At 56.5% G+C, this 121,896-nt stretch overlaps 9 protein-coding genes across 15 annotated transcripts in view; 3 read left to right on the top strand and 6 right to left on the bottom strand.

Annotated features, from left to right (window-relative positions):
* Positions 1-5,097: 5,097 nt before the first annotated feature.
* Positions 5,098-10,024, bottom strand: SLC35H1 (solute carrier family 35 member H1). Of its 2 annotated transcripts, XM_081916529.1 has the most exons (9): positions 9,940-10,024; positions 9,093-9,234; positions 8,163-8,226; positions 7,992-8,064; positions 7,729-7,897; positions 7,548-7,631; positions 6,137-6,312; positions 5,749-5,878; positions 5,098-5,623 (listed from the first exon to the last, which is right to left on the bottom strand). In XM_081916529.1, the coding sequence occupies exons 1-9, from the start codon at positions 9,943-9,945 to the stop codon at positions 5,514-5,516; spliced, it is 954 nt and encodes a 317-aa protein (XP_081772655.1). In that variant the 5' UTR covers positions 9,946-10,024; the 3' UTR covers positions 5,098-5,513. The 2 variants fall into 2 exon arrangements, with proteins under 2 accessions (XP_081772655.1, XP_081772656.1); XM_081916530.1 differs by lacking the exon at positions 9,093-9,234 and having other exon boundaries at positions 9,940-10,018.
* A 1,349-nt stretch (positions 10,025-11,373) lies between these two features.
* On the bottom strand, positions 11,374-25,935 carry ELMO2 (engulfment and cell motility 2). Of its 4 annotated transcripts, XM_081916818.1 has the most exons (22): positions 25,858-25,935; positions 24,215-24,347; positions 23,784-23,824; positions 23,518-23,590; positions 23,275-23,325; positions 22,901-23,082; positions 21,336-21,435; positions 20,234-20,385; positions 20,063-20,141; positions 19,758-19,793; positions 18,958-19,008; positions 18,554-18,676; positions 18,334-18,468; positions 17,578-17,682; positions 17,383-17,491; positions 16,680-16,816; positions 15,523-15,686; positions 15,315-15,427; positions 14,380-14,487; positions 14,071-14,153; positions 13,877-13,954; positions 11,374-12,316 (listed from the first exon to the last, which is right to left on the bottom strand). In XM_081916818.1, exons 2-22 carry the CDS (start codon positions 24,290-24,292, stop codon positions 12,116-12,118), a joined length of 2,199 nt encoding a protein of 732 aa, XP_081772944.1. In that variant the 5' UTR covers positions 24,293-24,347; positions 25,858-25,935; the 3' UTR covers positions 11,374-12,115. The 4 variants fall into 4 exon arrangements, with proteins under 4 accessions (XP_081772944.1, XP_081772946.1, XP_081772945.1 ...); XM_081916820.1 differs by lacking the exon at positions 18,958-19,008; XM_081916819.1 differs by lacking the exon at positions 19,758-19,793.
* Positions 25,936-26,180: 245 nt separating this feature from the next.
* SNRPB (small nuclear ribonucleoprotein polypeptides B and B1) lies at positions 26,181-29,692 on the top strand. Its single transcript, XM_081915916.1, has 7 exons — positions 26,181-26,315; positions 26,981-27,132; positions 27,842-27,953; positions 28,535-28,687; positions 28,853-28,991; positions 29,173-29,298; positions 29,503-29,692. The coding sequence occupies exons 1-7, from the start codon at positions 26,313-26,315 to the stop codon at positions 29,538-29,540; spliced, it is 723 nt and encodes a 240-aa protein (XP_081772042.1). The 5' UTR covers positions 26,181-26,312; the 3' UTR covers positions 29,541-29,692.
* Positions 29,693-31,463: 1,771 nt separating this feature from the next.
* Positions 31,464-43,005, bottom strand: DDX27 (DEAD-box helicase 27). Its single transcript, XM_081916802.1, has 21 exons — positions 42,856-43,005; positions 42,564-42,686; positions 42,195-42,254; positions 40,625-40,793; positions 40,372-40,421; positions 40,168-40,254; positions 37,955-38,060; positions 37,700-37,873; positions 37,416-37,566; positions 36,474-36,573; positions 36,093-36,234; positions 35,415-35,568; positions 35,240-35,321; positions 34,912-35,089; positions 34,697-34,803; positions 32,806-32,908; positions 32,593-32,690; positions 32,352-32,481; positions 32,164-32,254; positions 31,892-31,969; positions 31,464-31,782 (listed from the first exon to the last, which is right to left on the bottom strand). The coding sequence occupies exons 1-21, from the start codon at positions 42,949-42,951 to the stop codon at positions 31,764-31,766; spliced, it is 2,298 nt and encodes a 765-aa protein (XP_081772928.1). The 5' UTR covers positions 42,952-43,005; the 3' UTR covers positions 31,464-31,763.
* A 136-nt stretch (positions 43,006-43,141) lies between these two features.
* Positions 43,142-54,930, top strand: ZNFX1 (zinc finger NFX1-type containing 1). The gene is made up of 13 exons (XM_081914704.1): positions 43,142-43,345; positions 44,417-46,213; positions 47,169-47,288; positions 47,533-47,681; positions 48,233-48,376; positions 49,195-49,300; positions 49,428-49,669; positions 49,797-49,936; positions 50,505-50,659; positions 50,944-51,089; positions 51,203-51,313; positions 51,794-51,889; positions 52,012-54,930. Exons 1-13 carry the CDS (start codon positions 43,264-43,266, stop codon positions 54,457-54,459), a joined length of 5,736 nt encoding a protein of 1,911 aa, XP_081770830.1. The 5' UTR covers positions 43,142-43,263; the 3' UTR covers positions 54,460-54,930.
* Positions 54,931-56,530: 1,600 nt separating this feature from the next.
* On the top strand, positions 56,531-62,788 carry CCNDBP1 (cyclin D1 binding protein 1; the record flags this gene model as incomplete). The annotated part of the gene is made up of 11 exons (XM_081917203.1): positions 56,531-56,627; positions 56,711-56,770; positions 56,925-57,004; positions 57,941-58,022; positions 58,729-58,825; positions 59,007-59,080; positions 59,200-59,276; positions 60,678-60,931; positions 61,226-61,286; positions 62,244-62,290; positions 62,508-62,788. The coding sequence occupies 11 exons, from the start codon at positions 56,531-56,533 to the stop codon at positions 62,614-62,616; spliced, it is 1,038 nt and encodes a 345-aa protein (XP_081773329.1). The 3' UTR covers positions 62,617-62,788.
* A 48-nt stretch (positions 62,789-62,836) lies between these two features.
* On the bottom strand, positions 62,837-71,161 carry LOC309373176 (protein 4.2-like). Its single transcript, XM_081917421.1, is given in 14 exon segments — positions 62,837-62,888; positions 62,890-63,065; positions 63,067-63,282; positions 64,603-64,766; positions 65,528-65,860; positions 66,022-66,264; positions 66,659-66,762; positions 66,869-67,007; positions 67,268-67,445; positions 68,204-68,326; positions 68,530-68,648; positions 68,822-69,055; positions 70,079-70,267; positions 71,043-71,161. Coding segments are annotated over 14 exon segments (2,277 nt in total). The 5' UTR covers positions 71,053-71,161; the 3' UTR covers positions 62,837-62,839.
* A 651-nt stretch (positions 71,162-71,812) lies between these two features.
* TGM5 (transglutaminase 5) lies at positions 71,813-84,058 on the bottom strand. Of its 2 annotated transcripts, XM_081916800.1 has the most exons (13): positions 83,886-84,058; positions 83,095-83,271; positions 81,420-81,671; positions 80,571-80,689; positions 79,781-79,909; positions 78,773-78,950; positions 77,941-78,079; positions 77,462-77,565; positions 76,683-76,922; positions 74,230-74,577; positions 73,975-74,135; positions 73,477-73,610; positions 71,813-72,070 (listed from the first exon to the last, which is right to left on the bottom strand). In XM_081916800.1, exons 1-13 carry the CDS (start codon positions 83,893-83,895, stop codon positions 71,896-71,898), a joined length of 2,166 nt encoding a protein of 721 aa, XP_081772926.1. In that variant the 5' UTR covers positions 83,896-84,058; the 3' UTR covers positions 71,813-71,895. The 2 variants fall into 2 exon arrangements, with proteins under 2 accessions (XP_081772926.1, XP_081772925.1); XM_081916799.1 differs by lacking the exon at positions 83,886-84,058 and having other exon boundaries at positions 83,095-83,724.
* Positions 84,059-118,243: 34,185 nt separating this feature from the next.
* Positions 118,244-121,896, bottom strand: part of LOC309372844 (protein-glutamine gamma-glutamyltransferase E-like) — a 17,164-nt gene continuing 13,511 nt past the window's right edge. For both annotated transcript variants that reach the window (XM_081916845.1, XM_081916846.1), the window contains exons 12-15: positions 121,684-121,896; positions 120,325-120,482; positions 118,727-118,851; positions 118,244-118,494 (exon numbers count right to left, since the gene is read on the bottom strand). The exon at positions 121,684-121,896 is cut by the window's right edge and continues 108 nt beyond it. In XM_081916845.1, coding sequence (XP_081772971.1) covers positions 118,335-118,494; positions 118,727-118,851; positions 120,325-120,482; positions 121,684-121,896 — 656 coding nt within the window. In that variant the 3' untranslated portion in view covers positions 118,244-118,334. The remainder of the gene's footprint in view (positions 118,495-118,726; positions 118,852-120,324; positions 120,483-121,683) is intronic.

Genomic DNA, 121,896 nt, shown 5'->3' with positions numbered 1-121,896 from the left:
AGCACACACAGCTAGAGAGAGCAGTCACTGTGGCTTCCTCCTCAACCTCAGGTTCCCATGAGAAGTCAGCTGTGTCTGCTGGTTGATGTTAATTTCTGTGCTCCCCCCCCCCCCCGGTGGTGTTGCTGGCTAACAATAGGGAGCATTTCTCAGCACCAGCAAAAATGTACCAGGTGCCCACGCAAAACTCTCTCATGCACATGGACACCCGACACACACATGCATTGCTCACCTCCCACCACAAATGCATCTCCCCTCTCTCTGCCCAAATGCATCTCTCGCAGACCAGACCACACACAGTCTCTCCTCCCCTTACAAAGCCCAACTCTTCCTCTCTCACATACATGGGCATCCATTTTTCTGGGGCGAGGGGGAGGAAATCCGGAAAGGAAGAAGGCAGATTTCTCTCTCACACACACACGAAACAATTGCTGTCCATATCTGTTGCCTCATATCTTTCGAAAGATGCTTTAACCTTACATTTTTTAAAAAAATGAAAGCCGTGAATCTAGGAATTCAAGTTCATCCCAGGGGCACCAAAGCAGCCCTGTGCTCCTGGGCACTGGGTTGGCACCCCCCGCCATGATGGCTGCAGAGGAGAGGCCTGGGGCTCAAACGTATCCCTCCAGGCGTGGGTCTAGCCAGGGGGAGGTGGGTAATCAAGTAAATTAATACAAATAATTAACGGGGGTTCTGCCTCCACCCCCAACATAAAGCCTGCCCCACTAACATCAATCCTGGCTATGCCCCCAGGCCTCCCCACTTCAAACTACACCCCTCCTTGGCACCCTCCTTGAGTGTTTTGGTTCTTGACCCCTGGAGACTGCCTCTTCCTTGCCTAACGAAGCAGGGGAGGTGCAAGTGTCTGTGGAGAAGGGTCCCATTCACACCAGCCACTCCATAGACATCTTTGCCTGTGGCCCCACCCACCACGGCCAAGTCCCAGCAGCCAGCAAGGCCAATGGTCAGGGATGATGGGAGTTGGAGCCCAACAACTCCCAGAGGGCATTCATCTTGCTTGTTTCCCTTACTCTACACATTAGTAAAGAGGCAACTAATGCACAGAGCATGGGAAACAAGCAAGACAAATTGGTGCATTTAATACAGGATGGCAAATATGACCTGGTAGGGACTACCGAAACCTGGTGGGATAGAGACATGGCTTGAATTTGGAACTGAGGGGTATGACCTGTTCAAAAGGAATAGAGCAAGCAGGAAGGAGCAGCACTGTATGTGAAGGACGTGTAATAATAGTAATTTATTTATACCCCAGCCACTCTGGGTGGCTCCCAATAGAATATCAAAAACACAATACAGCATTAAACATTAAAAACTTCCCTAAACAGGGCTGCCTTCAGATGTCTCTTAAAAGTAGGATAGTTGCCGAGCGAGTATCTGAGCAGCAGGGACCGGGGAATGTGAGGGCTGCTGCCAAGGTGCTCCTGCCTTGCGGCCGTGGGCCTTCCTGATGCAGCACCTGGCTGGCCACTGTGGGAGGACAGGGCAGGTGAGGCGGCCTCCACCTTTGGCCTGATCCAGAAGGGGATCCTCGGTTTTACACCTTGAGTGGCAGCTGCCTCCTCACCCACAGCTTGGAGCCCTGGAGGAACCTGCAGAGTACAGCAGGACCCACTGCCTGGGAAGGAGAGGATTCAGAGGCCCTGCTGCCCCCACACACCCCAACCCAGGCCCTCCAAGCTGCTGAGGTTTTCATTTGGCAGCTGCAGCCACATGCAGGAAGAAGCAGCAGCGCCAGCAGACGGGCGCCTGGCACAGCAGCGCCACCTGCTGCCCGCTTCCTGAGTGTGGCCAAAGCCATTGGGGCGGCAGGAGAGAACACACCTGTCTCTTCCTGCCCACTCCCCAAGATGGTGTGCTTGGCCGTCCAGGTTCCCGTCACAGGAGATGCTTCCATCCCGCCAGGAATCAGAGTTTTCTTACGCTTCAAGGGCTGCTGTGGCAAAGTCTGTTGCTGCTAAGCCAGGCTCGCCTGAAGGTGCCCTTCTTCCTCTGGGCCCTTCAGATGGCAACTCCGCGTTGCTTCAGTTCTCCTGCTTTGAGGAAGGGCAGAGGGCGAGAGGCCTCCTTCGCCCCACCACCGATGCCCAAGGCCAGCTGCCTGCTTCCTCCTGCCCATCCACCTTCCCAGGGAAGAGGCCCCAAGGCCCTTCCTCCTGCTGCTCTCTGAAGGCCAAGGCAAGCACACAGCAACACCCTGGCCTCCCACAGCGTTGGCATGGAGCAGTGGCTGGCCCCTGGCCACTCCAGTCGTGCCCAGCACGGAGGAGGAAAGGGCTGGCAGGCAGAACTCTGGGGCATCTCCCAATTCCTTGGTTGGGGCAGGGCGCCTGGGGGCCAAGAAGCCCCCCTCCTCAGCAGGGGGCAGGGGCAGAGCTCAGCACAGGCAGGTCCCAGGCAGCCACGGCGGCCGAGGGCCTTGGGACTGCGAGGCGGGGCTGGACGTGGGTGCAAGGACACGGCTCCTTGGCAGGTCCAGATCTGTGGCCTGACGCTGCAGAATACCTTCCCCTCCAGGCGAAGGAGAGCATGGGTGTCTTTCTTCACAATTACACCTTTTCCAAAAGATTGCAGATTCAACAATTTACACTAAAAACATTTAAGACACACAGACAATTACATTTCCTTTGTTAAGAAGTTTATAGCGTTCCTTTGGATGCTTGAAAGCAGCTGTGCGTTTTTGTGGAATGTACATTTCAGGCCCCACCCCACCGCCAGAATATTCTGCTCTTGGGATTCTCCCGGGCAGCTTTGTGGATTCTCTGCGTCTCTGCCACGGCTGCTCTTCAACTAAACACAGCTGCCCACGTGCCTTGTTTTGAAGGGCCGCTGCAGTTGCATCTCAAAATAAGAGCACTGACCACAAATTAGGAAAAGGGCAGGCAAGAAGGCAGTTCAGTTCACGGGGGCTTAGAGCAGGCGAGGAGCAACACAAGAGCAAATTGTCCCTGCAAATCAAAGGCCAGGCAGACAATGGGCCCAGGAGGGCAAAGCCTTTTGCTCAGGGCATCAGGCAGACAAGGGCCAGCCAAGCCTGACCCTGACCCTCCTCAGCCGCGGAATGAAGGTCACTCACTTAACACCAACGGGGAATTCAAGAATCTTAACAAGCTCAGCAAAGAGGCAACTCTCCTCTCCTGTAGAAACTCCACTCCCACCAAATGTTCCCAAGATATGAGGCATATTTAGCAGCCGTGGAAGGAAAGGACAGGCCTCTCCTGGAAGGGCAACTGTTTGAACAGGAAGCAGCGAGGAGGAATGAACAACCTTGCATTCTTGCAAGGCAGGAAATAAATAAGAGAGGCTCCGTGCAGGGAACCATGATTTTGAATTACAGGTAGGTAGCCGTGTTGGTCTGCCGTAGTCAAAACAAAAACAAAAAATCCCTTCCAGTAGCACCTTAGAGACCAACTAAGTTTGTTATTGGTATGAGCTTTCATGTGCACTTTGGTCTCTGAGGTGCTACTAGAAGGAATTTTTTTATCATGATTTTTAACTTGATCATAAAGGATTCAAAGCAAAGGATCAGCAGAGAGCTGGTCAAGTTTGTGGACAACATCACATTATTGAGAATGGTGGGGGGGAAATGGACAGCCAAGGGATCCCCAGGGTTCCCCTCCTGCCACCAAGCCAGCCAGGTGACAAAATGGCAATTGTGGTTCAATGTGATTGTACATCCTCCTCCGAGTGACGGGTGAGGAAAGGGATCTTGGGGCTGCAGCGGGGAGCTGAAAATGTCAAGTGACTGTGCAGCAGCTGTGAATGTGTCAAATCCAACATCAGGGATCAAAAGCAAAGCTGCCTACAGGATTCCAAGTGTGATCCTGTCATGGATTTCCATAAGGGTAATCTCCTTTTCCTTATGAAAATTTATGGTGGCTAAATATGGGATACAGTCTGGTTCTGCTCACTTCGTCTCCAGAAGAAGCACAGCAGAGCTGGAAAAAGCTCTAGAAAAGGGAAGGCAAAATGTTCAGGGGTGAAAAAGCAACCAACCAGCAGCCCCCCCCCAAATAATTAAAGGGCTGGAGCAGCTGCCCTTTGAGGAAAGGTTGCAACAGGCTGAGGTTATAAAATGGAGACATGATGGGTGAAACTGGGCAAAATGAGCAAGGTTTTCCTCCCTCTCCTGCTACTAGAGCCCAAGGAGGGTCACCAAGGAAGAGGGAGATTTGGGATGGGGAGAGAAGGAGGCCCTTCTTCACACGGTGAAGAGTTAAACTCTGGGATTTGCTCCCAGGAGAGGCAGTGATGGCCACCAGCTCAGCTGGCTTGAGCTGGGGACAGAGTCACAGAGGAAGAGTGGCTGCAAGTGGCGACCGGACAGAGCGCAACTCCATGCCGCCTCCAGAAATCAGGGTGGGGAGAGCCCTGCTGCCACACTCAGTCCTCTGGGGGGGGGTCTCCTTGGGGGCATCTGACCGGTGATTCTGGGAGACCGGAAGCAGGGCTGGATGGACTCGCTTTGGTCCAACTAAAACCACCAGCACCACCATTACGTCTGAATGGATGGCACAGCTGCATTTCAGTCAGCGGCTGCCCAGGGCCATTCTGAGCAGCCACAGCTGGGGGTGAGGGGAACTGGCAAGGCGGCTGCCACATTCTTCCCCAAGGCTGCGATCCGAGACTTGCTCGCTTGCAAATCTGGATGACTTCCAAGGGACTTACTTCCAAGAGGGTTCAGGACACTGAAATGCTACTCTGCAGAGCCCAGAGATGGGCAGTGGAAACTCCCAAACTGGCCTCCAATGTCCTCAAGATGTCAGCAGTAAGGGAGCCTCACGCCAAGCCCAGAGATGAGCAGCGAGGGCTCCTCTTCACCCAGGGCATTCCGCATTCAGGGCTCCAGCTCCCAGCCTGCTTTCCGCAAGGCTACCTTCTGGTCCTATGCCCAACTCTCTCTCTGCCCACACCCTGCCCAGGTTCGTGGCGGGTTTCTACTGCTTCCTCCAGTAGCTGGAGCTCTGAGTACCATCTCAGAAGCGCCTAGTTCTGAAACCACCATGATGCCCACCCCCCCTCCCAAACTCCAGGGACTGCTGCAAACCCAGAAGCAGAAAGCAAGAGGCTCTTGGCCCACTTTGGTCCCAACACGTCTCCCCCAGAACCAGCTGGTCCTCCAACCCCAAGAGCCTTTTCGCTTCTTAACACATTCACGTGGCACTGCCTCCGACCCTGAGGGGCACGCAGGCCAGAGGGCACAAAGATGGGCGCAGAAAGGCTCACATCCATGAAGGCTCACAGGATGGCACAGTCCGTCTCACTTTACAGCCTCCCCCAAGCTCCCTCTCTGAGTCACGGAGACCCAACACAGCGCCTGCACCCGCCAATCTTCCTGCGGCTCCCCCACCCCCGAGATCTTTCCCATAACACCAGGGCCCAAGTGCTTCAGCCTCTCCCTTCTAAGGGGTCCCAAGCCCCCCCCCCATTTGAAGCCCTCCGGGGTAGCCGGCTCCCCCTGCCTTGGGCTCTCTTGGCTGAGCTGCTGGCGTGTTTCAGCGCTGGGGGAATCCCGCAGGGTTCTCTTCCTCCTGGTGGTGGAGCAGCAGCAACTCCAAGTCCGGGCTGGAGCAAGACTCCTTGGGCTGCCTGGCGCCCTTTTGCCCTGCACAGAGAAGGAGGCACTGGTCAGCCGGCCCCCAACAGGCAGCAGGGCTTCTCCGGCCCCCACCCCAAACCTTGGCTATGCAGGAAGCCCAAGTCCCAAGACCCCACCACCCCCAACACTACCTGTGGCACTGAGAGCCTTCAGCGCAACGTGGAGGGAGAGTCCCAGGAGGCAGACGACGAAGCCCAGCCAGTTCAAGAGGCTCAGGTGGTCTCCCATGAGGTGCGTGGCCAGCAGAAGAGTGCAGACCTCCTGAGGACAAGAGCAGGGGCGAGTCACAGCCGCCAGGACTGGCAGCCCCAGAAGCCAATCCAAAGTCTCACATTGGGAAGGGGAAGGACTGAGTACTTCTCACTGGGCACAGAAGCCCTTCAGGCCTCCATGGAACAAAGGGAAGACCCCACCCCAAAGACTCATGGGCTCCCACCCGGGGCCAAGCAAGAGGCGCCTGGGGCCATGGGTTGGCTGGCTGGGCAAGGAAGGGCCAGAAGAGGAAAGGCCACCCAATACCTTGAAAATGCCAGAGATGGACAAGGTGAGGCTGGAGGTTTTCGACACCAGGAGGAACTCGGAGAAGCCCAGCCCAAAGGCTAGCAGCCCCCCCAAGGCCAGCTTGCCCAAGAGGCTCAGCAGAAGGTCCACCTCGTGGAAACGGAAGAGCTTCTCCGACGCAGACAAGGGCAGGCCTGGAGGGAGAGAGAGAAAGAGAGAGAGGGCTCAGGAACCTCCAGGGCCCTTTACCTGGAAGCAAGTGCCATGGGTTGGACTTCCAAGGGAGGCTGCTCAGCCCTAGGGCCCCTCAGTGCTCCTCCTGCTAAGCCAGGGGCCGAGGGAAGCTCAGCCCTGTTCTGGGGAGGCCGACCCACCTTTGAGCAGGCAGAAACTCAGCAAAAGATTGACAAACACTCCAAGGGTTTCTCTCCCCCTGCAACCAGGGAAAATATTCTTTGCAAATGAAGAGGAAAGTTGCCTGACCACCTGCGGGGGGGGGGGCTGAGGGGTCCACTATGAGTTTTTTCTACAGGAAGAGGAGCTGCTCTGGTGGCCGCAAGACTGCACTGAGGCAAACAAATAATTCCCAAGTCCAAATACAGCATTTCTTTGGGTTTCTACAGTGGTGACAGTCTTGATTTTAAATGTTGGTGGTTTTTAAAATTTCCTATCAACTGAGATGCTTTTGGGTGCTGGCCTGTCTTGTAGCTCCAGCTCTAAATTTGTAATTTCTGTTTGCTGAGAACTAAAGAACCAGCCCCAAATAGCCTGACGGACGTGGCTTTTCCCCCTGCTCATTGTTCTCTTCCACTTATGCACGATGCGCCATGCCTGGCATCACAGGGTGCTGTCTAGCCACATCCATTCACTTCCCTGGGTCTATGAGCATCGATACCACCCAGCACATTCTGTCCACGCCTGACAAAAGACTATTATACATTTCCCCATTTCTCCCCAGAATCTCTCCCTCCCTCCTTCCACATGACTGGAGCTCTGAACATACCAGCCAGCAGCTTTGGAGAAGGAACCTAAACCATGCTTGGACCCCAGTAAATGCCCTTGATCCATGGTTCCCAATGTGGGGCACAAACCCCACAGGGGGGCAATTTGATTTTTAAGGGGGGCAATTTGAGAATGAGTTATTAACAGTTAGTGGCCTTTTAGGCTTCCTCCACGTGATTAGTTCACTTTTTGAATAATAAGAATTATATGTTATGTGGGGGGACCAGGATTTTAGAAATGCTTAGGTGCGGCATGGCCAAAGAAAGGTTGGGAACCACTGCCCTAGAGTAAGCAATCCCCAGACAAGCACCCTTTTGGGGAACAGCTCCCCTGGGATAAGATTTCCACCTGGCTCCCCTGAGCTTTGCTGCTCCCTCAGCTTCCCACTCAGGTGTCATTTCTGCCCCGCCTCACCCAAACAACTTACCCTCAAATGCGGCGAAGAGGGGGAAGAGGCCCAGGAACATGGCTGGCTGCAGGTGGAACATGGTGTCTATGGGATTCTGGAGTCCTGACAGGAGGGTGAGAAGGGGGAGCCCATCAAGGAGGAGGAAACGGAGCAGGGTGTCGCCTGCCCCCCCTCACACCCACTCCAGAGGGGCACATACCCAGCTCGTCCTTCTGCAGAAGTATCTGTGTCAGCGTCCAGCGGATTCCGCCCAGGAAGGAGGCACCCAGCACCATGGCAAAGCCCTCCATGTCAAACTGCGTCGCCTTGTAGGTGAAGAGGAAGAGCCCCCCCGCAATGAGCAGCACCACCAGCACCAGCGCCGCCCTCTGGTGGGAAGAAAAGAGTGCAGGTTGGCTGGTGCCTGCAGGCCCAATGACCCCCTCCCGCTCAGCCTTGGGGGGTCAGGGGCTGGGCACTCACCGGCTCCTCCAGCTTGAAGACCAGAGAGAAGAACAAGATGAAGAGGACGGCCGAGGACTTGGTCATGGTGTAGCTGCAAGGCCAGGGAGGAAGGAGGCCGTCAGGCAGGCAGGCAGGCAGGCAGGCAAGAGAGACGGGCAGCGTCTTCACAAGACCCCACCCCATACTCACAGCGAGACGGTGATGTAGAGGAAGCTCCAGTTGCTGAGCCCCACGTCCAGGGCCGTTGACAGAGCTGAGAGGCAAAGAGAAAGAGGACCGAACAAGAGGTCAGCTTGACTGTCCCACCCACAGCTAGTCAGCCAAGACGTGTCCAGGAAGCCCCCAAGACGAGGAGGATGGCCACAGCCCTTCTCCTTTGCCCCCAAGCGACTTGCATTCGGGGATAGACTCCCTCTGCACATGGAGGCTCCTCAGTCAGGCATCTCAACTAGTTGCCACCTTCCTCCCCTGTGACTGAGCTACTGGCCCAACCACCACCTCTTCCGGCAGTAAAATATGGAAAAACAAATTGTACATTCCGCATTTTTTCTTCTCTTTCCTGGGTCCCTTTCCCTGTGGACTCCAAGTGTGAGGATCAGGAGAGGAGAAGCACCAACTGCTGCCCACCACAGGAGCAGGAGTATTTTCACAAACCGAGAAAGACGGCATGGAGAGGTGTGTCCTGCCCCTTCGCTTTGATGCTTCTGGTCCTGCCTGCCTGCCTGCCTGCTTGTGCAGAAATTCAAGGCTAAAGGTCCCCCCAGGGCCGGACTGAGGTTTGATGAGGCCCTAAGCTACTGAAGGGAATGTCCAGCTGTCCATTGTCAACTGCAAATTGTTGCTGTTTTTGGTGTTGAATATATGCTAGATGGTAAATTACGGACCTAATAGTATCTAAAGCCATTTGCACATAACGAATGGGAACCTACACAACACAAAACACTGTTGCTGTAGATCGGTTTTATTTTATTTGTTTTTTATCTGATGTTTTTGGAAATGTGCATCCAGTGTTTTTTTCCTTTACATTTTTGGGGGGCCTCTGAGCTAGAGCTTGTTGAGCTGATAGGTAAATCCGGGCCTGACTTCCCCGGAGCGGAGGGAGAGAGGGAGCGGCCTCACCTGCCGGGCCCACCTGGCGCAGGTAGGCGGCCCAGGGCAGCAGCGGCCGGGCGGGTCTCCGGGCGCAGCGGCGCGTCAGGCCCGAGAGCGCGAAGATGACCAGCAGGTGCAGCAGCGTCATGAAGAGCGGGAAGCCGAAGCTCTGCGGGGGGGGGAGGGGAGAGGGGGGTGAGCCGGGAGGGGGAGGGGCGGGGGGGAGGGGAGAGGGGGGTGAGCCGGGGGGGAGGGGCGGGGGGGAGGGGAGAGGGGGGTGAGCCGGGGGGGAGGGGCGGGGGGAGGGGAGAGGGGGGTGAGCCGGGGGGAGGGGCGGGGGGAGGGGAGAGGGGGGTGAGCCGGGGGGAGGGGCGGGGGGGGAGGGGAGAGGGGGGTGAGCCGGGGGGGAGGGGCGGGGGGGGAGGGGAGAGGGGGGTGAGCCGGGGGGGAGGGGCGGGGGGGGAGGGGAGAGGGGGGTGAGCCGGGGGGGAGGGGCGGGGGGGAGGGGAGAGGGGGGTGAGCCGGGGGGAGGGGCGGGGGGGGAGGGGAGAGGGGGGTGAGCCGGGGGGGAGGGGCGGGGGGAGGGGAGAGGGGGGTGAGCCGGGGGGAGGGGCGGGGGGAGGGGAGAGGGGGGTGAGCCGGGGGGGAGGGGCGGGGGGGAGGGGAGAGGGGGGTGAGCCGGGGGGGAGGGGCGGGGGGGGAGGGGAGAGGGGGGTGAGCCGGGGGGGAGGGGCGGGGGGGAGGGGAGAGGGGGGTGAGCCGGGGGGGAGGGGCGGGGGGGAGGGGCGGGGGGGAGGGGAGAGGGGGTGAGCCGGGAGGGGGAGGGGCGGGGGGAGGGGCGCCTCGTCCTCCCTCCCCCTCCCCCCCCGCCCACCTTCATGATCCACTTGTTGTAGAAGGTGATGCCGATGGAGAAGGCGTAGTAGAGCAGCACCAGCCCCGCCGCCAGCGCCGCCGACCCCGCGGGCCGCATCCCGCCGCCGCGCCCTCCGGACAGCCGCTTCCGGCCGCAGGCCCCGCCCCTTCCGGCGGGCCGACATAGACTCGCCGCGCCAGAGCGGCCCCTTCCGCCTTCTCCGGCGGCGAGGACGAGCGCCTCCTGGCGGCGCCTGCCGTCACTGCCCCCTGGGGAGGCGCCGCGCTCCTCGGCTTCCTTCCCTGACGGCGTTGCATTTCTTCCCCGCTTCTGGTCCAAGGAGCTCAAGGTCCGATTGCCTGGTTCTCCCCCTGCTCATGTGATCCCCCATCCCTGCGAGGCCGAAGCAGTCACTGGCGCAAGGTTACTCCCCGTGGCCTTCATGGGCCGGGGGCGAATTCGAACCCAGGTCCTGACTCGCCGGGGGCCGAGTGGGGCTGCTCCCCCCGGGTCCCACTTGGTACTCCCATGAGGGGCACCTGGCTGGCTGGGAGGCAGCTGTGGGGCCTGATCCCCTTGTCACTGCGCTCCTGCACGCACCACCTTTCCCGGAGGGACCCAGCGGGCAGATCCAGAGCGGCCTTGAGCCTGCCACGGCTTGCTCTTGGGAAACCTCTGCAGCTCTTCCAGGGTCTCCCCAAACATCCAAGGATGGGCCCCCGGGGCCAGGTGTCTCCCGGAATCCTCACCAATTAGGGGTGGGAGTCCAGGCCTTGCAAAGCATCCATGGGCCCCTGGCCAGCTAGACCTGACCCCCACTTTCAGATTTGAAAAGAAGGGATCAGCAGCCTCCCCTGTCCCGGGGACAGTCTATGGGATATCTAACCATCCGGGATAGCAGCGGGAAACAGCGCTGGAATAAGGGAATTTCCCACAAAAAAGGGGAAGGCTGACAGCTATGCTCCATTCATGAAGTGGCCCAAATTTGGCTGGAATCCAACTAGCCACTCCAAAAAGGGAGCAGGGATGATTGTGCCCACAGGGCTTAAGCTGAAGCCTTCGATGTGGGGAGGCAAGACGCAGCCCCCCGCCAAGCAGGCAGAGAAGGGTTGGGCTGCCCTCGCAAGCGGGGGTCCATGTCCCCAGTCTTCCAAAACCGCAGGAAGCCTCACAAGCACCCATATTCTGCTCAAAATAAGACCTGCATGAGCAGAACCTCCGGTGTTTACTGCCAGTTTTCAGAGGGGAAATGGGACGTGTTGCTGCCCACTCACTTTGGCACCATCTTCACCAGGCAGCTCTCACTTCTGCCTGGGGTGGGGGGTGGGGAGAGGCACTGGCACCCACAAGAAGCAGGAAGCCCTTTCTCCCTCCCAGTCCGCTTCTGCTTCAGCCTGGGCAGTCTTCCCTCCCACAGCCTGGTCTGCGCAAGGAGGAAACAGGAGCCGGCAAAAAGGAGGAAAACAGCCTTTAATGCAAAGATCGGGGAGGGGCATGCCAGGTCCAGCCTGTGCACTGTGCCCCACTGCCAGGTGAAAGCAGCTAGACTGGCAGCCTTTCTTGGGTCAGGGTGGGTGGGTGTCTCAGTGCTCTTCCACCCAGGGAGCCTAGATGAGGGGCGGATGCTGTACCACGGGCTGCATTTGCCACTGCTGGGCTCACAGGATGGAGCCCCTGCCTGCCTGGAAAGTAAGAGAATCATGTAATGGTAGAGTGGGAAAGGGTCGCCAGGGGTCGTCTCGCCCAACCCCCTACCAGGCAGGCCCCAGAGACAGTCATGGATGAGGCTCTGCTGCCAGCCCCCATCTGCCATGCCCCCTTCCCAGGGAAGGCAAGAGCCCCCAGCGGCCCAAGCACATCAGGCAAAGGCACACCAAGGACGACTCTGCAGGGAATGCCACGGGGGGGGGGGGCTTCAGAGCACGCTCAGCCCTCCAGCGCAGCCGGCTGATTCTGGAGTAGCCGGGCTCTGGCTGCCCCCTGCTGCAGGGTGGAGAACAGCTGCCATAGAGGGGAGTCTTAAAAGAGAGCATTAAAAAAAAAAGCCCCAAACGCGACTGCCCAGCAGGATCCCTCCTTCCGCAGTTGGAGAGGAGGCCACCCCCACGCCAGCAAGAAGAAGAGGTCCTGGGCATGCGCTGGAGGGGGCCGGAGGCTGCCCCCCCCTTGGCCCTGCCTCTGCTGCCGAGGGGCGTCATCCGTAGTGGTAGACAAAGTCGTAGCTGCTGGGCTCCTTGGGGACGGGCGGGGGCACCTCCGGGATGGGGATGTTCTCCAGGTCCAGCAGGCGCAGCTTCATCTCCATGCTGAGCAGCGTGTCCAGGTCGCTCTTGGTCAGGTCGCTGCCCATCTCCTTCCCCAGGAGGGCGTTCAGGCCGTCAATCCAGATGCAGTACTGCGGGGGAGGGGAGGAGGGACCTGAGACCCCAGGACAGACCACGGGGGTGGGGGGGGGCCTGGCTGCCCCTCCTCATGCCCCCTGACATGTTGCTGGAGGGAGGACCTGCCCCCGCTTCCTTCATCATAGAATTGTGGGGCTGGAAGGGACCCCGAGGGTCATGTGCTCACAAACCTCCCAGGAAGGGCTTCCCAGGGAGTCCTCTCCCCTGTGAGAACAGGATGCCGGACTCAGGGGCCTCATCCAGGAATATCTTCCCAGGTCCACATGGCATCTAATAAGCTTCCGTCCTTTCCCTTGAGTTAACGGGGTCCACGTCTTGTCCCCTCGCCTTGTCTATGCCATTATGCCACCTTCCATCGACTCTCGGACCTGCCATTTAATTTCTTTGGGTTTTATTTCGTGCCTTGTTTTTACCTGACCGTGATCCATAACTGTACATGGGAAGTATATTGCCACCAGATAACACTGCCTGATAACACTGCAATTTGCAGAATTTGGCATAACCTTTCGTTTTGGAAAGCAATACACATTATTTCAAAACAAATCCAAGCAAGAAAATCAGGCTCCTCAACCCTGCCACGTCCCTCTCTCCTCAGCCACTGAGCTCCCTTCCATTTTCCATGGTGGGGTTCATGTCTCTCCCCCCCCCCCCCGACTCTCCAGAGACTGAGCAGCTTTGCAGAGGCAGGCGAGAGAGAGAGGGAGGAAGGAAGTTGGTGGGCAGCTACATGGTCAGCCTTGCAAGGTTTGAAAAAAGGAGCAGAGGTTGATGGAGAGGAAAGAGTAAAGGGCGGGGGGGGGGCTGAAGAAAGCAGAGATGCAGCACAGCAGCTGGGGGGGGGATGGAGAAACAGCAGCCCAGATGGGGCAGCCGGACACAGAGATTGTTCTAAGAATCTCCACATGGAGACCAGGGCTGGCTTCCCTCGCTGGGCGCAGGGGCACAAGAAAGCCTCCTGGGTAAAAGGCAGGACCCCCCACCCCCTTTCAGTCCTCCTCTCGATTTTCTGGGCCCAAGAGGAAGGAGACAGTCTCTGCTTCACCCACAAACGCTCTCCCCTGGGTTTGTGAAAGCCCCAACCAAAGCCCAAAGTGGCCTGGGCTTCCTTCAGAGAGAACAGCCCTTTCCCTAGAGGAAGTGACAGGAGATATGAGAGCCGTCGTCAAACCTCTCAAGGGCTGCCCCATGTTTTCTCTTGCTCTGGAGGGCAGGACTCGAACCCATGCCTTCCGGTTACAAGAAAGGAGATTCCAGTGAAACACCAGGAAGAACTTTCTGGCAGTAAGAGCCGTTAGACTGTGGAAGGGTCTCCCTTCGGGAGGTGGGGGACTCTCCTTCCTGGGAGGTCTCTGAGCAGAGGTTGGACGGTCATCTGTCAGGAATGCTTGAGCCGAGATTCCTGCATGGCGGGGGGCTGGACTAGATGGCCCCTGGGGTGCCTTCCTGCTCTACAATTCAATGACTCTCGGAACTGCAGCCAGGAGGAGGAAGCGCATTGCATGAGCAGGGCCATCCGTCGGGAGGAAGGCAGCGTCCCCTCGCTCCTGACTCACCTCATATTTGTTGGGGGCTATGAAGTTCAGGGTCTCATCCGGATCGTACAGGATGGAAAAGGCCAACTCCAGAGCCTCCTGTGGATGGGAAGAGAGAGAGCAGGGCCTGGTGAGCCAAGGAGGCCAGTCCCCACCCCCTGCCAAGGACACCCCCCCCCCCGGGTCTTCCTCCTCTCCCCTTCCCAGCCAGCTACCTTGTTCTGCTTCAGAGCCCCCTTCTCCTTCATGTGCGGACAGTCCTTCCCAGTGACGACGGCCTTGATGTCTGCAACGGGAACTGGCAAGAGAGAGGGGCTGCTGGTCAGGCTGGGCAAGAACAGTGGGAAAGCCCCTTCCCTCTTCCACAGAGAGTTGGGAGGAGGTACCCCTGGGGGTCCTGCAAGGCAGGAATCACAGCGAAAGCCCCCCGGGGGCTGCTGGTTGCCCTTGCCCAGAGGGCTGGTCATTGAGCCCCTGCCCAGTGCCTCGCCTAACCCGCCCCCCCGGCCTGGCACAGCACTCACTCTTCTCCTGCAGCGCCTCAAAGGTGACCTCCCCCTGGGCGTTGTCCTCCAGGTCCCCGTAGTGAAGCACTTTGTGGTTCAGAGCCAGGCGGCAGAACCAGAACCGCTCTGCGGGGCGACAACAGCAGCACACGGCCCATAAGAAGACAGGGAAGCCGCTTCTCTGAAATCACGGAGAAGTGGACTTCCTGTTTTGCAGCAAACCTGGCAAGCTGCCCTCTCGGGTGCTCTAGCGCCCAGGAGGGGTCCCAGACGGAGATTAATGGGGGGTAAGGGGCATGTAGCCCCATACCTTTCAAGGAGATCCAAAGGGCACGACCCACAGTCGCCGGTGAATGCCCTTTTTTTGTTTGTGAGAAGGGATGGAAATCCCCGTCTCCCAGACGAAAAGGCAAGGGTGCTGGGCTCAATGGCTCTGTCCTAGGACAGTCCCAGGAAGCTCCCATGGTGAGCTGTGGAATACCTTTGAATCCGGACATACTTGGCAAGTGAAGAGGCACCCCTGAAAGGATTCTGATTTATGCTGGAGGAGAAAACCATCTGCTTGGAAATGTTTGGAAAGAATGAAAGACCCCAAGGGGGGGGCATCAAGCCACGGGGGCCAAATGCCTAATTATGATTATGATTACTTATTTCTACCCCACCCATCTGGTTGGGTTTTTCCAGCCACTCTGGGCGGCTTCCAACAAAAGATTAAAAATGCATTAAAACACCAGTCATTAAAAACTTCTCTAAACATAGAATCTAGGACTCAAGGCAGACTGCCTCTGGAGGTTCTATAAGGCCATACATAAGATTAGCTGACAGGAGCTGACCAAATGTCCCAGAGGGAAGCCCCCAAGGGGGACCCAAAGGCAAGAGCAACCCTCCCCTCCTGCAGAGCCAGCCATGGCCAGGATTCCCCCCCCCAGCCCTCTCCTCCCCGCTGCCCTCACCTTGCCTCCGCCGGTTCCCGATCTTGCGGAAGCTGCTCCCCTCGCAGAGGCGGTTCAGGCGCTGCTGCTTGATGAGCTCCAGGATCTCGGGCTGGATCTTCTCCCGCAGCTCCCTGGGGGGCAGCCACACAGCAGCCGGTGAGCACCCCCCCACTGTCCCTGCCAGGCGCCACCCCCAGCCCTGACCCCCCCCCAAGCGGCTGCTCACATGATGGGCGGGGAGTGGAAGTCGTCCTGGCTCATGCGCTCTGACTGGCGCAGGCGCAGGATCTCTGAGTAGCTGAGGCTGCGCAGTTTGCTCTTGAACTGGTCCAGGGAGCTGGGCTTCGAGGGCAGCGCCCGCATGATCTGCTCCCGCACCACCTGCATCACCTGGGAGAGGGGGCAAAATTACGCCTGGCAGGGAGAACGGGGGGGGGGGAGGGCTTCTTCACGCAGAGCATCGTTAACCTGTGGAACTTCCTCCTGCAGGAGGCAGGGGTGGCCTGGGTGGCTCTGAAAGGGCTATTGAGGCCACTGACCACAGTGGCTCTGCTTTGCCTCCCTGGTCAGTAGCAGGAATGCTTCTTGATGGCCCTCGCTGGAAACCTGAGATGGGAAAAAGTTCTCTCGCGCTCAGACCCTGCTCATGGGCTGGCTACTGTGAAAACAGGATGCTGGGCTAGACTCAGTACAAATTTGGCTCGAGTTGTTTCACGCTTTTATAGGATGATGTGTCAATGTATCCACAAGTGATTGGATTCTCGTGTTCCTGCCTTTTGCAGATCTCACAGGCCTCCCTCCTGCATGGCATTTCCATGCTTCTCTGACCCTGGAGAGTGGGAAGCTTATTGGTATTAGTAGAAGGGCACCAACAGCCGGCCAAGGAGGCATATTTAGAGTCGGGAGGGCAAGCAAGCTTCTCCTTGAAGCATTCCAGGGACACGGAAGGAAGATAAGGGAATGTCAACAGGCCTTTCTTTACTGAAGGCCAGAAGACAAGTACAAAGGAGGAAAACAGAGCAGAGCCGGACTTTTGACACTCCTTGACCTGTAACCTCTTTTGATACATGCCATGATGTTTTGTGATGCATACCCATAAAAGCTTTGTTCAAATGTCCTTTGAGGCAGTCTTTGCTCGCTGGCAAGGCTGCCCTATTGTGCAATACTTTTAATCAACCGGGTCCTTACAAGGCGCTTTGGCTTGCTCTTGGTCTCTTGGTTTCCTTGCTATTCCTTGCTAAAAGTGTGTGCCCTCACCTGGCCCAGACCAGCGGGGCATTCTGTTCTTATGGAGGAGGAGGGAGGGGAGATAACCCAGCTGGGCCGGAAGAGCAGCTGCCCCCTCCACCCCCCACCCCTGCCTCTGCCCCACGGCCACCCCACCTTGTTGAAGTCCTCCGCCGTGGCCCGCATCTCCTTCCAGGTCTTGTTGAGCAGCTGGATGCAGATGGCAAAGAGCTCCTCGAAGGCGCGGTCGTGGGTGAAAAACATGGGGTGGTAGTCGTTGCGGCCCTCGTTGGCTGGGGGGGGAGAGGGGGGGAGGTCAGAACAGCCAGGATGGCACCTCGGGGAAGTGCCAGGGAGCAAGAGGAAGCCAAACACGTGGGAGGAGCATCGTGGCCACAGTCAAGCAACGTGAATTCCCTGGTTGGAGGGGGCCCTTTCCCTCCAGGGGCCACTTTCCTGCACAGGCAGCTTCAGGGGGCCACATGTCGCCGGTGGCAACTATCAGGTGCAGCCAGAGAAGCGAATTTCCCCTTTGTGCAGCAGAGCCCACAATCCAGGCATGGAATAACGGAAGGGACACCGAGGGTCAAGGAGTCCAGTCCCCAGAGCCAAATAGCCCCCCACAGATGCCCCCCCAACCTCTGCGAGGAAACCTCCAGAGAAGGAGTGTCCGCCATCTTCCCAGGGAGGCCGCTCCACTGCCATTCTGTCCTATAGAACAGACAGACCCTCTTCCTTGGACTGGCTCAGCCTGCCCAGGGGCTTTTTGGGCGGAGGAGAGAGTCCCCTCTGGCACAAGGGCTCAAGAGAGAAGACTCTGTGGGTGCTCCCCGCTTCCTACCCGCCCGACTTCACTTACGCAGCTCCCCAACCTGCAGAATCTCGCACAGCATCTTGGTGAGCTCAATGGCGCTGCGCCCGAAGGGACACTCGTGCTTATCCTCCCGGCTGCTGTTCTCCAGGACGATCTGTGGGGCAGGAAGGGAGCAGAGTGAGGGGGTGGGGCTGGTCCAGGGGCCTTCGCAGGGGGCGTGGGGGCACCCTCCCCACTTACCCGGATGTAGGTGTCCTGGTGGCACTTGGCCAGGTAGAGCATGTTGTCCAAGGCCAGCATCCCCGGCGGGGTCTGGGTGAAGTCCAGGGCAGGGTTGATGTGGTTCTAGGCGGAAGAAAAACCAGCGCCTGCCATCAGCAGCAGAAGGAAGGAGCTGCCCCCCCCCCACAGGGTCCCCACTGCTGAGGGATTCAGGGCAGCAAAAAGGAAGCAGAAAGTTCAACTGTGGAACTCCCTCCCACAGGATAGCTTCAAGAGAGGGCTAGCAAACTTGCTGGCAGGACCAGTGGCCAGCAATAATGGGAACTGCAGTCCAAAAACAGCTGGAGACCCAAGTTTGGGAATTTTGAATCGCATTAATAGTTTTGATGAACGATTTCTGATATTTTCTGGCATTTTGAAATACTATAAATTTACTTAATTGTATTAATCATTTTGATGAATTTGTTGTTGTTTGCTTTACTTACATGTTATTGTGTTTGACAGAATAGCGACTGCAATGTCAGTTGTTTCCTAATGTTATTGTGATGATTGTGAGCTGCTTTGAGCTCCACATTTGTGGCTGGAAAAGTGGACCATAAATATGAAATTGAATCAAATAGCAGTTGCTGGAACGGCAGGAGGGGAAAGCGCTGCTCTTGTGCTCTGGTCTGGCCTGTGGTTCCCTCTGGGGCACCTGCTTGGCCGTGGGGAGAACAGGCTGCTGAATGAGGAGATGCCCCACCCCCGGCCTGAGGGTCTTGGGGGGCTGCCTACCATGAAGCCCAGCATCTTGTAGTCCTTGGTGTACATGGCTCTCCTCTTCTCTGTCGCGCCCCCAGGGAGGCTGTTGCTCTCCGACTCGGCGTCAAAGGCGATCCTGCGCAGCTCAAAGATGATGTCCCTCTGGGCCTGGCGAGCGAGGAGAGAGGGCAGAGCGTGAGCCCAGCACGGAGGCTGCCGCTCACACGGAGGGGGCCACAGTCCTGCCAGTCACCTGGTCGCTGGGGTCCATTTTGGTCATCATTCTCTCCTCCAGGAGGTTGAAGGTCAGGACCTGCAGCACGTACAGCTGATGGGCCATCTCCGTCTTGATGGGACGGTTGCCCCGGATGACGTGCTGCAGGAGGAGAGGGAGGGAGGAGGAGGTGGAAGTGGCTCACCTGCCAACCCCTCCCTGCGTGAGCAGGGCCAGGTCCCCCTTCTGGCCCCTGACCAGCGGGGGACAGGCCTGGTTGGGGGGAACAGGAGCCCCCACCCTCTGCACCCAGAAACACCCACAGCCTGCAGGCCAGAGACCGTGCAATGGGGGGGACCACAAAGACTGGGCACCCCAAGACGGGGTTCAGATGGTTGCCCAGAGGCAAGGCTATGTCAAGGCTCAAGCCTGGTCCTACTCACTGCCAGGATGATGGAGCGCAGGTGCTTCTGAGCAAAGGCGTTGGCCATCTCCTGTTGGGGGTTGACAGGAGAGAGGGGGGGGGAGAGAGAGAGAGAGAGAGAGAGAGGAAACTCCAACCGTGCCCCACCTCCTGGGGGGGGGAGAAGGGCGCTGAGCAGCCTAGCAGTGCCGTGGCAGCCTGCTCCAAGCACAGGAAATGCAGCCATTCAGCAAAGGGGCTGCTCCCACCCTTGGAGAGTCCTCTGGCTGTCCATCACCCAAAGCAGCTGCAGCAGCAGCTGGAGGAAAGCTGCACCCCAAAGCCCCCACCTCAGCAGCCCCGCCAAGGAGCCCAGGCCACCTGCACTCCCTCTGGGCCCGTCCCTGTGCACCCCCAGAGCACACACCCCACAGGATGCAGCAACAGACCCAAGCGGTGGCGGGGGTGGGAGTGGGGAAGAAAAAGAATCACCCTGGCTTTGCCCTCTCCAGATTAGCCAGGAGCTGCAGCCCAACTTGTCCAGGAGGGCAAAAAAGCCTCAGCAGCCAAAGAACCAGGGAGGAGAAGGCAGCCACAATCTCCTCTCCCTGTGGACACATGCAAGGTGTGCAAGCCAGATAGATGTGTGAGAGACAGACACAGGCAGAGACGGAGACAGACGGAGACGGAGAAGGCTGCCTCTGAGGCGGAGGCAGAGGAAGGGTACAGGGGTCTCTCTCTATTTATTCCCAAGACATTTCCATCCCCCTTTCTGGCTCTGAAGAGAGAAAACACCAGTGCTCTTAGAGAGGAGCCTCCTGGGCTGAGGGATTTACTTACAGTGCAAGGCAGGTCTAGCGGGTTAAGGAGCTTCTCCTGCGGACAACAGGAAGTGGAAAGACACAAAGAAGCTGGCAGAAGAGTCAGCACAGAGACCCTCGCAGGGAGGGCGGGCGGGCAGGCAGGCGGGGGGGACGGATGGGCAGACACAGAGACGCAGTGCCACGCAGCACACCCACAGACTGGCCAGTCCCCACCTGGGGAGGAAGCCTTCCTCCCCCCTGCCCCCCATCAGCGAAGGAGTGCAAGGGCTGGTGCCCTCCCCTCCCTCCCTCCCCATGGCACCCCCTTGCCCGGCCACCCACCTGCCTCTTGTCCTCCGGGGCCTTCAGAAAGAGGGCGTTGATCAAGGCAATGGCATACGTCTGGATCTCCTGGTTTGAGCTGCAGGGGCACAAGGGGGGGGGGTGAGCGGCAGGCGGCTCCCCACCTCCTCCCACCCTGACAGGATGTGCGGTGCTGGAGGCGCTACTCACACTTGCAGGTGAGCAATGAGCTGCCCCACGGTGATCTCCTCGGCAATCTTCTGGTAGAGGCTCTGGCTGTTGAGCACCATGCTCTCCAGGATGGCCAAGGAGCGCTGCAGGATGGAAACGTCCACCGTCGGCTGGCTCACATAGCCTGCAATCTGAGGGGGGGGGGGAGGCAGAGGCCGCTGAGCGCCAGAGGCATGCATGCCCACTGCCCTGCCCAGGGAGCCCCCCCTCTCCTGTGCCGCCTGCTAGGACTGTTGCCTAAACTGGTTTGAAGTCCATTTTGTGATACAGTGGTACCTTGGTTCTCAAACGCCTTAATACTCAAACAATTTGGAACCCAAACACAGCATACCCGGAAGCGTTCCGGTTTGCAAACTTTTTTGGGGAAGCCGAACGTGCTCCATTTTGAGTGTTACACTTCCATTTTGAGTGCTACACTGAGGTCTGTCTCTTGTTGCTATTTATTTTGTGTTTTGTTTTTGTGGCTCTTTTTATGTCTGGAACCCAGTTCAGCTACTGACTGTGTGACTGCAGTACATTATTTATTGCTTTCATTTTATGGATCAATGGTCTCATTAGACAGTAAAATTCATGTTAAGTTGTTGTTTCGGGGGTTGTTTTTAAAAGTCTGGAACAGATTAATTCATTCTGCATTACCTTCTATGGGAAAACGCGCCTTGGTTTTGGAACGCTTTGGTTTTGGAACGGACTTATGGAACGGATTAAGTTTGAGAACCGAGGTACTACTGAATCAGTTTTGTTGTTTTTGACCTGGCAATATATCACGAATCACGGATGCTATGCCAAAATCACGATGCAGGAAAAACCTTGAAGCCAGCCAAGGCTTCTCTCAGTTCCTGCAGCCCCTGTTAACTCTGCCAGCTGAGCTCTCCCCTGCCTCATGCAAGGGCAGCGAATCCCAAGAGCAGGAGCCAGCAAAAATGACAATGAGGGGGAAAGTGTGAAGCCAGCCGCGGGCTCTGCTTGGCTCCATCCTTAGCTCAGACAGGGCAATATACTGGTACATTGTGATGTTTAGTGGGTGAGATGTTGAAAAGCAGCAATCGGCCAGCCCTGCCACCTGCACTCGCGGAGGCTGTACCTGTTTGATGAAACTGATGGACACCATGTCCCAGGAGATGATGCCGTGGTCCATGAGCTCCAGGAAGGCTGTCAGGGTGAATGCCAGCATCTCACTGTAGCTGCAGGGGGCACAGGGGATGGCAGATCAGTGGGGGGGGGGAAAGGCACCCTCAGGGCTCCCTCGCTCCCCACTCATGGCTGGGCAAGGCAGCCCCTCCAGAGAGTCACTCTGCTGGGCGACGCAGAGCTGCAACCAGGCACCGTCTTGGCGGTCTCACGTCAGCACTTAGTGGGCAATGGGAAAGGCAGCCGCCTCCTTCTGGGGCCTCCTAGTGTCCTCAGCACCTGCAACCCACAGAGGCCGGAATTTGCACTCCCTCCATGCTCTGCGGCTCCACCACCCGCCTGTGGGATGTGCTGCCGTCTGGAGAACCAGAGCAGAAAAGGGAAGGGCAAGCAGGCCGGGCACTCGGAGCGACCAGCCAGCCAAGGCCTGGCAGTGACGGAGGAGGATTTGCTCAGGCCACCAAGAGGCTCAAGGCCTCCCTGCGCTTCCCACTAAAAGCCAACGTGGATATTGAATTAACTATTCAGCAGTTTTAAAAAACCATATTAAATGGTATATATAATACCATAAAATATTCATTACAAACAGCAATGAAAGCAGACTTCGAAAACAGCAGGCAGGATGTCATTGCCAAAATGCAGATAAAATCAAGTTTAAAAAGCTGAATCAAGTTCCACATCTAGGAAGGCCTGGCTAAGGAAAGGGTGGCCTGTTTAGAGAAAATGTAGGAGGCAAGACAATGGAAGTTTGTAAAATCATGCATGGCATTGAGAAAGTGGAGAGAGAAACGTTTTCCTCCCTGTCTTCTAACGCCAGGGCTTGTGGATATCCCATGCAACTGAATGCTGGAAGATTCAGGACTGATAACACAAAGCCCTTCTTCGCACAGTGCAACTAAACTGATGGCCATCGCCTTAAAGGCTTTCAGAGTGGATCAGACCCAGGCCTGGAGGCAAAGAGGAGACTGGGTGGCTCGGCTTTGCCAGTCAGAGACAGCCATGCTTCTGAATCCCAGTTGCCGATAACCGCAGGTGGGCACCTGGTTGACCACTGTGAGAACAGGCTGCTGGACTTGGTGGGCCCCCTTGGGCCTGATCCAGTGGGGGGGGGTCTTATGTTCTTACATTACAACATTAAGTAATGGGGAGAAGACCCAGGCCTGGGAGGATTGTCTTCTAGCCGGTGGCCTTTTCCCTCTTTGCGCCCCTGGGTGTCCCAGTGACCAGCATCAAATCCCGGCTGCCCCTGGCTGCCACCTCCCATGCCAGGAGGAGAGAAAGAGCACCAAGCCAGGTCCTGCGGAAGAGCAAAGAGAACGCTGCCAAGCAGGTGGCGCCCGAGTCTCTGCTGCCTCCCCTGCCCTCTTGGCAGCCCTGGGGCAGCTGCCCCCCCCAACCAAGACCGCCCTGCTCCAGAAGAGGCCGGGGGGCTGCAAATGGCTGCAGTGCTGGAGCAAAGAGAAGGCCAGAAGTGTCAACATTAAAGGACAGACCCTCAGGGAAGTGATGCCCACTTACTGGGAGAGGAGCTTGGTGCCGCTCTCCACGAGGCGGGTGAGCACCGAGATGCCGTCCATGTTGATGAACTCTGTGGCAAAGGTCACGTCCGCAGAGAGCTTGGCCAGCTCCTTCATGGCCTCCAGCCGAGCCTCCATGCTGTGCGACTGCGTCCGGTCCATCAGCTGGCGGGCGGCCCTGGACTGGGGGGCAGGGCAACAGCTAGCCCCTTGCAAACCCCCAACCCCTCCGGGGGCTCCCCTCAGCCGGGCAGGAGAGAGAGAACAAGAGGAGGTGGCCTTGTGCCATGAGCCCAAAGCCAGCCAGCAGGCTCCAAATCCTCAAAGGGGGATAAAGAACCCCCCCACCCCACCCCAGAGGCAGCCCAGACCTACTGGAGAAACCGCGAGCTGGAGGATGGTCCCATTCTTGATGTCACAGCGGGTCTGCAAGGCAAGGGGGGGGCTGCTTAGCATGACTGGGAGAGTAGCAGAGGCCCCCCAGCGGGGCTCCTGGTCTGCTTCTGTGGGTTTCCTCCAAGGCCCCCATCCTGATCAGAGTTGCAAGGAGCTGCATGGCACCCCATGGCCCGCTCCCTGCTTTTTTAGATGGGGGGTTAGGAACCAGCTCCCACGCACCTGCTCTGTAATGTACAGCTGGGCCCCATCTGCGTAGCGCAGCGTGTAGTACTCTGGGTTGGGCAGCGACCACCTAAGGGGGGGGGGAGGACCATGTCAGCCTCCTCCCTCAGGAAGCAAGCTAGCGGGGGGGGGCAGGTTAGCCACACCCGGGAGCCGGAAGAGCAACTGAGGGGCTCAGAGGAGGGGATCCAGCAGCTCCAGAGCCCCAAGCAAGCAGAGAGGCTGGCGTGGCCCCCATGAAGTCAGTTGTGGTTCCCACTCACCCGTCACAGACCTCCTTGATGATGGACGCCAGAGGCCGCTTCTGAGAGAGGCAGGGGGAAGAAAGAGAAGCCTGAACTGTAACTCTCCTCTGGACGGCAGGTGAGCAGCAGCCCCCCCCCCGGCCCACCCACCATTCAGCACTAGAAGGCCTGGACACCCCAGGAAGCTGACAGTCGAAAGAGGGAAGAGAAAAGAAAGCCCTTCTTAGCAGAGAGCAGAGTGGAACTCTGGAACTCCCTCCCACAGGAAGCAGCTTGGCCACCAGGGCTTTCCAAGAGGGTCAGACCCATTCTGGGAGGAGGGCAGGGCTCTCAATGGCTACCAGCCACGTGGGCTCAGCTCTGCCCCACCCCACCCCCCAGTTGGCCACTGTGAGAACAGGATGCTAGATGTGGTCCCTGCCCCCCTCCCCCCGGCCTGCGCCCGTCACCTGGTCAATCTCCAGCAGCTGAGCATTGGCTCCTGGCCACTCCACAGCCACCTTGACAATGTCCGACGGGGGTGGCATCCCTCCTGGCTGACGGCCACCTCACAGGTGGGGGCGAGGAATGGGCCTCCCAAACCTAGGCAGAGGGGAAAGGCAAGTCAGCTCCAGGGCAGAGGGGATTCTGCCCGAGAGATGCCCCCTCCAGCGGGCACTCCCAGGACCCAGCAGCACCAGCCTCTGCACAGGCCCAAGGCCCAAAGCCCTGGCAAGCAGAGCCAGCCCCCTGGCTAGGCAAGCTCTTTGCCCCCCAGCTTCCAACAAAGACCTGGCAAGGAGGGGCACTGCTCTCGGAGGCACCCAGCACCACCTCCTGCTGTCCTGGCCCCAAAGACTGCCCGGCCCCACCTTCCTAGAGCTGGGAAGCCACTGGGAGGGCAGCCTGGCAAGGAAGCAGGGCAGGGTGACCCGGATGCCCCAGCTCTGCTCTTTTGCCAAGGAGTTGCCCCAGAGGAAGCGCAGGCAAGTGAGGGGCCCCTCTCCTGACCACAGCAGCCAGCCAGGCCCCCTCCCAAGGGATGCCAGGGAGGACAGGGGCTCAGCACCTCTTCGCCTTGCAGGGCCAGAGCAGCTGGTGCCTCGGCCTGCCTCCCCTTCACCACCAGCCTCCTATTCAAGGCCAGGCGCACTTAACCCTCTCCTGACTGCTGCTGCTGCAGCTCTAGGGTTCAGGAGCTTTATTTGACCGACTCTTAGTTTTGCCAGGAGATGTGGGTCATTATGTGCTGTGCAAGTTTTTGAACAGGTCTTTTTGGGGGGGGAGGGGGGAATAAAGCACGCTGCAATACATCCAATCCCAACCTGTTCTTCCAAGAAAGGTTGAATATATTTTAAGGGCATCACAGTTGAGCATTATGATCTGCCCTTTAGTTTTAAAGAGAGGTGAAGATGAAGGCGCTAACTATTCATGTTAGTGAGCCCAGGGAGCTGGGTCTCCCAGGGATGGACCCCTGAAATAAAGAGCACTGCAGATCGAACCCGAGATTTAGCTAGCCACTCTGCAGCGCCCCACCTGACCATTGCACTGGGGGGGGGCTCAGGGTGCTGCCCAGCGGGGTGGCAAGTCCGGGGTTGTGGCTCCCCAGCAGCCCAGGAGGAAGCCGCCTCCTTCTGGGAAGGGAAGAGGAACCAGCCTCCTTCTGCAGAAGAGCCAGGCGACAGGAAGCCCGGGGGCTATTTGTGGGGGGGCTGCCCCCTCCTCTCCCGCAGGACCAGGCGCTCTCGCCCCCCAGGCCCTGCCTGCCTGGGAGGGGGCAGCAGAGAGGGGGCGTCCAGATGGGCCAGGGAGGCGCAGCTCCCCACTGGGGGGCAAGAGCAGGCGCCCCCCCCCAACGGGTCTCTCCGGAGCAGCAGGGGGAGGAGGAGGCGGCCCGCGAGGGCCTCTGTCCGGAGATGGGGGGCCGGAGGGGGCGCCCGTGTCCCCGGAGGGGAGGCTTCCTTTGAAGTCGCCGGGCCCCTCCCCCCCTCTGCGTGACCAACAGACAGAGGGGGCGGGGGAGGGAGGGGAAACGGAGCCCCGAGAGTCGCAGCTCCGCCCCCGGAGCCGAGGCCGCCCGCCCGCCCGCCCGCCCTCCCCGCCCCGCGCTCACCCGGCTGCCGGGACCCTCCGCTCCGCCGACGCCGCCGCCGCTCTCCCTCCGGCCGCGGACCCGGCTGCGTCCCGCCCCTCCCGCCCGGCCGCGCAGCCCCATTGGCCAGCGGCGCCCGCCACTCAGGAGCGCGCCTCGTCCCCCATTGGCGCCCGCTCCGCTCCGTCTCTCTCCAGCCCGGGAGGCGGGGCCTCGTCGCCCGCCGCCGGCTGCCATGGCGACCGCGCAGCTCCGCCCTTCTCCGGAGCCGCCGCGCTGGGCGGTCGCCCGGGCAACGAGCCCCGCCTCCGAGGGGCGGAGCCCGGCGCCGGAAGTATGGCGGGGAGCGTCCGGTCGGCGAGCGCTTCCGGTTCCGCTCAGGCAGCGCGAGGCGCGTCTTTGCTTCGTGAGGCGGCGGGAAGGAAGGAAGGCCGAGGGGAGCCGCGCAGGGAAGGAGGACCGACGCCGCCGCCACCATGGTGAGGATTGGGGGCCCCTTCGCCTCCTCCTCTTGTAAGCAAAATTGCCCTTTTCCCTTGTGGGGGACACAAGAGCCCCTATGGAGCCCTTGGGAGAGAACAAGAGAGGCCAGCCAGAGAAGCAGCACGTAGGCCTGATCTTTATGGGTCTGTTGCAACAGGGGCTCCCCTCACACGCAGGAGGGAGGAGGGACCCCGAACAATGGCGCGCAAGCCCTTATATGGACATTGAAGTTGCCACCCTGTAGATCAAGAAACATCATACATCACAGAAAAGGCGGTCTTAGCAGAGATTTGAATGTTGTTTTTCTCCTGTCCTTGTTTACCTCCTGTCTGGCAGGTTACCTGTTAATGGTCACTTGATTGGATACCCTGGGGAGCCTGGCCAGTCTTATGTAATGATAAATACTTAGTTCCTGGCCAGGTCACAGGCTCACCCTATTCAAACACAGGCATGCACTTAAGACAGGATTTGTGAACGAAAAGACAATGGGGAGGCTTTTCCACTTTGACCTTGCAGAGAAAACAGTTGCTCAGTTTAGGAATAAAATGGCTTCAGGTCGGTCTTCCTGTGCTGATCTATGTACGTGCGGTTACCATATATCTAAGACCTCAAAATGCCTATCAAACTTCTCTCCCCCCCCCAACTCTCCCCTCCCCCGCAGACGGTGGGCAAGAGCAGCAAGATGCTCCAGCACATCGACTACCGCATGCGCTGCATCCTGCAGGACGGCCGCGTCTTCATCGGCACCTTCAAGGCTTTTGACAAGCACATGAACCTCATCCTCTGCGACTGCGACGAGTTCAGGAAGATCAAGTGAGTGGCCGGGGGGAGGGGCTAGCGACCCCCCTCAGCAACACCCCCCAAGCAGAGGCCGGCCCAGGAGGGGCCCCCAACCCAGCCCCTCATGACACCTGAGGCACAAACCAGTCAGGTGGAAGGAGGGGCATCGGCAACCAGGGCTATAGTTCGGGGTTGGAGAGGTGGGCCCCCGCCAGGGGCACAGGCTGGGGGCATGCTGCTAAACCGGCTTCAAATGTGCCCATAAATATGTCTATAAATAGAAATATTGATTCTTGCCTCATAAAAGGTTTTAAATAGAGGGTGAATTGAATGGGGGCGTGGAGGAGAGGCAGAAAGAAGAGCTCATCTGTCAGTGGTTAGGGGGCACAATCCGGACAGTTCTGCCAGGAGTGCAAGATCACGCCACCAAGGGAGCCCTGAAGGCGGCCGGGGTCTCCCCCTGCCTGGTCCTCCTTGGGGAAGGGCAGGGCCATTGGAAGGCTCTCCAAGGCAGCAAGGGCAGGCCTTTCTTTCAGCCCATAGGACCCCAAGGAAGGTGGTGCTTCTGCCATAGCCTGGGGCCCCCATTTGGTCTCACTTCCCCCCCTTTGACCCCCCCTCCAATGTGGCATAAGGCACCTACCTCTCTGAGGGGCCAACAGGTCGCCCCCTGAAAGGTAAGTGTAGGGGGCAGAGATGCTTGTGACACAGCTTTGGGTTGCTCCTTCCTTCCTTCTTCTAGGCCCAAGAACTCCAAGCAGCCTGAGCGGGAAGAGAAGCGAGTGCTGGGCCTGGTGTTGCTGCGAGGAGAGAATCTGGTCTCTATGACAGTCGAGGGGCCACCCCCAAAAGATGTAAGCGGAGCCAGATTAGGGGAGATGTTTGCTCGTGATCTTGTCCTTTCCCAGAATAGCTTAGTAGAGGGGCCTGACAGCACCCCTTTAAAATTGCAAGGCATTGACTAAGTCTGGCTTTTGGGGTTTGCTCTAAAATATTTACAGTCTGCTTCTGGAACTAAAGGACGTGCCAGAATATATTTATTTTGAAATGTCTGCTTCTTCTACATATCAGGAATAGCACAGAATCAAAATTCAACATGGAGAGTAGCAGGGAGGGGTAAGAAATCAATCAGAGAGGATGGGGATTAATGGTGGCAGAGAGGAGAAGGGCAGCCAGATATTCCTTGTTGTGGTTCTTGGAAGAAAGAAACTGGAGTTTCAGGGGTTGCTGGGAGAAAAGTCAGATTTTGGGGTTGGGAAGACAAAGGTGAAGCAGATAAATGTATGTGTCAGTCCATCCCCAGATTTAAAAAAAAATATTATTATGCAAGTGGTGGCCTGACTCACTGCTGAGCATGGTAGGTTATTTGTTAAGAACTTCACCGCCGCTACCACTGGAAAACTGTCCTGCTGCAGTGACTGTTTGGCTCTTTCAGACTGGCATCGCTCGCGTGCCCCTGGCTGGAGCCGCTGGAGGACCTGGTGTTGGCAGAGCTGCTGGAAGGGGCGTCCCCGCAGGAGCTCCCATGCCCCAGGCACCCGCAGGCCTGGCTGGCCCCGTGCGTGGTGTTGGTGGCCCATCCCAGCAGGTCAGCAGGAGGCACGTCCTCCCAATAAATGGCTTGAGGGGGGGAGGAGTCTGGGGCAGCTCAAGGACATTGGCATTGGATGTTTGCAGGGGAGGGAACAGCAGTGGATCCCTCCAGCTTGGGATCTCACTTGCCGATCTCTAAAAGCCTCTTCTCCCCTCCCAGGTGATGACTCCCCAGAGCCGAGGGACAGTTGCTGCTGCAGCGGCTGCCGCAACGGCCAGTATTGCAGGAGCCCCCACTCAGTATGCGCCAGGCCGCGGAGGCCCCCCTCCACCTATGGGCAGAGGGACCCCACCTCCAGGTAAGCAGCAACCCAGTTGCCTCCCCCGCCCAGACTGGCAGAACCTGGGATGAGATGACAGGAACTGAGCACCGTGAAGAGTTGGTGTCAAAGCAGGATTACTCTGAGGTTCCCTTTGGGACTTGGGGGAGGGGCGGTCTGCGGAGTCAAGGGGACTGAAGGGGCTTCCTTTTCACTGCAGGGATGATGGGGCCTCCCCCTGGCATGAGGCCCCCGATGGGCCCCCCGATGGGCATGCCGCCTGGCCGAGGCTCCCCGATGGGCATGCCACCTCCTGGAATGAGGCCTCCCCCCCCTGGCATGAGAGGTGAGTTGGCTTTGAGCCTGAGTCAAGGGCTGGCTGCCTGTTGGCCTCCTGCGAATGGAAATCTCACTGGAGCAAGACAGAAGCCCTCGATAAGCTTGGAACTAAGGGGAGGGGAGGGGCAAGGGTGTCCTTGGGGCGCCAGAGCACTGCTGCCTCCTGGGGCAGCACCTGCAAAGCTGATTGCCTCTGTTCTGTCCTTTCTAGGTCCTCCTCCTCCTGGCATGCGCCCACCCAGGCCCTGAGATCACGGTGACGCTGTGAAGGGAGCAAAATTTGAGCCTTTGGACTTCTGTCTTGTTCACCCTGAGGGAACGGTGGGGTGGGGGGGTTGTGTGTATGTTTTATATATTGGGGGTTGTCATGTTGCCCTTTCTAATAAACACTGGGAAATTTCCTGCTGTGGTGGTGCAAATTCATTCTGAGATTGAGCAAAGCAAACAAGTCTAGGCTTCCTGGAGGGCTCTTCACCTGGATGAGGCCAGTGGCTCATCTGGTCCAGCATCCTCTTCTCACAATGGCGGACCAGATGCCCCAGTGGGAAACCTGCAAGCAGGACCTGAGCACAAGAGCAGCCCTCTCCCCTCCTGTAGCTTCCAGCAAGTGCTATTCAGAAGCTAGTCACCAGCTTCTTGCCCCTCATCTTAGGTTCAGTCCAGGGAACTCACGCCAAAGCCTGGGGAGGGGGACGTTGCAGCAGTGTCCCTGTGGTTGCTGCCAAGGCGTCAAACTGCTCAAGCATTCCTGAAGAGGAGGAGGTTGAACTTTTGCTAATTGCTGCTAGGAGGCAGGCAGGAAAAGCCCCAGTTGAGAGCTTGCTTGCTGTTTGGATAGAAAAATCCCCAAATAACACGGTTTGTGGGCAGTGTTGCAGTCGCCAAAATGGAATGTCTACGTGCCATTTTGGGGCAAGACTAAAGTCTTATTTTTCCAATGATGGACCAACTGATTATCAGTGAAACATCTGGCTAGGATGACAACCAGGAGCTAGGGTAAGAACTTAAAAGTCGCTTGATCTACGGACAGTCCAGGGTTTTCTTGATGGTGACACGGACCATTCATAACATAAGAATATCCTTCACAACTGTGAGCAGAGCAGTGGGGTGTGGTAAGGGAAGACAAGCTACAACAATTAACTATAACAATTAACTATTCACGGCTCCTGCCTAGGCTGCACAGAAAAAGCATATTGTGGAGAAAAAAGATAAAAGAATTTCTCCCTCTCAACATTGGAGGCATGATACCATATTTTAAGTTCTATAGGGTGCACCTTGTTTTAGAGGGGGAGGACAAGGGGGGAAAAAATCCCCTTCTCCGCTCAGCACCCGTTCAGCGAAGCGGCAGGAGAAATGGAGTCCCTTCCATTTCTCCTCCTGCTTGTCTGAAGGGACGCTGCGCAGCTCTCCCTCTCTGCTGAAGCCAGCAGAGTCTTGCTCTCCCGGCTTCAGCAAAAGGAACCCAAAGCCTCTGGAGCGCAGCGGGTCCTCCTGCTGTGTTCCGGAGGCTTCAGGCGGCTCTCCAGGCTTCAGCGAAAGCAACGCAAAGCCTCCGGAGCGCGGAGGGAGCACTCCCTCTGTGGTTCAGAGGCTTCGCGTTGCTATCACTGAAGCCAAGGAGCCTGCATTCGCTCCATAGGACACACACACATTTCCCTTCAATTTTTGGAGGGAAGAAAAGTGTGTCCTATAGAGCGAAAAATATGGTTCGTATTTTTCTTGTTTTGTCCCATTCTGGGCAATTATTTTGAGACCAGTTACAAATGCAAATAATTGAGCTGTAAATAAATCATGATTTATAGCAAGAAACCTAGACAGCATCTTAAAAAGTAGAGACATCACCTTGCCAACAAAAGTCCGTATAGTAAAAGCTATGGTTTTCCCAGTAGTGATGTATGGAAGTGAAAGCTGGACCATAAAGAAGGCTGATCGCCGAAGAATTGATGCTTTTGAATTATGGTGCTGGAGGAGACTCCTGAGAGTCCCATGGACTGCAAGAAGATCAAACCCATCCATTCTGAAGGAAATCAGCCCTGAGTGCTCACTGGAAGGACAGATTGTGAAGCTGAGGCTCCAATACTTTGGCCACCTGATGAGAAGAGAAGACTCCCTGGAAAAGACCCTGATGTTGGGAAAGATGGAGGGCACAAGGAGAAGGGGACGACAGAGGACAAGATGGCATTTTTAATGATAAACGTGTAGAATAATCTACAGTTTCTCAGAACGTGAACAGTTTCTTCCTCAGTGAGAAATGTTAGAAAGCAAATGGGGCTGCAATACGCAGGCAAGCAAGGCACTGGTGAATTCTGATTTTCAGGCCGCAAGAGTGGGAAGCGGTCTGGCTTGTCCTTCCCAGGCCAAAGCTGCCTCCAGCTGCCCGGATGTGGCTGGTGCTGCTGCCTCCAGGAAGACTCGCTTGGATTCCAAGCCTCAAAAGGGCCTCCGCAAAGGCAGCCCAGGAGAGCTCCTGCCTCACTTCTTCCTCTTGTACCTGCACAAGGACAGGAAGCAGAAAGCGCGTCAGTCCTCTGGTGGGAGAGGCAGAAGAGAGCCGGAGGGAGACACGTGGGTGGAAAAGGCAGGGAGCACAGGGGCCTCACCTGGAGCTGGCTGCTCTGAAATTCCCTCCTTTCCTCCTTGAGGCAAGACCCAGGCGCTTGCGGTCTTCGAAGGAGGGCCTGCAGGAAAGAGACGTCAGGATCACGGCCAGGCAGGGCCTCTGCTGACAGAGGGGGCGGGGCTGGCACAAGCCTGTCCCCCAAAGAGGTGGGCGCAATTCCTTTACTGAAGGGGGTTGGACTAGATTATTCTAGCCGGGGAACTTCTGGCCCATTTTGGGATGATGGGGAGGGGAGCCATGCACAATACTCACCCCGCCCGATACTGCTTCAGGGCTCTCCGGCTGGTGTTGGTGAGCTCCTCATCAAACACGGACGTCTTCTTCTTGTGCTGCTGCCTGGGCCCTTGAGGAACGTGGCAGAGAGGGAGACCCCAGGTTAAAGCCAAGGCGACCTGCAGACTGGCAGCCCCCACCCCCCGAGAAGTGGAGCTGCTGCTTACCTCCCTTGGCCGCTGCGGACGGAGCCTCCTCGGGGATGGCCCTGGCGCGCTTGGGCCGGCGATTCCTCTTGGCCAGACGCTCTGCATACATCTGAGACTTCAGGATCTCAAACTGGGACCGCTCTTCCGGCTGCAGGGACAGCAAGGAGGTTGGCAGTGCTTCCTCCCCCAACTCACTCACTAGCCCCCAAAACAACCGCCCCCCCATACATACACACACACACACTCAGCCACTGCTCACCGTCAGCTGGGCTGCCTTCTTCTGAGACTCCTTCATGAACTTCTTCCGCTTCTTGGTGCCTCGCAGCGCCAAGTCAAACTCCTGCAGGGCCTTGGCAACTGGGGGAGAGGAGAGATCCCAGAGGCAGAAGGTGAGAAGCCAGGCAAGGAAAGAACCCCCTTTCGCGGCCAAGGCCCCCCCTGCCCCCTGCCGCTCTCCCGGCCAGGCCCTTACGCTTCTCCTTCTTCCTCTCCTCCCGGCTCTGGAACCAGCTGCGGGCAGCGCCCTCCGCCCCTTCCTGAGCACTCGTCTCCAGTTTCCGCTTGGCAGTGTTGATCTAGGAGGAGAGCAAAGTCAAGGGGCTGCTATTGGGAGAGCCCCTCTTTGTGTCAGCATCGCCCTTGAGCCAGTGCCACCAACTGGACTCACACACTTCAGCCCCAACTGGGCCAGGCGAGCAGGGTAGCACTTCCAGAGACCACCTTCTGCACAGGAACAGGTCAAAGTGCTGTGGACTCACAGCTTAGAGTTGTGAGCACCAGATTCACTCCAACAAGAAGACAGTCGTCACACAGCAGAGTATAGCAGAGCATAAACGACTCGGAGAGCAGCTCTGTAGAATATCTTCTTTATTCTATCTACAACTATAATACAAGCACCAGCCTGAAGATGACGAGTGAGACCTCGTCGAAACGTCGCCTAGACACCCCAACTTTTACACGGGAAGACACCCGAGGACACCAAAACCTGCATTCCTGTACCCGTGAAAATCTACGAAAACAAATATCTCACCTCTACGGGGAGGAAACCTTCCAGCTGACAAGAACCTACGAGAAACTAGAAGTACTCAGGATATCACTCAAGAAATCACTCAAGATATCCCTCAAGTAATTAAGGAACAAAAGAAGAAAAGGCACACTAGCCTGGGAACTTCCTCTCTGCCCAGAACATTGGAGGCTATACACCACACCCCCTCAACAGTATTTATAGGAACTCAAACACTGAGATCCTGCTCTGTTCCAGTAACAAGAAGCCGAAAGCACCAGCCTGAAGATGACGAGTGAGACCTCGTCGAAACGTCGCCTAGACACCCCAACTTTTACACGGGAAGACACCCGAGGACACCAAAACCTGCATTCCTGTACCCGTGAAAATCTACGAAAACAAATATCTCACCTCTACGGGGAGGAAACCTTCCAGCTGACAAGAACCTACGAGAAACTAGAAGTACTCAGGATATCACTCAAGAAATCACTCAAGATATCCCTCAAGTAATTAAGGAACAAAAGAAGAAAAGGCACACTAGCCTGGGAACTTCCTCTCTGCCCAGAACATTGGAGGCTATACACCACACCCCCTCAACAGTATTTATAGGAACTCAAACACTGAGATCCTGCTCTGTTCCAGTAACAAGAAGCCGAAAGCACCAGCCTGAAGATGACGAGTGAGACCTCGTCGAAACGTCGCCTAGACACCCCAACTTTTACACGGGAAGACACCCGAGGACACCAAAACCTGCATTCCTGTACCCGTGAAAATCTACGAAAACAACTATAATACAACTATATACAGAGCTAAATGAGGTCTAAGCATAAATGAATGCTGAACTGCACTGTCTGCAGCTGCTCTTAGCAGCAACCTTATCTATACACACGATCTCTAACACTCAGTCTCTCTCTCCCCCCCCCCCCCGACACTTTGATGTGAGGCTGGAGCGGAATAAGTAGAGAGCAGAACACCGTCCCTCCTCTCTGGAAAATCACCAGACTCATCAGCAGATTCTTGGATATGGGAGGGGTGAAATCTCCTCACTTTGGGCACAGCCTCAATGCCCAGGAACCTCGGTAGGGAGCCAAACAAGGGCTGCCCCCTGTTCCCTCGTCCACCTGGCGGTGCTGTGTCCCACGGGGGAAGTTACCACAAAAGGAGCCAACTGATGGGGAATCCCGGAGGGGCAAAGAAGGAAGGCGCTCAAACCAAATTGCTCTGCAGGAAATGCTTGCTCCCTTTTGCAAAGATAAGCACTTCCATGAGCCCAGGCATCCCTAAGGCCTCCTCCCCCCCCCCCAGGGCTTCCTTCCCCCACCTTGCTGCCTCTGCACCTGCTCCTCCTCCTCCTCCTCACCTGGGCCTCCGAGTGCTGCAGCTCCCTTTCTTCGCGCTCCAGGCGCAGCACAGCATAGACATCCGACTCCAGCTTCTCAATCTTCTCCCGGAAGCGCAGAATCACATCTGGGGGCAAAGGGCAGCCGCTCAGCCTCCCACAGCGCCACCCCTGGCCTAAGGGTGCCCGTCCCCATGCCCTGCTTCCCAACCCCGCCCTGCTGCCACCATGCTTACCCTGGGGCAGGACCCTGGCCTTGACAGGCGCCTTGGCGGCTTTCACAATCTCCTTCAGCATCTTGCGCTCCTCCTCGCCCACCAGGGAGACGGAGCGGCCGGCCCGCCCTGCGCGTGCTGTGCGCCCCACGCGGTGCACGTAATGCTTGGTGGTGTTGGGCATCGTGAAGTTGATCACCTGTGGCGAGACAGGAGAGCCTCAGGAGAGCACCTGCGGGACTGAGGCAAGGGCCCACCTGGTCCAGCATCCCGCTCTCCCAGTGAGAAGCTGAGCAGGACCCAAGCTGGCTGAGCAAGGGTGGGCAACAGAGAGGGGAGAGCCACTGACCGTTTTGACACCTTCAATGTCCAGTCCTCGCGCCGCAACGTCCGTGGCCACCAGCACATCAATCTGCTCGTCCTTGAAGCGTCTGCAGACAACGGCAGCATCCACAGAGAGGGAGCGTCAGGGGCAGCCGGCCTCTCTTGCGCCACCTCACCCCCCCACTTCCAACCCTGCCTACCGGAGCCCTTCCAGGCGCTGCGCCTGTGAGAGGTCGCCATGCAGCTCCCCAACACGGAGGCCCATCAGGCCAAGCAGGATGTGCAGGCGGTGCGCTTGCTTCTTGGTCTGCGTGAAGAGCATCACGTGGTCCAGGAACGTCCGAGTCAGCAGGGCTGAGGAGGAGAGCGATGGGAGAACACAAAACTCACAGATAGCCTGTGGAACTCACTCCCACAGGAGGCAGTGATGGCCACCAACCTAGGATGCTTTAAAAGAGAATTGGACCTGCTCAAGGGGGAGGAGAGGGCTTTTGGTGGCTCTTAGCCAGGATGGCCACGCTCGGCCTCCACAGGCGTATCAGCAGTGCTTCTGAATTCCAGCAGCTGGGAACCACAGGAGGGGAGAGGGATCTTGTGCTCAAATCGGGCTTATGGGCTTCCTCACTGGGGCATTTGGTTGGGTGCTGGGCTAGATGGGCCTTTGGCCTGATCCTGCAGGCTCTGCTGATGTTCTTAAAAGCCTGGTGGGTCAGGCCAGCAGCCCATCTAGTCCAGCTTCCAAAAAGAGGCAAACAGGATCTGAGGACAAGAGCGACTCTCCCAGCAACTCATATCCGGCAGAGCAACCATCATGGCTATGTGCTTAGGGGTCAGAAGCTGCCCCTGAGGGCTGCTGGACCCCCACTCCAGGCTCCCACCTGCCACAATCGCCTCCCGGTCTCCCTCGCGGCTGGGCCGGATGCGGACAAACTCCTGGCGCAGAAACGGGGCCACATCTGTGTTGCTGTTCACAAAGACCCGGACAGGGTTCTTCAAGGAAACGGAGGCCAAGTCTTTCACCTGCCAGAGATGGGGAAGCTTTGTCAGCCCTGCCAGGAAGGTCCCCCTAACACTCCACTCCTCCAAAGAGAAGCAGGACATCCCGGTCCAAGGGAGATCACGGGGGGGGGGGTCGCTGTTCTGCAGCAGAGCACCAAGATTCAAATACATGAGAAGATTCCTGCAGCCACTTCCTATCCACCCAGCGCATTGTCACAACCACACCCTCCCCAGTCTCCTCTCTGGGTCTCCCTTGGTACCTCGTCTGTCATGGTGGCAGAAAAGAGCATGGTCTGGCGATGTCGGGAGCACAGCCGGATGATCTCCTTCATCTGCTCCTCAAAGTACTCATCCAGCATCCTGGGGGGAGAGGGAGAGGCAGGTGAGCAAATAGGGCAGAGGGTGGGGTGTGAGGCCTCCTCCTCCTCCAGGCACAAAAAGTGACAACGCAGCCAGCCTGTGCCAAGAGGCAGGTCTGGGTTAGGACCGAGATCCCAGGGGATGGGGCAGCACCCTGCAAGGAATGGCTACAAGGGAAAAGGGAGCAAAACGTAAGAGGTGTGCAAAATAACACACAGGGTGAAGAAATAAAAGAGGGAGATGTTTTTCTTTCCCTTCGTCATAGTACTGAAAGGTGACATGACGGCCATCTTCAAATATCTTAAGGGCCTTGTTTTCTCCTGCTCTGGATGGGAAGACTTGAACCCATGGCTTCAAATGACAAGAAAGGAGATTCTGACTATAGACATACGGAAAAACTCTCTGACCGTAAGAGCTGTTCAACAGTGAAGCGGTCTCCCACAAGAGGTGGTGGACTCCTTCCTTGGAGGTTTTGAAGCAGAGGTTGGGGGGCCAGCTGTCAGGGATGCTTGAGCTGAGATTCCTGCATTGCAGGGGGCTGGACTAGATGGCCCTTGTAAGTACCTTCCAACTCTACTGTTCTATGACAGCTCTGTTCTTCCTCCAGTGTCCAGGGCAGCCCACCTCTGAATATGGGGTTTTGGGGTTTACAGATGGGGAGAGCATTGCTCTTGTGCTCAGGTCCTGCTTCTGGGGTTCCCTAGGCAGGCCTCTGATGGACCGCTGTGTGAGCAGGATGCTGGCCTGGGTGGGCTTCCTTTGGCCTGATCCTGCAGCCAGGCCTCTTGGTGTTCCGAGGGCCTCCCCCCCCCCACCCGCCTGTGCCCAGAGATTCCCCTCACCGGTCAGCCTCATCCAGGATGAGGACCTCAACGCTGTCCAGGTGGAAGGAGGGGCAGTTGTGCAGGTGGTCAATGAGGCGTCCGGGGGTCGCGATGAGGATGTCGGGGCCTGAGCGCAGCGCCGCCTCCTGGGTCTTCAGGTCCAGGCCCCCTGCAAGGACACAAACCGGGCGGGGGCATCAGCTCACCGAATGCACTGCAACCCCCTTGCTGGGCAGGATGGGTGCAAACAAGGTCACGCCCCCCCAAGGAGCCCTCTCCATCTCCAGGTGCTGCTCACTCACCCACAGCCAGGCAGGCGGTGACACTGGTGAACTGCGCCAGCTGCTTCGTGACAGAGTGCACCTGAATGCCCAGCTCCCGGGTGGGCACCAGAACCAGCACCCGCGTGACTGGGGCTTGGCGGGGCTTGTAGATCAGGCGCTCCAGCACAGGCAGAATGAAGGCCGCTGTCTTCCCTGAAGACAAAGACATAGATCAGCCTCCTGGCCCACCCCAAGCCTTTGCCCCACCCCAACTCCCTTGAACCCGGGGCTTACCTGTCCCTGTAGCCGCACATGCGCAGATGTCCTTCCCCAGGAGCCCCACAGGGATGCAGGCCTTCTGGATGGGGGTCGGCTGCTTGAAGCCCAGGGCGGTTATTGCCTGCCAATCACAGCCGAGGGGAAGAAGCCAGTGTGAGCAGGTCTCTGCCCTACAACTCTGCAAACGCTTAACTTGGAGCGCGCATCAACATGCTGCTCTCTGGCCTCTCAGAGGACTGGGTTTCCACACTGACATGGGCAGTAATCCCAGCATATGACCATTTCAGGGGAGATCAATGGGAATGTGGCCATTTCTAGCTCAGCCCTGTTGCCTACTGCCCATACCCAGCCGAGGGGCGTCTTCAGTGCAGGAAGGCTAACTACGTCACCCAAGGTGCCTCGCATACTGGTTGGCCTAGCAGATTCCAAGAGAGAGAGAGACTGATCTACTCTCAGACTACAACTCAAGGGTAACATTTTATCACTCGAGGCAATACTTCAGGTAATTCTGCTGATAGCCTACAAAGGCAGTAATTCCCGTCTTTCTGCAATCTAATACTGTATTTTTCTGTGTATAACACGCCCCCTATTTTTTGGGACTCCAAATAAAGAACCCCCCCATATGCACTACTCATGTATAAGACAACCCCCAATTTTAAACTTGAAAAAATAAAAGGGAAATATAGTCTTATATATATGGGAAAATACAGTAAATTATTATTATTATTATTATTATTATTATTATTATTATTATTATTATTATTATTATTACAGCCCCAGAAAGTGAAATACTTGATTCTGGTGGCTGGTTTGATTCTGAATGTCAGGTGGCTAAGAACTCTCAGAATCTTTAGAAAATAATCAGAATTTTTAGAAAAGTGTTTTTTTATACTAGAGGAACCAATTGCAGAATGTGGTAGAATTTTTTCTTTCAGCTTTGGACAGTTGAGTCATGTAATAATGGAGAAGAATTCAACTAGATTTCAGTGCATTGAATCGTGTGGACTGAGGGAAATGAAATATCCCACTGAGGCAGCAGGAACCAATCCTGACGGCTGATTTGATGGCAAATTGTGCATGCACAAAAGGTCAACACAGTATCTTCTTGTAGCATTTACAGATCTACCTTCAGCTTTTGATTTGATAGACAGAGTTTGGTCTAAGCTGTTCAATACAAATATTGATAAAAGACTATTGATTTTAATTTAAAACCTACGTTCTTATGCTCATCTTGAAGTGAAAGCAGGTTAAATGTCCACCTTACTAACCCTTTTTTAGCAAATGAACAGGACCGACAACTGACAAAGACCCCCTCTCCCCACATGAAGTGACCCTGACCCTCTGATCGTCACCTGAGGCCCTTCTTCTGAAGCCTCCTCCATGAGGTCCAGAGGGCGGGCAAAACCTTTTCTGCTGTGGCTCCTCATTTGTGAAAAGCTCTCCCCAGAGAAGCTTGCCCTGCGCCTTCATTACATATCTTTAAGTGCCAGGCAAAAACAATTTTTCTTCAGCCAGGCCTTTGACTGATTAACCTTCTACAGCTTTTTAAATGTGTTTGTGGGAGGAGAGTTATGAGTTTGTTTTCGTTTTCTTATGTATTTTGTTGTCTCATTTTGTTTTTTTATGTTATGAACCACCCTGTGATCTTCGGGTGAAGGCTGGCATATAAACTTAAATATAAATAAACAAGAACTTTCCTCTTCCATCCTCCAACTACAGGCTCATTTAAGGTCCACTTACCCAGAAGCCTCGAGCCCTGTTAACAGTACAGTGGAACCTCGGTGAAAACGTTCGAAAACCAAGAAGCAATGGGAGGTCGGCAAAATCCATTGAGAGAAAAGAAAAACATGCAGCGGACATGTTTGAAAACAGAAGCAGTCACTTCCGGGTTTTTGGCATTCAGCTTCCGAAACGTTCAGCTTCCAAGATGCTCAAAAACCGAGGTTCCACTGTATGATGAACATCCTAATGTTTTCTTTGCTGCTAAATAGTAGTTTTTTGTTTTGCTGTCCTTCCAATAAGAGATACCAAACAAGCCTGCATTTTCACAGATCTGTTTCTTTTGTTATTTTGTTAGAATTAAGCAAGGCATGTTTGCCTAATCTACTTCTGGAACCACAAAAGCTGTCAAATGTGATGACTCAGTGTGGGCTGAGATTTGCCCTTCCAAAAGAGACTAGGCAACCACCTTCGCCATCTCCCTCTGAAAGAAAGCAGGAACTGGCTACCTTCAGCAAGGGCCGGGAGAGGTTCATATCTTGGAACGACAGGCTGTCATCATACTGTGAAGCATCTTCAAAGAACTGCTCAGGGTCCTAGAAAGGAGGATCAGAAAGAGAAAGCCTGGAACACAGACCCACAACATGAGAGAAGGACCCCTGTTTCTGCAGGTACTCCTTCTCACCCAGCACCACCAGCATCCAAAGGCTCACCTCCTCTCCACCTTGCTTCCTTTTCCGTCGCTGCTTCACCTTGAGTGTATCTGTAAAAAATGACATGACCCGCCCCCCACCAAAAGATGATCAGAACACCTTACAAATCAGAGAGCAGCGCCTCCTACTAAAACCTCGATTCATGCAGCTAGCTGCAAAAAGCATGTCAGCTGCCCCACTGTAGGGCTCAGAAGACACACACTTGCTCTCTTCTGCCCTGGTGCCTGCACAGCACATCCATCGTCATGGTTACCAGCTTTTGTGAAGATGCTCTCGTCTGCCGAAGAGTACTCAGACTCCAACTCCTCCTCCTCCTCCTTTGCATCCTCCTCCTCACTTCCTCCGGCATCCACCTTGTCTACATTCTCCTGTGTAGCCTCCCCAGCATCTTCTTTTGCTGGCCCTTGTTTGGCTTGCTTTTCCTAGAAAAGACCCCCCAAATGGGACATTGTTTTTTCTGCCCAGCCTTCTTCTCTATGGCCAAAGAGTTTATTGTCTTGACCAAAGACCGTAACAATTTCATAACAATTTGCCAAACTGTAACAAACAGCGTACAGTGGTACCTCAGGTTAAGTTCTTAATTCGTTCTGGAGGTCCGTTCTTTACCTGAAACTGTTCTTAACCTGAAGCACCACTTTAGCTAATGGGGCCTCCTGCTGCTGCCGCACCACTGGAGAAAGATTTCTGTTCTCATCCTGAAGCAAAGTTCTTAACCCGAGGTATTATTTCTGGGTTAGTGGAGTCTGTAACCTGAAGCGTATGTAACCTGAAGCGTATGTAACCTGAAGCGTATGTAACCCGAGGTACACTGTACAACTACATACTCTAAAGCATCAAGCATTTAAAGAAAGTCAGAGGTCGTATCATCTGCTAGCTCATACCTAGCTTAACTTCCATTAGACCTCTGAATCTCCAGTGCAACTTTTTGCAATATCGTTTCTTTTTGTCATCTTTCTTGCAGCCAGAGCATAAAGCACCACTTTATGTAACACAAATCCGTTAGCGTCAAATCCGTTAGGGAATTGTTTCTGCCATTGTAAGCCTGCTTCTAAACTTCCTTCTCTAAGATTCCACGATTAAATAATGTTCCACAGAACCAGAAAAAGTGCTTGAAGATTCTCTAAGGGTCCCTACAGAGATACAATCACACTGTAGGCACCTCATGCAAAAGGCAAATTCCAGCCAGCTCTTTCATGGTTTACACATGCTGCCCCATCCAGAAGCCCATCTTGCATTAAGTAGAGATTGGGCTAGAAGACCTTTCAGGCCCCTTCCAAATGTATGGTGTTATGAATGGCCACCTGCCCTGACTTTGGGGTCCTGAAAATGGGAAGTTCTGTTGTGCTTAGATAAGTCATTCTGCAGTCACAGCGGTTCCCCTGCACATGAAATAGACCGGTTAGACACTTAGTTTTGGAGGACACTACTTTTGGAAGGCAGCACAACATCCACACACAGGCGCACCAAGTGGTGGGGACTGAGGGGCATTCAGCACCCCCAAATTTTTCAAGGAGGGGACTGAGCTGCCCCAAAATCCTGTGGCCCTGCTCCTCCTCCTCCTCCCTGCCGATGTTGTGTGGGCAAGAGTGTGGAGCTGGCAGCCCTGCCCCGCAGCCTCCTGCTCCCTGCCTGATGGTGCGTGGGGAGGAAGAGGCAAGCATGGAGCCCAGCTCCCCATTCCGCACCCAGCGCTTGAGTACCGGCACATGATGTGTAACATGATGCACCACATGATGCGCCCCTGCAATGTCGAGGGCAAATTGCTGCCCTTATCCACGCAGATACAGAAACCCAGAAGACCCCAAACAGTGGGAATTTCTAACCTGGGCTTTTCTTTTCTTTCTTACACTTGCAATCTTCTCGTCCAGGCTAGTAGCGGATCTCTGCATAAGAGAAAACAAACAAGGTGAGGGCAGGAGTGGAACGCCAAAGATCAGAAGCTCCAGCAGGATGACCTCATGGGAACCCTGAGGCACGGAGCAACCTTCCCATCTGGACTTTGCAGGTCTCAGATAAGAGGAGCAGGGGGACAGAGAGAAGGTCCCGGAACCTTTTTTGCTCCAGAGGAGGAGGATGAAGAATTGGTAGTGGCTTCGGAGAAGCTGCCCTGCTGGATCAGGCCAGAAGGTGGTGGTGGGAGGGTTTTTTTTGGGGGGGGAGTGATGGCCCTGCGGAGCCCCCCCCCCTCTCACCTTCCCCTTGAGCTGCCTCAGCACCTCCGCCCAGGGGCCTCCGCTGGGCCCCGCCGACGCCTCGGCGAACGCAAAGCCTGCCGCGAAGTCTCCGCCGCGACCGCCTCGGCCCACGGACACCTCCTAGGGGGAGACGAGACAAGAGAGGTGAGCGGAGAAAAGACGGAGCGAGGGAGGAAGGGAGAGAGAAAGGGGGAGAAAAGAGGGAGGGAGAGCAAGGCCCCGCCGGAGAGGGGAGGACGTGTGGGGCAGGCGCCGCCCGGCTCTCCCTCCCCGCCGCCCCCTCGCCTACCTCGGTCTCGGAGCCGCTCTCCTCCTCCTCCTCCTCCTCGGCCTCCTCGCCGCCGGGCCCGCCCAGCCTCGCCCGCCATCCTTCTCCGAGCTCCATCGTGGTGTCTGAGGGACCGGAAGTGGAGGGCGCCGGGTGCGCCCAGGCAGAGCTCCGCCCGTCCGGCTCCCTTTCCCTTCCGCCGGGGACGGCGAGCGGGGCGCAGGGGTTCCGCGGCGGGGCGGGGCCGGGCGGGAAGCGCCGCCTCTAGTGGGGGGGGGGAGAAGCGAAAGCGAAAGGGGGGCGGAGCCAGCCGGGAAGGGGAAAGCGAAAGTCGAAAGTGAGCCGAAAAGCCGGCGGCGGAGGAGGGGGGGGCGCAGAGCCCGGAGGCGCCTCGACGGGACGGAGCGCGGAGCGGAGCGGAGCAGAGCCATGGAGGGGCGCGGGCGAGGAAGGGGGCAGCCGCGGCGGCCGCGAAGAGGCGGAGGAGGAGGAGCGGGAGGCAGAGGCAGAGGTGACAGCCACAATTTAAGAATAATAATAAGAAGAAGAATTATAAGAATAATAATTTATTATTTCTACCCCGCCCATCTGGCTGGGATTCCCCAGCCACTCTGGGCGGCTTCCAGCAAAAGATTAAAAATACAGTGGTACCTCGGGTTACAGACGCTTCAGGTTACAGACTCCACTAAGCCAGAAATAGTGCTTCAGGTTAAGAACTTTGCTTCAGGATGAGAACAGAAATCGTGCTCCGGCGGGGCAGCAGCAGGAGGCCCCATTAACTAAAGTGGTGCTTCAGGTTAAGAACAGTTTCAGGTTAAGTACGGACCTCCGGAACGAGGTCCCACTGTACATTGAAACACTGGCCGGGCCAGAGCGGAGGAGAAGCGCAGCTTTCCGGGACCGGGGTCGGAGCACCGCTCAAAGCCTGCGCTTCTCGCCACAACAGCGGGAGGATCCTCGAACTGGGAAGAGGGAGGGGTCCCCAGGGGTCATCTAGCAGGACTCGGAGGATCCCTGACGGATGGCGTCCAGCCTCCGAGGAAGGAGGGTCCACCCCGCTCCGGAGTCCAAAGAGGGGCTTCTGCCTCTCCCAGGGCGACCACGGGCTGGCGGGGGGGGGGGAGGCGTCTCCGCTTCGGCAGGTTCGGCGTGAGCGGAGAGCACCGGGCTTCTCCCTTCTGCCGCACCGGGATGAGAAAGCGAAGAAAGAAGCCGAGCAATTGCTTCAGCTTTGGCGGCTGGATCTGGTCCAGCGTCCCCTTCCCGCCGGGGAAACCCCCTCCTGCGGCTCCGGCTCTTGGCAACGGGAGGTTGGGCGACCCCGCCCGGCCCGGCTCTCCGCCCCCCCCCGTTTCTGGGGGAGGAGCCGCCAAATGGGAGGAGGAGGAGGGAGCCGCCCAGTTCCCTCGCAGATCCCTCTGGATGCTGCCCCTGGGTGGAGAATTCAGCCCCTGCCTAACTGTGGAGGGGCGAAGCCAAAGTTATCCCCTGATGGGGGGGGCAAAAGGGGGCAGCACCCGGGCGAAGCACAGCTTGGGCTTCTGCCCAGAGACTCTCTAACTCCCCTCTTTTCCTTCTGCAGAGCCTCAAGATGGAGGAGCCTTCCAGCAGAACGCAAGTGGGCAGCGTGAGGGGGGCCCTGGCAGAGCTGCGGAGCGGAGGGCTGGCTCTGGCCGGACCCCCCACCAGGACGGGGCGCGCAACCCCAGCGGGCTGGCTGAGGGGGCACCCAGGCGGCCGGCGGCAGAGGGGAACCGTTTCCCTCGCAGAGGGGGCGTCTGGCCTGGGGCTGAGCCCAGGGAGGAGCGGAGGGCTGGGGGACAGAACCAGGGAGGGCCGGCCAGGGATGGCCCAGGAAGGCAAAGAGAGGGGGCCCCAAACGCTGACCCCACCCAGCGGCCCCACGCAGGGCCAGAAGGCTCTCCACAGCAGCGAGGCCCGATGATCGGCACCCGCTTCCTCCGTGAACTCCTCGAGAAGGACCCTTCAGAGGTGGCCATCACGCTGGCTTCCAGCCCCCGCCTGCGGGAGGCGCTCTCCCCAGTTGCCATGAGGCCGGACTTGGTACAGCTGCTGTGCCAGGTTCTCCGCAAGGCCTGCCTCTCCCGCATGGACCGCCAGAGCATTCAGCGGCTGCTGGAGACGGTGAAGGAGTCCTCCTTCCTCCGGGTCTGCCTGCCCCAGTACATGGCCAACATGCTGACGGAGGCCCGGCCGGAGGTGCGGCACCAGTGCCCCCAGCACATTGCCAGCGTGGTGGCGCTGGTCCAGGAGCTGGTTAGCATCTTCCCGGCCAGCTCCCTCCAGAACGTGGCCCTGCTGATGTCCGTCCTGCCGGGCTCCGTCAACGGCCTCCGGGCCCTGGGGGTGGACTTCCCGGAGGAGCTGGACCAGAGTCTGGAGAAGCTGCAGGGCTTCATCCAGCACCTCCAAGAGCGGCGGCGCGAGGGCACCTTGCGGGTGGACAGCTGCACCCTCCTCCAGCCCACCGCCCCCGGTGAGGAAGGGGAGTACCGCGCCATGTCCATCTACCCCACCTACGAGGAGGTGAACCGTGGCCAGAAGCCCTTCCTGCGCCCCAACCTCATCAGCCAGCCCTACGAGAGCCCCGCCGTTTACCTGGACACCCACTTTCGCCTCCTGAGGGAGGACTTTGTCCGGCCGCTGAGGGAGGGCATCCTCCAGTTCCTCCAGAGCTTTGAGGATGCCGGCCCGGGCAGGAGGAGGTTTGACGACATCCGCGTGTACCTGGACGCCCGGATCCTGGCTCCGCTCTGCTCCCGGACCGGCATTGACTACAAGGTGCACTTTGATTCCACGCCGCTGGGCGCCGTCCGGTGGGAGAACTCCAAGCGCCTGCTGTACGGCTCCCTGGTCTGCCTGTCCAAGGACAACTTTGAGACCTTCCTCTTTGCCACGGTCTCCGACCGGGAGCCCCAGGAGCTGCGCAAGGGCTTTGTCCACCTCTCCTTCGCCGCCCACAGCCAGGCCCTGCTGGCTGAGGTCCAGCCCTCCGACTCCTTCGTCATGGTGGAGACCACCGCCTACTTTGAGGCCTACCGACACGTCCTGCAGGGGCTGCAAGAGCTGCGGGAGGAAGACGTCCCCTTCCAGAGGTACATTGTCCACTGCGAGGCCCAGGTGAGGGAGCCGGCGTACCTGCGGAGGGAGCCTGGAAGCAGCCTTTACGACCTCAGGTGCCTGATGGCCAAGCCTCCCCCTGCTGGGGCGGAAGGAGCCTCTGAGGGCCGTGTTGACGTGCTGGATGCCTCCCAGTGGCCGACCCAGGAAGCCGTGGGTCTGGATGAGTCCCAGCTGCAAGCCCTGAAACTCGCCTTGACCAAGGAGCTGGCCATCATCCAGGGCCCTCCGGGGACAGGTGAGTCGGGCGTCCCATCCTCCGAGGAAGAGATGTCTGTTGCAGTAAGTGGGGTTGGGAGGGGGAGCCTTTCGCCACAGAGGATCTCTCCAGGGCCGGAAACGGTCTGGATTTATCACATTTCCGTCCCTTGAGGGCAGAGTCCCATATAAACGTCGACACACATCCCAAAGATACGTGCACGCGTTAGCAGAGTCAGCAAAAGCAGAGCTGTGGTGGAATTGTGGCATCAGGCATCTTTATTTATGGCAAAGAAATAAAAGCAGCTTCCTCACACATCCTCTCTGTTGGAGATAGAAAGAACAAAGCGGAAGTTTATCAGCCTGACTTCCATTCGCACAGTCGTAACAAATGAAATCATCTGGTATTGTGATCCTTTGCAATAGCAGCTGTGAAAAATACTGACAATTTCCTCCAAGGAGCTCAGGGTGCAACATGCAGAATTCTCCTTCCTGTTTTATCCGCACACCCACCCTGTGAGGCAGGCCAAGAGGCACACTAAGTGAACTGCAAGGCTGACTTAGGGATTTGAACCCCAGTCTCTCCCAGGTCCTTGTCTAATGCTCTAACCACTGTACCACCATGCTTCTCCAGATGGAGGCTCAGATTTCTGCCTGAAACTGGGGTGGGTGTGAAGTGGAGCCGGCCGGTTGGCTGGATCCTCTCACCCCACAAGGTCCACTTTTCTGACCCCCCCCATCACTCTGGCATTGGGTGTCTTCCTTTGCCTCATGGGGTTTGAACCCGAGCCAAGGCCGGAGGGTGCTGCTTGCCTGCAGATCCTGCTTGGAATGGCAGTGAGTTGGCTGTGGCAGGGGAGTGCGGCTCTTGACACCCCCCGGCTGCTAGCCTTTCTTGGTGGTGGTGGGAAGGGCTGAGGCTGCGGGGGGGGCCTCTGATGCCCGCTGGGGGTTGGCAGATGGAGCTTCCTGCTTTGACAGGGCTTTTCCCACAGGCAAGACCTACGTTGGGCTGAAGATCATGGAGGTCCTGCTGAAAAACCAGGCTGCCCGTGGAGAGACCCCCATCCTTGTGGTCTGCTACACCAACCATGCCCTGGACCAGTTCCTGGAAGGTGGGGGGTCTGCCTGCCCTGGGCGGGGGGGGGGGGAGAGGAGAGAATAGAGATTGGCAGAATTGGAAGGGACCCTCAAGGGTCATCCAGTCCAACCCTCTGCATTGCAGGAATTACTGAGACGCCTTTGCGGGGAGAGGGTCGCTGTACGGGTGGCTGCCCATTGTCCTGGCAGTGGCGGGAGGGTGTGGGTCCCCTGCTTAGGTACCCCACCTTGACTTTTATGTCTCCCCCCCCCCCCCAGGAATCCAGGCGTTCCAGCCGACGGGCATCGTGCGGGTTGGTGGCAGGAGCAACAGCGAGAAGTTGAAGCCGTTCACCCTGCAGCAGCTGCGGGGCAGAAGCGACTTCTGGAGAGGCTTGCCTGGCCACCTCCGGTGGTCCTACAGTGATGTATGTGCGAGGGGGGGGCTGGTTTGGAGGGTGTCGTTCGTGGGGGGGGGTTGCTGGGACTTTGCATAGGAGAACAGTCAGATCAGCAAAGCACAGGGAAATGGAGGGACCCCCAAGAGTCATCTAGTCAACCCCTGCAACACAGAAATCGCAGCCCAGGAACCCCTCCCGTATGGCCACCCAGCCTCTGTTTAAATACCTCCAAGGAGGGAGAGACAGCTGGACATCTCTTCACCTTGGATGCTCAGGCCATTGCCAGAGCTGAGGGCTGCTTTGTCACTGGAGCGCAGCACCTGTGGAAATGCTGCCTTGTTGCTGAAAGGGAGCTCCACGCTGCCTCCGCAGACCAGGGCCAGATCTGGAGGTTGGGCGGAGCAGAGGGACTGAGCAGGGTGCCCTTGGGGGGAGAGCAGTTGGAGGCGAAAGCAGAGAAGGGGCAGGGAGCGGAGCTGCCTGGCCAGGCGCCCCCAGCTGTCCTCTGCTGGGTCTTGATCCCTTGCTGGGCTTTGTCCGCTGGAGGGGCTGACCTGGCCTCTTTTCCCCGAGGGCAGATCACCTGCGAGATGCGGGAGGCCGAGTTCGAACTCAGCCGAGGGGCGGCTCAGCTGGAGTGCGGGCTGCACGGGATTCTGCACGAGAAGCACCTGCGGAGCTGCATCGCCAGCCAGCACTGGGAGAGCCTCGTGAGGGGCCTGGTAAGGAGCAGGAGGGGCATATCTGGGGGGGGCATCAGAAGGCGGCCCTGCAAGAAGACATCCCACCAGGATCTCTCCGTCTTAGGGACCAAGTGCCCCTGGGAGAGCAGAGGGGGAGCCCCCCAACTCCTCAAGGGCTTCTCCAGCCCCTCAGCTGGAAGCAGCAGAGCAGGGGCCAAAGTCTTGGGCGAGAGTGTGAGCTGTTTGGCTGCTCTGACAAGGAGGAATCCCTCCCTTAAAAGTGGGGGGGTGGGCTGGTGGGGACTCCAGTCGTGGAAGAAACCACCCCATCTATCTATCTATCTATCTATCTATCTATCTATCTATCTATCTATCTATCTATCATCTATCTATCTATCTATTTCATGAAATCGATAGATGCACCTGCTTGAAATTTGTGTGTGTGTTTATATACAAAGAAACAATCCATAAAAATTCAGAATGTTGAAAGTTTCTAACCATCGAGGTTAGGCTTGTCTAAAAAGGAAGTTTTCAGCAGGCACCAAAAAGAACAAAGTGGCAGCGTCTGATTGATGTCAAGGGGCAGGGAGTTCCCAAGGGCAGGTGCTGCCACACTAAACTGTCAGCACCCATGAAAGGCTCATCGCCCTGGAGGGAGATTTTCCCAGAAGAACCTCCAGCTGCAGAGAGACCCCCTGGCTCTCTGGGAGCACCAGGCCGTTGCAAGGGTTCCCCGCCTGCCCCCGCCCCTCTCGTGGCCCCCGGCTCCTGCTTGCCTTCCTGTCTTGGGGTCCCTGGGACTGTGGCACCTGCCCACCCACCGTTGAGCCGGTCTGAGCTGCTCCTTCTTGCTCCAGGAAGAGGACTGGATGGATCCAAAGCACTCTCTGATCCTGGAGTGGCTGGGACTGGGCGTCACGCCGGTTGAAAACATGGCCGATCCAGGATGGCCAGAAAATGCAGGTAAGGGGCTTTCCTTTGGGCAGCTTCTGGGTGGGACAAGGATGAGGTGGCGAGTTCGAGACACGGAAGGAGCCTGGGGCCTGCCCACTCTCTGCCGCCACCTACCGGTCTCTGTGTGGCCCTTCAGGCGTTGAGGAAGACCAGGAGGCGGGGGAAGGCCCACAGGCAGAGCCAGAGCTGCTGCAGGTCGTGGAGGAGGCAGACTTGATTCAGCGCGAGCGGCTGCTGGACCACGATGAGGACGGGCGGCTGCGGAGGAGGAAACCCCCCAGGCACAACCTGGACGACCTGTTTCTGGCCATGCGGTTGGATGATGAGGAGAAGGGGGAGCAGAGAGCCCCACATGGGGCAGAAAATGCTGGGTTTCAGGTATTGGGGGGGCACAGTGCGTTGCATTGGAGGGAGTGAAAGCTCTGTTGTCGCTGCCCCTGAGGCGGGCAGGACGCGGGTTGCCCCGGCCTCCTCCTCACCTGCCCACTTGGGGTTCTCTCTGCAGCTGCAGCCGGGCCGGAAGAAGAAGATGAAGCGACAGGCAAAGGCGGAACTGAAAAAATGGCAGGCGATGACCAAAGAGGAGGCTGAGGCCGTCCTGGATGTGTGGCAGCTGAACCTCGGCTCCCGATGGAAGCTCTACAGGTAACCTCTGCTGCAGGGGCCTCGGGCGCCCATGCCCCCCCTACACCTCCTCTCGAGGAGACCATTCCATTGTCAAACAGCGCTTATGCTCAGAAGTTTATTCCTGATGTTGAGTCAGAGTCTCATTTCTTGCAACTTGAAGCCACAGGTTCAAGTCCTCCCCACCGGAGCAGCAGAAAATAAGCTTGCTCCCTCTTCTCAGTCCTTGAGATATTTGAAGACGGGTCTCATATCTCCTCTCTGTTCCGCGCCAAACATCCCCAGTTCCTCCTAAGGCTTGGTTTTCTGACCCTTGATCATCCTTTTAACATTGTGGTGTCCAGAATTGGACACAGCATTGCAGGTGTGGTCCGACCAAGGCAGCCTAGAGCGGGACTAGGACTTCCCTGGATCTGGGCACTCGACTTCTGTGGATTCACCTTTTTTGCCGCTCCATCACACAGTTGACTCGTGTTCAGCTTGCGATCCTTTTCACACGTGCCACTAGTAAGCCAGGTGTCCCCCCTCCTATGTTGGTGCCCCTGGCTCTTCCTGCCTAAGGGCAGAACCTGATCTTTGTGCCGCACAGGTACTGGTTGCAGAAGCACCAAGCTGAGATCCAGCGCGAGATGCAGCAGCACAAACAGAAGTACCAGGCGGCAGCCGACAGGCTGGCTGAGCTTCGCCAGCACCAGGACCTCTGTGTCTTCAGGACAGCCCAGATCGTGGGCATGACGACCACAGGTGAGGAGGAGGCTGTGTAGCAAGCTGCCCCCCACACCCTGGGGGGCCCACCTGTGACGGAGCGGGGAGAGAGAAGAGGAGCCTCTCTCACCTGCTTCCTTGCCCAGCTGCAACACAACACGCCTGCAGTGCTGCCCGTGGGCCTTACTCTTGGTAGTTGCTGCCGTTGCCCGCACACTTCCTCCAATTGGAGGGGGCCTGGGAGGCAGAAGCCTGGCGGCCTGGCTTGGAGGCAGAGGGGGCAGAGATCAGGGCGTCCCCTCACCCCCCCCGTCTCACCCCAGGAGCCGCTCGGTACCGCCAGGTCCTGCAGCAGGTGGCCCCTCGCGTGGTCATTGTGGAAGAGGCGGCCGAAGTCCTTGAGGCCCACGTCATCACCACGCTGAGCAGGGCCTGCCAGCACCTCATCCTCATTGGAGACCACCAGCAGGTAGGTGGGTGGGTGGGCCAGATGAGGGGCGGGGTCTGCTGGCCTTGGGCCCCACCCCTTCTCCCCTGCCCCCACCCCACCCCACGGGCTCCATCTTCCTTCTTTCCTTGCAGCTGCGCCCCAGCGCCAACGTCTACGACCTGGCCAGGAACTTCCACCTGGAGGTTTCTCTCTTTGAGCGGCTGGTGAAGGTCGGCCTTCCCTTCGTCCGCCTCGCTTTCCAGGTGAGGCACAAGCAGGGGCCCCCCCCCGGGCCCCTCCCCTCACTCGCTCTGTGGAGGCTGCTGGATCAGGCCAAAGGGGGCTCAGCCGGTCCAGTGGCCTCTTCTCCAAGAGGCCCAGCAGATCTCCAAAGGGAAACCCACAAAGTCGGGATCTGGGTGCAAGAGCACTGGCTCCCCTTGGGGGTGTTCCAGGAGCTGGGATTGGGAAGCACTGACAGCCTCCAAATGGGGGTTTCTCTCTTTCACGCACAAGCGAGGAAAGAGGGGAGATTAGCTGGGAGCCTTTCCTGCCTGGCTGGGGACAGCCCCAGCCCCTGGATACTCTCCTCTAGGGTGGGCGGCCCAGAGGCAGCCAGACATGGTTCCCCCCTCAGACCTTGAAGCAGAGAAGGGCGGTGGCCGCCTGAGGCAGCCCCTCTTTTCGTGAGGCAGTTGCCTTCCCCTCTCCATCACCTCTCCCTCGGCTTGCCCTTTTTGCAGCACCGCATGAGGCCAGAGATCGCCCAGCTGCTCACCCCGCACATCTACCAGGACCTGGAGAACCATCCCTCAGTGCTCCGCTACGAGAACATCAAGGTGAGCATCTCTCCCCTCCCCTCCCCTCCCCTCGCCTCCGCCTGGCTGGCTGGCAGCCTTTGGCCAGGAGACTCTGCCTTGCCAGCTCAGCAGCCTCCTCTCCTCTCCTCCTCTCTGCTCAGGGCGTCTCCTCCAACCTTTTCTTCGTGGAGCACAGCTTCCTCGAGCAGGAGATCCAGGAGGGCCGCAGCCACCAGAACCAGCACGAGGCCCAGTTTGTGGTGGAGCTGTGCCGCTACCTGCTGCGCCAGGGCTACCAGCCCTCCCAGATCAGCATCCTCACCACCTACACGGGGCAGCTCTTTTGCCTGCGCCGCTTGCTGCCGGCCAAGGAGTTCCAGGGCGTCAAGGTCCATGTGGTGGACAAGTACCAGGGGGAGGAGAACGACATCATCCTGCTCTCCCTGGTGCGCAGCAACTTGGCGGGGCGGGTGGGCTTCCTGCAGATCCCCAACCGCATCTGCGTGGCCCTTTCCCGTGCCAAAAAGGGCCTCTACTGTGTGGGCAACATGGGCATGCTCAGCCAGGTGCCTCTCTGGAGCAGGATCCTGCACACTCTGCGCGAGAAGGGCCATGTGGGCCGGGCACTGCGCCTGGCCTGCCAGAACCACCCACAGACCAAGACGGATGTGGTGCAGGCAGAGGACTTCCGCCAGGTGCCCGAGGGGGGCTGCAGCGTCCCTTGTGACACCCGCCTGGGCTGCGGCCACGTCTGCCCCCGGGCGTGCCACCCCTACGACCAGCAGCACAAGGAGCTCCGCTGCTTGAAGCCCTGCCAGAAGGTGCTGTGTGACAACGGGCACCGCTGTCCCTGGCTGTGCTGTGAGCCCTGCGGGAAGTGCCAGGTGAAGGTGCCCAAGACGGTGCCCAGGTGCGGCCACCAGCAACAGGTCCCCTGCTCAATGGCCGCCGAGGATTTCTGCTGCAAGGAGCCCTGCAGGAAAACCCTGGAGTGCGGGCATGCCTGCCGGCTCACCTGCGGCCAGCAGTGCGAGAGGCGCTGCCCAGAGCTGGTCCTGGCGACGCTGCCATGTGGGCACAGCCAGGAGGTGCCATGTTCAGCAGCGTCAGAGATGGCATACGGGCGTCCCATCCGCTGCAAGACGAAGTGCGACAGCTTCCTGGAGTGTGGGCATCCTTGTCCAGGCTCGTGCCACGCTTGCTTCGGGGGCCGCTTCCACCAGCCGTGTCGGAGCCCCTGCAAGCGCCCGCTGGTTTGCGGCCACCAGTGCCGCCAGCCCTGCACCAGGGACTGCCCCCCGTGCCGCCAGCCCTGCCAGAACCGCTGCGTCCATAGCCGCTGCCCCAAACAATGTGGGGCACCCTGCTCGCCCTGCATGGAGCCCTGCGAGTGGCGCTGCCAGCACCACCAGTGCGGGCGCCTGTGCTCCGAGCCCTGTGACCGGCCACGCTGCAACGTGCCCTGCCCCAAGTGCCTCCCTTGCGGGCACCCTTGCGCCGGGCTTTGTGGGGAGCCCTGCCCGCAGAAGTGCCTGACCTGTGACGCGGAGGAGCTGACGCAGATCTTCTTTGGCTGCGAGGATGAGCCAGACGCCCGCTTTGTGCAGCTGGAGGACTGTGGGCACATCTTCAGTGCGCTGGGCCTCGACCGCTACATGGATGGTGACGAGGAGGAAGAAGAAGGGGCTGTCCGGCTGAAGGTGTGCCCCAGCTGCCAGACGCCCGTCCGGAAGAGCCTGCGCTACGGCACGCTGGTGAAGAGGAGCTTGGCAGAGGTGGAGGTGGTGAAGGGGCGCATGCAGGGCAGCTCGGCGGAGATCGCCTCGGGCGCCCTCCAGCTGATGAGGGCGCTCCAGCAGGAGACCACCCTGAGGCGCCACCTGACCAGGCAGCACAAGCAGCTGAGGGAGAGGCTGGAGGACGACTCCCTCTCCGCCAGCACCCTGGGGCTGGTGGAGACCCTCTTTGGCTTCTACGCACAGGTGGCAGGCTTGATGGCCAATGTAGGAAAGTTGGCGCAGCAGGAGCAGGAGGGCGTGAGGAGGCGCCTGGCCGAGGTGGCCGGCTGGCTAGACCAGCCCCGCGACAGCTTCAGTGGGCAGCAGGTGTCTGAGCTGCGCACCGAACTGCGGCGGATGACCTACCTGGTGGAGCTCCTGGCGAGGTGCAGCACCGCTGGGGAGAAGGCGAGCCGGGCCCCCGGCACAGCGGAGCTGGTCAGCGCGGCCCGGAAGGTCCTGGAGGGGCCTGGCAGGTTCACCCCCGAGGCCGAGAGTGAGGCGAAGGCCAAGCTGAAGGAGCTGGAGGCCGTTCTGCCCACTGTCGCCGGGCTGGGCATCTCCGAGGAGGAAAGGAAGCAGATTGTGGCGGCCGTCAGCGGAGCCACCCGCGGGCACTGGTTCAAGTGCCGCAACGGGCACTTCTACGTCATTGGCGAGTGCGGGGGGGCCATGGAGACGACCCGCTGCCCGGAATGCCGGGAGACCATTGGGGGCGAGCGCCACACGCTGGAGTCCAGCAACCGGCTCGCCCCTGAGATGGACGGGGCAACCCACGCTGCCTGGTCCGAGGAGGCCAACCGCTTGAACGCGAATAATTACCTGCACTAGGAGGCCGGCCCCCCTCACGGGAGCTGCTTTCCATAAAATATTTTAATATTTGTATCACGTATTAATTTTTTACCACGTTTGGGTACCCTATCATGGTGGACTTGGTTCAATGAAACAGTTGCAGAGCTTTTAACACAACAACAGGGGGGGAGAGGAAGCAAACAGTAAGATGAGCAGGTAAAGGCAACTTGGGAAGCTGCTCCTTGCTGTCTCTCCGCACCTGCCCTGCAGCTCCAGGAGCCATATTCTGCTTCCCGCCTGCTCTGTCTTTTCCAAAGAAGCAAGATGGCAAGTGTCAAAGTGCTTTTACAATCAAGTAGTATATTGCTTTTGTGAAGCGTAATCGCCCTGGGTTGTCGGAGGGGCTGGCAATGGGCAGTGCAGGGCCCCACACTCTGCTCATGGCGCCCCTGTCCGGACAACACTCTGCCTGCCAGATTTTACACTTGCAAATAAATTTGTCATAGCAGATCCCCCGTTGTGCTTCTGAATGTCTTTTCTGTCGGAGGACGGCACCCTTCTGTGGGGGCCAGCAAAGGGCTTGTGTCCTGGATGATGCCAAAGGTATCAAGAGACTTCAGCCAGGAGATAGAAGCAAAAAAGCAGCCAGAAGCCTTGATCAATGGGTTACATCCGTATTCCAAAGTTTCCCATGATACCAAAAAATGTGTGGTCTCAGGTAGAACCTCAGACCCAGGCATGCCCCTGTCAATTACAGTACAAAGGAAAGCATTTACAGTTTCCAGATCCCCGAGGGAAGTGAAATACACCCCCTTGTCTTGATGGGACTCCATCCCACTGTGGGGCAGGTAGGCAGTGTGACTGAGATGGTTATCTGTCTGACATTCTTGGGGCAGGATTTCACCAGTCAGGACTCCTGCGGATGTGACTGCGGATGGTGGGCTCTCTCACCCTTCCCCTAATACCTCACTTCCCTGGGTCCTAAATACCATTGGAACTGAGAAGATTGATGCAACGAGTGATTTCTTGTGAATTTCTAAAGCTTTCCCACTGAGCCAGTACACAGAAACATTTATCCGTGAATTGCTACATTTGGTATTGACACTTCCCTGTTTTCCTCTGTTGGAGACCTAGGGCTCGGCAGGGACTCGCGGGCTCCTGAGCTGAGCTCCCCTCGCTGTCATTTTCTCTTGACGCGAGGGGTGGAAGGCAGGGAAATGCCTGTGTGTGAGTGGATGGTTTGATGATGCGCAGCGGAGACTCTGTGTCTTTGCCCGGTGGTGTGGAGAGGCAAGGCTGGGGGGGGGGAGTCTCTCACCCCCTTCCAATTTCCCGGGAACAAGGCAGCCTAGCAATACTTTCGCGTGCACAGAAGGGGAGAGCTGGGAGGGACCCCAGCCTGCAGGGATCCCCAGGAAAGAGGCGCGCAGCGAAGGGCTCTGCGCGGCCGGGCGCACGTGGAGGCGACTGCGCATGCGCCCTCCCCTCCCGCAACTGCCTCGGCGAAGAGACTTCCGGAAGTGGAGCCGCTCGGCGTCGAGGGCTGCGGTGGCGATGCTTCTTCACCCGCAGCTCCGGTTCCCTGCCGCGGGATGTAGGAGCCGCCATGTGCGGGGCAGGAGCGAGGGGTCGCACGGAAGGCAGCCCGGCAGCCGCTTCCAGGATAGGCCGGCTTGGCTCCATCGCGTGGCTCAGGGAGAACATTCATTTATTAATATTATTATTATACATGCATGCATACCCCCAGCCACTCTGGGCGGCTTCCAACAAAATATAAAAAATGCAGTAAACCCTCAGACAGTCCAAACTTCCCTGACTTTTCAGAGCGAGGGGCTGCGAGGCCGGGGCAGCATCACTCCCAAGCGGGGCGGGGCGAGGCTGCCAGGATCCAGCCTTCCCCGCTTCCCTTCCTCGGTGCAAAGGTCCCTCGAAAGAGCCAAGATCCTTGGCAGGCGGGCTGCATTAGGCGAGGCCCGGCGAGGGCGCCCGGGGTCCAGCCGCGCGGCAGCTCGACCGGTTGCCTTCCTGCCTGCGCGCAGCCTCCCCGCCCGGCAGCCTGGCGGGCGCCGGGGAGCCGGAAGTGCGGCGCCTGCTCCTCTTGGGCGCGGCGATGGCGGCGTCTCCCGGCGAGGCTCCCGGGTCTCCGGCGGCGGCGGCGCTGCGGCGGGTGCGGGAGGCCCTGAGCGCGGCGCTGGGCGAGCTGCGAGGTGCGCGCGGGCTCCGGGGCGGGCGGGCGGGGGCGGGGCGGGGCGGCGCTCTGCACGCGCTCAGAGGCACGCTTCTCTTGCAGGCGGCGAGAGCCGGGAGGGCGCCGGAGGCTTCGAGGCCGGGCGCTTCTGGGAGGCCCTCGGTAGGTGCCGCCTTCGCGGGGACCCCTCGGGGCGGGGGGGGGGGGCGGGCGAGGCTGCAGGGACCCCCCCCGGGATGGGCTGCCCCTCTTGGCCAGTGGGGGGCCTTTCCCCTCGACACCCCCCCCCGCCTCACCCTCCTGCCCTTCTCCGCAGAGGAAGCCTTCCAGGCCGCCTCGCAGGAAGCCACCAAGCTGAGCCTGGCCTTCTCCAGACCCCCGCCGCCTTCCCTCCAGGTGGGTGAGGGCCCCCCCCCAGCCCCCGTCCCTCTTTCCCCCTCCCATCCTGGGCAGCTCTCACGCGGCTTATTTTCTGCAATGTTTTTCTGCGGGGGGGGAGGGGGGTCAGCGGCGTAGGAAGGGGGTGCGGTGGGTGCAGGCCGCCCCGGGTGTCATCACTAAGGGGGGTGTTGCAAAATGGCATGGGGCTAGGGGAGTCTGAATTAACCTGACTGTTAAAAATGCCACAGGGAATATAATTATTATTATTATTATTATTATTATTATTCCGCCTCGCCCATCTGACTGGGTTGCCCCAGACACTCTGGGCAGCTTCCAACAGAAGGTTAAAAATACATTGAAACATCATTCAAAACCTCCCTAAACAGGGCTGCCTTCAGACGTCTTCTAAATGGCACATAGTTTTTTATTCCCAAAATGAATGCCAAACAGAACAACACTGTATTGCTGGAATCAATCGAGAGCAAAGGCGTGGCAGGGGGGGCACTGGGTGCCACACCGCGGGGCCTGCAGCATGCCCAAGCCATGTGTCTCTCCTGGGGGTGACTTGGTGGCTTGGGCACCTGCAGACTCCAGGCTGCCCCAAAGGGCGGCTGAGGGGCAGGGGTGTCCAGGCTCCATGCAGCGGCCCTGCCCCAGCTCACCCCACCCAGTGGGTGGCTTGCCCTGCCCCTGGGCAGAGGGCGCATGCAACGCTCCAGGCGCCTGAGCAGCTGGCGAGGCCGCTGGGGGGGGGGTTCCTCTCCTCTCATTTGATCCATTATTTGCTTTAATTTCACAGGCTTCCAATAAGTCTGCCTCGATGCTCCCCGATCTCTCCTCTCCCCCCATCCTGCCCAGCCTAGTTGTCTGAGCCCAGGGCCCTTTTGTGGGGTGGGGGTGGGGGGAGCTACCTTGTGAGCCAGGTAAGCTTTGGGTGCTGTCCCCTTGCAGGAGCAGGAGAGCCTGGCGGAAGGGGTGCACAGCGCTGTCCTGGCAGCCGCCTCCGTGTATTACCAGCTGCCCAAGGGCCAAGGTGAGCAAGATGGGGCCCCGCAAGGCAGGGACAAGGGGGTCTCTGGGGGGCAGCGTGTGAGGAGCAGGCCAGGGGGCAGGCACTAGCTTGGGCTCCTGCACCTTGTGCTGGCGAGAAAAGAAGAGTCCGAGAATTGTGGGGTTGGAAGGGGCCCCCAACAGCAGGGGAGGCGTCTTGGCTTCTCTGAAGGGCTGCCCCATGTAAGAGGAAGCCGGCTGGTTTTCTCCGGCTCTGGAGGGCAGGACCCAAAGCAGTGGGTTCCGTTGACAAGAAAGGAGATTCCGACTCAGCATTCAGAAGACCTTTCTGACAGGAAGAGCTCTTGGGCAGTGGAGCCGTCTCCCATAGAATCACAGAGTTGGAAGGGACCCTGAGGGTCATCCAGTCTAACCCCCTGCAGCTGTCCCTTACGGGGATCAAACCTGCGACCTCGGCCTTATCAGCACCAGGTAGCTGAGCTATCCAGCTCAGACTCACCTCCCTTGGAGGCTTTGAAGCAGAGATGGATGTCGCGGGTTCTGTAGCTGAGAGTCCTGCATTGCAGGGGGGTGGACTGGATGACCCTTGGGGTCCCTTCCAACCAGAAGCCTGAGATTCTATACGAGGTCTTGGGGGGGCTGCCTGCAGTCTCTGCGTGAGTGCCAAGGAGGCTGTGGCAGACCTTGGAGGAGGGCAGCGGTGATGGGGCTCTCTTTGCCCCCTGCAGGGACCACCCTGCGCAGAGCAGTGCGCGATGCCACGGTGCAGGTGGTGGAGGGGATGATTCAGCTGATCGACGTCATCCTTCGGACCCCCCTGCAGAGGTGAGCTGCTGCTTCCCGCCCTCACCTCCCCAGGGAATGCTGGGGGGAGGCAGGAGGTGTGGATGTCTCTCCCCAGAGAGTGGGGCACCCTCCTCTGCCGCCCCCGTGGGCCTTGCCACAAAAGTGGAGGCCCCCCTGGGCCTGGGGCCCCCTCCTGACGCTTCTCCGCTCTCCCTTGCAGCCTCTTGCAGGAGCAGCTTGTCTCCACGGGAGGCGTCTGGGAGGCCTGCAGCCGAGTTTTCAGGATGCCTCGAGGTGAGTCAGGGGTCACCCCAGGGCAGCCTGGGGGCAGGGCGAGGGACGCCACCCTGGGCGCTGCCATTGCTGCTCCCCCTTCTTGCCTTGCTCCTCCTCCCTTTCTTCTCTCCCCACAGATAACCAGGCGGCTGTGACCCTGGCCATTACCCAGGCTCTGGGGATTGTCAAAGACGCACAGGAGGAGATGGAGCAGGTGCGCAGGGAGGGGGGCTGCCGGGGGGGGGGCTGTCCGCTGGCTTCACTTGCAAGAGAGCAGGGGGTATCACCATCCCTATTCTGCAACTGGAAAGCCTCTAAGTTTGAAGCATCAGACCAATGGGTTTAAGCACAACATTTAGGTATCCTGAAATGGCACTCGCCTTTTCAGACGCTGCGTCACACGGTGGGCTCAGGTCAGAATGCAGGTTGCCAGATTGTAAAGTCTTCTGAAATTGGGGGGGGGTGTTTGTGCAGGGGGAGTAAACGGGCTCGTGCCTTTCGTGAAAGCCATCTTGACCCTTGACGGAGGACCTAATTCTTTCCCGTTACTGGGCCCAGATAGTAAAATCTGCCTGTTTCTTAATTTTTATTTTGGCAAAAGGCCAAGCCCCTCCCCCCAATAATGCAGCCTGCTCAGCCCATACTTAATCCTGGCACTGCCCCCCCCCCTGGATGTGCCGATCTCCCCCCTGCCTCTTCTGCTGTGTGGCTTCTGGGGGCAGATAAGGGCATTTGGCCGCCCCACCCAGACTAGAGGCAGCCTCTCCGGATAAGGGCTCCTGCCTTGCCAGGGCTGCCCTGATAGAGCCCCCACCCCTGGGCTTCACCGCTCTGCTCTGGCCTCTTAATAGCTTAATATGCAGCCGCCATGAAAAACTGGCTTGGCTTTCCTGTAAATCTGCTCTCCTGAGATATGAAGGGCTGTCAGAGGGAGCCTTTGGCCTAATAGAGGTTTGGGGGTTTTTTACATTTCGTTAATTGACAAAATAAACCAAAGATAAGGAGCATACAGAAATACTCAGCAAGTTGAAAGCAGCATGAGGTTGGGCGTTAGCACTGAACGGGTTACTCCAGAATAACAGGTTTATGGGAGAAAGGGGTAAACTGCTTTATAGGTGTCATTTTATAACAACTTGGCTTGATCATGGCTACTACGGTCCAAATTGTCTCAACCCATTCAGATGCAGAAGGAGATATAATAGCTAAAAGTTGGGGGGGGAGCATAATTAAGCAGCAGGTACGAGGTGTAACAGCGTTCCTGGATCTAGTAGGGCTTTGACTGGATTCCCTCTTGCGCTGCAGACCTGGGAGTCCCCCGATGCACTGTGGTTGCCTCCACCTCCCCCCACTTCCCTTAGCGCTCCCCCCCCCCGCCTGCATTGGGAGCTGCCAGGCAGCATTGCAGGGGGCTGGACTAGATGACACCTGGAGTCCCTTCCAACTCCACAATCCTATCAGTCTTATTTCCTCCCTCCTTGCTTGTAACGCCCGACTGGGGAGGTTAGCAACTTGGTGGCCCCCCTGGTATTCCCGTGACTGGGGCAGTGGATGCCCACCCCTCCCTGCCTGGGGGGGGGCGGGATGAGAGGGTGACTGGCATGTCCCTTTCGCTCAGGCGCAGACTGAAGGTGGAGACCCGTACAGTGATGTCCTGGAGGACGAGGACTTGGGCTCCCGGGCAAACAGGGACACTTACTGGTCAGCGGCTGACCGGCAGCTGCTTGGCCCCTGCCTGGGGCTGGTGAAGGCCGCCAAGATTTGCCTGAAGAGGGTCCAGGGGGCCGTCAGAGGCCGCGGAAGGGCCGACAAGGCTGAGCAGGTGGCGCAGTTAGACGACCTGGCCGACATTGCAGGAGACGTCAGCCCCAGGTGAGGCAGCCGCGGGAGCCTTGGGGGGATTGCTGTGGCCTGGGGGGTGGGCCAGGGCAGCAAGACCAGTCCCAACGCCCTCCCTGCAGGGTTGCTCCACTCTGTCCTTGGAAAGGCCCCCCCCCCAAGAGGGTTGCATGAGCCTGAGGAAGGGGGCGCCCGGGAGCCTTGCAGCCGAGTCCAGTGCATGCTGCGCTCCCTCAGGCTTCCTCTCTTTTGGGTTGGGGGCGGGGGGGCAGGAAACGGCAAGGCACCCTCCCCTGACCCCTCCTCCCTCCCTGTTTTATTCCGCAGTGTGGACGAGTTGGTGCTGAGCACCTACCCCCCTGTGAACCAGCTGGCTCTGCGGCTGAATGTGAGTTGCCCATTTGGGACGATGAAGCTTTTTAGGGGAAGCCTCTGGTCCTCTGCAGCTTTTTGGGAGATCCTATTTCCCCACTTCAGCCCATGAGGGTGGGGGGCCTGGGACCCCCAAGATGGCCTGCGGGAGAGAAGACTGTGCGAGCGGAGAGTTGCCCCTGGGGCTGTGGGGGCCTCTCCTCCCCCCTGGATGCCCGTGGCAGATCACCCTTCCCTTCCTCCTCTACCAAGCTGGGCTCCCCTTCCCTTCTCTGCCCTCACCTACAGCCCAAGGAGAGGAGGGGGCGGGGAGGCGCCTGAGGGGAGGGGGCTTCGGCTGCCTCGGCTCGCGGGGGCTCCGCAAATAATAAATTTAATAAATTCCTGCTGAGCCTTAAGGGGGGGGGGGTCCTTGGCTCCTTCGCTCGCCCCCAGCCCCAGTGGCGTAGCGTGGGGGGGGTGCAGGAGGGCCGGCCGCAACATCTGGGGGGGGGTGCTCGCACTGGAGTGCTAAAATCCACGGGTTAGGGGGCGCAAATTACTTGCCTTGCCCCGGGTGCTGACAACCCACACTACGCCACTGTCTTGCGCAGAAATGGAGGAAGCTGCCGCTGAACCAAGGAGTGCCCACGTTGTCTGGCCAGGGAGTCTCTGTGGTTTGAGGCCAGAGGGCCTCTTCCCCAGCCTTACGTGGAGATGCTGCTGGGAGATCGACTTGGTCCTCCTCCCTGAGTTGGGACAGCCCTTTCCTCTGTTCAGGGGTGAAAGGTCAAGGCTGTGTCCGAGGGGCCGTACGGTGCCAGCCAGGGAGTGCCAAAGGGAGAAGCCCTTTTAAGAAGGCCTCACACTTGCCTGCCAGACCTTGTGGCCAGCGGACAAGAAACCACCTGCTCCTGTTGGACTGTTGGTTTTCCTAGAAAAGGTGAAATTCCAGGAGCGGTGGCTCTGGGCTTGACGTCTTGTTTCTTTCTAGGCTGCAAAGTTGGCGTCTGTGCTAAAGAAGATGCTGGAACTGACCAGGTGAGCAGGGCAGCCTCTCCTCTGGCTCTGCCACTTCCGCCTGGGGGGGGTGGCGGGCAGAGGGACACAGCTGGTGGGGAAACGGTTTCTGTCTTAAAGACATAGCCAGCCTTTTGCTGCAGCGCAATCGCCCTCGATGCTGGGACTGGGGGCCTTGTCAGGGTGGCCCCCCATCGCTCACCTGCATCTCTCTCTTTCTTCTCTCCTCCCTCCCCAGCGCCAGCTTTGTCTGCCCTCCGTCGGAAGAGAACTGGGTGCAGTTCCTGGCCGGGGCAGTTGACCACAACATGGACAAAATCAAAGAGCTCACCCAAGGGCTCCTTTGATGGGACCCCCTGTGCGAGGGGTGCTGGACCCACGGGTGCCTTCTGAGGCTGCCTGCAGAAGAGGGAGGAGGCAGGACTCCTGCGGGACCCCATAGCTGCTGCCCCTGTGCTCTGGGGTGGGCAATAAAGTCCCCCCTGTGCTTGTGCTGGCCAGGCTCCTGCGCTAGAGAAAGTCTTGTGTGCTCCTGATCATTTATAGCGCCTCACCCATGCACCTGGGGCTTCACAAAGCACCGGAGGAAGCCAGGTCTCTGCCCCAAGGAGACTGCAGGGGAAGGAGGGAGCCGCACAGGCGCCGCTTGTCCTTTGGCTCTACCTGCTAAACAGCAGTGCCGGAGAGCAGCCAGCTTGCTGTGGGGACAGGGGAGCTGCTGCTTTTGGAAAGAGCTCCCCCACAGCCCCCCTTCTGCTGGCGCTGGGCTGATGAAGAAGGAGCCGCGGTCTGAGGGGTGTCACTCCAAGTGCATTTAATGGTAATGCGGGGGAGGGGGTCCTGTTGCTTTGGAGAAGCTCTAGGCTGCTGCCCCCACCTGGATGGTCCTGCAGGCCTTGAGGGGCTGGAGCAGGGGGCTCTCTACATGCACTGTCAGCCTCCGGGGCCCCGCCTGGGTCGGCGTGAAGGGGATCCTCAGCGCTGTGCTGCTGCCAGCTGGGATGTCTCCAAGCCTGCAGAGAGGAGGAGAGGGGGCTGTTAGGGGCAGAAGGGGGTCGCCAGCTCTCCTGAGGAGGGGCAGCTCAGGAGGAGGATGGAGCAAGCTTGTTTTCTCCTGCTCCAGATGGATTCACGGAATCAGAATGGTAGACTGGCAAGGGCACCAAGGGGCATCTCGGGCAGGACTCAAGTTCCAAGAAAGGAGATTCCATGTCAACACCAGGAAGAACTTTGGACAGGAGGACCTGTTTGATGGTGGAAGGGACTCCCTGGGGGGTGGGGGACTCTCCTTCCTGGGAGGTTTCTGAGCAGAGGCTGGATGGCCAGCTGTCAGGGATGCTTGAGCTGAGATTTCTTCATTGCAGGGGGCTGGACTAGATGGCCCTCGGGGTCCCTTCCAACTCTACAATTCAATGATTCTAAGAGCAGCTCCTCACCTCCCCCCCCCCCAAGCCTATAAACACCACCCCGCCGTCTGTTATCAGAGGTGCCAAGCAGGTGAATCCAGCTGGCACCTCAGCAGAGAGCCCTTCCCCCTCAATCCTGGCAGACAAGAGGGGCTGGGCTGGCACAGTCCCACCTCCGATCCAGCCATGGGGAGTGTGTGCCTTTGCCTTCACCTGGAATGCCAGGGAGCCTTCTCTCCTTCATGGAGAGGGCTTGATCCCCCCAGCCCAAAGAAAGCGCCCTTCACCTGTAGCTCCTGGTCTTGTGGATGAGTCCCCCTCCTGACACGGAGACGAGGCAGCCTGGGAGGGGCTCCGGGAGGGGGTTGTGGAGCTGGATCTCGGCTTGGGTGGCCTGGAACTGGGCTGTGCACTCAGGGACCTGAGAAAGCAGGACAATGGCAGCACAGGGACTGGGGGGCAGGGGTGGGCTGAAGCCATAGATCCACTGGACTTGCTAATGGGGAGGGGGCAGGGCTCTACCCAGCCTGCTTTGCTGTGGCACCCCAAGTCTGAAGAAACAAGGACCTCCTCCTCCCCTTGAAGGGCGAAAGGGGGGACTGGGGGCTCACTCCCCCAAAAACAGGGATTGGAGGAGGCTTTTCTTGAGATACTGTAGTGCAACAGCAAAAGTTGCTCCAGGTCCTGGAAGGCCTACTCAGCCATGAAGCTCCCTGGGTCACCTTGGGCCAATCACTGTTCCTCAGCCGAACCTACCTTACAGGGCGGTTGTGCAGATAAAGGGGGGAGGAAGAGCTCCTGGGGGGGGGATATGAAAGTAGTTGATTTTTCTCTGTTCTGCCTTCAGGTGTTAGTGGGGCTCAGCTGTGTCTGTGCAGTTAGCTGGAGAAACGGGGGGGGGGGCGTTTGCTCTGGCCTCCCACTGACCTGGATGTTGAGTCCGGGGGCACAGAAGCGGATTTCCTGCCAGGCCAGGTGGTTGCTATGGGAGGCCGTGTCTCTCAGCAGCGCCGTCAGCTTCAGCAAGAGAGAGTTGTTGCGCAGGGCTGGGCCGTATTCTGTGTAAGGCAGCGTGGTGCTCAGGGCTTCCTCTGGAAAACAAGGCAGGGGGGCTCAGGGAGATTCACAGAGGGCACCCAAGGACTTGTCCATCACAGGCTGTGATGCCTCTGCAAGGAACCCAGCATGCTTGGACTAGATGGGAGGGGTGTTTGCAGGATGCATCCTCCTCCTGAGCCAGACCAATGGCCCATCTACAGGGTCAGCACTGGCAGCAGGGCACTTTCTCTACCCAGAGGTGCCAAAGGGGCTAGATGCCCCTTTGGACCCTTTCCAACTCTCTGGTTCTCTGTGTAGGAGAGTAGCAGCCAATCTTAACAAAAGCCTCTTCTTTCTAGTTAGCATGAGAAGGGGTTAAGACCACAGAGCTGTTTTGCTCAGACCATAGAAATACATTTGGTAGAGAGGGCACTTCCCCTCATCTCTCTTCCTTTGACCAGCCAAGAGGGCAGACATGCTCTTTATCCGCTCCAGCTCAGGCAGATGCCAGAAGCTGATTATACTGTAAACGGAAGTATTTTGCTTGCATAGCTTTGGCTGCTACTGTTGAGGTTAACCAATGCAGGATTTTCAGTAAATTCTATTTTTAAACTTACTTCCCAGCTGTTCCCAGATTCTTTGTTAAATCAGGGTAAGAAAGGGAGAGCCAGCTTACTTCATAGTTGGATTTAGCCTAATTCCTGTGCTTTTAACTTTGCTGCCAAGGATGGGATTTTGAGAACCTGTTCAGCCCACACATGTGGGCGCCTGAAGAGATAAATTGCAATCAGCAAATCCTCCCCAGCAAGCTTACCGTGCCCACTGGGGAGAGTGAAGTGATACTCCTCCTTCCAGAACTGCGCCAGGGCCTTGCCATCATACTGCAGTGGCTGGGCACCCAGAACCAGTGCCAGGCTCTTCTCCTCCCCAGTCCGGTTCACCACCAACACGGAGACTGGGGCATCTTGTCCCAGCAGCCAGGAGCTCTTGGCCTGGATGTGGGCAAAGAGGAGAGGTTCCGTGTCGTCTTCCTGGGCCGGAGGGGCGAGTGGAGGCTGAGGGGGGCTGCTGTCCCCCTCAATCTGGTCCCGGAGCCGCTCCTGTTCGTGAGAGACCTTGTTCAGCACAGCCCTCTCTGCAGCAGACCCTGCAAAAAAACCAGAAGCCATTCCCACTTTGCTCCTCAGGGAAGCAGGAGATAAATTTCCTCCTTGACTGGCTGAGAATGGGGGGGCGGGGTCAGAGATTTAGAGCCCACCCCAGGATGGGGGGCCAAGCAGAAAGCAAGAGCTCACCTGCCCCGCTTACCTTCCGGGTGCTTGTAGTGGTGTGTGAGGTCCTCGCACCGGTCGCTGCCCACGGCCTTGGTGCTGAGGTTGTTGCCCACGAACTTCGTGGAGGAAAAGGCACGCTGGAAGTCCCCGTTGTCCTGTCGCACCCAGGCAGCGCAGGTGGCGTTGGTGGCTGCGAAGAAGGTGGCGACGTCGTAGGGCAGGTCCAGACGGCCTTCCTTGATGGCCCGGACAGGGGCTGGCCCGCAAAACGAGGAGTCTGGAGAGGAAGGGGAGGACGACAAGTGGGGTAGGGGTGGCCCCCGTGGCCCAAGGTACCCCTGCTTTAGCCTCTGGTGGTGGTCCAAGCAGAAGCCCCCCTCTGGCTTGTGGAGGTGGAGGCGAGGGGGCTACACAGTGTGGCTAAAAGGGCAAGCTAGTCAGAATCACGGAAGACCTGTAGAGAAGGGTACCCCAACGGTCATCTAGTCCAACCCCCTGCAATGCAATGATCCCACCTAACGAATCCCTGACAGATGGCCTCTCTCCCATCCCTCACCCCCCTCTAGGTGGAAGCTGCTCCCCCACCCCGCTCTCTCCATATTGTGGCTGGGGGTCGATGCCAGTGTCCCGCCCCTTCTCCCTTGAGCCCCCCACCCGCCCGCGGGACCTACAGCTGCCCTCTTCCTGAGGCGTGGCATCCACGGCTTGCCATCCGTCGTAGCCGGGGGGCAGATCCCGACGGGCCATCCAGCACTCGTTCCAGGCGTGGAAAGGCCTGCGGGAGACCGAGAGGGGATGTCTTAGGGGTGGGGGCGTCTTGGGGGACCCCGAAGCCCGTCCGTCTCCCCACCTCACCCCCACTCCAGTATTCCGGCGCTCACCAGACGGCAGCCTCGGAGAGGCCGGGGATCAGGGCGGCACTCTCGTCGAAGTATTCGTCCACGCGCAGGCGGCCGGCCGTGTCTTGGGCGGAGGCGAAGCTGGTGACCACGCGGGTGGGGATGCCCAGGCTCCGCAGCACTGCAGAGAGAGAGGCAGCGGGAGCTGGGCGGGGGAAGGGACCCCAGGGCCATCCAGTCCACCCCCTTCCGTGCAGGAATCACAACCCTTTAGCTTTAGGGAACGGCAGATTCGCCCACGCCCCGTTAGGAGGGCGACATTTACACCGGCTCCCTCGACACTACACCCCTTTCCGCAGGAGGGGGTCCAGTCCCTCAGAGCTAGCAGAGTAGGGGGGGGCCTTCCTCGCCTGGGGCCCATCCCTGAACAGGACCCTCTACCTGTGCACAGGACCCCCGCGAAGACCCAGCACTGCCCGTAGCGGACAGGCTGCCCTCGCGCTGCCAGCCACCGGCGCAGGATGGGGGCGCTGCCCGGCCACTGGAAAGGGGACGTCCCGTCGCTGTAGTCCCCGGTCCAGCCACCCTCCAGGATCGCTTGGTGCGTCTTGCTGTTCAGCTGGAGGGGGTGGGGAGAGAAAAGTGAGCAGCACCAGGAGAAAGGCGGCCTGTCCAAACCCCCCCCCCAAGACAACAATGTAGAGTTAGAAGGGATTGTGGGAATTCACAGTCGAAATAACGTTGCAGGTATGAAAGGGTTGAGACTCAGAGTTCCTCCTGCCTCAGAACTGTTCTCTTTTCCGCGCTGCTTCCGACCGAGGCAGCCAGACATCTATGGAGACTTCCTTTTTAACTACGCATTTGGCAAGGAGCATTTTCCTGGCCTTCTTTTTGTTGCTGTTGCTGCTGGAGTGGAACGCAAGACTTATGCACGTAAATGCTGTTTTCACGCTTGGCCTACAGTCTGCTGTGTTATTCTTTTCATTAAGAGGGAAAAGGGGGGAATCGAGACTGTTCCCCCAGCCTGGAAGAAGGGCGAGTCCCGAAGTTTCCACTTGAGTGCTGCAAAGGATGGGGTTTTGAACTCTGCTAACTAATTCTTTTAACTTTAAACGTTCTGCTCACACATGTGAGTAATAGCGAGGATAAATTGTAAAACATATCCGACCCGCTCCCTATCAAAAAATATCCAGCAGGACCCCCAAGGGTCATCGAGTCCACCCCCCGCAATGCAGGAATGGCAGCTAAATGCACCCGTGGCCAGCAGGGGGCGCGAGCGGCCCGGCCCGGCCCCGAGGGTTCCTGAGCCCGTGCAGCTGCTTCCACTAAGCCGGCAGGGTCTGCGGGCGACTCTGCCTCCTGCTCCTGCCCACCTACCATGGAGCTGACCAGGCGGCAGACGTGGAGAGGGTCGCTGCGCTGGGCGCAGGGCGCGTCCTGCAACCAGAAGAGGCCGATGGCCGGCAGGGCCAGGCTGAGGTCCACGATGTCCTCTTCGAACTGAAAAGGGAGGCGGAGAATTGGAGGCTGGAGGATGGGGGGGGGGAGCCCCACTCGCGTCCCCCGACCATCCCGACCCCTCCGCTCCGCGCGCGCCTTCCGCAGCAGTAAGGAGCAGCCCCGCAGGTGCGGCCGCCCACCTGGCCCAAACCGGCCCGGCGCAGCCGACCCCTGGGCTGAGGGGGGGGGGGTCTCTCGCTCACCTGGCCGTAGTCCCAGGGCTGCTGCTGGGGCGCCTCCTCCAGCCCCCAGTAAACGGTGCCCTCCTCATTGCACACGTATTCCTGGCGCTGCGCCTCGTTGGGCAGGAAGACGCTGTCCTCTGCGGGAGACGGGCCGTCAGGGGGGCGGCAGCACAGCCTGGGGAGGGGGCTGCTCTGGTTGGCAGGGGTCCCCCTGCGCCGCCCCCTCCCCGCAGCAGACCTTCCGACCCCACCCACTGCCCTCTTGGCTCCGGCATCCTGGCCTTGGCTGGCACCGACGCGTCTTGCCTACCTCGGCACCAGGGGTTGAAGAGGAGCGTGAAGGTGCCCAGCGGGCGCGGAGCCCCTCGGCCGTGCTGCAGCAGGAGGGAGTATCGGCCGATGGCGGCGTCGGCGGGCGAAGTCACGGTCAGCGTCCAAGAGAGGTTCTCGGGGGCGTCCACGAAAGCCTCCCAGCCGCTCTGGCGGCCCTGGCGGGAGATGGGGAAGCGCACCAGGGACCCGTCCGCCTGGGATGGCCGCTGCCCTGCAGCCAGAAACGCGAGATGGCCAAAAGGGGACGCAAGGCAGCGAGGGGCGGGGGACAGGTCTGCTGGGGGGCTGGCTGGAGAAAGGAACGGGGGCGCAGGTAGGCAAGAGGGGGGCCACGAGGCCCTGCGGGGGTCTTTGAGCTCTCCTCGACAGTCCTGTCAGACGGGGGGGGGGTGGAGGGCGAGCCTCCGCAGGGCCAAATTCAGGGCTTCATTCAGGGCAAACTGATTTTAACGGGGGTGGTAAAACATCTAGTGCAAACATATGACACACCTCCCAGCTGTTTTAGGAGACGGTGCTACACAATTACTTTTCTACATTCCTTCCGAGAAGGGCATTCTAGCTCTGGGGGAGAGTTAGTTGCTTTGCAAACAGAAGGTCCCGGGTTCAAATCCTGACAGCATCTCCAGGTGGGGCTGGCAGGGACCTCCCCTCCCACCCGCTTAACGCGCTGGAGGATCGCTGGCAAGCAGTCTAAAAGTCCTAAGCGAGGTGGCCCAAGGCCCTGACCTCAAAATCGTAGCGTTGGAAGGGACCCGAGAGTCATCTAGTCCAACCCGCTGCAATGCCGGAGCCACAGCTTCCTGAAAAAGGGTCCGTGGGCGTGTCCTCTCTGTCCCCACCCCCGGCTGGGGCACTGCTGCTGACGAAGGTGCAAGTCCCACCCCTCGTGTGCCCAGCAAAGCCGACCCACCCCCCCCTTTACAGGACCGCTGAAATGATTGAGAAAGTTAATGGGACGCTCTCAATTGTTCATCTCGCCTTCATCTCTGACCCGCCTGACTTTTTTGGAGGGGGCAGGAGTTGGAATTTCCTCCAGGCGCCGCGCAAACTTAGCTGCCGCTCCTTTTCTCCCCTGTGATGTTTAACTCCCCCCTCCCGCTCTGCTCTGCAACTGCAAACGGTGCGTCTCCTGGTGGGCTCCCGTCGCTTCTGCCAGCCGGCAACCACCCCCTCCCAGCCGGAGGAGCGCGAGAGGCGCGCCGGGTCTTCAGCCTCCGGCTCTTCCGGAGCTTACCCGTCTGGGCGACCAGGCAGGTCTTACGCAGGTACCTCCGGGGGGCTCCGGGCAGCGGCTCTCGGAAGTGGAGGGTGAGCGCAAAGGGCTGCCCGCGCCGCACCACCAGGCGCTCGGTGCTGACGGCCGCCGTGCGGTGCGCCGCGTTGTTCCTCGACGGCTGCAAGTCGCATCTCGACACCTGCAGGGCTGCGGGGCGGGAGGAGGGCGGGCGGTGAGGGGGCAGGCGGCACGCAGGGCGGGGGCGGGGGTCGCTTCCGCTCCCCTCCCGCTCTTCTGGCAAAGGAACGGGGGCGCAGGTAGGCAAGAGAGGGGCCACGAGGCCCTGCGGGAGTCTTTGAGCTGTCCTCGTCGAGATGGGCCAGAGAGACCGGCGTCTGGACAGTAGTGACTGACCGCCAGACTGCGGCAGCCAGGAATGTCCCTCTCTCCCTGAAAGACGCTTAGGGGGCTGCTCACGACCCCTGAGAAGTGGGACTCTGCTGAGGGTGCTGAGGTCTCTTTGGAATGGCGGGGGGAAGCCATGTTGCAAAAGTGCGCGGAGGGGGGTCTTGCCTGACGCCGCTGGGTGTGACAGAGCAACGCACACGCCGCACGTGAGAACGGGGCTGGTCCCCGAACTCCTCCTGGTCACTGAGGTTGCTGCCCAAAGCTCTGCTCCTGCTCTTGGCTGCAGAGGAGTCCTTTCGACCGGGCTGCGCTCGTCAGCCCCCTCCGACCCACCTGCTCTTTTGGTACCCTTCCCACTCCCCCCGCTTTAGCCGGGCCTAAACGCCCCCCACCTTGAGACGCACCCAGCACCCTCGCCCGCTTCGTGGCTCCCTGCCAGGCTCCTCCCTCCAAGGCCAGGGGCTCCCGCCCGCCTGGCCAGCCTCCGTTGCGCCGCGCTGGGATGCTGCGCCGAGGAGCCTAGCAGCCCCCTCTGGGATGGCACCGGGTTTGGACCCCGGGAGTCCCCGCTCACCTTGGCCCATGGCGCTTTGCGGGCCGCGGGCTCTGTCCCTTCCTCCTCTTGCCTCGGGCTGGCTGCGGACGGTCGGGGCCGAGGATGGCGAGGCTGCCTCTGCCGGGCCCGTCGGGTGGGGCCCCTCGCCTCTCCCGGGCTCCTTATCAGGCTGGCGCCACCTGCCGCCTTATCTCTGCCACGTGCGGCTGGCAGGGCGGTTCCGACGGGCCTTTCCAAGCAGCTGCCCGTTGCGGGGCGGGCTGCTTTCTGCTGGGTTCGCTTTGTCCCGCTTCGTGTGGTTTTTCCCATTCGCGGGACGCGGCTCAGGTGTGTTCCCTGCAGGCCACAAATAGCAGGTGGCGCCGCGCAAACTGCCATGCATTTCGCATTTCTAAAAAGCCGGTCGCTTAGTGCGGCAGCATTTACCCTCTGGAACTGCCTTCCCCTTGACCTCAGGCAGGCGCCTTCGCCGCCCCCTCTCGCCTCGCTGGGGAGAGCAGGGTGCGCAAGACATTCTGGTTCAGGAAAGCCTGTGCACACGCGTTAGTTTATTGCCGATTTTATGTTCTAAAGAGTTGCTTTTATTGACAGCCTAATTGTTTTATTCTCTTTGTAAGCCGCAGTTTTTTATGACATTGATTGAATAATTACGGTAAGTGTCTCTATCCCCACCAGCGACGGTGCGTCTGCGCGGGACTGGGGCGCAGGATAGCGAGGCGTCTTCCCCGGAAGGACTGCTGCCTGCCTGGACGGGGGGAGGCGGGGGTCTGCGGCGGCAGAAGGCAGATGGGAATGCAGACTTTTACAGGAGGGGGCAAAGGGGGTCTGAGCAGTCGTGGCCCTCCAGGCGCTGCCGGGGGTCCCGGCTTAGTCAGTCCCTGCGACACCTCCACCCCGAGCGGGGGGCCACTTGCAGCTGTTTGTGGCCCTTGACGGGGGGGAACTGGCTGCTCTTGAGCGTGACGTGCAGCTGCCGGGGGCCGCTCTTGTAGGGCGTCAGCTGGAGCCGGACGCTGGTCTGCTTCCGGGGCCCCAGGGGCCCCAACCTGCAAAGAGAAGAAGAGCCTGGCAGGGAGGAGGCCAAAGGGACGGGACACTTTCCTTTCTTACCAGCTCTGAGGCAGTGATGAGCCGGGGGGGGGCACTCACAGTGCCAAGGAGGCATAAACCATAGCAGCGTAAAGCTGGAATGGAACCTCAGAGTCATCTAGTCCAACCCCCTGAAGTGGAGAAAATAAATAAATCATCTGTCATCAAGGATGCTTCAGTTGAGATTCCTGAATTGCAGGGGGTTGGACTAGATGACCCTCAGGGGTCCCTTCCAGCTCTACAGTTCTATGATTCTGTCCCTGACAGGTGGCCATCCAACCTCTTGACCAAAGGGAAGGAAGATATATGGAGGCCCCTGTGGGAGAGGGTCTTCGTCGCCTTCTCCCCTCCATCTCTCTCTCTCTCTCTCTCTCTCTCTCTCTCTCTCTCTCTCTCTCTCTCTCTCTCTCTCTCTCTCTCTCCCCCTCCCTGACTGGCAACAAAGGCTTTGGCCCCCAATGCTACGCTCCTGTAAATCAGAAAGGAGGCTAAATCTTCCAGTTTGTATGGCTGCTTATTCCTTTTTTTCTAAAGACTCTTTAGGCACATATTTTCCTGCTTGTAGGTCTCTCTGCTGTTTGTAGCTCCACGGTGCCAGAGAGGCAACTGAATGTGTTGCTGGGCCTGGACTTCCAGGGATGCTCCTGCTCAGAAATGGCTCCAGAGCTGATAGTGGACGGGGAAGAGAAGGGGCCACGTGCAGATTCACACACACACGGAGCAGGGGGAGGATCCTGCCCCAAAGGTCTCCCAAACAGCAGAGACGCAGAACTGTGAATTGACTGCCTTGCTCCCCAATCCTCCTTTGGCCGGCACTTCCTCCAGGAGATCACGCGTGGGAGTGGAAGCCTCCCCGCAAGGGGGTAGCAGCCAAACCTCACAAATGCCTCTTCCTGCAAGTCAGGCTGAGGAGGAGCTAAGACCGCCGAGATGTATTGCTGACAGGCAGAGACTCAGACCATAGAAATACAATTGGTAGAGAGGGCTCTGTGTGATGTCATTTCCCCTCCTCTCTAGGAGAGGGAGGAGCATAGAGTACTTCCTCTTCCTCTCTCTTCCTTTGACCACAAAGAGGGCAGATGTCGCCTGTGCCAGGCAGATGCCAGCTTGCTGTACTGTAAATGTAAGTATTTTGCTTGCATAGCTTTTATTACTGCTGTTGCTGTGATCCAGTGCATGGTTATAAAGTAAGTAAGTCTTATTTTACTTCCTTCCCAAGTTGTTGCCTGAACAAAGTTTTACAGTCTGTGATTTTAAATTTTGCTGCCAAGGATGGGATTTTGAAACTGTTCACCCCATGCATGTGGGCGCCTGGAGGGATGAGTTGCAACCAGCCTTCCTGCCCCCCTGCCCCCTTACTCACTGTATCTGGGGCTGGCCCTTCACCAGCCCACTGCCTTCCATGGTCAAGACGCAGTTGCCCACGGGCTCCCAAAGGGGGTTGGCAAACACCACCTGGATCGGGAAGGGCTGGTTCACCACCACGGAGGCCAACACCTGTGCCAAGGACCAAGCGGTTAGGAGCAGAAGGGAGGGGGGCGCTTTGGGACAGGTGCCCACCCCCAGCCCTCTCTTTGCCTGGCCTGAAACTTGGGCGGTGGGGGGGGGGGAGCTTGTTCCCCACTTTGAAGAAGGCTGGGATGTTTCTTGCTGAGCCTGCATGGCTTTAGCCCACCCAAACCACATCGGAGGGAGGCAGGTGGGTTGCAAGGTGTGTGCCAGGGAGGGAGCCGGTCATGTGTCTTGGCTCCCAGGAACAGAGCCTTTGGCAAACCTGCACTCGACCCCACAGTAGCTGTCCCATCTCCCAGGTGAGCAGCCCACTGTGCCACCCCTGCCAACCCAGAGGAGATGTGCCTACGTGGATGTCCAGGCTGGGGCTGGCCATGGTGATGGTTTTCTCTGCCAGGGTCTTCAGCCAGGTAGTGTTCTCCTCGCCCAGCGCGATGACGCAAAGCTGCTTATCCTCTCCCAGCTGCTGCCCGTACTGCTGGTAGGAGATGGTCCAGGGAAGCTCCTTCTCTGCAAAGAGGCCCGTGTCAGAGGCGGGCGGCACTCCTTCACCCGGAGACAGCGCCTCAGGAGGCCTGCCCGCTCCCCCTACCACTCGCCTTACCTTCCCTGGGGCGGAGGGAGAGGTACAGGGTCTCCTGCCAGAAGGGCGGCCGCGGGTGGCCATCGTGCAGCACGGCCTGGGCGCTGAGGCTCAGCTTGAGCTCCTTGTGGACAAACTCCAGGTTGCAGGCCACCAGCACCAGCTGGATGTCCTGGCCCACCTCAGGACTCTCCACCAGCTGGAGCTTCAGAGAGGTCTGGGCCATGGCCGGCGGCGGCTCCCGGGTCCTGTCCTCCACAGAGGCAGAGAACGCAACCGGAAGGACTCCCGACCTGTATCGCACTGGGGGGCTGAGCGGCTGCCTCTGGCCGAGGGCCTTCAGGAACACGCGGCGCTCTGCCAGGGAGCCTGTGGGGAGAGAGGAAGGACAAGGCAAGGCCAGTGAGTGCACGAGGTGAGGCACACACCCCCTGGGTCCGGAGCTGGGCTAAGGGCGGAAGAGTTTGGATTTGGATTTGATATCCCGCTTTATCACTTCCTGAAGGAGTCTCAAAGCGGCCAACAATCTCCTTTCCTTTCCTCCCCCCACAACAAACCCACTGTGAGGTGAGTGGGGCTGAGAGACTTCAGAGAAGTGTGACTTGCCCAAGGTCACCCAGCAGCTGCATGTGGAGGAGCGGGGAAGCGAACCCGGTTCATCAGATTACAAGTCTACCGCTCTTAACCACTACACCACACTGGCAGAGGAGTTTGGGAGCTATCAGAGGCACCAGATCTCTGCTAGCCTACTTGCAGTCTGCATAAGATGATCCCTGCAGGATCAGGCCCCAGGCTAGTCCCAAGGGGAATCCAGCAAGCAGGACCCCCGAGCACAAGAGCAGCCCCCTCCCCTCCTGTGGCTTCCAGCAACTGGGACTGTGTTCCTGTCTCTCACCAGGGAGGCAGAGCAGAATCAGCAGGGTTAGCAGCCCTGAACTTATTTATGTTATTTTACTTGCTTACTAAATTTATAAACTGCCCGCCCTTCATCCAAAGATCACAGGGTGCTTTTTACAGCATAAAGATACAAAACGAAAACACAAAATACATAGCATAACAAAAACAAGCAGAAAAACCAGTAACAAACACCTTGAAAAAAGCCACAGATTGTTTAACCAGCCTAAGGCCTGGGAGAAGAGGAATGTTTCTGCCTAACACCGAAAGACATGTAATGAATGCGCCAGGCGGGACTCCCTGGGGGATGCCTTCTACAAGCAGGGAGCCACTGCAGAAAAGGTCCATTCTCATGTAGCCACCCTCTGGACCTCTTGCGGAGGAGTCACACGAAGAACGGCCTCAGAGGATGATTGCAGGGTCCAGATTGGTCATATCCTGAGTTACTGAAGGCTTTATAGGTCAGCACCAGCACTTTGAATTGGGTCTGGAAACAAATTGGCAGCCAGAGCAGTTGGGCCAGGATTGGCATTATATACTCCATCCATCTTGCCCCAGTGAGCAACCTGGCCTCTGCGTTCTGCACCACATGAAGTTTCTGAACTCTCATCAGAGGCAGCCCCACGCATAATGTGTTGCGGTCATCTAAGCTAGAGCTTACCAGAGCATAGACCGCAGAAGTTGGGCTGTCCCTATCTGGATAAGGGTGCAGCGGGGCCACCAGATGAAGCTGCTAGAAAGCACTCTGGGCCACTGAGACCACCTGACCCAGAAGTACCCCCAAGTTGCGTACCCACTCCTTCAGAGGGAGTGTAACCCCATCAAGGCCACTTCCCCGCCATCCAGTCTAGGGAACCACCCTGATCCGGAGTGAACTTCAGCTGGCTGGCACTCATCCAGTCCATTATCAAGACCAGACAATAGTCCAGCACTTCCACTGCCCACCTGCAGATGTAAAGGACAGCTGTGTGTCATCAGCATATTGCGGACAAGGGACTCCAGATGACCCCACTCAGTGCTTTCACGTGGATCTTTTTGCAGGCATTTTGCAGCTGCTGTTTTTTAGAGCAGAGCTCGTAGAAGCCCCTCCCAGCTGTGCTCCGGCTGCTTGAGGTTTCCTGCAGCGGCAGCTTCCTCCCTGTGGCCCCCGGCCCTCGAAGACCCAATCGCAAGAACAATCGTGCGCCACAAAGCCCAGCCCCAGCCTTGACAGTGCAGCAACCCTCAGGCTCACCCGCGAGGTGCTTGCGGCAGCCTCTTAGCAGCCAGGGAACCGGGGCTTCCTGCCTTCCCTGTGCCTCAGCCACTAAAGGCGCTTTGCTGCCACCATCACAAGCAGGATCAGACATGCTGGCTGAGAATTTCACAGCCTTCAGATGAGGGAATAGCACCCTGCAAGTTAGGAGCCTGCTGGCCAAGAGGCCTCTCCACCGGCTCTGTCTCCAGGCCAGAACAATCTGTTCTGCTCCTCTGTAGCCGCCTGCAAGAACGGTGAATCCAGATTACAACTTCTGAGTCAGGCCAGCTGGCCGGGTGCAGGATGCATTTCTGGGTGGCCGTGGGTTCCTTCATCTCCCTACCTTCTGGGTATTTGTAGGCACTGGTGATGTCCTCCCGCTCATCGCTCCCAACGCATTTGGTGCTGATGTTGTTCCCAACAGCACTGGTGTCCCACTGGAGCTTCTCCTTCCTTGCCCCGTCCAGCAGCCAAGCCACACGGTCAGCATTCACCATGGAGAACACAAAGGGGGCATCGAAGCGCACGTCCACGTCTCCCTCCCGGATGGCGCTGACAGGGGCTGGCCCACAGCAGTATAGCCCTGCCAGGAGGGAAGGGAAATGTCAGGGCTGGATCAGGCCAGGGGCCCATCCAGGTCAGCATCCTGTTCTCACAGCTGGACCTGAGCGCAGGAGCCCCCTCCCCACCTGTGGCCTCCCAAAACTGGAATTCAGATGCTGTGGAGGCAGAGCAGGGCCAGCCTGGCTAGGAGCATCCATATCCCTGCGCTTCCTTCCTCATAAGGCAGTTGCTCCAGCCCCTGGATCATTTCAGTCGCCCTTTCTGACCCTCTTCCAGCTCCACAATGTCCTTTAGGTGACCAGAACTCTGCGTAGTACTCCAAATGTGGTCGCACCTTAGACTGGTATAATCTAAGGTTATGATATTGGGAGTTTTATTTCCTGTTCCTTCCCTCAAGATCTGTAGCATGACGCTGGCCTTTGTCACAGCTTCCACCCACTGGCTCAGCGTCTTCATGGGGCTGCCCTCCAAGGTCCCCCAGAGACAGAGAGAGGCATGGTGGGAAAGCAGTCAGGCCAAGCCCAGGCCTGGCTGGAAGGAGGAGCAGGGGGAACGCACCGTTGCTGCGCTCCTGGGGGGTGGCATCCAGGACCTGCCAGCCGTGGTAGCCGGGGGGAAGGTCTCTGCGCGCCATCCAGCACTCATTCCACACGTGGAAGTTCCTGCAGCAGAAGACAAGCAGAGCCCAAAGAGATGGTCTCTCTAGCTGAGAGGGGTGTTCTTTGTGGTAAGCTGCACCTCTGGGGTCAGCATGAGGGAGGGGGGAAATCACAGCATCCCTGACAGATGCCCCCCCCTCCAGCCTCCGCTTGGGGCTGTGTCTCTCTTTGGGCAGAGAGGAGCCCAGTCTTGGGTTTGATCTGAGGTCAAAGGCCCACCTGGGAAGGAAAGCCCTTGCCTCACTCCATCCCCGGCAAGGAGCCCCTGAGTCAGGGTGGTCCTCCCTCCATCACGGGATGCAGAGAAGAAGGGGCCCCAGAGGATTTGGCAGTCAAGGGGAGGGGGAAAGGGCCCCCCAGGAGGCAGCCCCATCTCACCAGATGCTGTCCTTGCTCTCTGTGGGCAGGAGGTGCCCGGCCTTGTCATAGAAGACATCGATAATCAGGTTCCCGTCCTTCTCGTGCCCCGAGTCAAAGTTGGTCACCACTCGTGAAGGGATCCCGAGGCATCGCAGCACTGGGGAGAGGAGGGTGCAGCTGGGTGCCGTCCTGGGCAGCTGGGACCCCTCCCCACCTGCTGCCCTTCAGCTTCTGCTGGGGGAACCAAGTGCTGCTGTCCCCCCCCCCCCACCGGGGAAGGGATGGCTGTGCCAGTTCTGCCGGGATCCTGTACTTGGCTCCTGTAACTAGCCTCTGAGCATGTTAATAGCAGCAGCTTCAGCTTCCAGTGATAAAGCAGCTGGGGTGAGGCTCTTACAGGGACCCCCATATCTGCCCCATTTCCCATGGGGCCAGTCTCTGGGCCCCAAGAGTAAAGTCTGTGTGTGTGTGTGTGTGCGCGCATCAGAGGGGACTCAGGGGTCCATTTCTCCAGCCCACTATTTGGCCGCCCCACCCCCTGTTTCTCCCCTAAGGAAAACTGGCACACCTGCCTCTCCCTTTGGCCCAGATGGGCCACCTGCTTTCACTGACAGTATTTAAAAGTTGCCCTGTGTTTTGCTACCTGCCCCCCTCCATCCACCTCCCCTTAAAGTACCAACCTCTCTACGAGGTTTCAGTCAGGAAAAAAGCGGTGTTTCTTAAATTCCTTGCTAGGTGAGGAAGTTCTTGTTCCCAAATGCAACCTATCACTTTCCTATTCAAAATACAGCTACTTCTCATTTTACAACAATCTTGACAAATAGTAGCATGCATTGCTCCCCATCCCTACCTGTGCACATCACGGCTGCAAAGACCCAGCACTGCCCATACTTGACCGGCCGGCCCCCGCTGTGGTCCCACTGGGTCAGGATGGCGATGCTGCCACTCCACTCGGTGGGGCGGACGCCCCCGGAATAGTCCTCGCTCCAGTTGCCCAGGAGGACCCCGTTGTCATCGTTGCTGTTGATCTGGGGGGGGGGGAGGGCAGGCAGCCCCATGAGTGCCAGGGGGCCCCTCCAGGCAAAGCCAAGCTCACAGCCACCCAACTGAGCCTCCCAAAGTACTCATATACCTTTTTCAGCCTCATATACCTAACTCTAGTGTGTTTGAGCCTAAGGGGTTAAACCATAGAGTCATCTGTCCTGCCAGCCTCAGCCTATGTCATCACCTGTCACTTGGAGAGGAATTGGGTCACCAAACCTTTGTGTTTTTTCTCTCTCCCTCCATGTGAGGAGCTCTGAGCTGGTTGCTCCAGCCACATGGCTTTAGCCAGCCTCTTTTGTTTCAGACAGAACGGAGTCCTAAACCAGTGTTTTCCTCAAGCAGTTAATGTTCTGGCAGCTGCACCTTGCAAGGGCAGCCCTACCCACAATGCATTGCAGCAGTCGAAACGGGAGCCTGGAGCACCCCTGCCACGTGCCTGCTCTTTCCGGGGGAAGGAAAACTGTCTGTGTACATGCAGTTGGTTTTAATTTTAAAGGGTTTTTAATTGTTTTTGCTGTGTTGTGAAACAGCTTCAAGGTGCTTCTCTGGAAGTGATTTATAAGCGGAATAAGCTATGGCAACCCCATCTGGAACAGCCTGTACACTGTATTCCTGGGTGGCAGGCGTGGGGCAGGGGGAAGGCGATGCCTCTTGCGCATGCTGTATTGCCCTGTCTCCTGGCTGAGGGCAAGTCCAGCCAACTGCTTTGGGCCCCCATCTCAGAAGGTCCCAGCAGCCCCACCCTGAGCAGATCAGGGAACAGCCCTCGGGAGGGGGGGGGTCCACAGCGCTGGGTGGTCCCAGCAGCTCTTACCATGGCGCTCAGCACCCGGCTGACGTAGACGGGGCTGTTGCGCAAGGAACAATCCCTGCCCGGGTCGTGCAAGAAGTGGAGGCTCCTGTCCAACAGCTTCAGGCAGATGCCCACGATGCCCTCCTCAAACTGCAGAGGAAGAGGAGAAAGAAGGCGGCCAGCTCAGCATGCAGAAGGTCTCCAGCTCCAGGTGGGGCTGGGAGAGACTCCTGCCTGAAATCCCGGAGAGCCGCTGCTGCTGCCAGTCAGTGTGGGCAATGCTCTGCTAGATGGAGCAATGGCCTGACTCGGTGTGAGGCAGCTAAGAAAAGCAAACTCAGACGATTGCAGGCTCAGCTGCATTGCTGCTCTTTGGCCTGGCCTGGCCAGGTTCTTCTTCTGGGCAGGGGCCAAGGAGAACTGGGGGAGGGAGGGAGGGAGGGCAGGGCCTTGTCTGGCTGGGGCTTGTGGGTGTGGCTCTCCCCCTGCACTTGCTGGACTCCAACTCCCAGCTGCCCCAGCCAGGCCAGTGGTCAGGGATGGAGAGGTCAGCTGGAAGTCCAGTAATGCCTTCGGAGCCCCATCTTCACTCAGCCCTGGACTGGGAGAGGCTGCACCTCCGCAGCACTTCGCCTTCCTAAATGGAGCTTCCATGGCCAGAGCCACTCTACCTTAGTGTGGTGAACAAGAATGGGGGAAGCGGTTGGTCTCAGACGCTGCTTGACTGGGCTTCCCACTGGGTTGGCCCCTGTGAGGATGGGACTAGAGTCATTGGCCTGATCCAGCACCGGGGTTCGCCTTAGGTACTTGCCTGCCCAAAGTTCCAGGGAACGGGGCGGATCCAGTTCTTGTTTCCCTGGTAGATGAGGCCCTGCTCGTTCAGGACGTACTCCTCCCTCTCCAGCTCGCTCTCCAGGTAAACGTCATCATCTGAGAGGCAGGGGAGGGGACAGCTCAGAGTAGGGAAGCCCCTCCCCCAGGAGGCCAGGAGGAGAGAGGGGGCTCTGCTCTGCCAGCAGGAGGGGAGGGGGCTGTGCTGGTGCTCTGCTTCGGCTTGGGGGTTTCCCCAACTGGAGCCTCTGGTTGGCCACTGTGAGAACGGGATGTGGGCCAGGGGCCCTTGGCCTGATCCAGCAGGCTCTTCTGAGATTCCTTGGAGGGTTGTGAGAGGCACCTTCCCCTCCTGGGACCCAGCCTCACCTCCAGGCTCCAGTGGATCCTGCTGCCTGGGGCAGGTGCCTCCCCTTGCCTCATGGGTGTGCTGGCCCCACTCCCCTCCATTGCTGGGGGGAATGCCAGGCTCCCTCCCGCTGAACAGATGCCCAGGAAAGCCCCCCAGTGCTCCCAGGGAGATGCTCCAAGCCCCCAGATGCAGACCCAGGACTCTTCCGCTGCAGCGCTGAGCAAGGAATAGACCTGGCAGGATTGGGGGAGATTAGCCGCCCCAGCTGACAAATGCCTGTTCTTGCTAGAAAGCAGGAGAAGGAACAGAGTCCTCAGAGCTGCATGGCTGATAGGCAGCGACCCAGACCACAGAAATACAATTGGAGAGGGCGCCTAGAGGGCTAAATTGCAATTAGTATCTTCTCTCCCACCCATTAAAACCCACCCCACAGTTCAGGGTCTGAAGGAACCGCCCAAATGTCTCCCCACACCCTACCTGGGCACCAGGCATTGAAGAGCAGGATGAAGTCCCCCAGGTAGTAGAACTTGGAGGTGTGGTCGGAGTCGACGCGGATCTTCAGCTGGTAACGCCCAATGGGGGCCCCAGCCGGAGGCCAGACAACGACGTCTGTGGATCGGGGCCCGCTGGCGGCGCTGGCGGTGGCTCTCCAGGCGCGCTTCGAGTCTGGATGTCCGGGCCCCACTGGGAAGATGGATTGTGTCCCTGCCTGCTGGTCTGGCTGAGGCCCTGCAGAGTAAGGGGGGAGTCAAGGGGAGCTGGAGGGTCTCTCGCTGGGGGTCAGGCCAGGTCAAGGCAGCCCGGAAGAGCTGGCCTAGTTGGACTGCAAGGGAGCTGCCATCATCCTCTTCACTGCCGTGGAAGGTGGGAACTGGCTTGCCCACAGAGGCTGCCCCTTGGTGGGCCACCGTGCCCCTCCCCATGCTGTCTACTGCACTAGCAACAGAGACCCCACCTGGGAGAGGGTTCAAGTCCCCCCACTTAACCATGACATTCCTGGGGTGACCTTTGGGGCCAGATACTGCCTGTCTCAGTCTAACCTTCCTCACAGGGCTGTTGTTGTGGAGATTAGAGGAGGACTAAGACCTGGGAGTCGAGGGTTAAAATCCCATTAAAGCCATGAAGCTCCCTGGGTGTGACCTTGGGCCAGACACTGCCTTGAGCTCCGTGGAGAAACGGGGGGGGGGGGATATAAATACAATAATGAATACTTAAAATAGAGGCCCTGCTTTTGTCCACCCGCTGCCGCTGAACGAGACCCTTTCAGCTGCTGCTCGCAATAGGACCCCTCTGGGTCTCCGCCAGGATCTGGGACTCCCTTGGCACCTGCTGGCAGGCAGACCTCTGGGCTTCCCACTCCAGGTGCTCCAGGGGCCTTGGTTGGACTCAGGGCTGCAATCATAAAATGCTCCCTGGGGGCCCAGCCCCCTGAAGTGCAGGAATCTCAACTAGATCATAGAGGGCAAATGACCATCTAACCTCTATTTAAAAGCCTCCAAGGAAGGAGAGTCCACAACATCCCGAGGGAGATTGCTGACTGTCAAAAGTTCTTCCTGATGTTGGCGTCTTCTTTCTTGTAGCTAGAAGGCATGGGTTCAAGTCCTACCATCCAGAGCAGGAGAAAAGAAGCTTCTTTCATGTGGCAGCCCTTCAGATATTTGGAGATGACTCTCAGATCTCCTCTCAACCGTTCCTCATAAGGCTTGGCTGCACACAGGCAGGCAGCATTTGCCAGGCAGTCCAGATGGAAGACAGGGAGGGGCGCAGAGACCCCTGTGGACAAGGCAGACCACAGGACCCCCCAGAAGAGGCCTCGGGGCTTGCAGCAGGTCCTGTGCCATTGGGTAGGCGCTGCCCTGGATGTGGTGAGGGCTGAGGACCAGAAGAAGAGCCCCCAGTGGCCCACCTAGTCCAGCCTCCAGTGGCTGAACAGTGTCTGTGGGAAACCAGCAGGCAGGATTTGAGCCCAAGAGTTCTTTTCCCTCCTGGGGCTTCTAGCAGCTGGTGTGCAGAAACATTTGCAGCCTCCGACTGGAGACAGAGCCTTCAATAGCCCCCTCCTGCATGCAGGTGGCTAATCGTCTTGTAGCTCCTCTCATGGATTGGAGACCCCAGGCCAAGCCCCTTCCTCTCCCTCCCCACCTGCTCCTACCTGTCTCTGCAATCAGGTGCAGGGAGTCTCCGTGCAGGTAGCCTCGACCCTGGAAGTGGAGGGTGATGGTGAAGGGCTGCCCCCGCCGCGCGATCACCTGCTGGCCCCCCATCTCCGCTGTGCGGTGCTGCAGGTTGTTCTTGGTGCTGTGCCAAGTGATGAACGCCAGCTGCAGTTCTACCAAAGAGCAAAAGGACGTCAGCGGAGACTGCTGGGCCAGGCCAGGGGCCCATCTCCTTCTCTCAGTGGCCAGCTGAATGCTTCTGGGAAGCCCCAGGTAGGACCATAGAGTTGGAAGGGATCCCCAAAGGTCATCTGTCCCAACCCCCTGCAATGCAGGAATCTCCACTAAAGTATCCATGGCGGGTGGCCATTCAACCTCTGTTTAAGAACCTCCAAAGCCACCATCTCCCACCCTTGCTCTCCACAATTCTAAGCTAGACTGCCTCTGTCCATGGAGGCTCCATTTAGCAACCATAAGCGCTAAGAAGAGCCCAGAAGGGGCCCCTTTAGCCCAGCTAGTGGCCAACTAGATGCCCATGATGGGAAGCCAGCAAGAGGGTTGGAGCCCAGAAGGACTCCCAGAGAAGCATTGCTGGCTCCAGCTGTGGAAGAGCAGAGCCATCCTTGCTTGCGGCCACTGAGATCCCCAGGGAGGGGACCCGCAGGAGCAGCGGGAGGAGAAGGGGCCAGGGCACCCGGAGTGGGAGCCTGCCCTCCTCTCCCTCTCCCCCTGGGCTCACCCCTTCCCCTCCTCAGAACCGGCGCCCGTCCCCCAGGCCAGGACTCACTCTCGGCCATGGTGCTGCTCTGCCAAGCGCCTGCTGAGGAATGCCTCCGGGCTGCTGCCCGCCTTCCTCCTTCCCGGCTGGCCGGAGCCAGAGAGGCGGAGGTGTGGCAGCAGCCACGGCATGAACGATTCACCTTCCTGCTCAGTCACCAACTTTCTTGGCACAGCAGCGTCCCGGGAGCAGGCCGGGTGTGGGCGCGACGGGCACTTGCTGAGAGAAACGTTGCCCCACCTGCCCTCTCTGCTCTCCTCGTGGGAACAGAGGGAGGGAGCAGCTGCCTCTTTTTTTTTAATGAAATTTTATTAGATTTTATCATAATAACACAACACAAAATATAAAAATAAAGAAAGAAAAAAACAGAAAAAAGAGAAAACAAGTATAATTTCAAACCCTTACTTTCTTGTACCTTTCCCGACTTCCCCATACGTCCCCTCTCTGTATTCCAAATTCAATTTTGTTTCTTCAACAAATCCCTACGCTTAATTTTAACTTAATTTTTAAATTTTCTTTTCATTTTACTTGTCCATTACCACTGAAAACCATGTAATTTCTAAACCAACGTCATTCTAACATTCATTAATTTTACAATGTTTCTTGAGATAATCCTTAAATTTCTTCCAATCTTCTTCCGCTGTCTCTCTCCCCTGGTCTCGGATTCTGCCGGTCATGGAGCAGCTGCCTCTCACTGAGTCAGGGTCCGGCTCTCTCTTGCTCGGAAGTGCCTGCTCTGGCTGGCAGCAGCAGCGGCTCCGCAGGGTCTCAGGCAGGGGAGCCTTTCCCAGCCCGACCCAAGCATCAGGCATGGGGCCTCAAAGGACATGGTCACCGTTGGTCGGGGGGGGGGGGACAGCAGTGGCAGACCCCACCTCCCTGCAGGGGCTCAGACAGGAGCCAGCCCCCAGCCTCGCATCCAGGGGCCAGCGGGTGGGGCTGCTTACAGCCCAGCCTTGGGGGGGGGGGGAGTCCCTGCTGCAGCGCCACCCAGAGGTCGTCTTTGCACAGCGGCTCTGCGGGATAGTGGTCCAAAGAGGCCCTTCTGGTCCTTCGCAGGAACCTGCTCTTGGCCCATCTCACTCAGCATGGCCAATGTTGGGGTCACCAACACGGTGCCCGCCAGGGGGTGTTGAATCCCTGCTTGCAGCAGTCTATGTGGTTCGTGGCCAGGGATGATGGGAGCTGTAGTTCAGCAGCACCTGGAGGACTCCGCCTGGCAGGCATTGACTGGCAGCATCTCTGTTTCACTCTGAAGGGTTTCAGATATTCATTCATTCATTCATTCCCCAGTCATCTGGCTGGGTGTCCCCTGCCCTATCCTTGAGTTATGGCCCTAACAATAAAGGAAGGCGCCAGTCCTCTGAATTCGCCAAAAAGGGCTTAAAAGCTGAATTGACGAAAGAGAAAGGAAAGCAAGAGAGAGAGAGAGCGCACTCAGACACGGAGCTTTTAAGCGCAGAGCTGTGTCTGGAAAGAGCAGGCAAAGGGGAATTGCAGTGCAGCCCTGAGTCAGACCACTGGCCTTTCCCACTCAGTTCTGTCTACACCGACTGGCAGCAGCTCCCTGGGGTTTCCCAGGCCTCTCAGGAGAGGCTGCCAGGAACTGAACCTGGGTCCTTCTGCATGCCAAGCAGGTGCTCTGCCCTTGTGGAATGTGGGGGGTGGTCTCTTCCCCAGAAAGGGCCCAGGGCAGCCCCCTCTCTGGCCACATCCACCTGCGAAAGGTCCTGGGAAACGTAGTTTGAGCGCTGACTTCACAGAGCTACAGTTCCCAGCATCCTTAGCAAAGGACCGTTCCCAGGATTCCCCACAGGTGTCAGGATGTGGCCCTAGCCGGCTCCCCATGTGTGGGAAGAGGGAGGGTCATGGGGGGCCCCGGCAGGTGCTTGCAGATGCACCTGCCAAGAGGCGGATGCTGCAACCTGCTCCAGGACCCCCTGCTCCCCCCCCCAGCCGCAGGCGTCTCCCGCCAGCCGGAGGAGCAGGAAGTGGCCCCGAGTTGCCCTCTCTGCCTCTCAGGCGGCCCTGGGCTTAGTGGTGGGCAGGCCAGGACCAGCCTGGGAAACAAAGGCTGAGCCACTGTGGTTTCTGGATTCCTTCTCCCTCCCCTGCCAAGAATGCCTGAGCTGGTGGATTAGCAGCTCTGCCTGTCATTCTGCCTGTGTATGTCTGTCTGCAGACAGAAGGGAAGGACTTGGTGTCACAGCGCCACCCCCCCATAGCCACCCCCCCGCTTGCCCCCTTTGGCCCCTCAGCGCCTTGCAAGGGGGTCTCAGTGCGGCAGCCAGTTGGACCCCACTGAGCATTTTCTGCAGCACATGGTGAAACTATGGAACTCCCTGCCACAGGATGGCTGCCAACCCGGATGGCTTTAAGGGGGGGGAGGAGAGGTCTGTCCAAGGCTCCTAGCCAGGAGGACTCTGCTCCCCTTGCACAGCTGGAGGCAGCAGTGCTTCCAAAGACCAGTTGCTAGAAACCACGGGAGGGAAGGTCCTCTTGCAGTGAGAACAGGGTGCTGGACTAGATGGGCCCCTTCTTTTGTCGTTGAGTTCCACAGTTTCACTCTGCACTCCATGTCAATATACAGTGGTGCCTTGGTTTACGAACTTAATCCGTTCCAGAAGTCCATTCTTCAACCAAAGCGTTCTTAAACCAAGGCATGCTTTCCCATAACAGCAGGGGGCTCAATTTACACTCAACAGGAAGCGGAACATGTTCTGCTTCCAAGGCAAAGTTCACAAACCGAAACACCTACTTCTGGGTTTGCAGCGTTCTTAATCCAAATTGTTCATAAACTAAGCTGTTTGTAAACCAAGGTACCTCTGTACTTCCATTTGTCTTTCAACATTCAGCTTCGTTGACTGACCCCGTTGAGGGACCACTCTCTACCCAGTTCCTCCTCATAAAAACCCACCTTTCCTCTTCAAGTTAGTTCAGATGTGGCATCTGCCCTGTGGGTCTCAGGCGATTTGTTTTTGGGTGACTGAATCAGTTGTCACTTTCTGCTACTCCCCTTCCATTCCCACTCCTTCCTCAATTGAGGCAGCCATCTCTTTTCTGTCTGTAGTCTGCTCCTGAATGGAGGAATCCTGGCTTTGTCTTTTGGTCACTCTGCTATGTGCAAAACCAGAAAACAGCACAAGGGTGTGTGTGTGTGTGTGTGTGTGTGTGTGTGTGTGTGTGTGTGTATGCTGATAATTTGCTTTCATTTCTTTTTGAGTATGCTAAAAAGGGCACGGAAGGAGCTTATATATATGTAAATATATGATTTATTGCCCGCTGTTCAGTGTCATGTCCGTAGGCACTTCACAACAATTAAGACACAATGTTAAACAGTTTAGAACAACCTACAACCACAAAAAATAAGGTGGGTCCTAAAAATATACATCTAGGGTGCTAATAGCCAATGTAAAAAGGTGCTGTAGCATTTGCGCATGCTCTCTACCTCTCCAACCTGTCCTCCAAATTCAGCAGGAAGAGAGACAGGTACGCAAAAGCTTTTTCAGAACACAAAAACAGAACAGTAGTTTGCTGCCACCACTTCCTTATCTCAGAACAGCCCCTGAAAAGAAACCTAAGGAAGGAGATTACTCTTCAGCTTTACCGGGCTGCCCCCCTCTGTGTCACTTTACCACTGTGTCACAGACAGAAATCCAACAGGCTCTGGTAGGCGACTAAAGGGTTAAGCACTGGTTCAGCTCCCCGGCAGAAAGGCACAAAAGACAGGAGCAGGAAAAAAATCCTTTTTACAGAATTTATTTTAAAAAGAAAGATTATTCAGAACATAAAAGTTGGCACATCTCTTACAAATCCCAAACAGAAAATAAAAACATTTAATATTACTAACTACAGAACATGCAACGAGAACAAAAGTACAAGGCAGAACAGTTCAAAGATGTTCTCGGCTGATTCTGCACCTCCAGCATCGGGGCAGACCCTCCGTATGACAATGGCCCCACCAGGCAAGGTGTGCCAAGCAGATGGGCTGCTGCCAGAGGGTCTGCTTGGCAAGATGGACTTCACTCCAAAACTCCTGATGGCAGCTCCCAAAGGCTGCAGATACAGTAGATGGCAAATAGCACAAGGGACAAGGTGGACAACTCCCAGGCTCCCACAGCTACCATCTGGAAATGGGCTTGGAGGCAGGAGCAGAACCACCGAAGCCCAGTGCCCCCCCACCTCCCTAGGCTGCTCCAAAAGGATCCCATGCTCATCAGTATTGAAAGTCAACAAGAGATCAAGGATCCCTCTTTCTCCTGGCACATGTCATCAGCCAGGGTGACCAAGGCAGTTTCAGTGCCCTCATCGGGCCTGAAGCCAGACTAGAAGGGACCCAAGTAATCAGCTTCCTCCAAGCCTGCCTGAAAGTGGACCCCCCCATCATCTTGAGCGCCTTGCCCCCGAAAGGGAAGCCAGCAGTTCTAGGCCCAGGGAGCATTTTCTAAGGAGGCAATGCTCCACCACCCAGTGGCGTAGAGTGGGTTGTCAGCATCCGGGGCAAGGCAAGTAATTTGCACCCCCTAACCTGTGGATTTGCACCCCCTAACCCTAACCCCCAGATGTTGCGGCCGATGCGGCCGGCCCCCCTGCAACCCCCACGCTACGCCACTGCCACCACCCTCCCTCCCAGTCAGCCCCCCATGGCTAACACTAAGAAGCCAAGATGGACACAGGTCTAGGAGCCCAGGTTCTTTAACATCTATATTTAGCTGCTGTCGGGAGAGCTGGAGTGAACTGTCATCAATATGCAGATGAGAGCCAGCCCTATCTCTCTCCTCCATCTGAAGCAGGGAGGCGGTTGAGGTGCTAGACCAGCGCCTGGAGGAAGTGATGGTTGGATGTGGGCCAAGGAACTGAAGGTGGATCCTGAAAAGACTGAGATGTTTATGTGCCCCAGGTTCTCTCACCTCGAAGGAGGGAGGCGGCCTCTCCTGGATGGCCTTTGCCCTGGAAAGAGCTGGTTTGCAGTCTGCAGGTGCTCCTGGATTGGACCCAGTTGCTGGAGGCTCAGGTGACTTCAGTGGCCGGGGGGCCTTTTTTCCAACTCTGGCTGCTTCACCAGCTATGACCCCTTTTGGACAGAGAGGACTTGGCCACTGCGCTCTGGACTTCCAGATTGGATTAGTGCAATGAGCTCTTTTTAATTACTGGCTGGGTTTCTGGTTATCCCCTGTTTCAAAACAGCTGCACTGGCTGCCAGTTCCTTTCCCAGCTCAAGTCAAAGTGCTCATGCTAGTTGTTAAACCACTCTGGCCCCAAATGTTTCCCTACAGACCCTCTCAGGAGCTGAGATTGACAGAGGGAGATCTCTTGGTAGTTCCTCTGCCCCCAGAGGCGGGGCGGGGGATGGGGTGGAGCAGAGGCCCCTGAGAGGGTCTTCTCTGTAGCAGCCCCTAAGCTGTGGCCCTCTCTCCCCACAGAGGCTGGCCTGGCACCCTCATTGTACAGCTTCCAGGAATGCTGAAGAGACACCTCTCTGCCCTGGCTTTGGAGACTTGAGCTGCATGTTTCTAGGTCCACCTTATTTCTGTGCTTGTAAGTTCTTTTACATTGTTTTTAGTCTTGAGTTTTAATTCTGTAACCCAGCCTGGGATGAATGAATGGCCAAGGGGACAGGTGGGACACACTCTTTTGAGCAGCTTGTCTACATCCTCAAGCGGCAATGATCTAAACCAGTCCAGTGTGGATGGGAAAGGCAACGCTTTAGGCACTTCCACTGGATGTGGCACATCCACGTCCGCCGGAATCTGAGCAATTTTGTTCCTGAAGAGCTTTGCCAAGTTGTCTCTGCATCCGCGGGGCTTTGAGGGGGGCGGGGCAACACTCCCTTGGCCAGACGGCAAAAGCCCATTCACCTCTCAGAAAAGCTTTGATAGACGGCAACTTAGGGACGCAATGGTGGCAGAGGAAAAGCAGGTTTTCTTTGCTGCCAGCACAGGCAGGTGGTGAGCATGGTGGTGCTGCCTCACCTGAGCCTTATGCCACCTGTGCTCTAGCCACTGATCCTCCTGTTTCATTGCAGGCAGGTCACTGGGAGTGCCAGCATGGACTACAGACTCCCTAGTGCAGTGAGGGCACTTTGGGGCAACCGTGTCAATGGTTCTACACATCTTCTTATTCCACAGTGAGACAAGAGTCTTGGCAGGAGTGCCAGCTCTGTCAGATGGAAACATGCCCCCCACCAAGTGTTCATGAATCCATCCGATTCCCTCTTCCTCCAAGACTGGACCAACCTGCAGAGTGGCATGTGCCACCTTCATGGTCTGCCCATCACCCAGGACTCACTGACCAGGTCACTCCAGGGAGCGTGACCAATGCACTCTGAGGAAAGACCCGGCTGAGGGTCTGCAGAGCCACATGGGTGGAACCATGGATGTACGGAGACAGAATCATGGCTGAAGGGAAGGGAGAGAGGAAATTGCCTGACTGTGCTTTTACACATTTCTTGGGTGGTGAATTTTTTTTATAAAAAGGAACCAAGGTGCTTGCACAGCTGCTGTGTTCATGTCCTGTCAGTGTTTAATTGGCATAATAGAATCAATAAATTAGAAGGTGAGGACAAACAGCAGAGGGACGGCCTCTTGGAACGAACAGGAAAGACTGAAAGGGCTCTTCATATACCAGTTCAACTACGTGTGGGTGTGGGCAACATGGGTCTAATCTGAATAGTGAGACAGTAATTTGCATCTAAAGAATGCTCTGGTGTGAGCAAGCCCAATATCTTTGGCTTGGAAAACAGGTGAAATAATTCACTCAGTTTCTCTGCAATCTCCTTTTCCCCTTTTGGCACTCCTTTGGCTCCCTGGTTGCCCAAACCACCGATGCGAAATTAGGGGGTTTTGCCCCATTGTGCATTGCTTTGCTCTTCTTATAATGAATTGCATTTGCTATTTTCCTGTCCATTCACTCAGTTTTGAGAGGTCCTTTTGAAGCTCCTCACAATCCCTTTTTGTTTTAACCCTGAACAATTTGTTTCAGCCAAAAGGAAATGTGGTGGCTACTAAGATCCTTCATGGGTTTCTCAAAAATAAGTCATGTCAAATGAATCTCATTTCTTTTTGTTTGTTTGATGGATCAGGGGAATGCTGTGGACATTGTGTATCTTGATTTCCGTAAGACTTTAGACAAAGCCCACCATGATATTTTTGTAGAGAAGCTGGTAAAATGTGGATTGAACGAGATAACAACCGTTAGGTGGATTTGTAGCTGGTTGACTGACCGAACCCAAAGAGGACTCATTAATGGTTCCTCGTCATCCTGGGGAAAGTGACAGGGGGGGGCGCTGCAGGGTTCTGCCTTGGTTCATTGTTGTTCAATGACTTTATAAGCCCCCTGGATGAAGGAACTGAGGGGATGTTCCTCAAATCTGCAGACTTTGCCTTTCAGCTTCCTTTTTACCAATCCCCTCATTTTGGGAAAGTTTCCTCTTTTGAAATCAAATGTGACTTTACTGAGACCTTCCTGGCAATTGTTCCACTTACATTCATGCTCAGTTTCTGAACACAATGGTTGCTCAACAACACTGACATCTTGCAGCTGGTCCTGGGCAGTCAATGAACGGTAGGCACCCCTCTAGTCGGGTCCAAACTGTTCCAGGGCACAGTCATTCCCCAGGTATCCAGCTCTTTGCTGCAAATGGAAGACCCAGGTGGCAAAGATCCTCCTTCGCTAAGTGTCCTGTCCCTCCCCCCTCCCCCCGTCTGGGGTGAGAAAAGGAGACCACCCAGGCACTCCTCAGATGTGTTGGAAGACAAATCCCAAAGAGGAGCAGCAGCAGGAGGAGGCCCTGCAGCTGGGGCATCAGAAGCTCAGCAGAGAAGGCTGGCCTGCCTGTGTCCTGCTGCCACATTAGGGAGAGCAGCCTTGGGAGGCAGCTGCCTTCTTGTTAGTCTGCTGCAGCAGAAATGGCAAAGAGCCTGGTGGCACCTTAAAGACAAGAACATGGGCTTGTTGTAATAGCATGCCATAATAACATGGCATACACTTTGTGCACAAGAGTCTACTTCCTCAGACTCAGGCTGTGAGCTCCTGAGTGGCAGGTGCATGTCTACACGGTGGAGAGGAGAAATGGTAAACAGGGAGGTCAGAAGAAACCAAATGCAGAAAAGCATAAATGGTGATAAATGACATGACTCGGAGCTTTTCTGCACTTAGCTTTCCTCTGCTCTTTTCCGGCACTTTAGAGATCCGTTTCCAGGCACCTTGTTGTTTTTTGGTTTTGGTTTGCTCTGGAGCTTCCTCCTTGGAAACCAGCTCCTTCAAGCTCAGGGGCCCCATTGGCTCTGCTCTGCTCCCAGTGATGCTTCTGGATCCCAGTTGCTGGAAACCACAGAGGGAGAGTTGCTCCTGTGCTTGGATCCCGCTTGCTGGTTTCCCACTGAGGTCTCTGTGCTGCCAAATACAGCAGTTCTTTCCAAGGATATCAGGACAAAAGGAAGGAGGAGGTGGAAGGGGAACCAAAACGGTTTCATTAACAAATAAACAGCAGGCATGCAAAGCATAACATAAAACATACCCAACAGGGGCTACCCAATCTCCCCTCCAGCTGCCCGGAGCCCCAGCTAGAGCAGCAGGAGAAAGACCCCGACCTCCCCCCCCCCCCCCCGGTCTCCCAGCGTCAGGTCCTTTGATCTGAGCCCCTCCCACCTATGGCTTTTATAGTCCGCCTTGATGGAATCCAGTGCACCTGGCATTACTCATGATGAGCCCAGGACCCTGAGATGGAACTAATACAGAGCGGCCGAGAGTCTCCCACTACCTGCAGCCAGGCAGCCAGCCAGGACTTGCAACACAGGAGAACCCAGGAAACTCCCGACAGGTGTGTGAAACACCAGAATCAAACTGGGGGTGTTAAAGGGAAAGGGACATGCCACCTAACCCCTCGAAATACAATTGTCTTCTGCATCTGCTTGGCCACTGTGAGAACAGGATAGGCACCCTTTGGCCTGATCCAGAAGGCTCTTCTAGTGCTCTTTTGCCTTTCACAAAAATGCTCACACAGACATCCTGGCACTGGAAGCCTAATAAAAACTCCTCATTCGGATTCCGTGCAGAGGTGAGAGCATGGAGCCTCTTTCCTGCTGCAGGCCTCCCTCCAAAGCCCCTTCCTTGAATGTGGTTCCCTCAACAGCTACAGAGTCTTCTGGGAGGCCTAAATATCCCCACCTGACTTTTCTGTGTTGCCACTTCCAGTGCCAGCTGGGTGTGCAGTTGTTTGTTTCTTGGTTAGTTTGCGAGGACTGGATGGGAGATGGCGGCAGAAGGTCAGATGGAAAGATGTGCCACGGGAACGAGACTCTGGTGTTGTGGGCGAGATAAAGAGGTTCTTTTATAGTGTTGCCAGAGCAGACGGGGGGGGGGCAGAGTGGGCATTTGGGGCTGTTGCAGGGCTGCTCCTTGCCTCTCTGTTTGCTGTGTCCTGTGGCTGCTAGTAAGTGCGGGGGGGGGGGGTGGCCTGTCTGTCAGCAAGTGCCGGTCCGTGAAGGGAAGGCTCATTGCTCATTATGGCTCCAGGTTACTGATGATGCACCTTAGAAAGAGCCTTTTTTATCATTTACAATTTTTACACTTGAAACAATGACAATACTTCAAGTAAAAACAATGCACAGTGACCCGTGGCTCATTTTGTTGCTTTCTTTTCCACTATATATTTTAATTCCCCCATATCTTATTCTTCTCAGCTTTATATCTCAATATTTCTTACTGCTGAATTTATACTTTTACTGTTAACTTATATTTACAATATGTTTCCAAATAGTCTGCAAAACATTTCCAATCTTCTTTGAATACTTTTTTATCCTGATCTCTTCTTCTGTTTGTCAATCCTGCCATTTCTATATATTCTACTAACTTTGTCTGCCATTCTTCCTCGGTCAGCATTGGATCCTCTCTCCATTTCTGAGCACACACCAACCTTAGAAAGGTCTTCGAATCGTGGAGTTGGAAGGGACCGTGAGAGTCTCCCAGTCCAACTTCCTGCAATCTTTTGCCCAACATGGGGCTTGAACTCACCATCCAGAGCTTCTGAGTGGCTGGGGAATAAATACTAAAATGATTATTATTAAATTATTAAGAGTCTCATGCTCTACTGACTGAGCAGCTTTACTGGGTAGTTAGGAGCAACTGGTGCTGTTCTGCCATTTCCCCTTCTAGGTCTGCCTTGTCATGGATTATCATTCCTGGGTACAATTTCAGTTTCGCTGACCTGTTTGGCTTCTTTTTGGGGTGGGTATTGCAATCTGAGGAATGCCTGACGTAACTTTTTTTTGTTGGGAGTTTGCGTCTGACGAGTCCAAACAGAGCAGGGGTGGGGAACCTTTTTGGCTCTGGGGCCCAGATTTTGATTTGCCCTCCCCCCACACCCTGAGCCAAATTTGACAGGTGGGAGGGGCAACCTACCTGCCAGTCGCCTACCTGCCTGTGGGAAATGGCAAGGCACCTGTGGGCTGGCAAAGGGCTTCTTTCTCCTGCCCAGCATTGGAAAGGCACCTGCAGGGCAAAGGAGAAGCCCTCCAGGCTGCCAAGGCTTGCAGGAAGCAGCCTTCTTTCCTCCTGCGTCAGCCGGGGTGCCCCTCCCACCTGCCAGCCCCCCTGGCTCCTAGAGAGCAGCTCACTTTAAGCTCCCCACTGCTGCTTTGAAGTATGAATGTCAGCCATAATGGAGCTGCCCTGCATGGGAGGTCCTGATGGTGTCAGGGGCAGAATGGGGGGCTGTGGGGACCCTGCTGGGCCAAATCCAGTTTTCTGTTGGACATTATCAATAGATTGTAGAGCACCCCATCCAAGTTACCACAGATCTTGAAGCCCTTGACACCAACACTCACCTCCATTTTGAAATAATTAAATGTGGCGCCTCAGTACCAAGCCAGGTACTGCCCCCCCCCCACTTTGCTTCTCCAGACAAGCTGTTTATTCCGCATTCATCCTCCTTAGGAAGAAACGTCCTGATCAGCCTGCACAAATCTTCTGCAGTAGTCAGACTTCCTGGGGTCTCTGCTGAACATTTGTTCTGGTTTGCTCCCAGGGTGGTTCTGTGAGATGAAGATGGGAAGGTGCCTGCTGGGACTCAGCCTGACCCCTCTTCAGGGAAGGACAGGTGCCCATGCAGGATGAAAGGCAAGGATGATACACCCTGCACACATCCTGATCCGCTTGCGGGGAATTTACACATCCTCCCGTTAGTCGTCCATCTCACACTTTTTATTCCAATTCCCCATCTTGCACTGCAGGGGGTTGGACTAGATGACCCTTGGGGGTCCCTTCCAACTCTACAATTCTACTTTCACTTTCCAAACTTCAAAGAGTCCCACCCTTTTCAAAGTTGATTTCTTGCTCTGGAGCAACAAGGAGAGCCCTTTAATCCACTTCAGCTCAGGAAACCTAAACTTCTGACATGCCCATTAATCCCTCTTGCAAAACACGGACAGGCTGAGAGTTCTGGGGCTCTCAGGAACTGGCCCCTGTTTTGTGACATGCTTGGCTGGAGTTTTCAGAATCAAAGGGGTAGCAGCTCCCAACCCTCACCGCAAGTTGGTGGCTCAGTTGGCTCTTCTCTCGGGTAAGACCAGCAAGGAAGGGGGGGGCTGTCCAGGAGCCAGGGAAGTCCATGTTGCTGGAACCGCCCCCCCCCCCCGGCCTGCAGCCAGCGACCTCGGACGGCCAGCCCTCCAAACGCCCCAGCTCGCCTCCTCGCGTCCGATGGCCAGTGCCTCTCCCAAAGCTCCAGCGAGACCTCCTTCCACACCCGGACAGCTGTGAAGCCAGGGGTGGCCGCTGCCGGGGGCGCTTTGCAAATGTGTCGCTGCGCCAGGGCTCCTTTCCCGGCCTTTTTGGACCCGGCTGGCTGGCGCAGCGGACCGCCCCGTCGCACCTGGCCGGCTTCGCAGCGGTCCGCTGCGCCATCTGGTGGTGGACCTGTGCAAGCGCGACTCGCGGGAAAAGGCAGCGCGCCTCCCGGTGGCGAGAGTGGCGAACTGCGCAGCAGAGGCGTGCCAACCTGGCGATTCCTGCACGCTCGCTTTCTAGCTGTCTTTCTCTGCTCCGCGGCCGCAAGAGGGCAATAAGAAGCCTTGGGGCAATAAGAAGCACTTTATTTCTCCCTCAGCAACTGGTCTAGAAGCAGAACAAATGGCTCCCGGCTCCCCTTTTGCTCCCTCATTAGCCCAGGAGGTACCCAGAGCAGAGCGGGGAGTTGTTATTCATATAGCACATAAGAAGAGCCTTGCTGGGCCCATCTAAGTCCAGCATCCTCTTCTCGCGGGGCCAGCCAGATGCCTGTGGGGAACCTGCAAGCCAGATTTGAGCACAAGAGGGACACTCTCCCCTCCTGGGCTTTTCCAGCGACAAACTTTGCCTCCCGACCAGAGCTCCTACCCGCCTCTCCTAACACTCTGTGCGACCACAACAACAACAACAACCAAACAAACAAACCTACTCGGAGCATGATTTATTTAATTTGCGTGTCCTTTTATTTTGCCCAGGGCAACCCAAAGCAACTTACAACTAATCCTAAGAGCTCTCCTCTCCATGAATATGTCTTTCTTTTCAAGCCATCCCTGTTCATAACCATAGCAGCCAACTCCTAGGGGTCGAGGGCCCTTTGGCCCCCTTAAAATATGGGGGGCCTCCCTCCCAAAGTTGTTGAATGTTGCACTTTCAAATGGTGTGTGTGCGTGCTGCATCTTGTGATCAATTACTCAGGGTGGGGCTTACCTCCCCCCCCCAAATTTTTTATTCAAGTTGGCTGCCCGGTTGATGACTGTCACTGCCTCTTGTGGCAGGGAGTTCCATAGTTTCACTCTGCCTTTCCTCTGATCTGTCCTGAATTTTCCAGCAGTCAGCTGCTTTTGCTCTGGTCTGGTGGCTCAGCTGTCCCGGGTGGGGTGTCCAGCTGTGTGTGTGAGGAGCGGCCCAGGTTGCCTTCTTCCCTGAGTGTCTCGGGAGGCCTGGGGTGCTGAGTTCTGCATTGTGAGCGTTGGGAGTGTTCCCCAGTCTCGGCCTGCATCTGGCTGTCATGGAGAAAGGCGGCCAGCCACGTCTCCAGGTGCCAACACTGCCTTCTGGTGGGAGACTGGGGCTCCTTGGCTCTCTTGCGTGACACAAGTATCAGGCTTGCTGGGCAGGTGCAGGCAGGTGTGGCCCTTTTGTCTGCTGCACTGCTGCAGCCGCTCAGCGTGGGGCATGGCGTGCCCAGCCTGGTGGAGGGATGTGGGCCTGGGAGGGGGAGGGAGGCCGCCTTCCCAGCACAAACACCTGACTCAGCCTGCCTGTGGCAGCAGGAGGGACCCTGCATGGGGCAAATTACAGCAGTGGGGCTGCAATTAAACATAATGACAAGGACAGAGGGATACTCTACCACTTTGCTCTTCCAGGCCGCATCCAGAACAACAGGCTGCCTCTGATTGTACCCAGAGCACTTCTGAGGCCCAGCCCCACATGACAGAGGTCACTGTCAGGGACACACTTTGGTTATGGTGCCCTGAGCAAGGACAAAGGCCCCTCCCCACTATATTTCCTTTTTCATTTGTTATTATTTTGCAGCCCCTCAGCTTGGCACCCTGTGTGTGGGGGGGGGGGGGAACCACCTGCACCAGCCTAAATCTGCCGCTGCTGCTGCCAACAATGAGGCTGGGGGTGGGGTGGCTCTTAAGCTGTTGCCTCAGGGTTGGATCCAGCTACATTTGCTGCATCCACGTCAAGGAAGCTGAGAGGGCTGCAGCCTTGAGGTGAGGAAGAACCTGCATTAGATTCCCCAGGGATTAGTTGTAAGTTGCTTTGGGTTGCCCTGGGCAAAATTAAATGACAGGCAAATTAAATAAATAAATAAATAAATGGTGTTCTGAATAGGTTTGTGTTTGTTTTTGTTTCTGTATGGGGTGCTGGGGGAGGGGTGGTTCCTCTGGTGCAGGGCAGGCCCTGCTCCTTCTGGAAACGCTTGTCCACCTTGGGTCCCCACCTGCACTCAGCTCCCACCTGTGGCTCCTGGAAGCTGCCAGCAGGGACAGCAGCCACACCAAGAGGTCTCCCCCCCTGCATGCAAAGACAGGCTCTGGCAGATGGAGCAAGGAGACCAAGAGTGGATCCAGTGGCCAAGGAGGCGGTTTCTGCACATGTTGTAGAGGAAAGTGAAATGCAGATAGGACTCATCCGCCTGGGAAGGGAGCCCGTCTAGGAGAAGGAAAATGTTGATCCTAAACCTCCTCTGCCTTGTGGGTTATCTTTGAGAGAAGAAAAGGCTGAGGAGTAAATCCCACCCAGAACCAGACTGGAGTCCCGAAGATGTTGGATGGTGCCTCATACGCCTCCTTCCAGCAACTGCTGCAGTCAGGCTGGTGCCAGAGGTCTTGCTCTGCTTGCCTTTGGACCACATGAACAAGGGGGGAGGGTCTGGTTGTCTGGGCAGCCCACAACCTCCAGACACACCGCCCAGCCTTGCGCCCCAGGGTGGTCTGACTTCACCCCCAGAAGCACACTCCATTGTCTCTCCGGACAGAGGGATACCAGCAACAATTATTATTGATTTCATTTGTGGACTTTTTAAGAAAAAGATCTCCAAGCCGTTTACAGCACATTAAAACATCCTAGGTTTCAGTGGCTCTTCCACGAGTGGGAGTTAGTTGGCTGCATCCCTCAGGATAAAGGGGGGAGTTTCGGGGGCCTCCCCCCTTCGATCTTGGGTGAACTGCCATAAGCAATGCAGCACCAGGGCCTCACCAGCCTTGCCTTGATTCTAGGTCTGAAGCCAGAGGAGGCCCAACTGGGCAGACCATTCCTGTGCCTGTCTCCTCCCTCTCTTTCCCCTTCAGCTACTCTCTCTTGGCTCCCATTAACAGCTTCAAGGTGCAAAGCTTTGAGGGGAAGGCAGGGTGTTTCCAGAAGAAACTCTCCACAAAAACGTGCACACTTAGAAGATGTTTATTAAAATGTTTTTTAAAAAAATCTTTTGGATTTTTTGCATGTGGGGGGTGGGGGTGGGATGGATGTTTGGTTGGGTTTGGGGAATTTTTTTTTATTTTGATGTTTTTGTAATTTTTACATTTTTTTTGTTTGTATTGTTTTATTGGTTTTGTTTGTATAAGTTGTTATTTTGTTCTTAGGGGGAGGGGTCAGGGCTGCCGGGGAGTGGGCCCCAGCCCACAAAATGGCTGGGGCATGTTTCACAGGGGGGAATGCACTGGGACAACCGATCTCAGTGATCACGGGTAGGAGGAGGAGTTACGCTAAGACCAGACCATGTCATTACAGAGGAGGCAGGTTTAGTCGTTGTCTGAGGACTATTCCTGCCTCCGGGTCTTGTCCTGACCGGATGGATACTAGAATCAGCAAGGGATACCCACATGACCTGAAGGTGCTGCTGTGCAATGCCAGGTCAATGATTCATAAGACCACTGCCATCCATGACTTGATCATGGATGGAGGACTTGACCTGGCATGTGTAACAGAGACTTGGTTGGATGAAGCAGATGGGCCTGTCCTTGCCGCTGCTTGTCCACCAGGCTTCTCTTACACACAGCAACCCAGGTCATGTGGGCGGGGAGGGGGGGTTGCAGTGATTTTTAGAAAGTCATTAGTTTGCACCAGGCATCCTATTGGGAAGACCCAGTTTTCTGAGTGCATGTTCTGGAAGTTGGGCAATAGGGGCAGTACAGGATTCCTTTTGGTGTACCGACCTCCCCGCTGCACCAAGGATTCCCTGCCCGAGCTGCTTCAGGTCGTGGCGGATGTTCTCCTGGAGACACCTAGCTTGGTCGTCCTAGGGGATTTTAACATCCATGCCGACACGACCTTACAAGGGGCAGCTCGGGACTTCATGGAAAGCATGGCCTCCATGGGGCTGTCCCTGAATAAGTCTGGCCCAACCCATAGCCGCGGACATGCCTTGGACCTGGTGTTTACCTCTATGGATGTTGGTGATCTGACACTAAGTAAAAGTGAAACAAAAGAAGTGCCATGGTCAGATCACTTCCTGGTGCAACTGGACTTCTCTGCGACCCATCCCCTCTGCAGGGAGGTGGGACCAATTCGGATGGTCCGCCCCCGCCACTTAATGGATCCAAATGGTTTCCAGAGAGTGGTAGGGGATGCTTTATCCCATGTTGATGGCCTTTCAGCCGATTCCCTGGTGGCCCGCTGGAATGTGGAGCTAACCAGGGCTATTGACTGTTTGGCTCCGAAGCGCCCTCTCCGATTGCATGAAGCCCGGAGAGCCCCGTGGTTTTCCACGGATCTGAGGGCAATGAAACAATCGTTGAGACGGCTAGAGCGCCGGTGGCGGATAACTCATTCCGAATCTGACCGGACACAGGTTAGAGCTCAACGTCGAGCCTACCAAGTGGCGATAGCGACGGCGAAGAAGAATTTCTTCACCGCCTCTATTGCATCTGCAGAAAACAGCAGCAGGAGACTTTTTCAGGTGGTTCACAATTTAGCGGAACCACCTGTAACATCGGGGCCCAGTACGGGCCACATATTCTCCTGCAATGATTTTGCAAAGTTTTTTGCAGATAAAATCGCTCAGATTTGGGAAGAAGTAGACTCCACCGTGGGAGCAGGGCCGGGGCGGGAGAGTGCTAGAGCTCTGTCTAGTCAAGTTGAGTGGGATCAATTCCAATCTGTTACCTCCGAGGATGTGGACAGGCTGCTTGGACAAGTGAAACCAATCACCTGTCTCCTGGGTCCTTGCCCATCCTGGCTTATATATATTTTTTTTAAATAAATTTTTATTGATTTTAACAACATAAAGAATAACAACATAACCAAGAAAAGAAGAAGAAAAAACATACAAACAAACATACACGACTTCCCCAAACCTTCCCTTCACTGCACCCTTATTTTTAGAATAGTTTTTAGCAATCCTTCTTTCAATTTTAATAAAATAACTTTCTTTAAATTTTCTTAAGTTTAAACTTTAACAGCTACAATTCTCTAATTCATAACCCTTGACATCTTAACATTCCGAAATTTTACAAGAGTTCTTAAGATAAACTTTAAATTTTTTCCAGTCCTCTTCCACCGTCTCTCTCCTCTGGTCACAGATTCTGCCGGTCATCTCTGCTAGTCCCATAAATTCAATCACCTTGGTCTGCCATTCTTCCAGAGTAGGTAGTTCTTGAGTCTTCCAATACTTTGCTAATAAAATTCTTGCTGCCGTGGTTGCATACATAAAAAAAGTTCTGTCTTTCTTTGGAATCGTTTGGCCGACCATGCCCAGAAGAAAGGCCTCCGGCTTCTTTACAAATGTCCACTTAAGGACTTTCTTGATTTCATTATAGATCATTTCCCAGTAGGCCTTGATTCTTGGGCAGGTCCACCAAAGATGATAAAAAGTTCCTTCACATTCATTACATTTCCAGCACTTGTTATTGGGCAAATGATATATCTTTGCAAGCTTGGCTGGGGTCATGTACCAGCTATAGATCATTTTCATTATGTTCTCTTTTAAGGCACTACATGCCGTAAATTTAATACCTGTGGTCCATAACCATTCCCAGTCTGCAAACATAATATCATCACCTTTGGCTGTTTGGGGGCGGTGCATTGGGGCAGTGGCAGACTCTGGGCCCTGTGCAATGCCTAAATTCAGTCCCACCTACCTGTTGCTCTCTGTTGCCCCTCATTGTTCCAGCGCCCTCAGTGGTGCCCTCTCAACTCAGTGTCATGCGCAGGCAAACTGATGACGTTCCCCTAAATCTGCCTCTGTACTGCAGGGCTGCACAGGGCCCTGGATTTTGGTCCCACAGACACAGTCCAGCCCTCAGGGTGCCATTGGCTATCTCAACTAGTCAAAATTCTCATCATATTGTTTTTATTCTTTTTGGGGGGAGGGGATGCTCCCCCTTTTTTGCTCGACTAGAAGAAGAGGCAGGATAGGAAGCCTCATGCATAAATAAATAATAAAATAATAATTTCAGGAACTTTCCTATGTAGTTCAAAAACTGTCTAGATATGACAATTTCTTTCTCACTGAGTGTCCCAGATCGGCTGAGCCAGCAAAGCCTAATAATAATAATAAATATATTTATACCCCACCTATCTGGGGTTCAGCAGAAATCCTAGGCCAAGGGGTGGCCTGGCAGAGGAGTGCAGAGTCCTGCAAGCGGGAGATCTCCTCTGGCCTCTGCAGGTTGGGCTGGAAGAATCTCCTCCTGGAGACCCCAGAGAGCTGCTGCTGCCGCCAGAAGGTTGGGGCAGAGGTTTGAGGCCATGTGGTGTAGTGGTTAGAGCATCATACTAGGGTCAGGGTCCAAATCCCCACTCAGCCATGAAGCCTGAACTGGTTCGCTGGGTGGCCTTGGCTCAGTCCCTGCCTCTCACAGATGCTAGGAGGGAACTTCTGAGAGGTCATAATCTGGGGGTTTCTCTCTACCTTTCACAATGGCCTCTTTGCCACATGGGAACCCGGAGCCTGCCTGCGTCAGCCAACCAGAATTCCTTGGGCAGCCCACCCTCCCTCTGGGCTGCCCTGCTTGGCTCCATTTCCTCCTCCTGGCTTGTCAACAAGGCTTCCTGCCCTTCCAGCCTCCCCTCCTCTCCCTGCCTTGTTTCTGATGTAACATTATTTCATTAGCAGGGCTCTTTGAAGTGCTTGCTAATGGCACCTGAGGAGGATCTTTCCCCAGGGATCCTCAGACAGGCTGAGCACCTCCCCCTGCCCCACATACACACCCTGTCTCCGCAGGAGCCTTCCTTCCCCATGCCAAGGCCAGCTCTGCCACAGCAAGGGGTCAAGAAGGGCCACAATGGCCATGCTCAGAGGCAGCAGTGCTCCAGAATGCCAGTTGCTAGAGGCTCTCGTGCTTGAATCCTGCTGGCTAGTCTCCCCTAAGGGGCATCTGGTTGGCCACTGTGAGAACAGGAGGCTGCACTTAGATGGGCTCTCCAGACATTCTCACATTAGCGAGCTCTTGTCTTTTGGGGGGACTTGGGCCTGTTCTTCATAGACCTGCTAAGCTGCCAGCCTGCTTGTGCCGGCCTAACCTAAGTGGGGAGCCCTGCAGGATGAGGGATCAGGATCACGCCACAGAGAAACGAAACAGCAGGCAACCCGCAGCCTCTGCCTCAGGGCCATCGCTGACTGCCACCAACCACAGACCACCATCGCTGCCCCCCAGACCTTCCATTGCAAACCGAGTCTAAGCCAAGCAACATTGTGTTGCCTCTGAGTGGTGAGAGAGGCCAGGGGTCCGTGTTTCTTTTTGAGTATGAGGCACAGCAGAGACTGTGGAGTCTTTATGATAAATGGTTTATTTGCACATATCTACAACCTGAGCCTACGATGGAGCGGCTTACAGTATTAACACCTCAAAAGGGTCTTGTTTCTCCCAGAGCTTCAGCCTTGGATTCAAAACAGACACCAGCCATAGCTCTGACTCTGCAGCTTGCTGACTTTTTCCAGACTGCAACCTTTCCCACCTCACAGCCAACTCTGGAACTCTGCTTTCAAACTCTGCCTTGTCTTCCAAGCTAAATGTGGAGCTAAGGGAGGGGCCCCTCCCAGTTGCTATCTGGCACGGAGTTCCCTCTCCTTGGCTTTCCTAATGGCTCATTACCTTACCTTTGTTTTTCTTAATGGCTCGCCTGCCAGGTGATTTCTTGGCGCACCTGGCTATTTTAATTTTAATACTTGCTAAATCCAGCATCTTGCATCCAGTCTTAATACTGCAGGCACTGATTAAATTTTAACATTTGCTGAATCCTGGAATTTAGGGTGTCTTGCACTCACAATCTCATAGCAATATCATGGGCTCCGCCCTAGCCAGCCGGGACCCCAAATCCCCTCCTTTCAGGAGCAGGGCTGACTTCTCCCAAGAGACCTCCCAGGGGCCCTTTGCCTGCGGCTGGCAACTGGGGCTCCTGCCTGCCCAGGAGTGGGGCAGAGGTGAGATTAAGGAAAGGTCCCCACCGCCTCTAGTGTGGCTGAAATATACTCAGAGTTCATTCTCTTTACTGCAGCTTGTAAAACAGTGATTGAATTGCCCCCCAAAACTCAGGCTTTTATATACATTCTTTACACAATGAATCCCGTCTGATTGGCTGATTCTGCTTCCCTCCTGCAGCCCGATTGGTCTTTTCCTGCAGGCCAATCAGTTGTTGCATTCTAGGATCCTACTTGCCTATTGTTCTAGGATCCAAGCTTAGTACATAGCAGTGGCCATTGCAGGGGAGCTGGGGGCAGAGGGACAGCCTTGCTCTGCCAGCAAAGGTCACCCTTGGCCAGAACCAGCAAAGCTTGAGAGTTGAACTAGGAGCTGGGAGAGACCAGGGTTCAAATCCCCACTCAGCTGTGACTCTCCCTGGGTGACCCTGGGACTAGTCACCCATCTCAGCCTAACCTACCTCACAGGTTGTTGTGGGGATTAAATGAGGAGATGGAAAACCAGGTACACCACCTTGAGATCCTTGGAGGGAAAAGGTGGGATAGAAATGCAATACAGTGGTACCTCGGGTTAAGAACTTAATTCATTATGGAGGTCCGTTCTTAACCTGAAACTGTTCTTAACCTGAAGCACCACTTTAGCGAATGGGGCCTCCCACTTCCGCCGCGCCGCTGGAGCACGACTTCTGTTCTCATCCTGAAGCAAAGTTCTTAACCCGAGGTACTATTTCTGGGTTAGCAGAGTCTGTAACCGGAAGCGTATGTAACCCGAGGTACCACTGTAAATTAAGGCAAATAAATCTCATTGGGCATGAAGGCAATGGTTGCTCTCAACTGCAACAATATGGGCTGATAACTGGAACCTGCCTGAGAGGGCTGCTGTAAGCAGGAAGACAAGGGGGTGCCTTCTCCCCTGGAAAGCTCCTGGCAGCAACTGGGGGTGTCTGCTGGGGCTGGTCAGATGCCCCCCTCTCCAGTTCTGTGGGGCTCCCTTCCTGCAAAGGGGACTCCTGCTTGACCCACCCTGCACAAGACCAGCCTTTGCCACCTCTGGGGCTGCTGCTTCCTGCTATTTGTTGGGATGCTTTGCTTTAGGAAAATCATAGAATCGCAGAGTTGGAAGGGACCCAGGAGTCATCTAGTCCAACCTCCTGAACTTCAGGAATCACAGCTAAATAATCCCTGATGGATGGCCATCTATTTAAAAACCTCTATGGAAGGAGAGTCCACCAGCTTCCATGGGAGCCTCTTCCACTGCTGAACGGCTCTTACAGCCAGAAAGTTCTAGCGTATGTTTAGCTGGAATCTCCTTTCTTGTAATTTGACTCCATTAGTTCAGGTCCTTCCCTCCAGAACAGGAGAGAACAAGTTTGCTCCATCTTCCTCGTGGAGCCCTTCAGATATTTGGAGATGGCTATCAATCTCCTCTCCGTCTTCTCTTCTCCAGGCTAATCATCCCCAACTCCCTCAACTGTTCCTCATAAAGCTTGGTTAATGATGTGCTGCATTTAAGCCGTCAGGTTCTCTGAATGGGTCCTATAACATTTTATGACATTGTTACAATGTTTTTAAACCACTCTGTAAATCACTCTCCATCCTAGAAAAGTCACTCGTCTCTAAAACCATGCTCCCAGGGTATGGTCTGAAGGCCACAATGAAAGCCGGTCTGAATTGGGTTGGTGCGTGGATGGGGGACCCCCTGGAAGCCCCCAAACATATGGCACATGAACACACACACACCAGCTCCATGGTGGAAGAAAGGCAGAATATAAAAGGAAGAAACCAAATATGCAAAGAAGGAACACAATAGTTGAATATATGTGATATATGCATCGATGGAGATGGGCTGCCGGCGAGAGGATGAGGAGATCCACAGACCAGGCAGGGTCTCTCTTTTTGCTGAGGCCCAAGTCAAAACTTGGGGGCTGTAGGAGGCAGAAGACCAAGCACCCAGGGCAGCCGAGGGGCTCTGGCTGGAAGAGGCAGGATACCCAGGACAGGCTGCCTGGCTGGCTTGTTTAGGGAATCTGGTTGGGAATTGGCAAGGAACCCGGCCAAGAGTCTCCCTTTCCTGTTTGGGCACAAATCAGCCCTGCCTGCTGCCTTGAGCAGCGATGTGTCGTGTGCCACAGCTGACCCACCAGCCTCCCCCCTCCTTCCCAGATGATGGAGAAGGAAAAGCACCAGAGTCTCTCCAAGGCAACCCGGTCAAGCTCACGCCTGAGTCCAGCAGGCCAAAGATGCTGGGCAAATTCTGAGCCCCTTTTCCTTTGATCGCACTGTCCCTCAGGCCAGAAAGGGAATTTTGCAAAGGAAGAACAGTTTCTGGAAGAGACTTCCCTACGCAGTGAGTCAGTGACACTGGAGGGCCTGGACAAGACATTTAGCTCAGCCCAGTGGCTGAAGCTCATCCAACAGGATGATGATGATGATGATTTCTACCCCACCCATCTGGGCAGCTTTCAACATAACATTAAAAACAGAATGAGACTTCAAACATTAAAAACTTCCCTAGACAGGGCTGCCTTCAGTTGTATTCTAAAAGCCAGATAGTGGTTTATTTCCTTGACAACTGATGGCAGGGCATTCCACAGGGCAGGTGCCACCACTGAGAAGGCCCTCTGTGCTCTTGACAGTGGCCCCTCACAGCTGACAAGAACTAGCAGGGAGGAGGCAGCTGGACCAGGGAGGGAAGCAGCGCCTCCTTACTTTGGCACAGTGCAAAGCATGGGGACCCCTGGTGCACAGAAAGCGCCCCTGGAAGCTCCATGTGCTGTGACAAAGACATCTCTTCCTCACCCAGCCCAGCCCAGCCTCCCTGAGCTGCTGCAGTCTGGCCTCCTCCTCTCCTTGACCTCTAGGCTCTGTTGCCTAAGGAGCATTCCCTCTGGTTCAGAGAGCTCAGCCCCAGCAGGTCTGTCCTGGACAGAACAAGGAGGTGTTTTGTCCTGCAATGAGCAAGAAGAACTCGGGGGGCGGGGGGAGTGCCTGGAGGACTAGGTGGCCGGAGGGGAGATGGTGCTGGGAGATGAGAGGCCTCCTTGCTGCTCTGCCAGAGTCCTTCCTCTTCCCTTCTGCTCCCAGCAGTGTCCCAAAGGAGAGGACAGGAGACGAGGGTGAGAGGTGAAGCTCCCTGGGGGTGTTTTGAATTTTGCAACGCAGGAGGAAGAGGAAGAGAAGGCCAATTTCAGTCTTGCTTTGCCCTGCAGCTGACGGCCAGACAGTAATTTTCCAGGCCTCTAATTAAAGGAGTGATAAGCAGCAGCTGCATCCCCAAGTCCTTGGCCTGGTTCTCTTGCCCCATCCCCTGCAGACTGCTGCCCACCCCCCACCCCCGGGCCACGTTTCACTCCTCAGGTGTGCAGGGAAGCTAGGGAGAAGCCCGCATGTTTGGCCCCATGGCCACCTGCCTTGGAGGGGAAAGGCTCTAGGATCCCAGGTAGCAGCAGGTGGGGAGAAAGGCCCTCCTTTGCCCCAGAAGCCCTGGAAGAGTGGATACTCTGGGGCCAGGTGGGCACAGTCCCCCATGAGCCAGCCTGTGGTCAGTGTCCGCAGCAACAGGAGCAGCACTTGCAGGGGGATGGAAGTTCTTGCTTGAGCAGGAGACAACGTTGAACCACCAGCAGGAGACCTGCATGGGGTCTGTGCAAGTTTGGGGAGGGGTCTGCCTTCCAAACAGAAGGTCCCCAGTTCAGTCTCCACTGGCATCTTCTGAGAGGGCCCCTGCCTGAAATCCTGGAGAGCTGCTGCTGCCAGCCAGTGTAGGCAGTCCTGAGCTAGATGGGCCAATGGTCTGACTTGATATACGGCTGCTTCCAAAGTTCTTCTTAGCACCTCAGCCTCCCCACCCACCTTGGCCAGGCATCGCAAGAGCTTCTCCTTGGCCAGCTGAGGCAGGAGCCCCTGAGAATTTGCCTCTGTGCATGTCTTGAGTGACAGGTCTCACAGATGGAGCCATTCCAAGCAGTCTCCCAGCCTGGGGGAGAAGGAGTCAATGGAGCCACCAGGCAAAAGGCAGCCGCCTGGCAGCCCTCTTGGCATCTTCTCCTGCTTGCCTGCTGCTGCTGGGTGTTGCTTGTCTGCCCTTGTAGCAAAGTGTGAGCGACAACAGAGGAGGCTGCCCGCCTGCCTGCCTACTCAGGTTAATAGAGAGGTGGATTCTCTTGCCAACAGGAGATGCCAGTTAAGCCAGGTTCCTACATGGAGGCCGCCCACATAACTTGTCAGCATGCATTTGAAGGTGAGCTGTCAAGGGTTGCCTCATCAGCCTGCAGACAACGCTCCTGGCTGCCTTCATCCTGCGCTGCAGCTCCTTGATTAGTGCCAGGAATGAGCTGCCCACGATCTTCCACTAGCCAAGGCTGAGCCCACCCTGCAAGTTTGGGGGGCTGCTAAGCTGGAGACAGGCCCTTCAGGGACTCCCATCCCCCCACCCAGGTTCCTCCTGGCAGCATCATGGGCAGGGGGAGCTATGGCCTTGGGGGGTGGCTGTGCCAGGCCAGGTGAAGGGGCATCAGATACTCTTCTGGGCCGTGCCCTGTCATGCCAACCCGCCCTCTCACCATGCGTTGTTGTTCAATGTCCACAGCAAAACCAGAAAGGTCGGTGCACTCAGGATGCTGAGAGAAGCAGGGTGGTTTGCAATGCTCATCGGCATGACAAATGACTGTTCCTGCTTTCTAAAAAGCTGGGGAGAAACAACAGCAGATCATCTTGGGGCACTTTGAGGACAAACAACTTTATTCCAGTAGAAGCTGTCTTGTGAACACAAAGGGTTAATCTCATTTGGGTTCAGAGTTTTTTTTAAAAAAAATAAGGGTCATTAGATGGCATGAAATGCAACATGCAGAAATTAAAAATATGCAGCTTAAGCAGAGCAGCCGCCCCACACCAGCGAACTCTGTTGTCTCAGCATGGCAGAGGTATTTGGCACCTGGAGCTGGAGAGAAGCTGACAGGAAGGCGAAGCCCCAGGTGCGGGGCATGATCTCTGCGTCCCCGGAAGGGAGCAGGGAGGAATGACAACTCAGCCAGGCCTTGCCTGCAAAAACACTTGTGGGGACTTGTGGGCCTCCAGGCCACCATCCAGGGTGCGTCCAGAGAGAAGCAAAGGACTGCATGAATCCACCTGAGTGCCAAAGGGAGCCCCTGAGGAGGCCCCTCCTGGGCCCCCATGCCCTGCAAAAACTATGATCAGGAGTACTTCTGGCAGGGCAGTCCCCAACCCAGGCACAGCCCTGCCTCCAGCCCCCCCAGCACCTGCCACCTGAAGCCTCCAACTGGCTCTTCCTGAGCCTCTTTCCCCTTGGAAAAACCCAAGGAAACATTGGGGGGGAGAGCTCCCCCTGTCTGCTTTGAGGCAAACAGAGCCACCTGCTCCCTTCCAAGACTGCCTGGACATGGAGGGAGAGAGAGAGCGAGAGAGCGAGAGAGCGAGAGAGAGAGAGAGAGAGAGTCTGTGGTGCATGAACTTCAGGTGACCCATTCTCTTACCTGAACAAGGCAAGTCCCTGGCCTGGTGTGAGAAACAGGAGCAGCAGGCAACAATAAGAACCTGCCCTGGCCAGCTCAGGAGGGAGGGAGGACATTGCACCAGATAAGCTGCTGTTCTCTTATCTCCACCCCCTGCCTTGCAATATCGCCCTTTCCTCTCTCGGATTCTGCCTTTACATTCTTCCATCTGCCCAGACCTGACCGGAGACCAGAGACCAAGGATGCCCCTCTGGGTCTGGTGCTCCCTGCCCCATCCAGTTCTGTGGGACCAGGGGTGAGGGCTGCAATTACAGGCCTGGAGGAAATTGGGGGGGGGGACCTCAAAGCAAGCCCTGTGTCAAGTTCCTCTTCCCCAGAAGCCAAGTGTGTGAGCAGAAGCCTGTCCTGCTGCTCTCTCCTTTCAGGCCTGCAGCCAAGCAGCATTTTTGACGCAAGTTCACTTGGGGCTCCAGGGCAGGAGTGTCCTTCTTGTCCATGTGAAACTTGGCCCCCGGCAGATCCCACCCCCATTTCATCCTCCTGTTGCTGCTGCTGTTGGCCTTCAGCTTCTGCTGGGTGAAAAGAGCCCCATTGACAACCACATCCCCTCCAACAAGACGCCCCCCCACCCTTGGGTACGGCAAGTCTCCCCCCACTAGTTGCTCTCAGGAGGGACTCTGCTGAGATGATGATGCATTAAATTTGTACGCCTCCCTTCATGTGTATATCCAGGGTTGTTCACAGCATAAAAATAAAAGACAAAGACAGAAAAACAGAGGGAGGGGTTGGGTCCCTTGGCTGTGCTAGAGATTCTGCCCCCTTCCTATCCTGAAGCCCTTCTGCTGCAAAGCCTCTGTCTTGAGTCTCGGGGGGGGGCTCTCGGCTTAAGGGTCACCCCCCCTTGCTGGACCTGCCTCACTATGCCATTGGTGCAGCAATAAAACTGCGAGCACATTTGCAAAGCTTAGCCGGGTCCAGTATGGTTTCAGACTGGATATCTGTTCATGTTTCCAGTTTTACTTCCAGTCTCTTTCCCAATGATCACCAGCAGGGAATTTTTTTACAGCTGTGCTGGCTGGGCTTGCCTTCTAGACGTCATGTGCCTTTCAACAGGGCGGCCTCCTCCCACCATTTTTGCCACAGACTCTGCGTGTATCTCTGGCCCTTGCCAAAAACCAGAAGACCAGGTTTCGCTGGAGAGCAGCCTGGGGGAAGTGGCTGTACGTGTGCCCCAAAAGTGATTCCAGAAGAGGGCATGTGGCTGGCAACCATGTCTTCCTCTGCCCACCTCTTGAGATTCTGCTGCCCTAGGCAGCCTCCTGGGCAGGGCTGCTCTTGTCGAACACCTGCCCAACAGCTGAGCTTAGGGCACCGAAGCAGAGCTTGTGCAAAGCAGGGATTGATTGGCAGGTGGAGTCCATCCTTCAGGGCTTCCCACACTGCTCAGACCAGACCCTCCAACATTTGTGCAGTGATAATAGGGACAGTCTATTCTACACAGAGTGACTGGGGCAACCCAGGCAGATGAGCGAGGTGTTGTTGTTGTTGTTGTTTGGTTGTTGTTGTTATATCAGGAAGCTGCTTCCGTGTTTGATCTCACCACACATGAAGACATCACATACACATCATTTGTCACCTTGGGCCAATGACAACCTCTCCACTAAACCTACCTCACAGGATTTTTGTAAAGAAACAATTTGCAAGTGAAGGGATCGTGTACAACACCTTCAATAGATTACAATAAAGGAATAAACCAGGGATAGGCAACCTAAGGCCCGTGGGCCAGATGTGGCCCAGTTGCCTTCTCAATTCAGACCACAGACGGTCCGGGAATCAGCATGTTTTTACATGAGTAGAATGTGTCCTTTTATTTAAAATGCATCTCTGGGTTATTTGTGGGGCATAGGAATTTGTTCATTTTCTTCTTCTTCAAAATATGGTCTGAGGGACAGGGGACTGGCCCCCTGCTGAAAAAGGTTGCTGACCCCTGGAAGAAACACTCCACATGTTTCCTAAATGCCTGGCTGCTGAAGCATTGCAATTTAAAGTGGATTGCTGACATTTCCCTTCAAAATTACAGTATAGGAAGGGCTTTTTATGCCAGCTTCCCCATTTCCTTCATTTGGTGCAGGGAGTTTCAAAAGTTCATGTCACCCCTTTCTCGCTGTTCAATCTCATCTTGAACCTGTTGCGCAATAAACCTTGGATCTCCGCATTTTGCTCCTGTCCGGCTGAGCTCATTTTCTTCCGCAGGGACCCGCGGACACTTAGTCCGACGAGCTGGGTGGCAGTGTAGCCCCGCACCCAGATTTTAGCCGTAACAACCTGCACACACACCATTCTTAATTGCTGTCTGAGACATGGAGGGGAGGAAAAAGCAAAACCAGGGACATTAAAGGATCAGATCAGAAACTGGGATGACTTCTGAAAGATGGGGACCCCTGGAAGGTATGTACTACTTGCAGGCATGGAAAATGGCACAGTGAAGGCACCCTTGGCGTGTGCTGGCTGCCTCCCCTTAGAAACGAGATTGTGGAGCTGGAAAAGCTACGGAAAAGGGCAACTGAAACAGCCAAGGGGTGAAACAACTCCTTTAGGCAGACAGGTTGTCACATTTAGGACTTTTTAGTAGAAGAAAAGTAAGAGGCGGCACAACAGAGGGCGGTGCGGAGACCAGAGAGAGAGAGAGAGAGAGAGAGAGAGAGAGAGATCCTGAGACTCTTTCTTAGGGACTTGGGTGCCCTTTTCCCACCCGCCTCCCGCAGTCCTTGCCCTGAGCCCCGCAGGGCTAAAGAGCCGGACAAGCTGCTGCAGATCCCCCTGCTGCAGGCCCTCACATGGGGCAGCGGAGATGGCAAGCGCAGCCCAGGCGTGGGGCAGTCCAAAGACGCTGCCCCTGGAAGGTTTTTTCTCCCCTCAGGTATTATTATCATTATTAAATAAATTTGTATTGCACACTTCATCTATAGATCTCAACAACATAAAATTACAATATATAAAAAAACACTGACATAATAAAAATAAGAACAAAACAAACCAATACCCCCACAACTCATTTCAAAGGGCATTGGATGTGGGGGGTGATAAGCCCCAGAGGTCTTTGCCCCTCCCCAGCGCCAGAGCCCGCGGCAGGGGTGGGGTTCTCTCCCGCTCCGTTTCCAACCACAGGTATGGGACGCAGCCGGGTGGGGCTGCTGGCTGTCATTCGGGCTGCGTGTTGGCCACCCACACAGAACAAGCTCCTCTCTCCAGCAGCTTCCTAATTACTCTTCCCCACAACTGGCAGGTGTCCAAGGGCAGGTCGGCCTGAGGTGCCTTTTCCGCATGGGGCTCCCTGGATGGGGAAAGAGGCTTTGTGGCTCAGGAGACGGGGTCCAAGGAAGCCAGGAGGACCCTGTTTGCAGCTGGACGTGCTGGTGGTGAGGAGATGCTTGCCTTGGAAGATTGCTGGGGGCTTTCCCATGATTTTGGATGATCATAAAGGGGGAGACAACCCAGGCCAATCCACAGGTTTAACATGAGAGTCCTTCTGGATCAGGCCAGTCTGGCCTCCCGGCCTCCCAGATGCCAGAGGGGGAAGCCTCAAAGCAGGCCCTGAGCTCAAGAGCAGTCCAGCAACTGGGATTCGGAAGCACTGGCTGCCTCCAACAGGGCAGGCAGAGCAGAACCTCCCCCAGGGCTGGCAGCCCCTGTCAGGAAGCGAGCTGGGGAAGAGCCTTGGGCTCCGAGGGGCAGCTGGTCTTGCTGATGGCTCCCCTGGAGGGGCCCTGGTGCTTCATCTAAATGGCCCCACTCCTTGCTTGTTTCAACACCCCCAGCCACCCCCTTCAGTCCTCTGTGCTGTGTTGCCTGCACAATAGGAGGAATCAGAGAGAGGGACTCTGAGTCCAGCAGACTAGAGCAGGATGCTTGGTCAGAGCCCCTCCCCCCCGGCATAGGAGCCAGGGCTTTGTCCCCTCAATAAAATATTTGAGGGGGTTTGTTGTTGTTGTTTAGTCGTTTAGTCGTGTCCGACTCTTCGTGACCCCATGGACCAGAGAACGCCAGGCACCTCTGTCCTCCACTGCCTCCCGCAGTTTGGTCAAACTCATGCTGGTAACCTCGAAAACACTATCCAACCATCTCGTCCTCTGCCGTCCCCTTCTCCTTGTGCCCTCCATCTTTCCCAACATCAGGGTCTTCTCCAGGGAGTCTTCTCTTCTCATGAGGTGGCCAAAGTACTGGAGCCTCAGCTTCACAATCTGTCCTTCCAGTGAGCACTCAGGGTTGATTTCCTTCAGTATGGAGAGGTTTGATCTTCTTGCAGTCCATGGGACTCTCAAGAGTCTCCTCCAGCACCATAATTCAAAAGCATCAATTCTTCGGCGATCAGCCTTCTTTATGGTCCAGCTCTCACTTCCATACATCACTACTGGGAAAACCATAGCTTTAACTATACGAATCTTTGTTGGCAAGGTGATGTCTCTACTTCTCAAGATGCTGTCTAGGCCTGTCATTGCCCTTCTCCCAAGAAGCAGGCGTCTTTTAATTTCGTGGCTGCTGTCACCATCTGCAGTGATCATTGAGCCCAAGAAAGTAAAATCTCTCACTACCTCCATTTCTTCCCCTTCTATTTGCCAGGAGGTGATGGGACCAGTGGCCATGATCTTCATTTTTTTGATGTTGAGCTTCAGACCATATTTTGCGCTCTCCTCTTTCACCCTCATTAAAAGGTTCTTTAATTCCTCCTCACTTTCTGCCATCAAGGTTGTGTCATCTGCATATCTGAGGTTGTTGATATTTCTTCCGGCAATCTTAATTCCGGCTAGGGATTCATCCAGCCCAGCCTTTCGCATGATGAATTCTGCATATAAGTTAAATAAGCAGGGAGACAAAATACAGCCTTGTCGTACTCCTTTCCCAATTTTGAACCAATCAGTTGTTCCATATCCAGTTCTAACTGTAGCTTCTTGTCCCACATAGAGATTTCTCAGGAGACAGACGAGGTGATCTGGCACTCCCATTTCTTTAAGAACTTGCCATAGTTTGCCGTGGTCAACACAGTCAAAGGCTTTTGCATAGTCAATGAAGCAGAAGTAGATGTCTTTCTGGAACTCTCTAGCTTTCTCCATAATCCAGCGCATGTTTGCAATTTGGTCTCTGGTTCCTCTGCCTCTTCTAAATCCAGCTTGCACTTCTGGGAGTTCTCGGTCCACATACTGCTTGAGCCTTCCTTGTAGAATTTTAAGCATAACCTTGCTAGCGTGTGAAATGAGTGCAATTGTGCGGTAGTTGGAGCATTCTTTGGCACTGCCCTTCTTTGGGATTGGGATGTAGACTGATCTTCTCCAATCTTCTGGCCACTGCTGAGTTTTCCAAACTTGCTGGCATATTGAGTGTAGCACCTTAACAGCATCATCTTTTAAAATTTTAAATAGTTCAGCTGGAATACCATCACTTCCACTGGCCTTGTTATTTGCAGTGCTTTCTAAGGCCCATTTGACTTCACTTTCCAGGATGTCTGGCTCAAGGTCAGCAACCACACTACCTGGGGTGTACGAGACATCCATTTCTTTCTGGTATAATTCCTCTGTGTATTCTTGCCACCTCTTCTTGATGTCTTCTGCTTCTGTTAGGTCCTTTCCACTTTTGTCCTTTATTATGGAAATCTTTGTACGAAATGTTCCTTTCATATCTCCAATTTTCTTGAACAGATCTCTGGTTCTTCCCATTCTATTGCTTTCCTCTATTTCTTTGCACTGCTCGTTTAAGAAGGTCTTCTTGTCTCTCCTTGCTATTCTTTGGAAATCTGCATTCAATTTCCTGTATCTTTCACCATCTCCCTCGCATTTTGCTTGCCTTCTCTCCCCCGCTATTTGTAAGGCCTCATTGGACAGCCACTTTGCTTTCTTGCATTTCCTTTTCATTGGGATGGTTTTCGTTGCTGCCTCCTGTATAATGTTACGAGCCTCCATCCATAGTTCTTCAGGCATTCTGTCCACCAAATCTAAATCCTTAAACCTGTTCCTCACTTCCACTGTGTATTCATAAGGGATTTGACTTAGATTGTATCTTACCGGCCCACTGGTTTTTCCTACTTTCTTCAGTTTAAGCTTGAATTTTGCTATAAGAAGCTGATGATCTGAGCCACAGTCAGCTCCAGGTCTTGTTTTTGCTGACTGTATAGAGCTTCTCCATCTTTGGCTGCAGAGAATATAATCAATCTGATTTCGATGCTGCCCATCTGGTGATGTCCATGTGTAGAGTCGTCTCTTGTGTTGTTGGGAAAGTGTGTTTGTGATGACCAGCTTGTTCTCTTGACAGAACTCTATTAGCCTTTGCCCTGCTTCGTTTTGATCTCCAAGGCCAAACTTGCCAGTTGTTCCTTTTATCTCTTGACTCCCTACTTTAGCATTCCAATCCCCTATAATGAGAAGAACATCCTTCTTTGGTGTCACTTCTATAAGGTCTTGTAAGTCTTCATAGAATTGGTCAATTTCAGTTTCTTTAGCACAAGTAGTTGGTGCATAAACTTGGATTACTGTGATGTTAAAAGGTTTGGCTTGGATTCGTATCGAGATCATTCTATCATTTTTGAGATTGCATCCCAGTACAGCTTTCGCCACTCTTTTGTTGACTATGAGGGCCACTCCATTTCTTTTACGGGTTTCTTGCCCACAGTAGTAGATATGATGGTCATCCGAACTGAATTCACCCATTCCCGTCCATTTTAGTTCACTGATGCCCAGGATGTCAATATTTATTCTTGCCATCTCATTTTTGACCACCTCCAACTTACCCAGGTTCATGGTTCTTACATTCCAGGTTCCTATGCAATATTTTTCTTTACAGCATTGGACTTTCCTTTCGCTTCCAGGCATATCCGCAACTGAGCGTCCTTTCGGCTTTGGCCCAGCCGCTTCATCAGCTCTGGATCTACTTGTACTTGCCCTCCGCTCTTCCCCAGTAGCATGTTGGACGCCTTCCGACCTGAGGGGCTCATCTTCCAGCGTCATAACTTTTATATGCCTGTTGTCTTTGTCCATGGAGTTTTCTTGGCAGGGATACTGGAGTGGCTTGCCGGTTCCTCCTCCAGGTGGATCACGTTTGGTCAAAACTCTCCACTATGACCTGTTCATCTTGGGTGCCCTGCTCGGCATAGTTCATAGCTTCTCTGAGTTCTTCAAGCCCCTTCGCCACGGGGGGTGGGGGTGAGACACCGAGGATCATCTAGTCCAATGCTCATTGTCATCCTCAACCTTCCACTTTGAGGGGGTGGGGGCCCCCAAAGTTGATGGGCATTGCCATTCAAATGGTGTGTGTGCACTGCATCATGTGATCGATTATGCAGGGCTTAACTGCCCCCCTATTTTATTCAAGTTGGCACCCTGCCACCTGGAATTCTGTGTCCAGTTCTGGGCCCCTACAATTCCAGGATGATTTGAAGGGAGAGCACCTCCTCTGCCAGCACCACCACCACCCTAAGGCCAGGACTCAAAGGAACCTCTTCTCTGACCATGGGAGTAGCCAGTGGCAAGCCACAGAGGATCCTGCATGCACGGCTCAGTCATCCCTTGAAAACCACCCAGTTGGAGGGCGTCATAGAATTCCAGAGCCGGAAGAGACACCGAGGATCATCTAGTCCAATGCTCATTGTCATCCTCAACCTTCCACTTTGTATCCGTGAAGTCCCTCTTCCCTGAGCTGGGACTGAGGGAGCGAATGGCTCTGACCCGGCCTTTTCTTCCTCTCCCTCCTCCCGAGTAGAGCCAGCTGCTGGATGAAGGCGAGAGCCAGGTGCCCCCACTCAGTCCTGGCTGACCTAGTTTAAAGGCAGCACTTCAACACCCCCCTGATTCAAAACCGCTGAAATCCAGTTGAACCAGTCAGCTGGGTCACCACATTTCCACATCTATTATGGTTAATTATTGTTATTATATTCAGGCATGTTCATTATGAGGTGGAGGGGAGGGAAGGAGGGCAGGCCCAACCGTCATGAAGGAAGCTCTGAGTAGCGGTCTGGGGCAGGGTGGGGGTGAGCTTGTGGGCAGAGCCAGCTAGGGCAGGAGGGGGGCAGAGAGGGTTGGTGGCTTCTTCAGGGGGTAGAGCTGGGCCCAGGCAGCCCTGGGGGGAAAGGTTGAGGCAAGCGGACCCTCTTCTCTTAGGCTGAATCGGGGGGGGGGGCTGGCAATATTGTGGTCCCAGCAAGGGCCCTGAGAGGGGAGGGAGTTGGATGGCGGCTGGAGCGAGGCAAGACCGAGGAGCCTGTCTGGCCTCTGGGGAGACCACGCTGGGAACAAAGGGGGCCGGGTTCATTCCTGACGCCTGGGCAGCGGAAGCCAGAGGGAGGCCCCTCCAGTGGGGCTCCTGGAGGTTCTTCATCTGCTTCCAGGGCCCAGCTAGTGTGACCTGCCCTTTGGCAAAAGCTGCTGCAATTCAGCCAGGAAGAAGAGCACCCCAGCCCTGGAAGAGATCACTGTGTGAATGCCCCCTGCCCCCTCCTCCCCGTGACCAAGCAGATTTTGCAAGATGCACCTAGCGCACCTTCTTAGCTGACCATTTGCTAGGAGGTGGTTCTGTGCCTAGGAGAGGCCCAAGTGGTGCAATTTGACCCAGTTTCTGAGCACATCAGAGCATACCAGTCTGCCCAAAGATCCCTACAAGAGGTGGAGGAGGAGGAGGAGGAAGAGCTGTCACGTGGAGGATGGAGCAAGCTTGTTTCCGGCTGGTCCAGAGGGGAGGACCAGAACCAGGGGATACAAATGGCAAGAAAGGAGACTCTAACTCAACGTCAGGAAGAGGGCAAGAGCCCTGGGAAGGTGGTGCCTCTCCTGCCTTGGAGGCTGTTAAGCAGAGGTTGGCTGGCCATCGGTCAGGGATGCTTTAGTGGAGATTCTGGCATTGCGGGGGCTTGGGCTGGATGACCCTTGAGACCCCTTCCAAATCTATAATTTGATGACTGAAGGAGCAGGAGACGTTCCTCACCCCACCCATGAGATGTGCATTAGCCATCCACAACCCCCTAGAAGAAATGCTGCCACTTTTCTGCCTGGGGAAAAAGCTTTTAATCATCGTGCAGGAACAGGACAGTCACACACACACCCTTTCACCACCGCAGCCCCTTGCCCCGGATCACATGGACCCGGCCGGGGCCACGTTCATGAGCACAAAGCCCTTGATGTGCTGGAACTTGTTGCAGGAGAAGTCGACGTGGAGCTGCATGGCGCCCGCGCTTCGTGGGGTGAACTCGAAGAAGATTTTGGACTTCTCTCCAGGTGCCAGCGCTGCCACACTGAAGGGAGAGAGAGAGGGGGTCACACACACATGCAAGGACGCAGCCAGAGGCCTGCAGGGGTTACGTCCTCCAAAGGGCCACGGCTGAACTGGCTCCACCTGCAGCTGGCTTGGCTTCTCAGAGGAGTCGCTTGGGTGGGACGTCTCCTGGCCTTCCCCTTGCCAGGCAGGAGAGTGGGCCAGCCAAGCTCCTCCCACTTGCTGGTTGCTCCTCCCCCTGCCAAACTTACTTGATCTTGACAGCTTGGCCCATCAGTGTCACCAGCAGCACACAGTTGTCCACTGGCTCTGGGAGTGGGTTGGCATAGAAGATCTCCACGGTGGCCGGTTTGTTGGCTACAACACTTGGAGGGGCCTGCAGCCAAGGAGAGGAGCTGCTCAGTCTCGGGGACACACTCTGCACCAGCACTTATCCTGGCAGGTGCAGGGCTCCCTCATTCCGAGCAGAGCCACACACCCAGGGACCCCCTCCTCAGGCACAGCCACCACCTCTCCAGAGCCCCCCCTTCTTTCAAATACGGTCAAACGCTCTACCTATTTAGGCCTTGGAACCGTTGCAAACAGGATTGGATCAGGATCTCAGCAGGAGCAAAGGGTTGAGCTCTCCCTCCCCCCCATGATCCAGTTGCAGGGGGAACCCAACAGCCCTGCAAGGTTGCATCCAGCTTGGCCCTGAATGCCAACTGGGAGGCAGCTGCCTTGGAATAGTCAGGCTGCATCATTAACCCTTTGGGGCTCACCACCTCTTCCCCAAGCTCCCTTCTGAGCTGTTGCATTCTGGGATGGCATCCCATGATGCAACAGGGCTGAACCAGGATGGGGAGGTGAGGCAGGGTTTGCAGGTACTGCAGTATGGACCTGGGGCCAGATGAGGGGAGACAGGGGACTGGCTGCCCCCTCCCCTTGCCCAAGGACAGGGTCTGTGCTGATGTGGCTCCAAACTCAGCCCCTCTTATTTGGGGTCTTGAGGCTAGAAGAAGCCTCTCAACTTGGACTTCCATCTTCATTGCCATATGAACATCAGAAGAACTGGATCAGGCCAGGGGCCCATCCATTCCATCATTCTCTTCTCACAGGAGCCAACCAGATGCCTCTATTGGGAGCCCTGCAAGCAGGACCCGGGCGCAGGAGCCCCTCTCCCCCCCCCACAGTCTCCAGCACCTGGGATTCAGAAGCATTGCTGCCTCCAACTGTGGGGGACGGGCAGAGCCATCTTGACTGGCAGCCCTCAGTTGCCCCCTCATCCTCCAATAATTTGCCCCATCCCTGCCTCAAGTGGGAGGGAGTTCCACAGTTTAACTCCGCACTACAAGAAGGAGGACTTTCTTTCATCTGTCCTCAATCTTCCCACCAACAAGTGAGCCTCAGCAGCAGCAGCAGTGATTAAAATCACTTGTGGGTGTAAAAAAGAAAAATGGTGTAAAAAAAAAGTACAAAGATGGAAGTAATCTACATTAGACACAACAATACAGTAAGAGTAATTTTTTTGAGGTCTTAGAACAAAGGAAGGAAGTCAATATGTGTATATGTATGTAATGAGATATGGTTTTTTCTGTAGATGTATGCTTTTTCGTTTTTGTTTTGTTTCCTTTGCTTTTTTCTTTCTCTTTTTTGTATGTTTTGTTCTTTTTTTGTTTGTATAGTACTATTTTGGATTTAATGTCTGTAATTTTTGTTATGATTCTACATTGAAAATAAAAAAGTTTTAAAAATATTTTAAAAATAAAATCACTTGTGGGTGGGGGGCTGCGGTTCCAGGACGCGGGACCAGCAGGGAGTGGGGCTTTCCTTCTTGGCTGCAGCCCTTGAGTGCAGAGGGGCTCCTTACCGTGATGGAGACGTTCTGGGTCTCCAGGGTGATGGCCTTCTCCACCAGCAGCTTCACGCCGTCCACAACGTCACATAAGGCCGTGACCAAGAGCTTCTTGTCGTCCGTCAGGGATGCCCCATAGTGGCCGTAAGTAATCCGCAGTGGGAGGTGCTTCTCTGAAAGGCAGAGGGGTGGGGGGAGTCAGGATCCTTTCCTCAGAGGCAACCCACCACCACCCAGCCTCCTGCCCCCTGAACTTGTTCCTTGCAAGATGGGAGGTCCTGCTCCATGGATTCAGCCCGGCCCAGCGATGACCACAACTCTTCCCGCCCCTTTTCCAGGGCCGCCTCTGCAGCGGAAGGTGCAGCTTCCAGAGGGAAGCAGCTTGGAGGACATCCCTCCTCCTCCTCCTCCCTTGGGAGACCCCAAAGGGCACAACATTCCCAGCCAGGACCCCCTTGGCTGGAAGGCCAGAGCTTAGAGCATAAAAGAAGATGCAGGCCTCCCTCAGCCAGCTGAAGACTGACCTCTTTGCCTGACCCACAAAGCGAGACCCTTGTTTATGGCTCCACACACCTCAAATCCCGATCTCGTTTGTCTTTCTAAGATCTATGCTTTATAGAGTTCAGACTGTATTTTTGATTTAATGATACTGCTTAGTTTTTTTTTTATTTAAAAAAATTGCAGACCGCTTAGATATTTTGAAACATCAAGTGATTTATAAATGCTTTTAAATGGACAAGACAAGCAAACAAACAAATCCTGGGCCTCCAATTTAGCTCTCCAGCTTGCCAAGTGAGAGCAGCCTGCCTTGGCCCTCCTCGGCTGGGGCTCCCTCCAGACATGCTGCTCCAGTTGGCCCCTGCCATTGCCTTCCTGTGCTGGCTTCCCTTCCCTGCTCCACTCCGGACCCCAAGGGCAGGTACAGACTCACCTGGGCTGGGCTTCCTTCCTTTCCTGGCTCCCTGACGGTGATGCTAGGAGGCCTGGGCCTCAGAGGACCACCCCCCATCTGGTCCAGGGGGCTCTGGCTTTGACAGTGGGGCTGTGGGTGCTCCTGCCTGGAGACCTGCTCTTGGCCCTGGTCTCATGATGGGCCCTGCTCAGCATTTCTCTGCAGCTGCCTCTAGTGGGAGCCTGAGTGAGGGGGAGCCTTGCAAGAGCCTCGTGTCTGGAAGCCCCAGGGGGCCATTGCAGAGTGGGGTGGGGGTGCCAGAAGGTGGAGCGGGTGGGGGCCCCTGTGCCCGCAAAGGGCAGCCCAGTCAGTACCACTCCTGGATGGCAGCAGAAGGTGTGTAGATCCACCCAGCAGACAACCCCTGTTCCCCCTCCCTGCCTGGATGGGCTTTGAGACACGGAGCAGGGGAGGCCAATTACCTTCCTTGTTGCCAAGGCTGACAGTCATCACTTCCTTCAGGATCTCTCTGATGGCCGTCCGGGTGTACAGGACACTCGAGACGCTCAGGTTGACAGTTATGGTCTTGGGCTCCGGGGCCAGGTTGGCCAGGGTGAGGATGAGGTTGATGTCCTTGCCAAGGATGGGCGGCTGGGCCAGCTTGAACTTCCCAAAGAGCCCGGGGTGCGTGATGA

Source organism: Podarcis melisellensis (genome assembly GCF_964234715.1).
Source record: "Podarcis melisellensis genome assembly, chromosome: 6".
NCBI lineage: Eukaryota > Metazoa > Chordata > Lepidosauria > Squamata > Lacertidae > Podarcis > Podarcis melisellensis.
This window is presented reverse-complemented; position numbering and strand designations above follow the sequence as displayed.

Bases quoted from the DNA above. Each gene is read 5' to 3' on its own strand.
- SLC35H1 (XM_081916529.1), bottom strand. The intron at 8,065-8,162 runs GTGAGTATGGGG...CTGGCCTTGCAG, and splicing joins CTCTACATCACCGTCTCGCT to CTACACCATGACCAAGTCCT. The intron at 5,879-6,136 runs GTATTGGGTGGC...TCTTGTCCTCAG, and splicing joins CCATCTCTGGCATTTTCAAG to GAGGTCTGCACTCTTCTGCT.
- ELMO2 (XM_081916818.1), bottom strand. From the start codon at position 24,292: ATGCCACCCCCGTCGGACATTGTCAAGGTGGCTGTGGAGTGGCCAGGA. The intron at 23,825-24,214 runs GTGACGGGCGCA...TGCCTCTCTCAG, and splicing joins AGCTGCTGGAGATTGACCAG to AAGCGGCCTCTGGCGTCCAT. The intron at 14,154-14,379 runs GTGAGTGCTGTG...CTCTCTTGCCAG, and splicing joins TGAGGCGCTGCAGGAGAAGA to TTCCCGTTGCAGACATCAAG.
- SNRPB (XM_081915916.1), top strand. The intron at 27,133-27,841 runs GTGAGTGGCCGG...TCCTTCTTCTAG, and splicing joins GACGAGTTCAGGAAGATCAA to GCCCAAGAACTCCAAGCAGC. The intron at 28,992-29,172 runs GTAAGCAGCAAC...TTTTCACTGCAG, and splicing joins CAGAGGGACCCCACCTCCAG to GGATGATGGGGCCTCCCCCT.
- DDX27 (XM_081916802.1), bottom strand. From the start codon at position 42,951: ATGGAGCTCGGAGAAGGATGGCGGGCGAGGCTGGGCGGGCCCGGCGGC. The intron at 42,255-42,563 runs GTGAGAGGGGGG...TCTCTTATGCAG, and splicing joins TGAGGCAGCTCAAGGGGAAG to AGATCCGCTACTAGCCTGGA. The intron at 37,874-37,954 runs GTAAGCCCCGGG...CTTTGTCTTCAG, and splicing joins ATGTGCGGCTACAGGGACAG to GGAAGACAGCGGCCTTCATT.
- ZNFX1 (XM_081914704.1), top strand. From the start codon at position 43,264: ATGGAGGGGCGCGGGCGAGGAAGGGGGCAGCCGCGGCGGCCGCGAAGA. The intron at 48,377-49,194 runs GTAAGGAGCAGG...TTCTTGCTCCAG, and splicing joins AGAGCCTCGTGAGGGGCCTG to GAAGAGGACTGGATGGATCC. The intron at 51,314-51,793 runs GTGAGGCACAAG...CCCTTTTTGCAG, and splicing joins TCGTCCGCCTCGCTTTCCAG to CACCGCATGAGGCCAGAGAT.
- TGM5 (XM_081916799.1), bottom strand. From the start codon at position 83,455: ATGGATACTTTAGTGGAGATTCCTGCATTGCAGGGGGTTGGGACAGAT. The intron at 79,910-80,570 runs GCAAGTACCTAA...CTTCCTCTGCAG, and splicing joins TTCCCTGGAACTTTGGGCAG to TTTGAGGAGGGCATCGTGGG. The intron at 78,951-79,780 runs GTAAGAGCTGCT...CCCCCCCCCCAG, and splicing joins GCCGGGTGCTGAGCGCCATG to ATCAACAGCAACGATGACAA.